We start from the raw sequence: 144,179 nt of genomic DNA, 5'->3' as shown, positions 1-144,179 counted from the left end.
CTCGCAGTGCGGGTAATGCCGTGGATGGTGGGTTGAGTTGGAGCGCCATTTTGTAGAGGTACTCACAGAGTGAAGGCGCCTTCCTAATGATAGAAAGGTGGGACTGAAGGTCCGTGGTGCAGGATATGAAGTAGATAGTCCCTCGAGGAGCGAGTACCCACTGGTCCAATATCCTGGAAATGAAATAAGAGAAAAGACCGAGGAGCAATTGTCTAGGGAAGTTGGGGAGCGAGAGACCCCCGAGGAGCGGGTGTCTAGAGCTTCTGCTGGAGCGAGGCCCTTAGCAAAAGGAGGCATCTAAGCTAGCAGCTTAGAGCAGGCAGAGTAGCGAAGCAAAGTCTTTGCTAACTCAAATTGTTAACGGAAGCGGAGGCTAGTTATACCCAGAGGTACTGACGTCATGCGGAGGTTCCCGCCATGATGTGTATTTGAGCGTCAGATGTGTGCGATCGCGCCCTAGGAGGCCATGGGAGTGAGCATGGTGGATGAAGATGCCCGTGCTGGTTTGATATTGTCGAGACCCGCGGCACTCGGCACCGGAGACTGCCATCTTGCCCAAAGAGAGGGAAAGGGGAGAAAAAGAGGTAAGGCAGAGCGTTCGCAGCCATCTGCGACCGGACGCAACAAGCAGTAGTCAGTGCAGTAAACTAACCAAGAAAGGATAGTGCTATTCAAAAATAATGGTTTGATCATCACAGTTGCCTAAATATTGTTCTGTAAATAAAAGGAAAATAAGTTTGTAGAATATCAATGATCACTTGGACATGCACTACACCAATCAGAAACCTCCATGTACTACTGTCATGATTCATACAACACTGGACTGTGATATTCTTTGAATGGGTTAAATGAATTCCAGGTATGCTGAAATAGTGGGGTTGATTGTATGAGGAGGAACCATCCTTAAAAATTTAGACAGTAACTTTATAATATCCGCGTGGACATACATGAACGTGCATGTGCCTGCTCGCTCCCATAGACGTGGCCATTTTATTACATATGCGCATAAAAGTGTGCCATTTTATATGGCTGCATGCATGTGCTGCTTCTACCATGTAAAAGGGGGGGGGGGGGGGGTTTAATATACACGTGCACCGATGTAGTTACCAGTTAAACCAGTTTGTTCCCACTTTGCCCAGTTACAGTATAGTACTTTCTAACCCCCTAGCTAACTAAGCTCACTTACCTTACCTGTGCCAACCCTTAATACCCCACTGACTAGCCTAGATTTTTTTGTTTTAAAGCTTACATGCCATCTTTAGCAGAAGTAACGTTATGCGGTAGAGGACCCGGTTACGCGCTGGCTTCCATTTAAATTCCTGGAATGCCCATTCCCTGCCCAGACCAAACCCACACCCTTCTCCATTTTTGGACTTTTCCTTTTGTGCGTGTATCGGGAGATACGCACGTCCATGGACGCTTCTTAAAACATGTGCGCCGGCCCTAGAGATGCATATATCTCTCTGATTCGGCGCACATGCGCTGAATCAGAGACTCCTTAATGAAATGGAGTCTCAAGTATTGTGTCCAACTTTTTTTGGGCTAAATGAGAAGTTTAACTTTTAAACTTGTTTTTTAAATGCTGTAGAAACAAATTTTCTTGGAAAGAAAAATGGCTTATCACTTGGAAAAAATACATGGCCTTGTCCATCGACGTGAAGAATTTGGAAAGCGTAGATTGGAATCTACAGAACATGACAAATCACTGAGTGGCTTGAAAAAAGGTATTTATACTCTGTGCTTATGTATAAATAGAGGATTTACAATATAATGCTACTGATATTCTTTTAGTGGTTTTTATGCATAGCGTTTCCATTTTTCAAGTATGTTTTTTTTTTACACTGGTATTCTAACTTTTAGAAGTCTGCTTCAGCAATAAAATGTACCAATTATTATTGATGTTGATGGGCTGAATTCAGATATGACAAACTAACTGGCTACTGTTTCCATGATTAATTTTTTGTATTTTGTCTTTTTTGTAGATAGTAGAATTTCAATTATAAATTTTAAACTTAGATCTTTTCACATATTTATGGTTGCATAATATTTCACTTGTCTTGTTTATGTAACACTTGAAAAATGAAATTAGCAAAATGATTATAGAAATAAGTTACTATGAAACAGAAGGCGAAAAACTATTAGGTATATGTACATAGTTTAGTCCTTATTCAGTGGCTACTAGGCTCGTCTTGTCTCTTGTATTCATTAAATGGAACATTTCTTGTCACTGCTCAACAATAGTCTGCAAGCATTGATGAGCTCCATTTGCACTGATATAGATTTTCCATTGCTGCAGTGTCCTGGTGAAATCACTTGCCATGCTCATTGCTCACTAGGGATGTGAATCGTTTTTTAACGATTTAAATTATCGTCCGATAATTTTAAAATCATCATTAATCGGTAAGGGACTCGATATAATAGGAATTCCCTCGATTTATCGTGAAAAATCGTTAAATCGAGTACGGGAATTATTTGGGAGGAGGGCGGGAAAACCGGCACACCAAAACAACCCCTAAACCCACCTCGACCCTTTAAAACCAATCCTTTACCCTCCCCCACCCTCCCGAACCCCCCCAAAATGTTAAATTACCTGGTGGTCCAGTGGTGGGGGGGGTCCCGGCACGATCTCCCGCTCTCGGGCCATCGACGCCATTTTGGCTACCACTGATAAAAATGGCGCCGATGGCCCGATAAAAAAAAAACCCACCCCGACCCTTTACAAATTACCCCTTTGCTTCTCCCACCCTCCCGACCCCCCCCAAAACCTTTTACATGTACCTGGTGGTCTAGCGGGGGGTCCGGGAGCCATCCCTTCAATCAAACCCTCGGTGCCGGTGCCGGTGCTGGACTGGTTTCAAAATGGCGCCGATCGCCTTTGCCCTCACTTTGTCACAGGGAGCGACCATCGCTCCCTGTGACAAAGTGAGGGCAAAGGCGATCGGCGCCATACTGGCAGTCGATCGCCTTTGCCCTCACTATGTCACAGCGACCATCGCTCCCTGTGACAAAGTGAGGGCAAAGGCGATCGGCGCCATTTTGAAACTGATGGCGCCATTTTGAAACCGATGGCGCCATTTTGAAACCGATGGCGCCGAGAGAGGGTGATCGCGTCGGGACCCCCCCCCCGGACCACCAGGTAATTTAACATTTTGGGGGGGGGGGGGGTTCGGGAGGGTGGGAGAGCAAAGGGGTCATTTGTAAAGGGTCGGGGTGGGTTTTTTTTTTTATCTGCTCAGGCCTCACTAAAAAATTAACGATGTGAATTGGATTCGGAACCGATTCCAATTCACATCTCTAACGATCCGATTTTGTTCTCCCTCCATCTGAAACTGATCGTTAAAACGATCGGGCACACGATTCACATCTCTATTGCTCACTGCTCTACAGTTTGGTGGAAAATATCTAGATGAGTGTAAAAAAATATCTTTACTGACATGTTGCAGCCAAGGTTTTTGTATTCCTTGAGGAGGTTTTCTACCAACTCCTTGTAGTTGTCTAACTTATTTCTGAGAAAATTTGCTACCACTATCTTAGGCTTTCCACGTGCACGGTTAAATGTATTATCACGAATCCGAAGGACAACAAAAACACCTTCTTTTATCTTAACTTTACTTCCCTTGGAAAGTTTACCACCAAGGTACTTGAAGACTGCTTTAGTTTTGTCCATGGCTTTGCTCCCAAAAATTCAAGTACTGTCCAAACCCAGTCATAGATTTATTCATAGATTCCACTAAAAATGTATATTAGACATATCTGGTTTAATTTGGGATTCTTTCCTTTCTAACTTATCCCTATCAATTAAAAAGCAGAATGAAAATACAAACAAAAAACAAACTTTGAAATGTTTGTATGCTAATGCCAGAAGTCTAAGAAGTAAGATGGGAGAATTAGAATGTATAGCAGTGAATGATAACATAGACTTGGCATCTCAGAGACATGGTGGCAGGAGGACAACCAATGGGACAGTGCTATACCGGGGTACAAATTATATCGCAATGACAGAGAGGAGCACCCGGGAGGTGGTGTGGCGCTTTATGTCCGGGATGGCATAGAGTCCAACAGGATAAACATCCTGATTGAGACTAAATGCAAAATTGAATCTTTATGGGTAGAAATCCCTTGTGTGTCAGGGAAGACTATAGTGATAGGAATATACTACCATCCACCTGGTCAAGATGGTGAGACGGACAGTGAAATGCTAAGAGAAATTAGGGAAGCTAACCAAATTGGTAGTGCAGTAATAATGGGAGACTTCAATTACCCCAATATTGACTGAGTAAATGAATCATCAGGACACGCTAGAGAAAACGTTCCTGGATGGAATAAATGATAGCTTTATGGAGCAATTGGTTCAGGAACCGACGAGAGAGGGAGCAATTTTAGATTTAATTCTCAGTGGAAGACGGGTTTTGGTGAAAGAGGTAACGGTGGTGGGGCCGCTTGGCAATAGTGATCATAATATGATCAAATTTGAATTAATGACTGGAAGAGGAACAGTATGCAAATCGACGGCTCTCGTGCTAAACTATCAAAAGGGAAACTATGATTAAATGAGAAAAATAGTTAGAAAAAAACTGAAAGGAGCAGCTACAAAAGTAAAAAAATGTCCAAGAGGCGTGGTCATTGTTAAAAAATACCATTCTAGAAGCACAGTCCAGATGTATTCCACACATTAAGAAAGGTGGAAAGAAGGCAAAACGATCACCGGCATGGTTAAAAGGGGAGGTGAAAGAAGCTATTTTAGCCAAAAGATCTTCATTCAAAAATTGGAAGAAGGATCCAACAGAAGAAAATAGGATAATGCATAAACGTTGGCAAGTTAAATGTAAGACATTGATAAGACAGGCTAAGAGAGAATTTGAAAAGAAGTTGGCCGTAGAGGCAAAAACTCACAGTAAAAACTTTTTAAAATATATCCGAAGCAGAAAGCCTGTGAGGGAGTCAGTTGGACCGCTAGATGATCGAGGGGTTAAAGAGGCACTTAGAGAATATAAGGCCATCGCGGAAAGATTAAATGATTTCTTTGCTTTGGTGTTTACTGAAGAGGATGTTGGGGAGGTACCCGTAATGGAGAAGGTTTTCATGGGTAATGATTCAGATGGACCAAATCACGGTGAACCTAGAAGATTTGATAGACCTGACTGACAAACTGAAGAGTAGTAAATCACCTGGACCAGATGGTATACACCCCAGAGTTCTGAAGGAACTAAAAAATAAAATTTCAGACCTATTAGTAAAAATTTGTAACCATCATTAAAATCATCCATTATACCTGAAGACTGGAGGATAGCTAATGTAACCCCAATATTTGGAAAGGGCTCCAGGGTCGATCTGGGAAACTACAGACCGGTTAGCCGACTTCAGTGCCAGGAAAAATAGTGGAAAGTGTTCTAAACATCAAAATCACAGAACATATAGAAAGACATGGTTTAATGGACAAAGTCAGCATGGCTTTACCTAAGGCAAGTCTTGCCTCAGAAATTTGCTTCACTTTTTTGAAGGAGTTAATAAACATGTGGATAAAGGTGAACCGGTAGATGTAGTATACTTGGATTTTCAAAAGGCGTTTCACAAAGTTCCTCATGAGAGGCTTCTAGGAAAAGTAAAAAGTCATGGGATAGTTGGCGATGTCCTTTCGTGGATTGCAAACTGGCTAAAAGACAGGAAACAGAGAAGGATTAAATGGACAATTTCCTGGCGTGTAGCCAGATGGACTCAGAACGAATGGGTATAGTATGCTCGTGCTAGCAGTTGGAGACGGATCTGACATCAGCACGGGTATATATACCCCCACAGGAAGCGTAGCAACTCAGTAATTTCCATCTCCAAAGCAGTTTGGAGAGCCTGCACGCTTGCTGAGCGTGTTTCCAATCTACTTTCTATTTTCTACTTTCTTCTTACTAAATTTCTACTGCAACATCGAGCCCCGCACTCCTGCGGTGATACCCTTGGGGTCCCTCCCCCAGTGGAGTTTCCCGGGGTGATTTCCGTGATCCCCCGGAGGTTTAAGACCTCGGTCCGGTGGCCGAATCGCGGCAGGGATGTAGCCCCCGGGCGAGGCTCAGGCGAGGCTCGGGCGTGGCGAGCGAGGCGCCTCGGTCCCGGCGTGGACGAGGCAGCGGGTGCATATCCTCAAACGCGGCGGTGAAGGTACTTGCCCTCTCCCCCCGCAGCCGGAGACCGCCCGGGTTCCAGCCGGGAAGCGCCAAGGATCAGGTAAGGCGTACATCTCTTACTTTTGGTCTCCGAGTGTTGAGGATCGGCGGCGTGGCCTGAAGGCGGCACGCCGTGGAGGGCGCCATTTTGTTGGCCTTGTTCAGGTATTGAGCGCCCATGATAGGCGCCTGTCTATGACTAAGCGCATATTATATACATCATTGTGCGTATATTGCTGACCGCTTATTGCTGAGAGCATATTGCATACCATTGTGCGTATATTGCTGACCGCTTATTGCTGAGAGCATATTGCATACCATTGTGCATATATTGCTGACCGCTTATTGCTGAGAGCATATTGAATACCATTGAGCGTGTATTGCTAACCGCATATTGCTGAGAGCATATTGGATATCATTGAGCGTATATTACTGCTGCATATTATTAAGCGCCTGGTGTATTAAGCGCCTGTTGTATTAAGCGCCTGTTCTGTTCAGCGTCTATTACTGCTGCATATTATTAAGCGCCTGGTGTATTAAGCGCCTGTTGTATTAAGCGCCTGTTCTGTTCAGCGTCTATTGCTGCTGCATATTATTAAGCGCCTGTTCTATTGAGCCCCTGTTGTATTAAGCGTATATTACTGCCGCATATTATTAAGCGCTTGGTGTATTAAGCGCCTGTTGTATTACGCGCCTGTTGTATTAAGCGTATATTGCTGCTGCATATTATTAAGCGCCTGTTATATTAGGCGTATATTGCTGCCGCTTATTATTGTGCGCCTGTTATATTAAGCGTATATTGCTGCCGCATATTATTGTGCGCCTGTTCTATTAAGCGTACATTACTGCCGCATATTATTAAGCGCCTGTTATATTGAACGCATTTTGCTGCCGCGTATCATTAAGCGCATACTTTTCAATGGAACAGAACGCCTCAGCGTCTTCAGCGCGGGCGCCTCCTGCCTCCCGCATGAAGGCCCTCGGCCTCTGCTCCGCATGCCAGCTTAGAGCCACGCACAGTGAAGAGCCAGACTCCCTTTGTGCCCAATGTGAGGAGGCCGTGGGACCCTCGGGCCAGGACCAGTCTCAGCCACGGTTTGCTGACAGTTCCCCAGGGGCTACCCCGGATTTAGCGGGCAGTCTCGACCAACCTGGAATCCCGGGGGACCTAGTACCCCGGCGATTAGAGACCGCTTCCATTTCCTGGGTGGATCTCTCTAAGGGAATTCATGCTTTTGTCCAGATGCAAACAGCTTCCCGTCCAGGCCCTGCTGTTCCTGCTGCTGCTGTTGCTGCTGCGGTGGCGGCTCCAGCGGATCCTGTTTCTGGTCCTTCACGCCCTTATCGGGGGCAGGATCTCCCGCCTCCAGACAGTCCGGTTCAGACGGACCCTGATGTTTCACCGGACGAGTCTGAACCCCCGGACGAGGGGGAACTTCCCTCTGGGATTGAGCCATACAGAACCATGAGGCGGTTCTTCCCTAAAGAGGATTTCTCCGACCTGGTATCTCAGTGCCTGGCGGAGTTGGATATTACAGGTCCCAGCACTACGGTACCCTCTGCGCAGAACCCCCTGCTGGAAGGTCTTCGTCCTACAGCCCGCCATTTTCCATTCTTGCAAGCCGCACAACAACTGATCGATTTAGAATGGGCTGCACCTGCGGCCTCATTAAAAGGGGGTCGGGCCCTGACGGGCATGTACCCCCTGGCACCGGCTATCCAGGATCTACTGGCGTGCCCTCAGGTGGACGCCTTGATTAGCGCTGTGGTCAAGCGCACTACCATTCCAGTTGAGGGGGGGGGCGGCCCTCAAGGAGCCTCATGACCGTCGACTGGACACCATCCTGAAACAGACCTTTGAGGTGGCAGCTCTATCTTTGCGGATCGCAACCTGCTGCACAGTGGTGACAAGTTCCTGTTTGTCACAGGTCAGGAACAATGCTCCGGCAGCAGACATGGAGTCTGCTCTCTCGTTTCTCACGGATGCTGCATCAGACCTAGTCCGGACCACAGCCAAGGGGATTTCATCCTCCGTAGCCGCCAGGCGGCAACTCTGGATACGGAATTGGTCAGCCAATGCTCCTTCGAAGACACGCCTCACCAGAATGCCCTTTCGGGGCTCTTTCCTGTTCGGCAGCGACCTTGATAGACTGGCCAGCACATGGGGCGCCTCTCCAGTACCTCGACTGCCGGAAGATCGGTTCAGAAGGAACCAGCGCGCCTTTCCAAGGCCCTCCAGGGGTAGAAGCTCCCAGTGCTTCATTCCCTATAGGAGTAGCTACCAGGCACCTCGTCCTCAGGCCAGGAATCAGTCCTTTCGGACCAAACAGCGCAAGAGGGGAGCCGGTCCGGGTTCAGGTCCTGGCCGTGCCTCACAATGAGAATCAGTCTATCCATCCTAGGGATGGAGCCATAGGGGGCAGGTTAACCCTCTTCTACCCCAGATGGGTCGAGATTACGTCAGACCAGTGGGTCCTCGCCATCATCCGAGAGGGGTATTATCTGGACTTTCATCATCTCCCTCCGGACAGGTTTGTGGAATCTTCATGTCCAATCCACAAGAAGGCAGCATTGGAAGCTACCCTGGCGAGGCTCCTGTCCTTGAAAGCCATAATCCCGGTACCTGCACGGGAAATGAATTCTGGGCATTATTCCATTTATTTCATGGTACCCAAGAAAGAGGGCACCTTCCGGCCCGTACTGGACCTCAAGTCAGTCAACCGATACGGGTCCTGAGGTTTCGCATGGAAACTTTGCACTCAGTCAAGAACGCAGTGCAGCCAGGAGAATTCCTCACGTCCTTAGATTTATCAGAAGCCTACCTGCATATCCCAATTCATCAGGATCATCAGCGCTACCTACGCTTCAAGGTGCTGGGACGCCACTTCCAGTTCCGGGCTTTGCCCTTCGGGCTGGCCTCGTCGCCGCGCACCTTCACCAAGGTGATTGTAGTGGTAGCAGCAGCACTCAGGCGGGAAGGAATCCTGGTCCATCCCTACCTAGACGATTGGTTGATCAGGGCGAAATCGCGAGAGGAGAGCCATCGGGCAACCAACAGAGTGATCGCCCTTCTGGAAAGCCTGGGATGGGTTGTCAACCTAAACAAGAGTTGCCTACAGCCTTCCCAATCTCTGGACTATCTGGGAGTCCAGTTCGACACCCAGGCAGACACAGTCAGTCTCACCACCAAGAGAAGATTAAAACTTCGGACGTGTCTTCGGTCCTTGATGGGAGCCAGTCGGCCCATAGCTTGGGATTATCTGCAGGTTATGGGCCTTATGGCCTCCACCCTGGAAGTGGTACCTTGGGCAAGGGCCCATATGAGACCTCTACAGCGCTCCCTGCTCTCTCGCTGGAGTCCCCGCTTCTGGAACTAATCCATGCATCTACCTCTACCAGCCAGAGTGCGGACCCAGTTACGGTGGTGGTTGCAGCCCAACCACACGAGCAGGGGGTCGAAGATGTCCTCCTTCACATGGACTCTGTTCACCACAGATGCCAGCCTGAGCGGCTGGGGAGCACACTGCGAAGAACTCACCGCACAAGGGCGGTGGAATAGGGTAGAGTCGGGGTGGAACATCAACTGTCTAGAGGCCCGGGCAGTCCGATTGGCATGCCTACGATTTGCTCACAGACTGCGGAACAGAGCAGTCAGAGTGATGTCAGACAACGCCACCACGGTGGCATACATCAACCGAAAGGGCGGAACCAGAAGCCAGCAGGTGTCCCTCGAGATAGCCCCGCTGATGGCCTGGGCAGAGGTGAATCTTCAGGACATTTCTGCCGTCCACATTGCCGGGAAGGACAACACCACGGCAGACTTCCTCAGCAGAGAAAGCCTAAGTCCGGGGGAATGGCAGTTGTCCCCCACAGCCTTCCAGATGATTGTGGATCACTGGGGGATTCCGGACATGGACTTACTAGCGGACAAGTCCAATGCTCAAGTACCCAGATACTTCAGCCGCAAGCGAGATCCATTCTCTCACGGAATCGATGCCCTGGTTCAGCCATGGCCTCCATGGACTCTGCTATACGCTTTTCTCCGTGGCCTCTGCTTGGCGACATCATCCACAAGATTCAGAAACACTGGGGCCTAGTTCTTCTGGTGGCACCAGACTGGTCAAGAAGACCCTGGTACGCGGACATGAGAAGACTACTGGCAGGGGAGCCCCTTCCCCTGCCTCCTCTCCGGGACCTTCTACGTCAAGGTCCCATCCTCCACGAGGATCCAGCTCAATTCTCTCTTACGGTCTGGCCATTGAGAGGCTAGACTGAAGAAAAGAGGTTACTCGGAGCCCGTGATAGATACACTCCTCCGAGCTCGCAAGTTTTCCACATCCCTCACCTATGTAAGGATCTGGAGAGTATTTGAAGCGTGGTGCGACACTCGTGGCACCAATCCACATACGACTACGATCCCTATTGTGTTGGATTTCCTGCAAGATGGACTTCAGAAGGGTCTCCCTCAGCTCCATCAAGGTTCAGGTGGCTGCGCTGTCTTGCTACGGTCCCAGGAGGGATGGCAAGACCATTGCCAAGCACCCAGATGTTTCGCGCTTCCTGAAAGGAGTCAAGCATATTCGTCCGCCACTGAAGTGGCCTGTGCCCCTATGGAACCTCAACCTTGTTTTGGATTTCCTCGCGGGATCCACCTTCAGACCCCTTCGGGGCCTGTCTCTCCGTTCTCTAACTTTGAAGGTGGTGTGTTTGCTGGCGGTGTGTTCAGCACGCCGCATCTCCGAGCTACAAGCACTGTCCTGCCGTGATCCCTTCCTCAGGATCACTCCCGAGGCTATCCATCTTCGCACGGTTCCCTCCTTTCTACCTAAAGTGGTTTCACCTTAACCAAACCATATCCTTGCCTACCACGGCGGGTTTGAAGAAATCTGAAGAAGGGCGTTTATTACGCCATCTCGACATAGGCAGATTGCTGCCCAGATATCTGGAAGTGACACAAGAAGTACGAAAGATGGACCATCTGTTCGTCCTTCACAGCGGAAAGAAACAAGGTGAAGCGGCCTCTCGGCCCACCATCGCCCGCTGGATTAAAGAAGTTATCAGAGCGGCCTACGTAGAGGCCGGGAAGTCACCGCCTCTTCAAGTCAAGGCTCATTCTACCAGAGCCCAAGCAGCATCTTGGGCTGAATCTAGGATGCTGTCTCCTGCAGAAATATATAAAGCGGCGACGTGGTCCTCCCTCCATACCTTCTCCAGGTTCTACCGTCTGGATGTCCAGGCCAGGGAGGACACAGCATTTGCGAGGGCAGTGTTACATGGTCCTCAGGCAGCCTCCCACCCAGGCTGGGAGTAAAGCTTTTGTAGATCCCATTCGTTCTGAGTCCATCTGGCTACACGCCAGGAAATGTTGAGATTACTTACCTGATAATCTCCTTTTCCTTAGTGTAGACAGATGGACTCAGCATCCCGCCCAGCTGCCAGTGTACATGGGTTTCACCGATTCAAGGTAAGCCATGTCATTTGTTCACATAAGAGCGTCCCCTTTGCCAGGTGGTGACGCCTTCTGGTTGGGAATGCTGGCGGTCTCCAGCTCCTATCCATTGGTCAGGGGAATCCTGTTTCACTATTTTCACTGAGCGTCAGTACACACATCCATAACAGCTTTTGCAAGGAAGATTACTGAGTTGCTACGCTTCCTGTGGGGGTATATATACCCGTGCTGACGTCAGATCCGTCTCCAACTGCTAGCAAGAGCATTCTATACCCATTCGTTCTGAGTCCATCTGTCTACACTAAGGAAAAGGAGATTATCAGGTAAGTAATCTCAACATTTTCTCAGTCGAAGAGAATGGGCAGTGGAGTGCCTCAGGGATCTGTATTGGGACCCTTACTTTTCAATATATTTATAAATGATCTGGAAAGAAATATGATGAGTAGGATAATCATATTTGCAGATGATACAAAATTGTTCAGAGTAGTTAAATCACAAGCAGATTGTGATAAATTGCAGGAAGACCTTGTGAGACTGGAAAATTGGGCATCAAAATGGCAGATGAAATTTAATGTGGATAAGTGCAAAGTGATGCATAGTTACACAATGTTAGGTTCCATATTACGTGCTACAACCTAAGAAAGAGACCTAGGCGTCATATTGGATAACACATTGAAATCGTCGGTTCAGTGTGCTGCGGCAGTCAAAAAAGCAAACAGAATGTTGGGAATTATTAGAAAGGGAATGGTGAATAAAACGGAAAATGTCATAATGCCTCTGTATAGCTCCATGGTGAGTCCGCACCTTGAATACTGTGTACAATTCTGGTCGCCGCATCTCAAGAAAGATATAATTGCGATGGAGAAGGTACAGAGAAGGGCTACCAAAATGATAAGGGGAATGGAACAGCTTCCCTATGAGGAAAGAGGTTAGGACTTTTCTGCTTGGAGAAGAGATGGCTGAGGGGGGATATGATAGAGGTGTTTAAAATCATGAGAGGTCTAGAATGGGTAGATGTGAATCGGTTATTTACTCTTTCGGATAATAGAAAGACTAGGGGGCACTCCATGAAGTTAGCATGTGGCACATTTAAAACTAATCGGATAAAGTTCTTTTTTACTCAACGCACAATTAAACTCTGGAATTTGTTGCCAGAGGATGTGGTTAGTGCAGTTAGTATAGCTGTGTTTAAAAAAGGATTGGATAAGTTCTTGGAGAAGTCCATTACCTGCTATTAATTAAGTTGACTTAGAAAATAGCCACTTCTATTACTAGCAACAGTGACATGGAATAGACTTAGTTTTTGGGTACTTGACAGGTTCTTATGGCCTGGATTTGGCCACTGTTGGAAACAAGATGCTGGGCTTGATGGACCCTTGGTCTGACCCAGTATGGCATGTTCTTATGTTCTTAACTTGCTCTTCCTCTGCAATCCCTAAGTCAAAGGTTGTATATACAGACCAGGAGCATATCTTGAAAAGTAAAGCCAATCAACAATTTTAAGCATTTTTGTTCTCAGTGATCCAGATTTAATAAAGTTTGACTACATTCATTTTGGAAGCGTTTTGAGAGAAGATAAGGAAACTGTTGTAGATCTAGCAACATAAATATACTTTCTTTCTGGAATTACCTCTTTTGAATTAAGTGAAATTACTGACATTTAACTGTTCTCTAATAACCACAGTTCAGTGGAATCTCATCTATGGGTCATGTGATCATGTCGAGGTTCTAGTAAGATCTACAGAATTTATTAGGAAACATCCACATGTGAGTTAGGAATCCTGTATGCTGCCTCCAAGTTCAATGATTGTCTTGGCAAAATAAAGGGGAAAGAATAACACCCAAAAAGGAGACCTGGGTTTATTGTATGACTTCATTTAGTTTATATTGTTAGAGAACAACAATTATAATTAGGATAGTAATGTCACTTTCCCTTATAGCAATCAGATTGAATTGAACTTGAACATATGGGACTAACTAGTAAAACATTGTTTTTAAATTTTAAAAAAAAGTGAGGCTTTATCTTAGCTCCTGGACTGTGAAACTGAAGAAGTGATGGGACCTTTTGGCATGACCTGGCCATTAGTGGTTGGTATATTTTATTGCCACATTTGAGAATGTACTTTTTGGCCAAGGTAGGTGAGGAGATTGATTTTCTGCGCCCAATTTGTTGTGGTGAAATCTTAGCACAGATGCCATAGAGGGCATCGTGGCCTTGTCCCAGGCACTTGTAACAAACTTCTTGATGGTCAGGGATGGGAATCTTCTGTTTGTACTTTGGACAGAATGTGGTTTGCTTCTCTTTTTTGAGGAAAATCAAGGCATTTGAATCAAAGAAAGAATTGTTCCTTCTGAATAGGATCATAGAGAAATTTCATTTGAATGGACTGCTTGGCACAGCTGTGTCAGACAAATGCTCTTTTGGGCCAGTTCAACAGGCAACAAAGAAAAAACTCTCGCTTGAAGTACCAAAAAACCCACACTTGAGATTTTTTATGCTGATGCCTGAAGAATAGGGCAGAATTAGATAAATAAGGCCCTGAAAAATGGAACTTGAGGGTCAAAAAGAGTTTTGGGACCATGGCAGTAATGAAATTGCCACATATGAGCAGAAAAGGACATTAGTTAAGGTCTTTCTAGAAAACTCTGCAGAGTGTGACCATTTGATGCCAAACATGTTCATATGACTGAACTAGCTCCCCAGAGCAACCATTCTCTGTGGACAAGCAGACAGTTACACATGTGTGATGTTTCCCCAATGTGGAACATTCTCTTCCATAGTTCAGAAATTACTCTTTAAGAACAAAATCTGAGTATGTGTAGGAATATCCATGATACTATTGTTCAGGCAGCTGCCTCTGTCTTTTTTTTTTTTTGGTTCAATGATCATTTGGGATTTTTGGCTTTTCAGTTGCTTGTCACATTTTGTTCATTCAGATTTAACTTTTTAAATTCAAGAAAACTTTTTCACTGTCTTATTTCTTTTTTCTCCCCTTAAAAAAAAAATAAATTTCTTATTTTGGTTAGTAAATGGTCTCCATTATGGCAGAGAAATCACCTAACACAGGAAGGCCTCCATTTAAGAAGTACCCAAGATGTCTTTAAAAATCAAAAGTATGGATCTGCATGATATCTGACTGATATTTTTTGGTCTATTGCATGACTCTACTTAATTTGGCCCCTGTGGCAAAATGTTGGCTAGATCAAGGATGTATAGAGAATTAAGATTAAAATATCAACATTCAGAGACTTCCAGTGAAGACATCACCCTAAGAGGGTAAAAGTTCTGCTGTGGCTGAAGAAAAGATGGCGACAGAAGTAGGAGAGGCCCCGGTCCTAGAGGGGTATATCTGATGTCCTGATAAAAGAATTGACACAAGCTGTAACTGTGGCAGTATCAGATCACCTGCAAAAATTGCAGTAAATGATGGACGAATTGAAAGATAAATTTGAAAACCTACACAGCGGTGTTCACGGATTTTGGGATCCGTGTTGTGACCAACGAAACACGCTTAGACAACTTTGACCAGTCATGGAGTTGTTGCAAAATAAAAATAAAGCTTTAGATGTCAAATTAGATGAACTGGAAAATAGGACCAGGAGAAACAATATTCATATTATTGTAGTCCCGAAGGCATTACTAGCAGAAAAGTTGCTCAATCTTTGTGAAACCTGGTTACCTGAGGAACTTGGGTCCAACTCGTGAGAATGCACCATAATTGTAGAAAGAGCGCACAGAATGAGATCGGTCAACCAAAATTCTGACAGATCGTGCCACATTATTGTGAAATATCTGAATTACATGGATAAAATACAGATTTTAACAGCATATAGACAAGGAAGGCGTTCACAAGTCAAGAAAAGATGATTTTGCATTTCCCTGACTACTCTGTTAATGATGCCTTCTTGGTGAGAATTGACTCCAGATTGTACACAGCTCTATAACAAAGCATAAAGGTTTTGCTTCAGTTTCCTGCCAGGTTGCGAGTTTCCTGCCAGGTTTCCTGCCAGGTTGCGAGTTTTTCTTGCTGGAGGTTCCCAAATACTAACAACGGGGGCAGAGGCGAACGTGTTCCTTGAGAAGCTGTGAAGTTTTAAGGCGCACTGTTGTTTCTAATGCCATGACTATGTTTTTGGCTCATTGGCCTGATATGGAGGAAGTGGATTGCTTAGCATGATGGCTGTTTGTTTTAGAAAGCTCGGTATGTGAGCAGATCTTGGCTAAGCTTGCAAGGCAAAGATTTTTCAAGTTGATTTTCAGCACATATTACATCAGCATTCTCTGTACATACCCGGATCAGTCCAGACAGCAGGGTTTTGCCTCCCTTTTAGCAGATGGAGACAGAGAAAAATGTCGAGAGCGCCCTCTCTTAACCTGGTGTGCCACCTGCTGCTCCTCAATATTTATCTGTCTCCAGCAGATGAAGGTGGTGCAAAATCTGTGGCTCTGACCCAAGCATTTCTTCCAAAAAAAAAAGAAAGGAAAAGAAAAGAACCAGAAGTTCTAAGGATGCAGCAGCCTTCCAGGGAGTAGTCAGGTCCTGGTGGGACCATCCTCCCTGGTCACAGCCAAGGGACAAAGAGGGGTTGGGAAACCCCTCTTTAGCTCCTGCTTTTTTTAGAAAAAAAAAAAAGCTCTGTGTCTTTAATTGTTCTGCTTGCCTGAAGTTTGTGGAAAAAAAAGAAAGAGTGCAGACAGTGCGGGTGGCAGTGTTTGCTGGCAGCGGGAAGGCTGCTTCTTCGGTGCCTCGGCCTGGCGTTATTGTCCGGTCAACAGTGAATCTTGCTGTGCGCTTTTCCCCGTTCTTCCTGGGCAGGTCCGCGTTTGGTCCCGTGGCTCCACCAACAACGGCATGCCCTGCTCGAGCCGTTGCTCACACTGCGGGGAGCGTTTTTCGGGCCACGATTCAGCTGCTTGCGGCAATCATTTACCTGGAGAGTAGCCTTCCCCGAACACATCCATGCTGGATTTGTCGCAGCAGTTTGGCCCTGGCAGAGCCGTTGCTGCCTTTGATGTGCAGGCCGATCTGTTCCCTCTTAGCGTGGGATTGGCAGCCATTTTGGACATATTTTGCGTGGCAGAGGCAAGAGCAGTAGGGGGAGGGGATTTTCCTCCGGCACTCTCTCCTGCTGATTTTCGCCCCAATGAGGCCCGGGGAGCTGGGGGTGGGGGGGAGGGCGTTCTGAGGGGGGACGCCAGTATCCTGGGAGGATTTCTAGGGGGCCAGTCTGTTTTTCCCCCTGAGTTCATCCTTTTAATGCAGCAGGCCTTCTTGGCAAGTGGTGCTCAGAAGAGGGGACTTCCAGTTGATCAGGTTCCTGAGGGCCCACCTGTGAAGGTGGCCAGGAAAGAGGATCTGCCGGCGGTGATACGAATCCCGATGATTCATACTTTTGCGGGACGTGGAGTTTCCCAGGATGTAGAGACAGACAAGTCTGATTAGGAGGAGGGTCAGGGGGATCCTCCTCCACCCTCCGATGGCCCGGACCCCTGATGTGAGCCTGGCATTCTCCCCTCGGTTGAGGGTGAGGACCCTAAAGTGGTCCGCCTATTCCGTCCGGAGAAGCTGGCCCCCCTCATCCCGCATGTCCTGCAGGAGTTGGGGATTGTGGCAGCTGCTGTGGACCCAAGTCCGCACAAAGTGGATCCAGTCTTTGCGGGGATGGGGGGCCCCGCTCAAACCTTTCCTTTCCACTCCATGTTGCAGCAAATGATGGCTTGGGAATTTGGGTACTCCAGAGACTGGACTCAAGGATGGCAGAGTCATGGACAAACTCTACCCTCTTCCAGAAGATATTTTGAAACTGTTATGGGTTCTGAAAAAGGACACAGTAGTCACGAAGTGGATTACCATCCTGGTGGCCGGAGCAGCAGCGTTGAAAGATCTCCAGGATTGCAAGCTGGAAGGTCACCTCAAGAGGATTTTCAAAGTTTCTGCCCTGGGTATTCATGCTGCCGTCTGCAGTAGCTACATGCTCATGGCGGGCTTCCGCTTGGGTGCAGCAGTTGCTCAGTGCCAAGGATTTGGAGCCCCAAGAAGCGAAGCAGGCGGAACGTCTGGAAGCTTCCGTTGCTTATGGCACAGATGCTTTGTATGACCACCTTTGCACCTCGTCGCGGCAATGGTGTCAGCAGTCTCTGCCAGGAGGCTCCTGTTGCTCTGTAACTGGGCTGCGGACATATCCTCAAAGGCCCAGCTCAGTGCCTTTTCTTTTAAGGGCAGGCTGCTCTTAGGAGAGGACTTGGAGCAGCTAATAAAGCAGCTGGGTGATAATAAAGTGCATAAGCTCCCGTAAGGTAGGCCAAAGGGACAGAAGGCGTTTCCTCAGGCTCGCTCTCGTTTTCTGGGCTAAAGGTGTTTTCCGTAGAACAGAGCGCAGATTGCGGGCCAAAGACAGGCCTCGGGGATGTTCCAGTCTTGGGCGCAGGCCTACCGCGGGTGTTGATCAGCCCGAGATGGTTCAAGGCAGGGGCCGAGCAGGGCTAAAGCTGCACCATGAGTTCTGGCCAGCCCACTCCTTGGACCCGGTTATAAGGGGTGGGCTGACTCTCTTTTACGAGGAGTGGGTCAAAATCACATCTGACCAGTGGGTTCTCAGTGTGATAGAACACAACTACGCATTAGAGTTTGCTTGCCCACTACGCAACCTGTTTCTGGTGTCCCCATGTTGGTCTCCAGAAAAAGTGTTAATCATTCGTCAGATTCTGGAGCGCCTCCAAAGTCTGGGGGCCATCGGCCGGTTCCCCCATCAGAACACGGAGCGGGATGTTACTCCATTTACTTTGTAGTCCCGAAGAAGGAGGGTACCTTTCGGCTTATTCTAGACTTAAAGAAGGACGAATGTGGCTCTGAAGGTACCACATTTCCGGAGGGAGACGCTCCGTTCGGTCATCGCAGCTGTACAGAAACGGCAAATTCCTGGCGTCACTGGGTCTGATGGAAGCCTACCTCCACATCATGATTCGCAAGGACCATCAGAGGTACCTCAGGTTTATGGTTCTTGGACAACATTTTCAATGTTGCGCTCTACTGTTTGGCCTTGCCCCAACTCCATGGACCTTAACCAAAGTTATGGTGGCGCTATGGAAAGAAGGGGTTCTGGTGCATCCCTATCTGGATGATTGGCTCATCTGAGCGAAGTCGGCAGACCAATCCTTGAAGGCAGTGAATGTCATCCTCCACTGCCTGAGGTCTCTGGGCTGGGTGGTCAACCTCGCCAAGAGCCATCTAACCCCATCCCAGGTCTTGAATTTTTTGGGAGCGTGTTTCGATACCCAAGGTGTTACTCTGAGGACAGAGTCTTCAAATTGCGCAGCCAAGTCCGACGTCTCTTGCAAGCCTTGGTGCCCAGAGTTTGGGATTACCTGCAGGTTCTTGGTTCCATGGCATCGACCTTGGAACTGGTCCCGTGGGCCTTTGCACATATGAGGCCACCTCAAGCTGCTTTGCTGTCCCGCTGGAACCCGCTGTCGGAACAATTCCACCTTCCGCTACTGCTTACCGGCATTGCTTGATCCAGTCTTTCGTGGTGGCTCGCCCAGAACAACTTGGAGCACGAGATGAATCTGTAGATACCTCAATGGATGGTGGTGACAATAGATGCCAGTCTCTCCGGTTAGGGAGCGGTATGGCAGACTCTGTCAGTTCAGGGCCAGTGGTCTCTGGTGGAAGCATCTTGCTCGATTAATCGTCCCGAGACCAGGGCCATCCGGCTGGCTCTGCAGAGCTTCCTCCCCCTCCTGCACAATCGAGCAGTCTGAGTTCTGTCTGACAATGCCACGACCGTAGCCTGTATCAACCGGCAGGGAGGAACCAGGTGTCGTCCCATAGCATTCGAAGCAGAGATGCTGATGTCCTGAGCGGAGCAGCATTTAGTGATGTTGGCAGCGACTCACATCGCAGGATCGTCCAATGTGCAGGCGGTCTTCCTCAGTCGCCAACAGCTGGACCCAGGAGAGTGATAGCTGTCCGATGCTGCAATGTGCCTGATCTGTCGCAGGTGAGGCGAACCTCACGTGGATCTGATGTCTACTCACACAAATGCCAAGGCGGCACCTTTTTTCAGTCGCAGAAGAGATTACGGCGCGGAATTAGTCGATGCTGTAGGTAGTCCCTTGGCCCCATGATGTCCTCCTTTACGTGTTCTCCCCCCCCCCCCCCCCTTGGCCGCTGGTGGGAAAAATTCTCTAGAGGATAGAACTTCACCCGGGACGAGTGATTCTCATGGCACCAGAGTGACCGCGGATGCCTTGGTTCATGGACCTTGTGAATCTGGCCTTGGAGGGCCTTCTCCGACTCGGTCATATTCCGAATCTCCTTCAACAGGGACCTATATTTTTCGATCAGGCGGATCACTTTTGTCTTGCAGCCTGGCTTTTGAGAGGCGGCAATTAAGGAAGAAAGGTTATCTGTGGAGGCAGTTATTTCCACCCTGCTGCGTGCCCAGAAAGCCTCCACGTCTCTGGCGTATGTTCGCATGTGGAAGGTCTTTGAGGCCTGGTGCCAGCCTCAAGGAGTGGATCCTCGTAGGGCTTCGGTGTCTCTAGTTTTCTCTTTTCTGTGGCCTGGAAGAAGAATTGTCTTATAATTCGCTGAAGGCTCAGATCTCTGCCCTAGGATGTTTGAGGAGCCACACTCTTGGATGCTCCTTTGTCGACTCATCCGGATGTGTTGTGTTTTCTCTGGGGCATGAAGCATGTGGCACCTCCTGACTCGCAGACTGAACCTGGTTCTCCGGGGTTTGTGCGAGGCCCCCTTTGAGCCACTCAGGAAGGCCACTTCAAAAGATCTCACGCTGAAGGTGGTGTTTTTGGTGGCCATTTTTTCAAACAGGAGGGTCTCGGAGCTGCAGGCCTTGTCCTGCAGGGAGCCTTTTCTTGTATCTCGGATTCCGGAGTATCACTGCGAACTGTCCTATCCTTTTTACCAAAAGTGGTTTCTGCCTTTAAATGTGAATCAATCGGTGGAGCTTCCAGCTTTTCCGGCTGCGGAGATGACAGGTCCTTGTGCGAGACAGCTAGATATCAGATGTGCTTTGTTGCTCTGTCTAGAGGCTACCAATAGTTTCCATTTGTCGCATCACCTTTTCATTCTCTGGCATGGGGCGAAGAAGGGACAGTTGGCATCTAAAGTGACTATCACTCGTTGCTTAAAGCAGTCCATAGCTTTTGTTTATATCTGGTCTTGTCGCCCAGTCCCAGAGGGCTTGAAGGGCTCATTCTACCCAAGCACAGGCAGCTTCATGGGCAGAGTGTCAGCTGGTTTCCCACAGGAAATCTGCAAGGTATTTACCTGGAGGTCTTTACATACCTTTGCCAGACACTACAGGCTGCTCATCCAGGATTTGGATCCCGGGAGTTTTGGGGCCAGCGTCATCTGAGCGGGACTCTTGCAGTCCCATTCTAATTAGGAGAGCTTGGGTACATCCCAGCTGCCTGGACTGATCCGGGTACATACAGGGAAAGGAAAATTGGTCCTTACCTGCAAATTTTCGTTCCTGTAGTACTATGGACCAGTCCAGATGCCTGCCCATTGAGGGGTTTCGAGGTTGTGGGTGGAGAGCCCGCTCACTCTGTACTGTACTGTTGACTCTTGCCTTTTCTGAAGACATGTATAGGTTTTTTCCTAAGACTTTTTTTTCCTGTTGTCAAAGTTTTATTCTTCATCCTCTGCTCATTCGGGGGGGGGGGGGGGGGGGGGATGGAGTTAGGTTAACGCATAATAAACAGGTATTCTATAAGATGATTCTGCTTGGGTATGAACAAATTCTGAGGAGTAGCAGTTGGCACATCACGTTAAGAGAGGGTGCTCGTGAAGTTTTTCTCTGTCTCTATCTGCTGGAAGGGCGGCAAAACCCAGCTGTCTGGAGTGATCCGTGGTTCTACAGGAACGAAAATTAGCAGGTTAGGACCAATTTTCCTTTTTTGCCTGGGAAAGCTGATAAGCACAGAGGGCTTACCACATCTATAACTTACAGGCTGATACAGAACAGTGTGCTCGGCCGAGCGCACCGTTTAAAATGCGATTGGCTATGCTTTTCCCATCGGCATCTATTACCCCTTATACTGTACTGTAAGGGGTAATAGCGCATGGAAAACATGCGGCCAACCCTTCGAAACTAATAGTGTTCATCACATGCAAATGCATGTTGATGAGCCTATTAGTCAGTTGCCCGGAATACAGAAAGTAAAATGTGCGGCCAAGTCGCACATTTTACTCTCAGAAATTAACACCTGCCCAAGTACAGGCGTTAAGTTCTAAGTAACCCTGAAACGTATACAGAAAAGCAGAAAATACTGCTTTTATGTACACCTTCCGACTTAATATAGCGATATTAAGTTGGAGGAACCAAATACAAAAATTTAAAAAAATTTAAAAATCTGCCTGCTGGTCAGCGGGTTAGAAAATAGATGCTCAATTTTACCGGCGTCCGTTTTCCGAGCCAATGGCTGTCAGTGGGTTTGAAAACAGATGCCAGTAAAATTGAGCATTGGTTGTCAGACCCGCTGACAGTCATCCCTAATACTAATAGGGAGGCGCTAGGGATGCGCTATTGTCCATATCACCTCCTTTTTAGCGTGCAGCCTCATTTGAATAGAGAATTGCATGCCCAGGAGAGGTGCCTGAGTGTGCGTCAGGAGAGAGGGCGCTCATCATGGAGCGCTGGTTCTCCCGCACTTTTTATTGAATCGACCTGTTACGTCTTTATTATGTTTGTAGTTGTCAAGGTTTAGTGTTCTTAATCAGCAAATTACATTGTATCCTGACAATTTCCCTCATCTTCGAGATTTCACATACTCCTATGCTAGTCCTGCAGTATTAAACTACTTTTGAAATGCTATACTGAAATGATACTCTGACCCCTCGTGGTCCCTCTTTGTTCGTAGCTTCCTTCATAATGCTGCCTCCAATCAAGAAATTATACAGCTTTCATATTGCTAAGGTACTGTGATGGCCAGGAAAATGCTCTTTGATTTTACTTGATGTGAATACTCGCTGCTCCCCCTGATGCAGCTTTGGTGTGAAACACGGCCATATTGGGGTGTTTCTATCTTTTCAGAATAAGAATATATTATTCAAGCACGTGTTTTTTCCTGTTGGCTTTTAAACAAATAAAGCAATAGATATATGTATTGAGCAGTTTATATCTTAGTGTCACACATTAATTTGGGATTCAAAGATCAGTTATTTCGAGTGTCTTACAGATCAACATTGTTGCTCAATGAAGATATTAAGATATTAGTTGTAGTTCTGGCCAATGAGTGAATGCAGTAGTTCAATCAGTTGTATTGCCAGATGAAACTGGATTCATTAAGGGACATCATTTCTAGGCAAACATTTTAAAGGACGTATTAGTGACGTGGGGGAAAACCCAACTAATAGTGAAGGGAAGTTACTAAACTTGGATCCTGAGAAAGTGTTTTATAGAGTAGATTGCAAATACTTAATGTGTGCAGGGTGCCTTTGTAGGCTGATCTAGTAGGTCGGTTAGAGGTATGATGGTGTAGGGAGTCGTTTAGCCAGTGAATATTCTGATTTTGCAGAGTTTTATGTATGATTGAGAGACTCTTGTAGAGAATTCTGAAGGGTATTGGGAGCCAATGGAGGTCTCTAAGGATGGGGGTGATATGGTCTTTTTTGCAGGTGTTAATGAGAATTCTGGCAGCAACGTTTTGTAGTATTTGGAGCAGTTTGATGGTCGATGTGGGGAAGCCTAGGAGTGATGAGTTACAGTAATCGATTTTGGAGATAGAGTAGTCTGAAGGACTGTACGGAAATCATTGAGATGGAGGAGGTGTCTCAGTTTTTTGAGGACCTGGATTTTGAAATAGCCTTGTTTCATGGTGGAGTAGATGTATTTTTTTAGGTTTAGCTGGTTGTCTATGATGACGCCTAGATCACGTACATGTTGTGAAAATGATATTGAGGGAGAAGGGTGTTGGTATCATGGGGGATCAAGGGGTTATGGTGAGCAGAAATAAGGAGGATTTTGGTTTTGGATGTGTTAAGAGCAAGATGAAGGTTTGCGAGGAGGTGGTTAATCGCCGCAAGATAGTTTTCACAGGTCTTGAGGGATTTGGAGAGAGATTCAGTGATGGGGATAAGGATTTGGACATCGCCCACATAGATAAAGTGAGTGAGTGAGACCTAGATTGGAGAGCAGTTGGCATAGGGGCAGGAAGTAAATGTTGAAGAGGGTAGATGACAGAGAGGAGCCTTGAGGAACTCCTTGAGTTAGGTTGATGGGTGTGGATTCGCTGTTGCCTATTCTTACTTTGTGGTGTCTGTTCTCAAGGTAAGATTTAAACCAATGAAGGGCTGTTCCTGTTATTCCAATTTCAGCGAGATGGTTGATTAGGATGTTGTGGCTGATTGTGTCAAAGGCGGAGGATATGTCAAGTAAGGCAAGAATGTAAGAGTGGCCATGGTCTAAACCTTTGAGGAGGGTGTCTGTGAGGGAGATTAAGAGGGTTTCAGTATTGAAGAATTTACAGAAGCCAAATTGGGAGGGGTATAAGATCTTGTGGTTTTCTAAGTGTTCTAGGTTAACTAATTTTTCCATGATTTTTGCTAAGAGGGGCAGGTTTGATATGGGCCGGTAGTTAGCAGGATCAGAGGGATCAAGGTTAGGTTTTTTTTAGTATGGGTTTGACAATGGCCTGTTTTAAAGATGTTGGGACATTGCCAAGAGAGAGGGAACAGTTAATAATCTTGGCAATTGGTTTGGCTATTACATTGGGGATTGCTAATAGGGATTTGGTGGGGATAGTGTCATTTGGGTGTGATGAAGGATTTATTCTCCTTAGGATGGATTCAGTTTCGGAGGAGGAGGTGGTCTCGAGAGAGTCCATGATGGCATTTGGGTTTTTTGGAAGCTTGTTTGTGTGGGGGGTGGGAGGGGGGGAAGCGAAGCATGAGTTTAGAAATTTTGTCGTTAAAGTAGTGGGCAAGTTCCTGGCATTTGTTTTTGGAATCCTCATCGGATAGAGTGGGGGATGAGGTTTTTGTGAGGTGGGCTACGTAGGAGAAGAGGGCTTTGGCATTGTACTGATAGTTCTCACAGGACAAGCAGGATGGTTGTCCTCACAAATGGGTGACATCGAGGATGGAGCCCAATCACGGAAAAACTTCTGTCAAAGTTTCTGGAACTTTGACTGGCCCCTACTGGGCATGCCCAGCACGGCACTAACCCTGCAGCCAGCAGGGGTCCCCCTTCAGTCTTCTTTTTTCCGCGCAGCAGCTGCCACGTGGTAAAGGAGCTCTTACCACATTCCTGACAGGAAATTCTTCTCGAACTTCTTTGAAGTTAAATACGCCCACAGGGGTCCCCTGTCTATCTACATTTAGTCCGCGGTGTTTCGGTAAGTTTTTTGCCGTTTTTTGCCGGCTACCGTCGAGTTTTGCCTTCGCGGCCTGCTGGCCGTCGACCGTCCCGCGGCTAAATTTTTGGTCGATGGCCATGGTGTCGGGGTTCCGTCGGTGCCCGGATTGTATGCGCACCATGTCTATCACAGACCCTCACAGAGTCTGCGTATTATGTTTGGGAAGTGAGCATGATGTCCTGACTTGCACCAAATGTGCCCTTATAACACCAAAAGGTCGCAAAGCCAGAATGGAGAAGATGGGACTCCTTTTCCATGCTCACACTCCGACACCGTCCATCACATCGACGTCCTCGGAACCGGCACCGTCGAAGTCCTTCCATCATCGGCAACCTCCCGGTGACCGTCTGCCATCGACGTCTCCACGGCCATCGACCCCTGTCTCTTCCTCCGAGGATCGTGGGGATTGGAGGGAGAAGCATCGTCATCGACAGGGCAAATCTCGGACCATCGAGGAATCGAAGTCTTCGACCTCGCTACCGTCCGAGCCACCACTGAAGAAGTCTCGATCAGAAGCGGCACCGTCCACTTCTGTTTCTGAGACATTGAGGCAACCCTCACCCCATCGGGGTTTGGGAGCCGCGATTCCACCGGTGACGGTGGTCCCTCCGGCTCAGCCTCAGCCGCCCTCTTCCGCGGAGCCGGGTATTGTTACCCCAGGTTTCCGGGAAGGACTGGACCGGCTGGTCCAGGAGGCCATTGATAAAGCGATGCAACGGTTCCAGATTCCTTCGGCACCGACTCCACCACCGAGAGTGGAACCAGTCATCGACCCGATTCCAGCAGCGCTGGCACCGCTGCTCGCACGGATGGAAGCGCTTATGACCGCCCTTCCACTGGTAATACCCGGGTCACCGACCCGGGTATTACCGACCCGGGTATTACCAGTGGAAGGGTGGTCACAATTACCAGGTGCGCTCCCCAATGCCAAATTCATCGGGTACGGAAACACCGTATCGAATTCTTCCTTCGGGAGTAGTTCCATCGGTGCCATGTTGTCCCTCGCCACCGATACATTCCTCCGGGGCGATACGTACATCAGCTCCATCGATGCCTTCGATGCCGGCACTGATGCCTCCAAGGACATTTTCGATGCCCCCGGTGATTCCTTCGGGTTTCTCGGAGCCTCAACTGGGTCCTTCAGGTATCCAACCCCCTCGGGGTCCTACAGGTCAACAACCTGATACTTATGATACCTGGGGTGATAATTCTTCCTCGGATACCGATGATTTACCTTCACCACCCTCTCCTGCTGAAAGCAGAAAGCGTTCTCCTCCCGAGGACCTCTCTTTCACAAATTTTGTGAAGGAAATGTCGGAATTGGTCCCTTTTCAGCTTCAATCGGAGCAAGATGACAGGCACCAAATGATGGAATTACTCCAATTTTTGGATGCCCCAAAAGTCATCACTTCCATTCCAATTCATCAGGTTTTTCTGGACCTTCTAAAAAAGAATTGGGAAACTCCTGGATCTGTTGTTCCAGTACATAAAAAAGCTGACTCTACTTACCTTGTACAGTCAGCACCTGGCTTTCAAAAACCTCAGCTAGACCACCACTCTGTTGTGGTGGAGTCAGCACAAAAGAAAGCTAAAAGAATGAAGCCATACTCATCCATACCTCCCACTAAGGAGAGTAAGTTCCTAGATAGTATAGGCAGAAAAGTTTACCAAGGGGCCATGCTTATTTCTAAAATAGCTTCTTATCAGCTATACATGACCCAATATAACAGGGTCATTTTCAAGCAGATACAAGAATTTTCAGATACCTTACCAGAACAATTCCAACAACAACTTCAACCCCTAGTGCTTAAGGGGTTTGAAGCCGGAAAGCATGAAATACGAACATCTTATGACATATTCGATGCTTCCACTAGACTGTCTGCTATAGCCATCTCGGCAAGGCGCTGGGCTTGGCTTAAGTCTTCTGACCTTCGCCCGGAGGTTCAGGACAGGCTCTCCGACCTGCCCTGTTTGGGGGATAATTTGTTTGGTGAGCATATTCAACAAATAGTTGCTGAATTAAAGGATCATCATGAGACCCTTAAGCAGCTCTCATCGATTTCTTCTGACTTCCCTTCTAAACAATCATTTAAGAAGGAACCTAAGAAGTCATTCTTCCGTCCACGGAAGTATTATCCCCCACACACCAAGTCCAGGTCCACGAGGCCGTATCAAAAGCCTCAGCCTCGCCAACCTCGAAAGCAAAAATCCACACCAGCTCCGCAACTAGGTCCTGCGTCGGGGTTTTGACTTTCAATTAGAGAGCAGATGCCTAATCCCTCTTCCAAACATATCAGTAGGAGGTCGACTAAGCCACTTTACACAAAAATGGCATCATATCACTACAGATCATTGGGTGCTAGCGATCATTGCACAGGGTTACCATCTAAACTTTCTAACTCTTCCTGCGGACTCTCCGCCTCTACAAGCATGGAGACTTACCGACCACTCTGTTCTTCTAGAGCAGGAGGTATCTCTTCTCCTCCAGTCCAACGCTATAGAACCCGTTCCTCTTTCCCAACAAGGATTGGGGTTCTATTCCAGGTACTTTCTGATCCCAAAAAAGTCAGGAGGACTTCGACCAATCCTGGACTTGCGGGCCCTCAACAAGTACCTTCACAGAGAAAAGTTCAAGATGGTAACCCTGGGCTCGCTTCTCCCTCTACTGCAAAGAGAGGACTGACTCTGCTCTCTAGACCTCAAGGACGCTTATACCCACATTGCGATAACTCAGTCTCATCGCAAATACCTCCGATTTCTAGTAGGCCAAAACCACTATCAATACCGAGTGCTCCCATTTGGTCTGGCATCCGTACCGCGAGTTTTCACCAAATGTCTCGTAGTGGTTGCAGCGTTCCTCAGGAAGGAAGGCGTCCATGTATACCCCTACTTGGACGACTGGTTGATCAGGGCCCCAACCCAGCAAATCGCTCGGTCCTCCCTGACCCTAACAATTCAAACGCTTATTTCGCTGGGATTTCTTGTCAATTACGAGAAATCCTACTTTCTCCCATCTCAAACCTTATCCTTCATTGGAGCAGACTTGGACACCTTACAGGCAAAAGCCTTCCTTCCTCATCAACGTGTCCAAACCCTTGTGTCCCTAGCTTGCCAATTGCAGTCTCAACCCACAGCAACAGCTCGCCAATTCCTCATTCTGTTGGGACACATGGCCTCTTCAGTTTATGTGACTCCAATGGCCCGTCTAGCCATGAGAGTCATGCAGTGGACTCTGAAATCACAATGGATACAGGCCACACAGCCTCTGTCGACCGTTGTTCGCATCACCCATGCACTCCGTCTGTCTCTTGCCTGGTGGACAAATCGATCCAACCTCCTCCAAGGCTTGCCCTTTCATCCACCAGATCCTCAAATAATTCTCACCACCGCGCCTCCAACGTTGGCTGGGGAGCCCATGTAAACAATTTACAAACTCAAGGATTCTGGTCTCTAGAGGAAGCCAAACACCAGATAAATTTCCTGGAGCTTCGGGCAATCCGATATGCTCTCCGGACTTTTCAAGATTGCCTATCAAATCACGTAATCTTGATTCAGACGGACAATCAGGTGGCCATGTGGTACATCAACAGGCAGGGAGGCACAGGCTCCTTCCTTCTCTGTCAGGAAACTGCGCAGATTTGGGCAGAAGCCCTCTCCCGTTCGATGTACCTCAGGGCCACCTACTTGCCGGGGGTAGAAAATGTCTTGGCAGACCGGCTAAGCCGTGTCTTCCAACCACACGAGTGGTCACTCAGTCCCTTGGTAGCGACCTCTCTTTTCCAGCAGTGGGGTTATCCACACATAGACCTCTTTGCGTCCCCTCAGAACCACAAAGTGGCCAATTACTGCTCTCTCATTCGGACTCAGCACTCTCGGCCCAGGGATGCATTCTCCCTCCCGTGGTCAACAGGTCTGCTTTATGCATTCCCTCCACTTCCTCTTCTGTCGAAGACTCTTGTGAAGCTACGTCAGGACAAGGGAACCATGATCCTGATCGCACCTCACTGGCCACGCCAAGTGTGGTTTCCCATACTCCAGGATCTCTCCATCCGCAGGCACATTCCCTTGGGAAAGGACCCGCATCTGATCACTCAAAACGACGGATGCCTCCTCCATCCCAATCTCCAAGCCTTGTCCCTGACGGCATGGATGTTGAAAGGTTAGTCCTTTAACCACTTAACTTATCGGATCCAGTTTCTCGTGTCCTCGTCGCTTCACGAAAGCCTTCCACAAGAAAATCTTACTCCTATAAATGGAAAAGGTAGACATCATGGTGCACTTCGCAGTCCCTTGATCCCCTTTCCTGTCCAATTCCTAAATTTTTGGACTATCTTTGGCATTTGTCAGAATCAGGTCTAAAGACCTCTTCCATTAGAATGCATGTCAGTGCGGTAGCAGCCTTCCATAAAGGTATCGGGGGTGTCCCTATTTCAGTACAACCCCTTTTAACACGCTTTCTTAAAGGCTTGCTCCATTTTAAGCCACCTTTACGTCCTCCGGCCCCATCTTGGGACCTTAATCTGGTTCTTGGTCGCCTTATGAAACCATCCTTCGAACCTTTTCACTCCTGTGACCTTAAATATCTCACATGGAAAGTGATTTTCCTTTTGGCTATCACTTCAGCTCGCAGGGTTAGTGAGTTACAGGCCCTAGTTACCTATCCGCCTTACACTAAACTCCTGCAGGCCCGGGCGGTACTCCGCACTCACCCTAAATTCTTACCTAAGGTAGTTTCAGAGTTTCATATTAATCAATCCATCATACTACCTATTTTCTTTCCCAGGCCCCACTCCAAATCCGGGGAACAGACTCTGCATACCCTCGACTGTAAACATGCTCTAGCTTTCTAGCTAGACCGTACAGTTACCCACAGAAAGAGCACTCAATTATTCGTCTCTTTCCATCCTAACAAGTTAGGGCAGCCTGTGGGTAAGCAGGCTCTTTCCTCCTGGTTGGCAGACTGCATCTCTTTCTGCTATCAGCAAGCTGGCATTCCCTTTCAAGACCGTGTTAAGGCACACTGTGAGGGCCATGGCGACTTCAGTAGCTCACCTTCGATCGGTGCCGCTTCCTGACATCTGCAGGGCTGCTACCTGGAGTTCTCTCTATACATTCGCAGCCCACTACTGTTTGGACAAAGCTGGAAGACAGGACTCCATCTTTGGCCAATCTGTCTTGCGTAACTGTTTTCCAACATGACGTACCAACACCCTTCCGCCTGCCCGGTGGGGTGCGAATGTCCTCTACCACAGTGGTTCTCAACCTTTTTTCTGTCGGGACACACCTGACAGATGGTTCTCACATGCGTGACACACTGACCCATGATCGTCACAGGGCTAGATGTAAATGTACAGTTTGCATCCACGGGAACCCCCCTGATCCACAATAATGGATGTAAAGCAGAATTATGACATTCCCCGTTCAACTCACTCTACAAAAAAGATATTCTGGTTCTGGTGTCATCTCAGTAACAGCAACTCAAACTCCTTCTACTTTCAGGCTCAATAGCCCTACTTATGAAAAGACAGCAGTTTACCACCAATGCATGTCCTCTTGAGAAAACGCAACAAATAAGACTGATAAAACACTTACATGCTAGTAAAATATCTCTGTAACAGACACAGAACCGACCTAACATACTCCCAGGATCTGTAGTAATGCACATAAACTAATCCACACACAGTTACACCTGTATTATGGAATACACTCAAACAGGAGCAACCCTATCTATGAAAAGGCAACACTACAAATATTAAATCAGGCCGTAAAAACCAATACACCTCTTATTAGGAAAACAGAACTAGCAAGCAGCTATAGATCCCCACACAGAAATAATTGTAAAACTATACTAATAAGCAGAATAAATGTTTCACAACAACTATGAACAGAATAACATCCAACAATTAAAAACTGATAAAAACTATTAAAAATTCTCCAAACACCAATAAAATATTTCAAAAAAAGCAGACACATCACATAATATTAAATAATTAAAATAGCAGTCAATCAAGAAAAATAAACTTAAAAAGCCACCTTTACTTACCCCCTCCAGCAGCTTTCCTACTCCTCTTCCATGCAGGCTGTAGCACACACCAGAAGCAGCAGTAGTGGCTAAGCTCTATACTCATGGTCCTCTTCCTTAGGGCCCATGTCTCTCACACACACACACACCATACCAGTCATGCCCCCATGACCAGTTTCTGTCTCTCACACACCAATCATCTCCCAGTCTTTGACAAACACACCAGTCACCTTCCTGAACAGTTTCTCTCATGCCATACACACACACACAGGCTTCCCACTCCCGTGTTCCACTTACATATATGGGCTTCTCACTCTCATAATCACTTTCTCTTTCTCACATACACTCACCAGTCTCTCACTCCCATGCTTGTTCTCTCCACATGCACAGGCTTCTCATTCTCATAATCACTTTCTTTCTCTCCCACATACACACACACCAGTCACCTGATCTCTCTCATGCATACACACACAGGCTTCCCACTCCCATGCTCTCTTTCAGATATACAGGCTTCTCACTCCCATGCTGTATCTCACACACTCCCAGCTTTCTCACTCCCATGCTCACTCTTCACATGTACAGGCTTCTTATTCCCATAATCACTTTCTTTCTCTCTCTCATATACACGCAAACACACACCAGTCACCTGATCTCTCTCATGCATATACACACACACATAGGCTTCCCACTCTCATGTTCTCTTTCAGATATACAGGCTTCTCACTCCCATGCTGTGTCTCACACACACACAGGTTTCTCACTCCCATGCCCACTCTTCACCTGCACAGGCTTCTCATTCCCATAATCACTTTCTCTCTCTCTCTCTCTCACACACCCATCACCTGATCTCTCTCATGCATACACACACACACAGGCTTCCCACTTCCATGTTCTGTCTTACATACACAGGCTTCTCCCTCCCATGCTGTGTCTCACACACACCCAGGTTCTCACTCCCATGCTCACTCTCTTCACATGCACAGGCTTCTCATTCCCATAATCACTTTCTCTGTTACACACACACACACACCCAGTCTCTCTCTCATTTCCATGCTCGCTCTCCACGTGCACAGGCTTCTCATTCCCTGAATCACATTCTCTCTCTCACATTCACATACACACCAGTCACACCGTCACCTTACCAACCAGTCTCTCTCATATACATGCACACACACAGGCTTCCCACTCCCATGCTCTCTCTTACATAATCAGGCTCCTCACTCCCATGCTTTCTTTCACACACACCCCCACAACACCAGGCTTCTTACTCCCATGCTTTCTCACATACCCAGATTTCTCACTTCCATGCTTTTTCTCTCTCTCTCTCTCACACACACACACATCCCTGACTGTCTCACACTCTCACATACACATCAGTCATCTCCTTGAGCAGTCACTTTCATTGTCTCTCACATATACACATACATCAGCTCTCTGACCAGTTTCTCTCAATCACACACATACTCTCGATCAAATACATTCTCTCACTTACACACAGGCTCTCAATCACACACATTCTCTCACTTACACACAGGCTGGCTGGCTGCTTCTCTCTCTTTCTGTCACTCACTTCCCCCCCCCCCCCAGCACAAACGGTAGCTGCTCCTCCAGCCCCCGCAGGCCAAGAAGGAAGAATTCCATCGATCGCGGGAGGCTCATGCTGCTCTCTCCTTCCCCTTCCGCTTTCTCCCCCAGAGCAGGAAGATCAGCTGCCTCTCCTGCTGCCACCGGACTCCTGCTATCTTCGGGCGACCGAACTTCCTGTCGGGGGGGGGGGGTAGCGGAAGCGCAGCGCACAACGTCCGCTTCCTCCCTCCCCCCCCCCAGCAGGAAGATAGGCGGACCATACGGCCCGACGCCCGAAGATAGCAGGAGGCCGGTGGCAGCAGGAGAGGCAGCTGATCTTCCTGCTTTGGGGGAGAAAGCGGAAGCTGTGCGCGACGCTTCCGCTCCCCCCCCCCCCCGAACAGGAAGACCGGTTGGCCATACGGCCGCAGCAGCGCTTCCACATGTGTGCCATGATGGCGCACGAGGCGTGGGTTCTCTTGCGGCACGGCCTTTCTTCTTCCCGCGCACCACTTCCTGTTCCGGGTCCGGGGGGATTGCAGGCGCGGGAAGAAGAAAAGGCCAGCCGCAGATGCCACAGCTTTTTTTTTTTTTGCACCGCTGCCGTTCCCGCTGGGCTTGAACGTGCTGATAGCCCGGCGGCAACGGCAGCAGGGAAGAACGAGCAGCGGGAGGGACCGGGAGCCACGCGACACACCTGCCGGTGCTTGGCGACACACTAGTGTGTCGCGACGCACCGGTTGAGAACCGCTGCTCTACCAAATTTCACCCTAGTTGTTGTGCCTGTTGCACGCTGTTGGGTATTTTTGGTGCACGTCCGGACATCCTCAGCTCGGTACTCACCCATTTGTGAGGACAACCATCCTGCTTGTCCTGTGAGAAAGCAAATGTTGCTTACCTGATGTAACAGGTGTTCTCACAGAACAGCAGGATGTTAGTCCTTACAAAACCCGCCCACCGCCCCGCGGTGTTGGGTTCGTTTTTATTATTTTATTTTTAGGCACTGCCTGTAGCTTTGAAACAAGACTGAAGGGGGACCCCTGCTGGCTGCAGGGTTAGTGCCGTGCTGGGCATGCCCAGTAGGGGCCAGTCAAAGTTCCAGAAACTTTGACAGAAGTTTTTCCGTGGTTGGGCTCCATCCTCGATGTCACCCATTTGTGAGGACTAACATCCTGCTGTCCTGTGAGAACACCTGTTACATCAGGTAAGCAACATTTGCTTTATTAATTTTTAGTGCGTAAAAGTCACGTTTAGTTTTGAGGATCGAGGTTCTATAGGTATGAAGGGAGGCTTTGTGTAAGGCCAGTTGGTTGGGAGAAGAGTTTTTGCACCATTTCTTTTCATTGATTATGAGTTCATGTTTAAGTTGTTTTAGTTCAGCTGAGTACCAGGGTTTCTTGGAGCTGTGTGAGTGATTAATCTCTTTAGTGATTAAAGGGCAAAGTTCATTTGCAGTTTTATTGGTGAGATTGTTCCATGAGGAGAGGGCTGATTCTGCAATTGATAGGTCTAGATTGTCAAGGGAGTTGGTGAGTGAGGTAATTAAGTCATCTTTGTTGCAAGGTTTTCTGAAGTGTATGGTGTTGCCATGCATGGGATGGGGTGTGGTTATTTTCTTTATGGAGAGGTTGGTTTTTATGAGTGAATGGTCACACCAAGGGATTGGGGTGCAGGAAGGGGTGTCTGAGGAATGTATGCAAGAGTTAACAAAAATTAAATCTAGGGAGTGTCCTGCTTTTTGTGTGACGGAGTTATGTTTTGTTTGAAGCCCATTGCGTTAAAGGAGTTTAGCAAGGTTTCGCAGGAGGAGGAAAGGGGGATGGGAGTCTACATGGATGTTGAAATCTCCAAGTATGATAGTGGGGATGTCAATATCTGTGTTGATGGTTATGAATTCGATGAGGGGGGGGATGGGTTGTTGTCGGAGGCCAGGGGGGTGTAGATTAGGCAAACTTGTAGTTCATGTGATTTGAAGAGACCAATTTCAAATCTGGGTGAGGTGTTGGTGTTCAAGGATCTTAGTTTAAGGTCTTTCTTTGCTGCTAGAAGGAGACCTCCGCCTCGTTTTTTGAGCCTAGGTATGGAAAAAATGTCATGTCAATGAGTGGGAAGTTAGTTTAGTAGGACTGAGTCAGTTTGTTTCAGCCAGGTTTTGGTTACGGCACAGATGTCAGGGTTGCAGTCTAGGAGGAGGTTGTTGAGGATGTGTGTTTTTTTTTTTAACTAGGGATTGAGAGTTGAAGAGTATTATGGATAGTGCAGTGAGGCCAAGGAACTGTGTGAGCAGAGAAACCATGATTGGTGGTAGTGATCTGGTGTGTGGGGAAGGGTTGGATAGGCGGGGTAGTCTGTGTCGGTGAGTGAGGTTATTAAGTATGGGGATGGAGTACACTTGCATGATGGGCTGAGTGGGGAAAGTGTGTATATTGTTAGGTGTTTGGAGTGGGGGGAAAAGTTCAGGTGTAAGGGCTGAGAATTAGTGGACGGAATTAGTGGGATTGAGGAGGGGGGAATTGAAGATAGCTGGCACGGAGGTTTGAGTGAGTGAAGAGAGTTTTATAATGGGGGATGGTTGGGTAGGTTGTTGGTGAGGGAGCAGGAGCAGGGGTCTCAGGGGGCTGCACAAAGGGGTGTACCAAGGGGCAGGCTCCTTGGTCACGCTCCTTGGTCACGCTCCTTGGTCACAGTCCTTAGGCATGCGACGCCTGGCCTGCAGTAGGCTTTAAAGCCTGTTGGTAGTCTCCTCCCCCTGTTGACGTCGAGGAGGTCGTCTGGTTGGGCCTAGCAAAGCCGAGGTTCTTACCCCGGTAGGTGTGCAGAGATCACGCGAGCTGCTGGGTTCGAGGTTGCAGATTCGTGGCGCTGGGTCGGGCCATCCGATTGAGGGTCACCGGTTGGGTCGAGAGGGGGGTCGGAAAAGCGGCCTGCGGTACACTTTAAAGCCTGTTGGAAGTCTCCTCCCCCGATGACGTTGAGGGCTGGCCGAATCGGGAGCGTTGAGGAGGTCGTTGGGTTGGGCCTAGCAAAGCCAGGGTTCTTACCCCGGTAGGTGTGCGCCGATCGCGTGAGCCACTGGGTTCGAGGTTGCAGACTCATGGCGCTGGGTCGGGCCGTCCAATTGAGGGTCGCCGGTCGGGTCGAGAAGGAATTAGACACATGGCAAAAACTATTGCCTTGTCAGAAGTATTAACCGTTCATGCAAAAGAAAGGAAATTTTATGCCATATAGATACTTTCTGTGCATTGTAGATAATTTCAGTGCCTGGCTCAAAACTTAGTATAAAGAATGTGGTTTTGGATACACTGGAGACTGGGGCTGTATGCGGAACAATTAAAAGATTTTATGGTAAGATAATTCTTATTCGAATGGGCCGTACAGTTTGGCCACATAAATTAAGTTACATGGACAAAGTATGGCATATACCACACCACTTGAATTACAAGTAAATGTTTTTGGAATTTTGTACGGGTGTTTCAAATGTGGATGTTGAAAATATTGACAAGTCAACACAAGCGAACACACCGAACATGACCCACATGTAACTTGGCCAAAAGCCTGATCAGGATCTATAAGATCATTCCTATTTCCCAGCTGTTCACGTAATGATTGGCGTTTCTTGACTGCAAAAATTGGATTTTCCCTGAAACAAGGATTAGAAGCCAAAATATGGCAATGTTTTAGAATAACTTTTTAAATATCTGTCAACTTAGTGGAGTAAGGAATAGAGCAGATGGGACGAGTAGGTTTCTCCTTGATGTTAGGTATTAAAAGATTATCTCTGTTCGAGTAAAGTGCACGTTTATACGCTTTCTTGACCGTGGTCTTACTGTATCCCCTAGCTATAAACCTCTCCGATAATTGCTGATCTTGAAGTTTAAATTCTACAGTGGAACTGCATAACCGTCTGTATCGCAAAAACTGGCCGATTGGAATATTATCTTTGAGTGTCTTCGGATGGAAACTGCGATAGTGTAGCAGAGTATTACGATCAGTGATCTTCCTATGAACGCTGGTAACCAGTCTATGTTCATGAATATATACTTTCATGTCCAAAAATGTTATAGATTGTTTATTTTGAACTACAGTAAATACCAAGTTAGGATCACTAGAATTCAATAACTTCAAAAACCTTTCCAAATCAACATCATTCCCATTCCAAATGAAAAACAAGTCATCTATAAAGCGCCTCCAATGTATAACATACTGAAATAAAGAGAACTATAGATAAAATTCTCCTCGAAATGTGCCACATAAAGACGGGCAACACTCGGGGCCATTGGAGACCCCATACTTTGTCCATGTAACTTAATTTACGTGGGCCAAACTGTACCGCCATTCGAATAAGAATTATTGAACATCGCAGCCGTATTAAATCGCATCGAGAACACGCCCCCTTGGTAGATCACTGGGTTATGATGAATCATTCCCTCAATGACATCCGATTTTTTGTTGTTAAGCAAATAACATTAAGGAATGGAGAGGATCTGTCCAGTGCTCTCAAGAAATTAGAACAGCATTTTATTTATAACTGGCGCACAGCAGCCCCATTTGGCCTTAACGGCCCGATTGAATGGCATGCATTCTTTTGAACTTCTTGATTGGTTTTTACATCTGAAGTGTTTTAAGATTGTGTGGTTTGGAAGTTGATGATAGATAATTAATTATATCAAGGGATCGTGAGCATTGATTAGTGAGTATATATAAAGTTTTGAAGGATTGAATTTGTTATCTGATGCCTGACGTAACATGTTACGTCTGATTGCGTGTAAGTATGGCGTTCCTGGGCGGTCGTGTTGGTGAGGAGTATTGTAGAAAGTAGGTAATTTTTTTGAATCTTTTAACATGCTGTTTATATTTCTTTTTGAATAGAAACTTTGAAGCACAACATGTGAAGCCTTTTGACCCCGACATATTGCGATATGTGAGCATCTCCAACCATCATTTAAGTTTTCAGCATTTTAACGGTTCAGCCTATGTGGCGTCTTTGGAGATCGTGTTGATTGGTATAGAAATACTGTAAGTTTAGAGAATATAAGTGGTGGAGGTGTTGTTAGAGTATGATTATTAGATTTGCTTCTTGATATTTATCGTCATTTGTTGTAGATGCGGGTCAGCGGCTATATAGGTGTCTCTTTTTGATTGGTGTGTATACAGAAGGCTACTGCGCCGTGGTTACAATTGTATCGTGGTGAGGTATAGTGAGATACTTTATATCTATATGAGGTAAGGTTTTGGTTTGTTGAGTGGGGTTCGATAAGAATAGGGTAATTGGAATTTTGTTTAATAAATATTTTTTATTTTAATTTTTCAGCGTGTGGATATATTATGAAATAATCATGAGATGTAATTAATCAACAAGAAAGCCTCCGTGTAAGATATAGATGGATATGAAGGCTCTACTATACGGATAAATTGTCCACTGTGAAATTAGTCCCTGAGGAAGCCTAATTGAAAGGCGAAACGAAGATATCTTTTGTTGGACAAAGATTTCAGAAGACCTATAACTAAAAGAAGTTTAGTGAGCTGTAGTTGATACACCCAGACATTGTATTGATATTGTTGTACACATATCGATGTATTCAATTGAATATTTATATAGATAGTGCTTTTTGTGCATAAATATGTTTTTAAAAGATGGAATGAGTGTGATTGTGGAATGAATGTGCTAGTTTAGTCCTATAGCTTGGGGCATTATTGTGGTTGAACTTTCCCTGTGGTGAAATTCAGAAGAGTAAAGTATATATTTCATGATCTATTTCATCTGGGCAAGTTCATAAATAATGGAGAGGCTGACGTATCTACCTGAGACTTCCTGCCCAAGGGTGATCTCTTTATCGAGACTGATTCACGCTTAGCTAGTATAGGATGATCCCATCTATTTATTTATTTAAGAGTTTTTCTATACTGATATTAGTGGGGACGACACATCTGTTTACAGTGCAACTGCAGAATGGAAATTACAATTAACAGGTAAAGGGGGGGGGGGGGATTAAATAGAAATAGAGAAAATAGCAAAGAGCGAGAGGGTACAAACGCGACAGGCTGCATGGAAGCAAGAGCAGACCTGTAAACAGCAAATACAGTTGTAACATAACTTTGTACATAGATTCAGGTAATAGCTGGCGTGGCAGGGGAGGGGAGAAACAGAGGGCTATTGAGGGTAAGCTTGTTTGAATCTACAGTATGTTTGGTTTAATGTCTGAGTTGTGGGTGTGTATGTGTGGTACTATAGATGGCATTTATTAGAAAATATATGAAAGGGGCCAATAACATTACATTTATTCTATTCAATTAATAATTGAATCCCACTGAATTTAAATCCACTTAAGCTATTTATTTACTTTATCCATGTTAGTCATACTGCATATAAATATTACCTTTCTTATACAGATGAAAAATCTTATGCAAAGTCATCCACGCCCACATCAATAACTGCATTTATATATAGTATTGCATAAGATTTTTTATGTGCCATAAGAAAGGTAATAGTTACACTGCATATAAATATTAACATGGAATAAAGTAAATAAATGGCTTAAGTGGACTTAAGTTCAGTGGGGTTCTATTATTAATTGAATAGAAAATATATATGTAGAATATCTTTGCTTCTGGTATTGGCTTTTGGCTCCTCTCCTAAATTGTGGACTAATGGAGTACAAGAGACTATTTGAATTATTCCTTTTCTTTTGATAATAGATTAGTTTCTCCTTCTATATTGTCCTCAAACATTTTCTTGGGTGTAAACTTTGAAAATGGTATAAATAACAAAAAATGAGGTAAGCTTAATGGTACTTAATTGTTGGAATCAACATTTGAATCATCTGTTGTACAGGATTCAAATAATAGAAAGTCTAAAAAGAATTCCTTAGCGTGGTGGATCTAGGACATAGATCTTCTTTGCAACCTACTTTTCCATCTGCCTTGAGTTTAGAAGGTGATTACGACAGATGCTTTTAGACAAGAATGGGAAACATGTATACACACTATGTACCCAAGGAATTTGGGCATTTTGGGAAGCAAAACTCTATATCATCGTATTAGCGCTAACAGCAATGTTCAAAGCGCTGAGGGACTTGGAGCCATAGATTAAAAAAAAAAAGAAAATCCAACAATCCAGTTCATACAGATAATCAAGTACCAGTGTTTTATATAAGCATATAAGGAGGAACAGGTTCTGCAATTCTATGCAGACTGGCCCTCAAGATAGGGGATTGGGCCATTTCAAGAAACATACAGTTAATAGTGTATATCTCGGTGGGAAAGACAACATATTAGCAGATATTCTAAGTTAAAACACAAAGAGTGGAAATGCTCAGAGTCTGTTTTAACTAAATATCTTTGCTAATCAACTGAACACAGTATCAGAAGAAAATGCGCAAAAAGATCTAATCTGCTGCCTCTCGCCTCGCAATGGGCCTCACTGAATTACCATTTCAGTTGTTTACCAAGCTAATAAAAACTCTCTAATAGTTACCCCCAAATGAAAAAAAATCAAATAGTTTTTACTTATCTTTCTTATTCCATAATTGTAACACTGTCATGTTATGTAGAAAATAAAAAATGTAATGTAGAGAAAACTACATAGGACCATATACATTTGTCTGTAGACCCTGATAAAGGCCCATGTTTCGGCGACCCACTGTCGCCTAATTCAAGGGTTACACATTCTTAAACTGGTGTTCGCAATGTCTCAATATGGTGTAGATGCTTAAAAAAGGAGCGTCTGTTCCATATTGAGACATTGTCAACACCAATTTAAGAATATTTAACCCTTGAAGCAGGAGATAGTGGGTTGCTGAAACATTGGCTTTTGCTGGGGTCTACAGATTAACGCAAGATTTTATAGACAAATACGTATGGTCCTATATTTTCTCTACATTACATTTTTGACTTTCTATATAACTTGACAGCAGTTATGAATCAATTATGGAATAAGCAGGATAAGTAAAAACTATTTGGTGATTTTAAAAAATGTTTTTAGATAACTATTAGAGATTTTATTAGCTTGGTAGACAACTGAACCGATTTTGAAAATTGCATTCAACTTCAAAACCATGAGATCTGTAGTAGTGACTAGAAATCATGTACCTAGCTATTGATATAGTGCTAAAAACCATATATTTCTGCTGTCATTAGCAAATTATCATGCAACACTTTGAATATGCCGTTCTTTGTATGCAGTTATAAAACTAAATTAGCTAATTTTTATGAGATTCACTATATTTTATCAAAAACTATAATTTGTTTGTTTTCTAAAAGGGTATCCTCCAAAGGCAGTTGAGAAAGAGAGAAAATTGCTCAGAATGGAAAGGAAATGGGCTAGATTGACAAGAGGTAAATATATAACACATTTCTTAGTAATACAGGAAGGTGGGCATAATTTTCTGTTAGGAAGCATAGTATCATATTTATTAAGCATTAATGTTTTACAGGAGTAATTAATTTACTATCATTTAATTTGAGTATAGAGCTGGAGAAAGATTAGTTTTCTTTGATTTATTGCACTTCAGAAGACATCTTTACACAGTCTTGAACAATAAGAGATATGTGGTGGCAAGTGAAAGTAAAAAAAAATCTGCAAGAAAACTTGTAACATTCATGTTTGCGATTACTACTTTTTTAGCCTCTTTGATATACTCACTGATTAGACCCTAAAAAATAAAATTAAGAATTGGGCAAATAAATGTAGATTTTTCACTTCCAAAAATTGCAAGAAGTTAAAGCATTGGACAAAAGATGCAGTTCTTGAAATTGTACAAGTAAACTCATTTGCAGGCACTTTGTATTTTTTTTTTCTTTTTTAACCAATTATCAAATTTGTCCCATAGTGGCAAAAGTTGTGTGCATCTTGTTTAAACATTTTAGACCATATTTTCAAGGAATATTGTAGTAGACCTATAACGGGGGAAGTAAAAATAAATCATCTTAAATTGATATGACCAGTGTACTGTATATACAGCGAGGACAGATCAGAGTTCATGCATTGGTTGCCTTTTAAAAAAAAATCCACCCAGCCTTTTTGTTTTCGTATCCCAATAAATTTGAAAATGAAAATGTCAAGGCGTGGAGCTAGGCCAAACTCATGGGCTTTACTCTAAGAGCCACTACATTCCTGGCAGGAAGAGAATTTGGGCAGACAGACTCCATCACCTGGAACCTCAAAAGTTCCACAAATGTTGACTGAGGTCATATTGTAAATCTTCATAGAATGCTGCAAATTCTCCAAACTAAAAGTTCCTTTAAAGATGTGACCTTACCATAAAGAAATGAAATATAGTTTGCAAGCCTGGAAAACAGATTTTCACTGTTGTCTACTACAGTGGTTCTCAACCTTTTTCCCATCGTGACACACCTGACAGGCCACGCTCACATGTGTGACACACTGCTCATTACAATTCACGGCGGAAATAAAAAGTAAAGGTCTGGTAATTATTTTTATTGTTTAAAATGACACAAGGAAAAGATACGTATTCTGTCTGAACAGAAATTACATAAATAGTAAACTTCCCACACCAAAACAGCACCAATTTCCAGCACTTAACAGTAACCACCTTACCTAAAAAAGGCAACACTGAAAATACTACACCAGGCCTTAAGACACCAATACACCTCCTATTAGGAAAACGGACCAAGCCAGGCTGCTATAGAGCCCTACACAGAAAATACATGCCAGCAGAAAACCTCACCTGAATCACATGTGCTGACCCTCACTTAACAAAGAATAAAGAGACCAAAATGCATAACTAGAAGCATGCAGACAAAAACTGAATTGGAAACTGCAACAAGCCAGAGTCTCTGTATGCAGTGTAATAAAGGAAAAAAGAAACATCACCCATCCTTATAAAACAAATCAAGAAATATAAAATCAGTAGCAGTAAACCATACTAACAAAAAGAACAGGTTATTTCAAAACACTGATGAGTGGAATATCTAATAATTAAAAACTCATAAAAAAATTTCTAGATGCCAATAAAATATTTCAAAATAGCAGACACAAAGACACAGTAATGAAAAATAAGGATACAAAAATGTTTTTGCTCTGCATACCTGGGAACATTTGATATCCAGGTCTCCTGAGATTGTTTTGAATTAGCAGGAGGAGGGGTGGTTTGCTTGGAACTTTCTCCTCTCTCTGTCACATACCAGCGCGCTCTCTCACACTGGCTCTCAATTACACACCTATACACACATGCTCTCAGTCACTCACATATACACATGCTTTTTCTCTCACTTATATAGGCTCTTAATTACACATTTACACACATGCTATCTATTTTTTCAGACTTACACACACAGGCTTTCAATCACACACATACATGCTGTCTTTTTCTCTCACACACAGACTCTCATTCTCATGCTTACAAACATGCTCTCTCTCTTTCTCTCATTTACACACAGTCTCCCAATCACATACTCACATGCTCCCTCACCTAAACCAGCTCTCAATCACACACAGACACACATGCTCTCTCTCTTACTTATACACACAGGCTCTTAATCATACATACACATGATCTCTCTCACACACAAAGGATCTTAATCATACACACATACTCTTTCACGCAAACAGGTTTTCAATCACAAACCTACACATACAGGTTCCCAGTCGTAAATTTACATTCATGCTCTCTCTCACAGGCAGGCTCTCAATCACAGACATACTCTCTTTCACATAACCAGGCTCGCAATCATTCACAAACTCTTTCACATAATCAGGCTCTCAATCACACACATACATGCTATCTCTCTCACACACACAGGATCTCAAACACACATGCTTGCTTGCTCATTCACTCTCTCTCCTTCTCTCCCTCCCTGGAACTAGCGGCAGCAGCAGCCTCCTCCCAACCCTAACCTCCATTTTCAGCCCTCGCACGGAGAAAGGAGCCCCATGGGCCGCGGGGGTTGACGTTCTTCATCTTCTTTCTATGAGCCGCGCTGCTCATTCCTCCGGCCGTGTCTCTCTTCTGTTCTTCGGGCTGATGCTGACCAAACTCGCATGGTCTCTTCTTCCCGCGCACGCACCCGATGCTCACCACTTCCTCTTCCGGGCCGCGGGGGTGGGGCGGGAAGAAGAGACCATGCCAGTGCCGCTGACGCCACCTGATTTGCTGCGTTCCGCCCAGGCTGACAGCAATTTAAGTCCGGGCAGAGGAGGACCGGGGGAGCAGCTGGGTCAGCGGGGGACCGGGAAGTTCTTGGCGACACACTGGCTGAGAACCACTGGTCTACTAGTCCTAATTTATTTTTATTGTATTACACCTAATCATCATTATGGCCTCAGGGTGGACAGACTGCAAGATGTCTGTATACTGGGGACTGCTGGGGGTCCATGAATGCTTTAGCGCATATGTGCTCCTCACTAGTTACTAACCACTAAATTAGAAAATAAAAGAAAAATCAGGATCTGGTCCCTACTCCTCCCCTGTCCACCAAACCTGCTTCAGCCACAACTACTCCAGGACCCTCCCCACATCACAATCTCAGCCTCTACCCCTTTGTTTATTCTGTAGTCTTCCTGAAGCAGGAGCCATTTCCTGTCACTCTTGTCTCACTCCTCTGCTTTTGTAAAATGGCTACTATCGAAGCAGAGCTCAGCACCATTGTGTTGGTTGATTTCCATACAACATAATGGTGCTATTCCAGGATTGGCCAGCCAATTTGCATAGCTGGAGGAGTGATACAGGAATTGACAGAGAATGGTCCTACTCCCAGAAGAGCCACGAAGCCGCGATGATATGGAGAGAGGCGGTGGGGGGGGGGGAGTGCTATATGGCTGAAATGGATTTGGCGAGCAGGGGGAGGAGTTTCTTTAGTTTCCTTGTTTTTTTCAGGTTTTTTATTAATGTTTATTTTGGGGAATTGGAGGGGAATTGGGAGTGTGCTGTGACTGGACTGGTGAGGGGGGAGTTGGGGGTGCGGTGGACATTGGTCCAGGCTGTGGAAGGGGGGGGGGGGTCAGAGTCTGCTGCAGTTGGGTTAGGGAGGATCAGAAGTGTGCTGAGGTCAGGCTGGGGAAATGGGATTAGAGTATGCTGGGGATGTGCTGCTGAGTGGGAAAGGAAGTGCTGGAGTTGGGCTGGGTAGGCCAGTGTGTACTGGGACTGGATCTGTGAGGGGATTAAGGACTGCTGTGGTAGAGCTGGGGAGAGGGATTAGAGTGCACTGGAGAGTCTGCGTGAAATGGAAGGAGCTGCTGGGGTAGGGCCCAGGAGGATGGAGGGGAGAATACTATGGTTGGATTGGGGAGGACAACAGTGAATTGGGGCCTCTGAGGAATTTCAGTGGGTTTAGCTAGTTTTACAATATTTTATGAATAAAATAAAAATAGTTTTCAATGCTCTACAAAATTTTTATTCCTTTTCCTTCTGCTCCAGTAGTTCAGAACACATGGGTTTAGTCCCTCATCCAGCAGTTGGAGACGGTTCTTTTTGTTTTTTTGATATCTTTAATATATATGACATGTATAGAACCAGTATAGCCAGTATTCTCTTCTCAAGCACAACCATATTTAATGAATATGAGAGATTGAGGGGTGTGTTGTTTTATTGTAAGCTACTATAGTCTTATCGTATTATCGGTAAGCTGATTTACTACTTTGACCAAGCTCTTGAATTTTAATAAGACTTGCAAAGAACTGAGCCGTTTACAGATAGAGAGCTCCCTACCGCTTTAAAGGAGGCACTTTTATTTAAGGGAAGTATTTTAAAGGAGGCACTCTTATTTAAGGGAAGAATTTTAAAGGAGGCACTCTTATTTAAGGGAAGTATTTTAAAAATTAAGAGGTAAGGCAAAGCTTTGAAATCTTTCCTGGATAATCCATTTCTTGGTAATTTTAAAGCTTACCATGGCTGAAAAGTCACACCGTTGCTCTGCCTGCGGCAGTAAGGGCTCCACAGCTGATGGTTCCTAGTGTACTGCTTGCCACTGAGAAAAATGAGGCAACAAAACCAGCTCAGTCTTCAGAAGAAACGGGTATCTAAGCCTGGTGCTGCCTCTAAAAATCAAGCAGTACATCCCACTGCTGTTTCTTGTGATCTTGGGCAAGTCCTTTCACTCTCCATTGTCTCATGTACAAAACTTAGATTGTACATGAGGTGTGTGGCACTTTATGTCCGGGAGGGTATAGAATCCAACAGGATAAAGATCATACAAGAGACTAAATACTTAGTAGAATCTATATGGGTAGAAATCCCATGTACGTTGGGTAAGAATATAGTTATAGGAGTATACTACCGTCCACCTGGACAAAATGGTCAGACAGATGATGAAATGCTAAGAGAACTCGGGGAAGCTCACTAATTTGGCAGTGCGATAATAATAGGAGATTTCAATTACTCCAATATTGACTGGGTAAATGTAACATCAGGACTTACTAGAGATATAAAGTTCCTGGATGTAATAAAAGACTGCTTCATGGAGCAATTGGTTCAGGAACCAATGAGAGAGAGAGCTATTTTAGATTTACTTCCTATTAGAACGCAGGATTTGGTGAGAGAGTTAATGGTGGACAGAGCAGGGGAGGCAAGATGGCCACCGAGTAGAAAGCTGCATCAGGTCTCTCGCTTTCCTTTTTCAAGTTAGCTCAATATGCCGCACACTAAGAGGAAGGGGAGATTGAGGAATGAGTGTCAATTCACCCTCTATTGATTTCCCGGCAGCCCCACATCGAGGTTGTTTTTGCAGGAGCTGCAACGTCGTCGCTGGAGAGTTTGGTCACTGGGGGGGGGGAAGCAACGGAGTATATGCAGTCCTCTCTGACCTATGACATCACCTTGAGTCCCAGGGAGCCGAACAAGCCTGCTCCCCCAGGAAGAGCTGGCATGCTTCCTCTCGCCTCGGAGGCTGTGGAACCCCCCCTCGCATTGTTTCAGGGTGAGATCGGACCAAACGGCAGGAGCGAGAGCCTGAGGGAGATTCAGGGATCTCGAAGAGAGAGAGGAACGAGCCCAGGAGGAGGCACCGGAGGGTTCAGAATCAGACTCCCTGCTGGAAGAACATCGTGCAGCAGGGACGACTTAATCGCAAGGCATTGGGGTGAGCATGAGCACTAATGTTGAATCAGGAGAAGGCCAACCTAATGCTCTAACTCAGGGGTTGGGAACCTTTTTGGCTGAGAGAGCCATGAACGCCACATATTTTAAAATGTAATTCCGTGAGAGCCATACAAGACCTACCAAATTAATTTACTACAACCCCTTACTCTCCTGATGCCCCCCCAAAACCTGCCAAATTAATTTACTACAACCCCCCACCCTCCTGACCCCCCCCCAAGACCTCCAAAAATTAATTTACTACAATCCCCCACCCTCCTGACCCCCCCAAGACCTGCCAAAAGTCCTTGGTGGTCCAGCGGGGGTCCAGGGCTCACAGACAAATCTTTAATAAAAAAGTAAAAATCTAACAAAACCCCCCACCCTCCTGACCCCCCCAAGACCTCCAAAATTAATTTACTACAATCCCCTACCCTCCTGACCCCCCCAAGACCTGCCAAAAGTCCCTGGTGGTCCAGTGGGGGTCCAGGAGAGGTCCGAGAGCGATCTCCTGGACTTGGGCTGTCGGCTGCCAGTAGTCAAAATGGCGCCGACGGCCCTTTGCCCTCACTATGTCACTGGGGTCGACCAATGGCAGCAGTAGCCCCTGTGACATAGTGAGCGCAAAGGGACGTCGACGCCATTTTGATTACTGGCAGCCGACGGCCCTTTGCCCTTACTATGTCACAGGGGCTACCGCCGCCATTGGTCGACCCCAGTGGCATAGTGAGGGCAAAGGGCTGTCGGCACCATTTTGACTACTGGCAGCCGACAGCCCAAGTCCAGGAGATTGCTCCCGGACCGCTCCTGGACTCCCGCTGGACCTCCAGGGACTTTTGGCAGGTCTTGGGGAGGGGGTCAGGAGGGTGGGGGGTTGTAGTAAATTAATTTTGGAGGTCTTGGGGGGCGTCAGGACGGTGGGGGGTTTTGTTAAGATTTTTACTTTTTTATTACAGATTTGTCTGCGAGCCAGCTGCAGCCATCAAAAGAGCCACATCTGGCTCGTGAGCCATAGGTTCCCGACGCCTGCTCTAACTACAGGTTTTAATTTACCACGACCTGAAATAATAACTTTAGAGGGAATCTGAACAGCACTGAAATCAATTGAATCCTCAATATCTGTCTCAAGTAACGGAAACCAAAAAAAAAAGCAATCTGTTTTAAATAATAATTTGATTTCTACTTTTTTTTTAAATTTTCTCTTTATTGTATTTTTAATCAATTAACAAAAGCATTATTACACGCCTTAAATTTAGGCAAGGCTTTACAAATTTTTCAGCCACAAGGAGATCAAACATTATATTATCAAAACACAATTTTAAAATTTGTTTTCACACTATCTTTAACAAGAAATAATCATAGTTCTATAATTTCTATCTCACATCTCCTTGCCTAATTACTATGCAATAGGGAGAACAAAACTTTAAATTTGGAGCAATTTTCCTTTTAGACAAATACTACCAAGAAAAAAGAGTAGCAGAGTTATTTAAATAATGCCGGTATTGTTAGACGGAACAGCTCCTTCTTCACTCCTTGAATTCAGAAAAAGTGAAAGTTGGTCAGGCTCAGTAAATACAAACCTATCATTTCCTATATTTAGTATACATTTACAAGGATACTTTATCGTTATTTTCGCACCTGTTTGGCGAGCTCTAGTACATAATGAGAGATTTTTTTCTACACAATTGCGTTGCTCTAATAATGTCTGGATATATCCAGTTTCCCCCTAAGTAGACCTTAGATCTATTACGAAAGAAACTCTTTAGAACCATGTCTCTTTCAGCAAGTATAAAAAATTTAACCAGTAGAACACCTCTTTTTTCAATTTGCTCCTCTTGGGTAGTCTCAAGAAATCCAGACAGATTTTCAAGTGGGGAAAATGACTCTGGACGCTCCCTTCGATCTTCATTAACCTCTATCTCTCCTCCACTTCTCTGTTCTGTCCCAAATAGAAAGTAAGCTTTCAAAATCGTAGGCAGTTAACCACTGGAGAAATTCAATATTTCCTGGAAATATTTTTTAAGTTGTTCCTTAGGGTATATTAATTTGCATTTAGGAAAATTAATTATTCTCAGATTATTGTATCTGAGATTATTTTCCAGGTTTTCCAGTCTCTTATATAGTCTAGAGTCCCCCTGAATCAGGCCTGTTTGTATTTCTTTTATCTGGTGTATTTGGGTATCCATTTCTTGAATTTTAGTGGTATTTGCAAGAACAACCGGGTTCACCAGATTAAATTGTTCTTGGGAAACCTTTATGGCTGTCGTCAAAGAAATAATTGCATTCTCCAATGTAGATATTCCATTCCATAAAGCTTCTAAAGTAACTATTTCAGGCTTTTCAAAAAAGTTTTAATTCTGGTAAATTTACCGGTGTGATCCGCGATGTACTCTTCAGGACTCTCTGCTCCGTTTGTCTCCTTCCCTGAGTGGTTACAGATGGCAGCAAACTGCCCATGCTGCTCATTGCCTCGATGTTCAGTTCCCTTAAGGTGGCTAAGGACCCCTCACCTTGTGTCTGCCCTGTTGCGCCTGCCACACGAAAGCCCACCTCGAGCGCTTCCTCCACTCGGTGCAACTTCGGCAACGAGGGTTCCACCGGCTCGTGCATTCCAACGTAGGCAAGGGGGAAGGAGTCTCCAGTGCTCCAGGGCTTAAAGATGTTTCACCGTAGAGCATGGAGGTTTGCTCCTCCTCTTGTGCTGCAGCTGACACTCCTGGAGAATCGCCTGCTGCGGAGAAACTCCCGAATCTTCGTTTGCCCTGGGGTAGGTTTAAGGGGGGGTCAAGGTTCCCTCCTTTACCTTCCCCTTTCTTTTAGTATGAGGCATTTGTAAGTATTGGCAATAGAAAAAACAAAGACTGCTTGAGAGCTCATCTAAATGTGTCCTCTCTTGGCGACACCATTTTGTTCTCCTGATTTCTACTTTTAACAAGAAAGAAGAATTAGAAAATAGGACTACCACTATTGATACTATTCAACAGAAACTGCTTCAATCTGAGATAATTGGCAACAAAAGATTAGTAAATTTAGGGGTGGGTTTTAAAACCCCTGCGCGCGCCGGCGCGCCTATTTTACATAGGCCGCCGGCGCGCGTAAAGCCCCGGGACGCGCGTAAGTCCCGGGGCTTTCGAAACGGGGAGGGAGGGGGTGTGTCCGGGGGGCGGGCCCGGGGGCTGGCGCCATGCCCCCGGGCCCGGAGGACGGAGGACGGAGGACGGAGCGGGGCTGCCGGTGACGCGCGCAAAGGTAAGGGGGGGTTTAGATAGGGCCGGGGGGGTGGGTTAGGTAGGGGAAGGGAGGGGAAGGTGGGGGGAGGGCGAAAAAAAGTTCCCTCCGAGGCCGCTCCGAAATCGGAGCGGCCTCGGAGGGAACAGGCAGGCTGCGCTGGGCTCGGCGTGCGCAGGTTGCACAAATGTGCACCCCCTTGCGCGCGCCAACCCCGGATTTTATAAGATACTCGCGGCTACGCGCATATCTTATAAAATCTGGTGTACTTTTGTTCGCGCCAGTGGCGCGAACAAAAGTACCCGCACGCGTAGTGTTTGAAAATCCGCCCCATAGAGAATGCACTTAGAGCACATAGTCTTAGAGTCTTAAATTTTCCGGTAATAAGAATGATTTCCCCTCTTGAGTTGTTTAAAATATATATGCAACAAATATTAAAAATAACTGACTCAGCTATGCTGGTAATTATTAAAGCCTCTTATTTATAGCAAGCAGGCCATGTAAAAGAAGAGGCAGCCGTGAGACAGACACCATCATTGGACATATCACAGATATTGGAGATTAATCAAAGAAGACCTTTTCTAGTTTCTTTTGCCTTTTTGTTGTTTCACAGTGATATACTAAGACTTTTCTTCAGGAGCAGACAATCTTTGTTCTATGGTCATCAAATCTGGATTTATCCAGATGTGATTAAGACTACTCAAATACGTCGAAATAGATTTTCTTATAATGCAACCTGAAATACTTCAATTAGGAGCCCGATATATTCTAAGATATCCGTGTAAATGCTACGTAAGATATTTGAATGTTAATTATGTTTCATGAGCCTGAACAACTTAGAGCATTTTTGGTTGCGTGTACCCGAGATGGATCCACTAGTGGTTTGGCATAAGCAAATATGATGTATAACTACTCGACGTAACTTGTTTTTCCTTTTCTTTATTGAATTGCCTTTATGACGCTCTTATTTCTGCCTCGCCATGTTTCTTATATTTTAGATGCAGATAATTCTTAATATATATATATATATATATATATATATATATATATATATATATTTATTATTTTTATATACCGACATTCATCTCAATTGAGATATCACACCGGTTTACATTCAGGTACTGTAGGTATTTCTCTATCCCCAGAGGGCTTACAATCTAAGTTTTTGTACCTGGTTTATATTAATATTCCATATACTTTGATATTTTTCTTTGTAAATGCTTCAAATTTTCTGTACAAGATTGTATTCTTGGGTGAAAATAAAGAATTAAAAAAAAAAAAGAAGTAACAGTGGTGGGGCCACTTTGCAATAGTGATCATAACATGATCAAATGTAAATTAATAACTGGAAGGTGGGCAATAAGTAAATATACAGCTCTAACACTAAATTTTCAAAAGGGAAACTTTGATAAAATGAGGAAAATAGTTATGAAAAAACTGAGAGGTCCAGCTGCAAAGGTTCAACAGGCAAGGACATTTTTTAAAAATACAATCCTCGACGCACAGTCCAGATGTATTCCACGCATTAAGAAAGGGGAAGGAAGGCAAAACGATTAGGTTAAAAGGTGAGGTGAAAGAGGCTATTTTAGCCAAAAAGAATCCTTCAAAAATTGGAAGAAGGATCCATCTGAAGAAAATAGGATAGAGCGTAAGCATTGTCAAGTTAATAGTAAAACATTGGTAAGGCAGGCTAAGAGAGAATTTGAAATAAAGTTGGCTGTAGAGGCAAAAACTCATAATAAAAACTTTAAAAAATATATCCAAAGCAGGAAACCTGTGAGGGATTAGGTTGGACGTTTAGATGACTGAGGGGCTAAACAGGCTGTTAAAGAAGGTAAGGCCATTGCAGAAAGACTAAATGAATTCTTTGCTTCTGTGTTTACTAATGAGGATGTTGGGGAGATACTGGTTCTGGAGATGATTTTCAAGGGTGATGAGTTAAATAAACTGAAGCTGGACGATGTAGTAGGCCAGATTGACAAACTAAAGAGTAGTAATCACCTGGACCAAATGGTATGCACCCCAGGATTCTAAAGGAACTAAAAAATGACATTTCAGATCTATTATTTAAATTTGTAACCTATCACTAAAATTATCCATTGTACCTGAAGACTGGAGAATGGCCAGTGTAACCCCAGTATTTAAAAAAGGCTCCAGGGAAGATCTGGGAAACTATAGACCAGTAAGCCTGACTTCAGTGCTGAATAGTAGAAAGTATTCTAATGATCAAAATCACAAGAGCATATAGAAAGGCATGGTTTAATGGAACACAGTCACCATAGATTTATCCAAGGCAAGTCTTGCCTCATAAATCTGCTTCATTTTTTTAAAGGGGTTAATAAACATGGGGAAAAGTGAACCAGTAGATGTAGTGTATTTGGATTTTCAGAAGGTGTTTGACAAAGTCCATGAGATGCTTCTAAGAAATCTAAGAAGTCATGGGATAGGAGGCAGGTTGCTTTCGTGGATTAGAAACTCGTTAAAAGACTAGGAACAGAGAGTAGGATTAAATGGTCAATTTTCTTAATGGAAAATGGTAAACAGTGGAGTGCTTCAGGGATCTGTACTTGGACCAGTGCTTTTCAATATATTTATAAATGATCTGGAAATGAATATGACGAGTGAGGTAATCAAATTTGTAGATACAAAATTATTCAGAGTAGTTAAATCACAAGCGGATTCTGATAAATTGCAGGAGGACCTTGCGAGACTGGAAGATTGGGCATCCAAATAGCAGTTTAAATTTAATGTGGACAACTGTAAGGTGATGCATATAGGGAAAAATAATCCATGCTGTAGTTTCGCAATGTTAGGTTCCATATTAGGAGCTACCACCCAGGAAAAAGATCTAGGCGTCAAGGTGGGTAATACATTGAAATCATTGGCTCAGTATACTGCAGCAGTCAAAAAAGCAAACAGAAATGTTAGGAATTAATAGGAAGGGAATGGCGAATAAAATGGAAAATGTCGTAATGCCTCTGTATTGCTCCATGGTGAGACTGCACCTTGAGTACTGTGTACAATTCTGCCCGCTTCATCTCAAAAAAAAGAATATAGTTGCGATGGAGAAGGTACAGAGAGGGGCAACGAAAAGAGGGTGAGTAAAGGCTAAAGAAGTTAAGGCTGTTCAGCTTGGAGAAGAGATGCTTGAGAGGGCTTTATAATCATGAGAGGTCTAGAATGGGTATATGCAAATTGGTTATTTAATCTTTTGGATAATAAAAGGACTAGGGGGGCACTCCATGAAGTTAGCAATTAAAATAAATCAGAGAAAATTCTTTTTCTCTCAATGCACAATTAAGCTCTGGAATTTGTTGCCATAGGATGTGGTTAGGGCAATTAGTGTAGCTGGGTTTAAAAAAGGTTTGGATAAGTGATTGGAGGAGAAGTCCGTTAACTGCTATTTATTTAGACATTTTATATACCATTGTTCCATTTATAGATCGGAAGTTGACTTGGGGAATAGCCACTGCTATTACTGGCATCAGTAGCATGGGATATGCTTAGTGTTTGAGTACTTGCCCAGGTATTTGTAGCCTGTTTTGGCCACTTTTGGAAACAGGATGTTTCCAAAAGTGGCCAAATCTAGTTATAAATCTAGTCTCTGTCAGTCACACTCCCTTGTGTAAGAAGGTGTTGCTAATTAATCATCTTTTGAGCCAATTGTGAAGGAAAAGCTGGATTTAGAAGGTTCTGAGAAGTCTAAGTATTGGCATCAACAGTGTCCTTGCAAAGGGACCTCAACCTCTGCTGGAGACTCTGTGAGCATCCAGTGGCTGGGCTTCACCACATGTAGGAGGAAGCTTCACTGCAACACAGAGGTTCATTGGCTTCTTTACCCCCAACAAACAAGTGCTGCCCTTTCCGAGGCCTTGGCTACTATCCAGTTGCTACCCTAGACTTCGGTCTGTAAGCAAGTTTAGGGGTACAGGGATATGTCTGCTACAGGACACTTTCAGTTGCCCTCCCACCTTACTTCACAATCCTAAGCTGAGGAAAAGACGTGTTATCCTCAGAAACATACTTTTATTTATCAGACTTGGCAGGATATAGCATATAGAAAATAACAATTCCTGTCTTTAACATGCTGGCCACTAAACACCAGTTTTCCCTAAGGAAAGTTCTGTATCATTGTGGTAACAGACATGCCATAAACCTTAGCCTGCTTAATATATTAATAGTTATGGCTAACTTACTTATCCCTGGTCCCAGCTTGAGGCGATACCCATCTGTTCACCTCTGAAACACACTGGCTGGAGATCTGGTGGTGAATGTGTGCAGGGAAGGACTTGCTTCCTGGGTTTGGCACTGGCAGAGCTGATGGCTTTCCTGGAAGGGAACTGTATTCTGGCTCTGGTACTTGCTGGACTGTCTGGGGCTTGCTTTCGCTCCTCACCGTCTCAGACTCTGTCACTCTCCACACCTGAGCAGGGTGTCTCCTCTCTCCGATCTTCTGCCCCATTCTCTTGGCCACACCTAGTCTTCTCTCTCCTTGATAGCAGGGAGTACTGATCTGCTTAGGGCTCCCCTTTCGCTCTTCTGGTTCCTGTTCTTTCAAGGGTCTCACTCTTAAGGGCACTTTTTCCTCCTTATTTATCCTCCTTTCTTACACTTTCCAGCTGATAAATATGCATAAGCTCATGCATAATCACGAGGTGGGTGGAGGGTCTTCGAAGCATTACAGGTCTTTTCCCCCTCCCCATTTCTTCAGGGGGAGAACCTCCATGTTTGTATGCCATGCTGTTATGCCAGAGTGTTTTCTCAGTCTCAGACCCCCCCCCCCCCTTTCTTCAAAGGGTCGGGGTCTTTTCTGATCTCTGGACTTGTTGGTCCATCTATGACTCCAGCTTAGGGACTTAGCTGCTTTATTGTCCTTCTGTCTTCCGTTTTTTATTTAAACAGGCACTTACAAACAGGCAGATCTAGATAATGTATCCTTCAGAGTAAAGTTCTCATCAGGGCAAGGTCTCTTATTTTCCACTGAGACAGTGTCTTGGCCTGTCAGTTTTTGGTCTGCATATTTTTTGGCTATTTTTATTTATTTATTTATGCTTTTTACATACTGTCATTCCAGAAGTAGATCACATCGGTTTACAAATATAGCATTGAATAACATTGTAGAAAGATAATAAATTTCAAGCTGCATTAATATAAAAGTATGAAAAGTTATAAGAATAACAGAATTATTAATTACTTAAACAATGGATAATATTTCCAAGGAATTATTTAAATAGAAGATTTAATAACTTATATAAATTAAAGAAAATTAAGTGTGAAATCAGTCATTTTACTAAATAGATTTGAAAAATTTCAGGTACATTCATAGGTTTTTTTGGATTCATAATCCATCCTTTCAGTAGTAAAACATGGGATATCTCCCTATAGGTTCCAATATGCCAGTTGGGCTTCGAATATTTCTGGGAGTATGTTTATGGATCTTGGGATTTCTTTGATCAAGAGGGTCAACAGGTCTCCCCTCAGATTCTTTTCCGCCACAGGAAAGGAAACAGTCTCCTTCAGAGCATTCTTCTTTACCGATTTTATCAAAAGTTTTGTGGAGATTATTTCCTAGCACATAGACAGATGGACTCAGTATAAGTAGATTATGCTCCCCTACTAGCAGATGGAGATGGAGCAAGCTGACATCACAGTAAATATACTCCTGCAGTGACCCCAGCCTGTCAGTATTCTCCATCTCCAGCAGATGTGGGTATGCATCTCCCTATGGGGTTTGCCTTTGTTTTGGAAGGAGAATTCTAAATTTAAGGAAAGGAAAAGCCCTGTTCTTCTGCGGTGATACCTAAAGTTCCCTCCCCCAGTTGAGATATTCCCTAGGTGATTTCCGTGGTCCCTCAGAGGTGTGCCTTGGTCTGGTAGTCTGTTCCTGATATGGACTTTGGTGCTTGTGCAGCTGAATGGCAGTGGGTGCACAGGCCAAGCGCGCAGTGATGGCTAAAGCCCTGTCCCCCTGCAACCTGAGACTGTCTCTGTACTCAGCTGATAAGCGCTGAGCTCAATAAGTGTTATAAAGTAAAAAAAAAAAAAAAAGGGAAAGGGTTTTGCCCTTAGCAACAGAGTTGCAGGACTTCCTCCAGTCTTCATTCTCCATGTGCTGTTTCAGTGTCTGTTTTCGCCTCCATTGGGTTTTGGGACCTGGATAGCCTGGTAGTTTGAGCAGCCTCGGGGGGGGGGGGGGGGGGGGGGGGGGGTGTTAGGCCCCGCTTTAGGCTTTTGTTGGTGTTTTGCTTGGTAGGCTGCGGCAGCGGTTTTTCGCATGCTCTTGTGCAAGCCTTTCTGCCCTCTGCAGGGCGTCAGCTCTGTGCATGCATTGTGTGCTTAGCGTTCAGTGCATGCCCCTGCGTGCACAACTTTTTAGTATGTGCAATGACACTCTGATTTGGCGCACAGATGGTGCGTGCAACTTGTCTTGCTTATTCCTTGGCGCCAGATATTTGTGCACATAATTTTTTCTGCATGAGCCGATTGCACACACTGTTACTGCTGCTGATGGTGCTGGTAACCAAGAAGCCTAAGTACCTTGCTCTTTGTGTTGCCTGTCATATTAGGGCTTCTCAGGCTGACCTGTCCTCTAGCATGTGTCAGTGCTGTGCAGATGCTCAGGGAGAGTTGTCTTCCTCAGATTTTGCTAAACTTGGATCCTCCCATTCTCATGATGGTATGGTGCCAAAAGCACGTACTATTCTGCTTTACAATCAAATGTTAGCTGTCATGGAGTTGGGTACATATAAGCTTTTTGGGATTGGTACCAAAACGTTTGGCAGAACTACGGCTCGGTATCAACAGGTCGATATCATGCTTTATATTGGTGCTTTGCATGCAGCAAATTAATGGATTGTTCTATTTCCAATTTTTTGCAGGAGATGCTTCTTATGGCTGCAATTTTAGTAATAGCAAGGGTGGAGAGCCTCATATACCAAAGTACAAATGTAAATGAAGAAATAATTTAAATTCCAATGTAATCTTTTTGATGATATAGTGCAATCATGAGATTTCCAAATGTTAAGTTCAAAATAACATCTTTATTAGTTTCATACTGATTTTATCACTGTATCAGTTATTGACTTATTGAGCATTAAAGTCCCCCTTTTTTTAAGCATTAAAGTCCCTCTGACGTGGTCATGTTTCACCAATAGTCTTCTTTGGGAGGGACCTCACTATAAATTAAACAAAACAAACAGAACAAATCAAAACAATCAAACTATAACAGTACCATGAAGAACACAAATCATGTAAATTGTAGAAGCATTGTATTAAAAGAGCACCTTTAAATATAATACAAAGAAAACAAACCAGTACATACCTAGGATACCGTGCAGCAGCTTATAGACCAGTGAAATAAATAAACCAGTGATATACAAAGATCAGCTGCTGTGTAGAGGTTTAAAGTGACTCTAAAAATGGCGTGAAGTCACATGACTTGGGGTAGCCAATCAGAAAACGATAAACATCCCTATGTCAGACGCACTAGAGCAACTTAGAGACAGGACATATAAATAGAACATAATAAAGGCAGAGAGTTGAAAAACGGCATGAAAAATCATGTGACTTAGGGTAGCCAATCACAACCAACATTGCCCTTTGCATAGAAAGATATACAGATATACAAGGACCCTTTCAGAATGGCGTGTTAGGTCACTTGCCTTATAATAGCTAAAGAACAATGAACTGATACCTATTAAGGATACCCTAGAGTTTCTTAGAGATTAGGGTTCGACCAAACTAAGAGCAGAGAAATGAAAAAACTGCTAGCCAGTCACAGAACAGAAGTCACCCATTGCAGAGAAATGCCCCTTTCATGGTTCTATATGAATGCAGACCATTCTATTTCTCGATTTGAGAACTGCCCTATGTAATGATTGTAATTTGAAAATCCATTTTCATTCTTTCTGTATAAGCACATGATCCCTATCACTATCCCAAGGTCTGGGAGAGACCACATCAATGGTGCAAAAACGCAGATCTGTAATGAAATGATTCCTTTCATGCCAATGTATAGTCAGAGGAGCTGGCTAAATATGTCATCTGATGGTGCTGTGGTGGTCAAAAATGTGAGTTTTCAGACAGCGGGATGTCTTCCCCACATACAGTAAATTACAACAGCATCTAATGATATATATTACCCATTTTGAATTACAGTTGGTTGAAAACTGCATTTTGAACGGGAACTTGAAGGTGTGATGTTCAAATGTACTGAGAGTCAAGGATAAATCGCATGCATGGCATTTACCCCAAGGTTGATGCACAGCAGGAGTTTGAGATGTATTTTTGTCTGTGTTGAAATCAGAGGACATAAATATGTCTCTTAAATTGTGGCCACAGTAAACGCAAAATGTGGAAAATCTTCAAAGCAATTGGGAGGGGTAAGCTGCAAGGAATGGCTGCTTACTTCCCTGTCTGCATCGTTTACAGTGATAGAAATCCACTGTAATGACGTGCACATGAGTACCAGGGTAGTCATAGAATGTGCATTTGTTAAGAAAAGCCTTTTCCACTACCTTTCCCTCTCTGGAGGAGTACTGCAGTATTCAGCAAAGAAAGTAGTGGATATTGTGGTAATGTGCTGTATGCTCAATAATGGCATTCACCTGGGTGTGAATCTGGACCTTGGGCCAGAGCTGAACATGTTCACACCTGTCGTAGACAGAGATAGAATAGCAAGGGGATATGAGCTTTACCGCAAGGTCATATTGGACTGTTTCAGAGATATGATTGTACAGATGGCGGGGGTGATTTGACAGAGGTGGGTATGGTTGTGTGGAAGAGATTCTAACTCTAACATGTTTCTGTTCTCAGATTGGTGCAAACCAACAAAAAGATAAATGCCAAGAGAAATACACATTTTGGTCATCGACCTGTTTTTTAATGTTTTCTTTAATATCTTTGAAATGCTGAAAATCAGAATACGAAATAAAATGTTTTGAATTTTAATTTGATTTTAATAAAATATTTTAATAACTGACTTGCTGCCATCTTCATTGGAGGCATTGCCTGTGAGGCCCCTCATGACAGGCCCCTGTACCTTGGGCCAGGGATATGTTCGATATGTTCCATGTAAACCGCCATCCCGGCGATAGTTATCTCTGTTACCTGTGAACCGGAGTGATATGTATTTTATACAGGAACTTCCGGTATATAAAAACCAAAAATAAATAAATAAATAAATTATTGTACTGCCAAATTGGTTAGCTTCCCTGATTTTTCTTAGCATTTCATCTTCTGTCTGACCATTTTGTCCAGGTGGACGGTAGTATACTCCTATCACTATACTCTTACCCTACACACATGGAATTTCTACCCATACAGATTCTACTGAGCATTTAGTCTCGTGTATGATCTTTATCCTATTGGACTCTATACCCTCCCGGACTTACAGTGCCACACCCCCACCAAGTTGATCCTCTGTATCATCGTGATATAATTTGTACCCTGATATAGCACTGTCCCATTGGTTATCCTCCTTTCACCAAGTCTCTGTGATGCCAATTATATCAATCTCATCATTTACTGCTATACACTCTAAATCTCCCATCTTCTTAGACTTCTGGCATTGGCATACAGACATTTCAAAGTGTGTTTTTTGTTTGTATTAACAAGCTGCTTTTCAGTTGTTAGGGATAATTTGGAAATCATTAGCTTCGGTGATTTTTTACACATAGGCACATGGACTACGTTTGATTTTATTGGAACCTCTCTGTTGGGATGCCCTAACTCTCCTGTTTCATTAGTATCCTTCAAGGATACATTTCTCCGAACCATGCACTGCTGAGTGACTGTCAGCTTTCCCCCTTGTTCTAGTTTAAAAGCTGCTCTATCTCCTTTTTGAAAGTTAGTGCCAGAAGCTTGGTTCCACTCTGGTTAAGGTGGAGACTGTCATTTCAGAAAAGTTTCCCCAGTTCCTTACAAAACTGAATCTCTCTTCCCTGCGCCATCGTCTCATCCATGCATTGAAACTCTGGAGCTCTGCCTGCCTCTGGGGACCTACATGTGGAACATGAAGCATATTTCAGAGAATGCCACCCTGGAGGTTCTGGATTTCAGCTTTCTACCTGAAATCCTAAATTTGACTTTCAGAACTTCTCTCCCACATTTTCCTATGTCGTTGGTGCCCACATGTACCACGACAGCCGGCTCCTCCCCAGCATTTATAATCCTATCTAGGTGATGCATGAGGTCTGCCACCTTCGCACTAGGCAGGCAAGTTACCTGGCGGTCCTCACGTCCACCAGCCACCTTGCTATCTACATTTCTAATAATTGAGTCACCAACTATGATATGGCCGGCCTAACCCTTCCTTCCTGGGCAGTAGCCCTGGGAGTCTTGTCCTCAGTGCGAGAGAACAATACATCACCTGGAGAGCAGGTCCTTGCTACCGGATCAGTTCCTGCTACACCAGGGTGATGTTCTCCTACTGAGAGACCTTTCTTATCCAAGGCAGCACTGGGGCTGCCAGATTGGATTTGGGACTTGGCTACTATGTCCCTGAAGGTGTCATCAATGTACCTCTCTGTCTGCCTCAGCTCCTCCGAGTCTGCTACTCTAGCCTCCAGAGATCGGACTCATTCCCAGAGAGCCAAGAGCACTTTGCGCCGAGTGCACATACAATCTCTCACCAGCGTGTAAAAAAACCATACATGTGATACTCAATGCAAAAGACTGGATAGCCCCCCTCTTGCTGCTGGACTGCTGCCTTTTTCTTAGTTTTATTGCGTTCCTAGTTAAGTTTAGGATATTAAGGGAGTTGGAATTAGAGTACTTTAAATTTAGAGGAGCATTTACTAATTAATCAGCTAGTGTCCTACAAGGGGATGATTAAACTTTCAATAAGGGCTGGTAAAATAGTATGATTTAGATAAGACCCTGATTGAATTTTAATGAGAAATTGTCTTTCCTAAAATTCGAGGGTTGAGTGGGTGGGAAAGACAGACACTAGAATTAACTATCTCTGGCTTGCTTATATTCTCAGAGACACACAAACTCTAAAGAATATATCCCTCTATTTCACCTTTCCCCAAACTTATGTAAGTCCAAATATTTCCCAAAGCTATACTTACCAATCCTCTTTAACCACCATTAAATTGATCTTCACTCAGTTAATTGAACAGTTTGAGATTCACGAGCCTAACGATGCGCGCATCCGGTCCTCTTCTACTGCAAAGGGTTCGGGGCCTCTGGAACATAAGAACATAAGAAAATGCCATACTGGGTCAGACCAAGGGTCCATCAAGCCCAGCATCCTGTTTCCAACAGTGGCCAATCCAGGCCATAAGAACCTGGCAAGTACCCAAAAACTAAGTCTATTCCATGTAACCATTGCTAATGGCAGTGGCTATTCTGTGAACTTAATAGCAGGTAATGGACTTCTCCTCCAAGAACTTATGCAATCCTTTTTTAAACACAGCTATACTAACTGCACGAACCACATTCTCTGGCAACAAATTCCAGAGTTTAATTGTGCGTTGAGTAAAAAGAACTTTCTCCGATTAGTTTTAAATGTGCCCCATGCTTACTTCATGGAGTGTCCCCTAGTCTTTTTACTATCCGAAAGAGTAAATAACCGATTCACATCTACCCGTTCTAGACCTCTCATGATTTTAAAACACCTCTATCATATCCCCCCTCAGTCGTCTCTTCAAGCTAAAAAGTCCTAACCTCTTTAGTCTTTCCTCATAGGGGAGTTGTTCCATTCCCCTTATCATTTTGGTAGCCCTTTTCTGTACCTTCTCCATCGCAATTATATCTTTTTTGAGATGCGGCGACCAGAATTGTACACAGTATTCAAGGTGCGGTCTCACCATGGAGTGATACAGAGGCATTATGACATTTCCGTTTTATTCATCATTCCTTTTCTAATAATTCCCAACATTCTGTTTGCTTTTTTGACTGCCGCAGCACACTGAACCGACGATTTCAATGTGTTATCCACTATGACACCTAGATCTCTTTCTTGGGTTGTAGCACCTAATATGGAACCCAACATCGTGTAATTATAGCATGGGTTATTTTTCCCTATATGCATCACCTTGCACTTATCCACATTAAATTTCATCTGCCATTTGGATGCCCAATTTTCCAGTCTCACAAGGTCTTCCTGCAATTTATCACAATCTGCTTGTGATTTAACTACTCTGAACAATTTTGTGTCATCTGCAAATTTGATTATCTCACTCGTCGTATTTCTTTCCAGATCATTTATAAATATATTGAACAGTAAGGGTCCCAATACAGATCCCTGAGGCACTCCACTGTCCACTCCCTTCCACTGAGAAAATTGCCCATTTAATCCTACTCTCTGTTTCCTGTCTTTTAGCCAGTTTGCAATCCACGAAAGGACATCGCCACCTATCCCATGACTTTTTACTTTTCCTAGAAGCCTCTCATGAGGAACTTTGTCAAACGCCTTCTGAAAATCCAAGTATACTATATCTACCGGTTCACCTTTATCCACATGTTTATTAACTCCTTCAAAAAAGTGAAGCAGATTTGTGAGGCAAGACTTGCCCTGGGTAAAGCCATGCTGACTTTGTTCCATTAAACCACGTCTGTTACCTTGGCCGCGCGGGGCGCGGCGACGCGGCGTGTGGGAGGGGCTGTCCGGGGTCCGGGGAGGCACGAGAATAATTCAGCGGCATCGGCAGCGCGATCTGGTAAGGATCGCAGCGTTTCTCCCCAGCACACAAGCCAGCATCTTCGCGCGACTAGGAGAGCCAATTCTCGCGTGATTCAAAGCTCTGGCCACGCCCCCCTGACGTCAGACGCCGGCAGAGGCACCTCTGCGCGGGAAACTTGACTATTTAAAGGGAGCAGTTCCTCTGATTCACTGCTTCGGCCACGATTGTTCTCTGAGCTATCGTCTGGGGATTTGCCTTGGTTTCTGCCTATTGATTGTTGCCTGACTCGGACTGTGTACTGGATTTTGTTGCCTGCTGCCTGCCTGTGGATTATCTGCTTCTGGTTCCTGATTGCCTGCCGCCTGCCCTGACTCGGACTGTGTACTGGATTTCGTTGCCTGCTGCCTGCCTGTGGATTATCTGCTTCTGGTTCCTGATTGTCTGCCGCCTGCCCTGACTCGGACTGTGTATTACTTGTGTCACCTCCAGGTAAGCGGTCTAGCCCGCGGTTCCACTACTATCTACGTGGTTAGCATAACAGTTGGCCGAAGCCATGGAACCCGTTGATCTGACCGCTCTGCAGGCCATTCCCGGGATGGCTAATAAGATCCAACAACAGCAGGGAGTCCTGGATCAAGTCACGGGGGTCCTGGATCGATTGGTGGCGCGAATGGATGCCTTAGCCCACTTGCCCTCGGGACCCGCTCCCAGCCCGGTGGTCACTCCTGCCCCCATCCGGGTGCCTCCCCCGCCTCGATTTAATGGGAATGCAGCTTTATGCCTGGGTTCCACCATTCCCTCTCCTCAATTATTACTACCTACGACCATTTGCCTGAATGGCGAGTCACTGCACTTCCAAGCCTTCATAGACTCAGGAGCAGCGGGAAACTTCATTCAGGAAGACTTAGTGCAAAAATATCGGATTCCGGTGGAACCATTACCTACTCCTCTGTCTGTAACCTCGGTTTCCGGGCAACCGGTGGGAATGCATATTGCCTACATAACCAAGCCCGTATTGCTCCGAACCGGTATTCTTCATCAAGAGAACATTCAGCTATTCGTGCTTCCTACATCGGTGAATCAAATAATACTGGGATTACCGTGGTTACGGATTCATCAGCTGCACTTAGATTGGGCTTCCCTACAGCTCGCAGCATGGAGCCCCTTCTGTTTCCAACATTGCCTGAAGAATCTTCCGATCATCTCCTTACAAACCACGCAACTCTCCAGTGGAATTCCGCCTCCCTATAAGGACTTCCAGGACGTTTTCAATAAGCAAGGTGCAGAGTCTTTGCCGCCCCATCGAAAGTATGACTGTGCCATTGACATTCTCCCTGGGCAGACTCCACCTAAGGGACGAATTTACACTCTATCGGAACCTGAGTCCACCGCATTACGTCAATATATCTCTGAGAATTTAGAGCGTGGATTTATCCGACCCTCTACTTCCCCGGCAGGGGCTGGATTTTTTTTTGTTAAGAAAAAGGATGGGTCCCTAAGACCTTGTATTGACTAGTATCCCATTCCTCTCATTTCGGAATTATTTGACCGGATAAAAGGGGCCCAAATCTTCTCCAAGTTGGACTTGCGGGGGGGGCTTACAATTTGATTAGAATTCGGGAGGGGGATGAGTGGAAAACCGCGTTCAATACCCACGACGGTCATTATGAGTATCGAGTAATGCCCTTCGGGCTTTGCAATGCTCCCGCGGTATTTCAAGACATGATAAATGACGTCTTTCGTGACATCCTCTATTCCCACGTCATTGTCTATTTGGACGACATATTGATTTTTTCTCCCTCCTTGTCCCAGCATGTGCGTCATGTTCGACAAGTTTTGCAACGCCTCCGGGAGCATAAATTGTTCGCCAAACTAGAGAAGTGTGTTTTTCACCAGCAACGCTTACCTTTCCTCGGCTATATTGTTTCTAACAAAGGTTTATCTATGGACCCTGACAAACTTAATGCCATCCTCAACTGGCCCCAGCCGGTGGGGTTGAGAGCTTTACAAAGATTTTTGGGGTTCTCTAACTACTATAGACAGTTTATTCCTCATTTTTCATCATTAGTAGCGCCCCTCACTGCCCTCACTAAGAAGGGAGCTTCTATACAGCACTGGCCAGAGGAGGCGGTACTTGCCTTTCATCAGTTGAAGACAGAATTCACCAATGATTTATGTCTCCGCCACCCTGATCCTGCAAAACCTTTTACTCTCGAAGTTGACGCCTCGGCAGTGGGCGTAGGGGCGGTTCTTCTCCAAAGATCAGCGGAGGGTCAATGGGTAACATGTGCGTTCTTTTCTAAAAAATTTACTCCGGCAGAGCGGAATTATACCATTGGTGACCGAGAACTTTTGGCCATAAAATTGGCCTTTGAGGAGTGGCGACACCTTTTGGAGGGGGCTCGCCATGTCGTCACGGTCTATACGGATCATAAGAATCTTGAATATTTGGCGACTGCCCAGCGTTTGAATCCGCGTCAAGCCCGGTGGGCGCTTTTCTTCAGCAGGTTTCATTTTCTCGTCCGCTTCCGTCCGGCACAAAAGAATGTTCGAGCGGACGCCCTCTCTCGTAGTTTTGACATCATTGATGCTCCGGATCCTCCCCGCTTCCTCATCGATCCCGCTCAAATTCAGTTGGCTGCCACCTTCACTGTGCCGATAGGGAAAACCGTTGTTCCCAAACGGTTGCGCCTAAAGGTTCTTCGGTGGTCTCACTCTGATCACCTGGCAGGCCATCCGGGAGTCGCTCGCACCAAGGAACTTCTCTCTCGCCATTATTGGTGGCCCAAGTGGGAAAGGGATGTCAAGGATTTTGTAGATTCCTGCTCTGTCTGTGCAGCTCAGAAGACGCCACGCCGGAGACCTTTTGGCTTGCTGCACCCGCTTCCTCTTCCCACGTCTCCATGGACACACATTGCCACCGACTTTATGACTGATCTTCCGCCCTCCGGTGGTAATACTGTCATCTGGGTAGTGGTGGATCGTTTCTCCCGCATGGCACATTTCATTCCTCTTCCTGGTTTGCCCTCGGCCCCGGAACTGGCACGGCTGTTTTTGCACCACATCTTTCGACTCCATGGCCTTCCTCTTAGTATTGTTTCAGATCGGGGGGTACAGTTTACAGCGCAGTTTTGGACTAACCTTTGTAAACTTCTACGGGTGAAGCTTGATTTTTCCTCTGCCTATCACCCCCAGTCCAACGGTCTTACTGAGCGGACCAATCAATCGGTGAAGGCGTTTCTTCGAGCGTATGTTAACCAACGCCAGGATGACTGGGCTTCTCTGCTGGTATGGGCTGAGATCTCCCATAATAATCATGTTCACCAGGCTACCGGCAGCTCCCCCTTTTTTCTGGTATATGGTAGGCATCCACACTTTCCCCTGCCTGTTCGCACTTTCTCCAACTGCCCTGCGGTCAACGCCACGGCTACCTCTATGTCTCGTCTATGGTCCGCCACACATGCCTTATTGGCCAAACACACTGCGGACATGAAGCGGATGGCAGATAAGAAGCGGCTTCCAGCCCCTGATCTCCATTGTGGGGATCTCGTTTGGTTGAGCACTCGCCACCTTCGCTTACGTCTCCCATCTGCCAAGTTTGCGCCCCGTTTCATTGGGCCTTTTCCCATTCAACGACGGATCAACCCGGTTACCTATGGGCTTTGCCTGCCGCCCTCTCTGCGTATTCACAACGCATTCCATATCTCCTTACTGAAGCCTGCTATCTTGTCTTGGCCTCAGCGGCGACGGAGGACCGTCGTACCTATTCTTCCAGATGATGGTCTGTACGAAGTGCAGGAGATTCTAGATTCCAGACGTGTGAGGGGGCGGCTTCAATACCTTATTTCTTGGAAACACTTTGGCCCTGCGGACAATACCTGGGAGCCTTCTTCCAATATACAGGCTCCCCGTTTGCTTCGGGCTTTTCATCGTCGTTATCCCTCCAAGCCTGGGCCTCGTGGAGGGGGGCGGGGACCTTGCGGAGGGGGTACTGTTACCTTGGCCGCGCGGGGCGCGGCGACGCGGCGTGTGGGAGGGGCTTTCCGGGGTCCGGGGAGCCACGAGAATAATTCAGCGGCAACGGCAGCGCGATCAGGTAAGGATCGCGGCGTTTCTCTCCAGCACACAAGCCAGCATCTTCGCGCGACTAGGAGAGCCAATTCTCGCGCGATTCAAAGCTCTGGCCACGCCCCCCTGACGTCAGACGCCGGCAGAGGCACCTCTGCGCGGGAAACTTGACTATTTACAGGGAGCAGTTCCTCTGATTCACTGCTTCGGCCACGATTGTTCTCTGAGCTATCGTCTGGGGATTTGCCTTGGTTTCTGCCTATTGATTGTTGCCTGACTCGGACTGTGTACTGGATTTTGTTGCCTGCTGCCTGCCTGTGGATTATCTGCTTCTGGTTCCTGATTGCCTGCCGCCTGCCCTGACTCGGACTGTGTACTGGATTTCGTTGCCTGCTGCCTGCCTGTGGATTATCTGCTTCTGGTTCCTGATTGCCTGCCGCCTGCCCTGACTCGGACTGTGTACTGGATTTTGTTGCCTGCTGCCTGCCTGTGGATTATCTGCTTCTGGTTCCTGATTGCCTGCCGCCTGCCCTGACTCGGACTGTGTACTGGATTTTGTTGCCTGCTGCCTGCCTGTGGATTATCTGCTTCTGGTTCCTGATTGCCTGCCGCCTGCCCTGACTCGGACTGTGTACTGGATTTCGCTGCCTGCTGCCTGCCTTTGGATTATCTGCTTCTGGTTCCTGATTGTCTGCCGCCTGCCCTGACTCGGACTGTGTATTACTTGTGTCACCTCCAGGTAAGCGGTCTAGCCCGCGGTTCCACTACTATCTACGTGGTTAGCATAACAATGTCTTTCTATATGTTCTGTGATTTTGATGTTTAGAACACTTTCCACTATTTTTCCTGGCACTGAAGTCAGGCTAACCGGTCTGTAGTTTCCCGGATCGCCCCTGGAGCCCTTTTTAAATATTGGGGTTACATTTGCTATCCTCCAATCTTCAGGTACAATGGATGATTTTAATGATAAGTTACAAATTTTTACTAATAGGTCTGAAATTTCATTTTTTTAGTTCCTTCAGAACTCTGGGGTGTATACCATCCGGTCCAGGTGATTTACTACTCTTCAGTTTGTCAATCAGGCCTACCACATCTTCTAGGTTCACCGTGATTTGATTCAGTCCATCTGAATCATTACCCATGAAAACCTTCTCCATTACGGCTACCTCCCCAACATCCTCTTCAGTAAACACCGAGGCAAAGAAATCATTTAATCTTTCCGCAATGGCCTTATCTTCTCTAAGTGCCCCTTTAACCCCTCGATCATCTAACGGTCCAACTGACTCCCTCACAGGCTTTCTGCTTCGGATATATTTAAAAAAGTTTTTACTGTGAGTTTTTGCCTCTACAGCCAACTTCTTTTCAAATTCTCTCTTAGTCTGTCTTATCAATGTCTTACATTTAACTTGCCAATGTTTATGCTTTATCCTATTTTCTTCTGTTGGATCCTTCTTCCAATTTTTGAATGAAGCTGGGGCTGTGGAATTCAATCCCTGGATCGCTTGCGGTGACCTCTGGACTCCTCTCCCGGGGGTGCTGGGAATAGTATGCAGATGAACCTTCTGGTCCTCTTCTAGCTTGGAGAAGAGATGGCTGAGGGGGGATATGATAGAGGTCTTTAAGATCATGAGAGGTCTTGAACGAGTTGATGTGAATCGATTTTTTTATACTTTCAGATAATAGAAGGACTAGGGGGCATTCCCTGAAGTTAGCAAGTAGCACATTTAAGACTAATCAGAGCCAATTCTTTTTCACTCAACGCACAATTAAGCTCTGGAATTTGTTGCCAGAGGATATGATTAGTGAAGTTAGTATAGTTGGGTTCAAAAAAGGTTTGGATAAGTTTTTGGAGGAGAAGTCCATTAACTGCTGTTAATCAAGTTTACTTTGGGAATAGCCACTGATATTAATTGCATCAGAAGCATGGGATCTTCTTGGTGTTTGGGTACTTGCCAGGTTCTTGTGGCCTGGTTTGGCCTCTGTTGGAAACAGGATGCTGTGCTTGATGGACCCTTGGTCTGACCCAGCATGGCATGTTCTTAAGATTGTTTATTTAACTTCAAAAGTATTTGCAGGGATAAAAATTTAAGATTGACTTTGAAACCATTGCATGAAATGCAAGGTTGCATATTTAGTAAGTGTCTAGTTATATCCCTTATAGCCAGGGATATAACTAGACTCTGGCCTTGGATGCTTCATCTGCTTTGCCAGGAGATAGCCTGGCAAAGCAGATGAAGCATCCAAGAGTTGTAGATGGAGTTGTGGATGAGCCACCATTTCAGCAAAATGGCAATGAGTTAGCAGGAACCAATAATTGTGCAGACTTCAATGATGAGTGCTTATGATGATCTGCCTGCAATGATTGGCATGGGAGTGAGCCCTTTATGCTGCATCTTAGTTGACGCAGCCTTGCAGGGGAATTTACGAGGCCTACACTGGCAGCTAGTGAACACACTCTGTAGCGGAACAGACTGGTGCTTTGCCTATAACAGTTGCTTCCTCTGCAGGTTGAGCCCTTGCGTTCTGGCAGCCAACAGGACTTAGGTGTGTGCCTAGGGCGGTGGAGATAGTCCAAGAGTATGTCGGGGTCAGGAAAGGCAGCAAGCTGTAGACGTTGCAGACAGCATTCAAAGGTGGTCAGGTCAAATGTGACTTCTAAGCAAGAGGTCAGATGCAGGTGGCAGGCAAACATGGTCAGGTTCAAGCAAGAGGTCGGTAACAGGAATTCAGACCAAGGGTGGATGGAGACACATTGAATACTTGAGACAGCTGGGCTGGGCAAGGCTGGAGAAGAAAGATACAGGAATGCAGGATAATCCGGAATGCAGGAGCAACACACACTACTTCACAGTAGAAGACCGGTTGTTGAGATGTCGGAATGTTGCTGGACCTTTAAGTAGACATCAAGAGGTGCTGTACAGTAATTCCTGCTATGGGGCCTATATATTAGGTATGCACAAGTGTGCGTGCCTTTGGGAAGGTGGCAGCCTTGCAGAAGTGGCGCTATGAGTGGCAGTTGGCGGCATGTGGTGATGGTGATGTTCTACCCCAACAGGAGGCCTCCAGCAGTGTCGGGCAGCAGTGGGGGTGAGTAATGTCTGTTTCGTGCAGGCCCTGCGACCGTTGAACATAACACTAACTCTTTCCAAAGCCCACTCTGTAGACTTCTGGGATTGGGCTTCTTGGGGAAGTATCTGTGGAAATTGCTATCAATAGAGGGGTGTTGAGGTTTGAGGCAGTTCCCAGGAATTTTCTTCTGGTCCAGAATTCTTCCATGCAATGAAGTACTGTATTTGGTTCCTGACTCTTAAGGAGTTTCGGATCCCCTCAACTTCATCCTGGGTGTCGTCTTCTGCTGAAACTTCGGTGGTCATGAGAGATTGTCTGGATGGCCCTAATAAGATTGCTAGTTTTAGCCAGGATACATGGAACACATCATGAATCCGGAGACATGTGAATAACTTGAGCTTGTAGGCACTGACCCCACTTGCCACACAGTGAGGAATGGTTCCACAAATCTTGGGGCAAGCTTCATAGAATGCATTATAAGGTATAAGTTTTTGTCCTAAGCCATACCAGGTTCCCAGGTTGGAGTGGCGGTGCTGGGCGGTATCTCTTGTCTGCTTGATTTTTAGAATGTTCTGTCACTTGTTCCAGGAGATGGTGTGTTTTCAGCCAGAGAACTTGGAGTTCATGCCCCATTTGCTGGCTGCAGGACAGGTGACTGAGACCATGACTGACTTGGGTGTATGAGGATAATGGCCAAATGCCACATAAAAAGGCAAATAGCCAGTCGAGCTACTCACGGTTATTGTGGCAGAGCTCCTCCCATGGGAGTAACGATGCCCAGTTGTGCTAGTGTTGATTTATGTATGCTCTTAAGAAGGCTTTGAGGGGGGCGCTCTCGCCGCAGAGCAAGATGGCCGCGTGACTTCGAGCTCCTGCCGTCCCCGAGCCTTCAAGCGGACCTAAGTGTGTTTAAACCCATTCCTTGTGCATAAAAAAGCAGCGGACATACAGTCGCAGTCTCACGATGGGACAAAAAAAAGAAAGGACCGGACTTTAAGCAGTTTGCTTTTACTAAGCATGCTGGCGAGGGAGACAGGCCTAATGGAGAACCGGAAGCCCCAGCCTCGAGTAAACAGCAGACCGGAGGGGAGAACGAAGTGGAGGAGGAGGAACTGTCGGCGCCCGATCTCCCCACAAGGGACGAGTTCAGATGCTAGTTTGGAGACCTGAGGAAAGAAATTAAGCACAATAAAAGAGAACTATTGACTGCAGTAGCAGACCTGCGGGAAGAAATGGTTGAAATAGGGAGGCGGGTGGACGACTGTGACATCCGCTTAGAGGCACAAGAAATAAAAATTGAAGCGCTGCAGAAAGCTTCCGAACAAGCTACCTCTGATGCTGCAGCTGTAGCTGCGAAATTGGAAGATTTAGAAAATCGTAGCAGGCGCCATAATCTGAGATTCCAGGGAATACCTGAAACTGAAACATATGCAGATTGTGGAAGCACTATTCAACGCTTTTGTCTGTTTTTGCTGCAACAAAATGGCGCTGCGATGGAGGATGTTTCCCTTCTTTCCATTGAACTGGATCGAGCGCATTGCTCTCTGGGCCCCAGAATCAATGGTAAATCCAGAGACATTATTGTTTGTTTTACAAAATATTCTGTAAAAGAGAAGATATACCAAATTGCTAGAAAGCAACACTCGTGGTCATGGGAAAACCATCAAATTCTAACTTATGTAGATCTTTCTCCGCTGACCTTAAGAAAGAGGATGGAATTCAAGGAGATCACTGCTGTGCTCAGAAAGGAAGGTCTGCGCTACCGATGGCTGTTTCCTTTTGGAATTGCCATAACTATTGAGGGCACCACATCCAAAGCAGCGACTGTTGTGGAAGCGGCGGCCATTTTAAAGACCGCTGGACATCCAGTGACGTTGACGACCATGGACAGACCTGCCTCCTCTGCACCCGTGGATACCCCCCCGCTGGCAAAGGGTTCACAACTGAGGTAAAAGGCTGCGCACACACTCAGGAGACCGCACTTCGGATCTGGAGAAGGGCAAGGGATGAGCATTCTCCACTTATAGTGACTACAGGTTTTTTTGATATGTGGTGAGCAAAGGAATCACCAAGTGGAAGCTGCATATACTTTGCTGGTTTTCTTCTTAAATGTTATATGTTTGGATGTGGTTTATTGTTCAATTTTGCCCTGTTTTCAAGAGGTCTGTTTGAGAGACGAGGCTCGGGGAGGGCGGAGCGGGCTCCGATGGGGATCACGCCCTCCATGGCCTTCACAGTGGTGCTTAGTGTGCCGGACTGTGGAAAGCAACGGGAATTTAGGGGAAGGGGAGGGAAGGGGGTGGAGGGAGGGAAAACTTTATATGGCTTACATCAATGTTGTATACAGCACACCATGACATATAATATTAATAAGTGTAAAAAATTGAGTTTTACCACACTGAGCTTTCTATGGATGAGGATGAGGGCCTGGGGCGCCCGGATGAAGAAAAAAGACAGAGCAGCTGGGATAGACAAAGGGGCGATGGTGACAGAGAGGGCAGGGGATTGATATTATGGCGTCCTTAAACTAGAACAAAGGGGAAAGCCGACAGTCGCTCAGCAGCGCATGGTTCGGAAAGAGGTATCTTTAAAGGATACTAATGATGCATTAGAATTAGGGCATCCCGACAGTGAGGTTCCAAAAATTAGAAAAGTAGTCCAAGTGCGTGTAACTAAAATCTCACCTGAGCTAAAAATTTCTAACTTAACCCTATCAATTAAAAATCAGAATGAAAATACAAACAAAAAACAAACTTTGAAATGTTTGTATGCTAATGCCAGAAGTCTAAGAAGTAAGATGGGAGAAATAGAATGTATAGCAGTGAATAATGACATAGACTTAATTGGCATCTCAGAGACGTGGTGGCAAGAGGATAACCAATGGGACAGTGCTATACCGGGGTACAAATTATATCGCAATGACAGAGAGGAGCACTCGGGAGGAAGTGTGGCGCTTTATGTCCGGGATGGCATGGAGTCCAACAGGATAAACATCCTGCATGAGACTAAATACAAAATTGAATCTTTATGGGTAGAAATCCCTTGTGTGTCGGGGAAGACTATAGTGATAGGGGTATACTACCGTCCACCTGGTCAAGATGGTGAGACTGACATTGAAATGCTAAGAGAAATTAGGGAAGCTAACCAAATTGGTAGTGCAGTAATAATGGGAACCTTCAATTACCCCAATATAGACTGGGTAAATGTATCATCGGGTCACGCTAGAGAGATAACGTTCCTGGATGGAATAAATGATAGCTTTATGGAGCAATTGGTTCAGGAACCGATGAGAGAGGGAGCAATTTTAGATCTAATTCTCAGTGGAGTACAGGTCTTGCTGAGAGAGGTAATGGTGGGGGGGCCGCTTGGCAATAGTGATCATAATATGATCAAATATGATTTAATGACTGGAAGAGGAACAGTGTGAAAATCCAAGGCTCTCGTGCTAAACTTTCAAAAGGGAAACTTTGATAAAATGAGAAAAATTGTTAGAAAAAAACTGAAAGGAGCAGCTACAAAAGTAAAAAATGTCCAAGAGGTGTGGTCATTGTTAAAAAATACCATTCTAGAAGCACAGTCCAGATGTATTCCACACATTAAGAAAGGTGGAAAGAAGGCAAAACGATTACCGGCATGGTTAAAAGGAGAGGTGAAAGAAGCTATTTTAGCCAAAAGATCTTCATTCAAAAATTGGAAGAATGATCCAACAGAAGAAAATAGGATAATGCATAAACGTTGGCAAGTTAAATGTAAGACATTGATAAGACAGGCTAAGAGAGAATTTGAAAAGAAGGTGGCTGTAGAGGCAAAAACTCACAGTAAAAACTTTTTAAAATATATCCGAAGCAGAAAGCCTGTGAGGGAGTCAGTTGGGACCGTTAGATGATCGAGGGGTTAAAGGGGCACTTAGAGAAGATAAGGCCATCGCGGTGTTTACTGAAGAGGATGTTGGGGAGGTACCCGTAATGGAGAAGGTTTTCATGGGTAATGATTCAGATGGACTGAATCAAATCACGGTGAACCTAGAAGATGTGGTAGGCCTGATTGACAAACTGAAGAGTAGTAAATCACCTGGACCGGATGGTATACACCCCAGAGTTCTGAAGGAACTAAAAAAATGAAATTTCAGACCTATTAGTAACATTTTGTAACTTATCATTAAAATCATACATTGTACCTGAAGACTGGAGGATAGCAAATGTAACCCCAATATTTAAAAAGGAGCTCCAGGGGCGATCCGGGAAACTACAGACCGGTTAGCCTGACTTCAGTGCCAGGAAAAATAGTGGAAAGTGTTCTAAACATCAAAATCACAGAACATATAGAAAGACATGGTTTAATGGAACAAAGTCAGCATGGCTTTACCCAGGGCAAGTCTTGCCTCACAAATCTGCTTCACTTTTTTGAAGGAGTTAATAAACATGTGGATAAAGGTGAACCGGTAGATATAGTATACTTGGATTTTCAGAAGGCATTTGACAAAGTTCCTCATGAGAGGCTTCTAGGAAAAGTAAAAAGTCATGGGATAGGTGGCGATGTCCTTTCGTGGATTGCAAACTAGCTAAAAGACAGGAAACAGAGAGTAGGATTAAATGGACAATTTTCTCAGTGGAAGGGAGTGGACAGTGGAGTGCCTCAGGGATCTGTATTGGGACCCTTACTTTTCAATATATTTATAAATGATCTGGAAAGAAATACGACGAGTGAGGTAATTAAATTTGCAGATGACACAAAATTGTTCAGAGTTGTTAAATTACAAGCAGATTGTGATAAATTGCAGGAAGGCCTTGTGAGACTGGAAAATTGGGCATCCAAATGGCAGATGAAATTTAATGTGGATAAGTGCAAGGTGATGCATACAGGGAAAAATAACCCATGCTATAATTACACAATGTTGGGTTCCATATTAGGTGCTACAACCCAAGAAAGAGATCTAGGTGTCATAGTGGATAGCACATTGAAATCGTCGGTTCAGTGTGCTGCGGCAGTCAAAAAAAAGCAAACAGAATGTTGGGAATTATTAGAAAGGGAATGGTGAATAAAACTGAAAATGTCATAATGCTTCTGTATCGCTCCATGGTGAGACCGCACCTTGAATACTGTGTACAATTCTGGTCGCCACATCTCAAAAAAGATATAATTGCGATGGAGAAGGTACAGAGAAGGACTACCAAAATAAGGGGAATGGAACAACTTCCATATGAGGAAAGACTAAAGAGGTTAGGTCTTTTTCAGTTTGGAGAAGAGACGACTGAGGGGGGATATGATAGAGATGTTTAAAATCATGAGAGGTCTAGAATGGATAGATGTGAATCGGTTATTTACTCTTTCGGATAGTAGAAAGACTAGGGGGCACTCCATGAAGTTAGCATGGGGCACATTTAAAACTAATCGGAGAAAGTTCTTTTTTACTCAACGCACAATTAAACTCTGGAATTTGTTGCCAGAGGATGTGGTTAGTGCGGTTAGTATAGCTGTGTTTAAAAAAGGATTGGATAAGTTCTTGGAGGAGAAGTCCATTACCTACTATTAAATTCACTTAGAGAATAGCCACTGCCATTAGCAATGGTAACATGGAACAGACTTAGTTTTTGGGTACTTGCCAGGTTCTTATGGCCTGGATTGGCCACTGTTGGAAACAGGATGCTGGGCTTGATGGACCCTTGGTCTGACCCAGTATGGCACTTTCTTATGTTCTTAAAATTATGGTCAATTAATGTAAAGGGCTTGAATAGTCCTCAGAAAAGACAGATGCTTCGTCATGAAGCTCAGGCATCCAAAGCAGATATTTTGTTTCTACAAGAAACATTTAAAAAAACAATATGAATATTTATTAATGTGGCCGTTATACCCTCATCAATATCACGCGGCGGCATCCCTACAGGCCAAATATGCAGGAGTGAGTATTCTATTGCATAAGGACTTGCAGGGTACGGTTGTTAAAACGGTTGCTGACCCCCAGGGGAGGTACCTAATGTTACAATTAGAGCTAGATAAGGAACTTTACACGCTATTAAATATTTATGCTCCTAACACTGACCAGCGGGCCTTCTTGGCAAAGGTGGGTCACATATTAGATGCTATCCCTGAAGGTCTCCTGGTAATGGTTGGTGATTTTAATCTCACTATACAACCCCACATTGATACCGCCACCAGTGGTTGCAGCGGTTCGTCTGAGGATCGTCATTTAGGCGTTTCATATGGGACAGAGCTCTTTTGGATATATGGCGTCACCGGCACTTAGCGGTGCGTGACTACACATTCTTTTCCCATCCACATAAATCGTATTCTCGTATTGACTGTTTTTTAGTGGATAAAATTCTTGGGATGAGGGTTCGCAACCCGGATATTGGATCCATTACGTGGTCGGATCATGCTCCAATATGGATTACTATTAGGTTACAGAGCACTACATCCGGTTTGCGTTCCTGGAAACTAAATGACTCTTTTGGAAGATGATGCATTTTGCCAACAAATTAGGTCTGCCATTGATGAATACCATCAATTTAATGGGTCACAAGATCACGCTGCACCACTTCTTTGGGAATGTCTGAAAACAGTGTTACGGAGCAGATTTATTTCTCAAGCCTCCTATCAGAAAAAAGTAAAAAGTGCGAAGGCTGTGGCACTGCTATCTACCATTTCCAATTTAGAAAAGAAACAGTCTCCCTGTCTCCTAGAATTTATTCCCATCTTCAAACAGCTCGTAATGCGTTACACGCCCTGCGAGCAAATGACATTGCATACCAGTTGCAATCAGTCCGGCAGGAACATTTCGAATGGGGAAACAAGGCAGGGAGGATGTTGGCCCGTAAATTAAAACACCGGATAGCACAGAATCAGATAACTAGGATTAAAGCACCGGATGGTTCTATGTTGGATTCGGCAGCTGCGATACAACAGCGATTCCAGCAGTTTATGGGACACTGTACGAAGCCAACTCCACCATACAAATGGTGCAGATTGATAATTATCTGCGTGATATAACCCTGCCCACCCTATCAGAACATGAAAAACAGTTTTTTGAGAGTATTATCTCCCCTAGGGAACTTGAGCAGTTCATTAAAGACCTCAAAGCTAACAAGTCCCCGGGTTTAGATGGGTACACGGGCTCTTTTTACAAAAAGTTTGTTGATCAGGTATCTCCCTATTTATTGGATTCCTTTAATGCCCTTCAAAGTGTTGCTCGTTTACCTCCAGAAGCTACTGTAGCAGGGATCACTATCTTAGCCAAACCAGGGAGGGATCCATCCGAGTGTGGTTCTTATCGACCGATCTCCTTAATAAATATCGACTTGAAAATTTTAGCCAAGATTTTAGCTACCCGCCTAAACAGGGTAATGACTAAATTGACACATCCTGATCAGGCGGGCTTTATCCCCGGGAGGAAAGCAGCGGACAATGTTAGGAAAATTATTGACCTCATGTGGTACACGCAACAAACTAAGACGCCTGCAATCTTAATGGCAGTCGACGCCAAAAAGGCGTTCGACATGGTCCATTGGCAGTTCTTGTTTAAAACTTTAGAGAAGATGAATTTTGGTCCGAAATTTTTGACTTGGCTCCTTAAATTATATGACCACCCGAGGGCTAGGGTAAACGGGATGTATTCTGACCCCTTTCCCATCAGCAGGGGAACACGCCACGGATGTCCTTTATCCCCATTATTATTTGCACTGTTTTTGGAGCCCTTCATTACTAAAATCCGGGCGGAAGCTTCGATTATGGGTATTCGGATTGGGGAGGAGGATTATAAACTGTCATTGTTCTCCTTATCTCATCCACAGAAGTCCTTGGCTGGTGTGATTAACCTGCTTAAGGAACATAGCTTGGTATCCGGCTTCCGTTTAAACCTGCATAAATCAGAGGTGCTCAATCTCTCCCTCCCGGGGGCACTTGTGGCCCAGCTGAAGGCGCAATATCCCCTAAAATGGGCAGGCTCTAAAATAAAATATCTCGGCATTATGATAGGTACCAAATTACAGGATTTATTCAAATTGAACTATATCTAACGATTTGGTGAAATGGGCCACATTACCTGTTTCATGGACTGGTCGAATAGCGATCCTAAAAGATGTTTGTGTTACCGAAATTCAATTATTTGTTCCAATCATTGCCGATCCCAATACCCACTGCTCTCTTAAAACAATGGCAGGGATGTTTCTTTGCATTTCTCTGGAAAAGACGGCCTCCTCAAGTATCCTGAAATGTATTGTATCAAGCTGAGAGGTGGGATGGGAGTCCCCAATCTCCCCTGGTATCGTGCTGCAGCACAGCTTAGCACTATTTTATCCTGGCATAGGCAATCTGAGAGGCCCCGGTGGGTAGATATTGAGCAGGCCCTGTTGGGAAAGCTGCCCATCCAGGCATTAATATGGCAACCTAAGCCAACGCTGAAAATAGTGGGTTTAATCACTCTTCCATTGGCTACCACCATGCATATGTGGGAAAAATGGAAACACCTATTAGTAGGGACGAGAAAATACTTTTTGAACACGAACTATATTATAATACTAGCTTTCCACCGGGCTGGGACTCCTCCCTGTTTCTTATCTGGCGCCAGAGTGGGATACACACTATAGGTCAGCTATGGGGGAAAGAGAGCACTTTATCGTTCACTCAACTGCAAGAGCTATACCAGCTTCCGAATTCAGCTATGCACTACTTCCTACAATTAAGCCACTTTATGCGGCAAGAACGTATTCCGATTGAGCTCCAAAAGGGGAGATCACAATTTGAGGGGTGGTGTGTCTTTGCTGACCAGCTCAAAGGAGAGCTGTCCAAAATATATAACGCACTCCAAGGGTCCCTAACAGGTTTACCTCCATACACCAAAAAATGGGAGGAGGAGTTGGGACAGACGTTTAATGTAGAGGACTGGGATCAGATATTTTCCTGTACTAAACGTTGTTCTGTATCTTCTTCACTGTCTGAAAATGGTTATAAGGTGATGTTCCGTTGGCATCTTACGCCTTCTAGACTATATAAGGCGCAAATCAGCAGTGATGCGTTATGTTGGAAGTCCTGTGGTCAAGATGGAACTTTTCTGCACATTTGGTGGACATGCCTCAAGGTGCAGAGACCATTTTATGCAAGAAGGTCGGTATATAAAAATTATAAATAAATAAATAAATAAATAAATGTCAAGACATGTCCGATATTATACTCAGTACACTGAAGCGTAGGATCGAACTATCTCCAGCCAATTGTCTTCTCAATGTACCTGTGGAGGGTTCCAAATATGAAAGCATTCTAGTTAATCAATAACTGCATTGGTGTTCGTTGCTTGGTGGCGGCAACCTGGAAGCAATCGACGGTCCCATCGAAAGCTGCTTTACTTCAAATTAGACGCTATGAGTACCATGTATAAAATCACAGCTCAACGACACCAGTTATCTCCTGGCTACCGCAGGATTTGGCAGCCATACCTTGAATGGCGGTCTGGATCCTCCATACATCTGCCAGTGTCTTCCTTATGACTTTTCTGACTTTTGTTTCTGCGAGAGCTGACTTACCGGACCCTGAGTGGTCCTTATGGGGGAGGGGGGATAAGGTGAATCTACTCAGAAGACAGTTCATACATATGTTGCTTTTCAGGGTAGCTTTATTCTTGTTATTGTTAGGAACGCTCAGTGTGTTGGGCTTTTCTAGTTACATTACTTGTAAGATCATGAGAGGTCTTGAACGTGTAGATGTGTTACGAGCGCACGCGGAGCGCGGTCGTCTCAAGCGGGTGGTGAGCCCTTGGGCCACGGCAGGACTCAAGGAGGAGCCCCAAGCCACACCGTGGGAGGTGAGCTGGGCAGGCATGGTGAGCCAGGTGGGTACAAAAGCAGGGAGTAAGGAGTGGAGTCTGACCCTCAGCCGGACCTGCACGCCCATGGCAACCAACACGGGGAAGTTGATTGATGAACGGTCCTCTGACTGTTCCCGGCCCTTTCGGACCTGCCGCTGGGTACGGCAATGGGTGGCAGGCCGGACAGAGGCGAGGGCAGACAGAGTCCTTTACACTGAAGACATCGTAGACAAGGCAGGTGCAGAGACATCGAATGGCAAGGACTGGTGCAGAGACATCAAATGGCAAGGACTGGTGCAGAGACATCAAAGGCAAGGGCAGGAAGGAGACATGGGCCCTGTCCCACAGGGCGCCCTACTCAGCCCACCCACGGGACTGAGTCGCGGACCACCCCGTCCCATACGCGCCCTACTCAGCCCAGGAAGGCTGGTCGCGGACTACGCTGAGAGCAGGAGAGCACCAGGAAGACAAGGCGGAAGATTACTGCACTCCAGGCAGTCAAGGCAGGTACGCTGCACACCAGGCAGCTCAAGGCAGGAACGCTGCACTCCAGGCAGCTCAAGGCAGGAACATCAAGGAAAAGCAGGAACTGGATCAGGCACAGGATCAGACATCAGGTAACACATCAAGGCAGACATCAGTAACATCAGGTAGCGGATATCAAGGTAAGACAGGACAAGGAGCCATCAAAACAAGGTAGACCATGGAGGACCTGGATCGAGGAAGAGGTACAGGCAACTGTAGCACTCAATCCAAAGGCAAGTTGCAAGTGACAAGAAAGTCCTTATATACTGGAGGTTGTAGGCAACTCCCTGGGAGGAGTTTGCCAGGACCGCCCCTCGCTGGCCCTATAAGTGGGGTAGAGAGCTGCGGGCCGGCCCCTAGGAGAAGGGCGTCGCCAAACAGGAAGTCCAAACGCAGGCATGCAAGCCACAGGCAGGCCTCAGGAACAGCTAGGCCTCCCAGGCCCTGGAGCAAGTCCTGGATGGTGCACAGGAGAGGCCCTGGCTTCGAAGCGGCCTCCGGGAGGAAGGTAAGATACCTCCTGTAGCGCAGCAACAGGGGGGATCGCAACAAGATGTGACTCGGTTATTTACACTTTCGAATAATAGAAGGACTAGGGGGCATTCCATGAAGTTAGCAAGTAACACATTTAAGACTAATCAGAGAAAATTCTTTTTCACTCAACGCACAATAATGCTGTGGAATTTGTTGCCAGAGGAGGTGGTTAGTGCAGTTAGTGTAGCTGGGTTCAAAAAAGGTTTGGATAAGTTCTTGGAGGAGAAGTCCATTAATGGCTATTAATCAATTATACTTAGGGAATAGCCACTGCTATTAATTGCATCAGTAGCATGGGTTCTTCTTAGTGTTTGGGTAATTGCCAGGTTCTTGTGGCCTGGTTTTGGCCTCTTTTGGAAACAGGATGCTGGGCTTGATGGATCCTTAGTCTGACCCAGCATGGCAATTTCTTATGTTCTTATTCTCATTTCATTGCATAATATCTCTAGATATTGTTTACACGCTTATTGTGCTTGTATACATTTTCCCTTTGTTAACTAGTTCATTTATGGTCATCAATAAACATTACATTAAAAAAAAAAAAAGAAGGCTTTGAGAGTCTGCTTTGTACACTCAGTTTGTCCATTGCTGTGGGGGTGATAAGCCGAAGTACAGTTCAAGATAATCTCAGACTTCCTGCACAGGTTTTTCCAGAGGCTGGCCAATTTTTACTCCCCAATCCAAGAGAATGTGGAGAGGAAGGCCATGCAGATGGAAGATATGCTGGATGAAGAGAGTGGCTAATTCAGTCACCGAAGGAAAACCAGGTACAGGTATGAAATGGGCCATCTTTGAAAAGTGATCCACCATCACCCTTATAATGATGTTGCTTGAGAGAGGAAGGTCAATGTGACAAAGTCAGTGGCCAAGTGGGTTCATGGTTGCTTGGGAGCTGACAGCGGCTCTAACATTCCCAAAGGTTAAGCTTGAGAACTCTAGTTCATAGCACGTGTGGGGCAGGAGTCTACATATCGCTTCATGTTGTTCTTCATCTGAGGCCACCAATAATGAGAGAAGATTAACTCCAGAGTTCAGGTCATGCCTGGGTGACCCCCAAATGAGTCAAGAGCCTAGTGAAGAACTTCCTGGTATAATTGTTGAGGAATGTCTGTTTTCCCAGGTATCACTGTTACTGCGGCAGCAGCCATGATTCTTGTGGGATCAATGAAATGCTGTGGTGGCTCTACAAAGCACTTAGGGTTTAAGAAATATAGAAATGACGCAGAAAAGAACCACATAGTCCATCCAGTCTGCCCAATAAGCTTATGGTAGTATCTGCTATGCTGTGTAGATTACCCCATGCTTATCTGTTTCCCAGACCATAAAAGTGAGAGCCCTCATTGGTTGCAGTTTGAATCCAATTCCCCTTTACCCCAGTGGTTATCAGTTTCCCACACTAGCCCTCGTTGATTGCCCTTGAATCCAATTCCTTGTTATGGCTTGCTGTTGAAGCAGAGAGCAATGTTTGAGTTGTATCAAAGTATCAGTCTTAATTGGTTAAGGGTGGTAACCGCCGCATCAGCAAGTTACCTCCATATTTGTTTCCCCAGACTGTAAAAGTTGGGGCCTTAGGTTGTTGAACAAATCCAATTCCCCTTTTCCTCCCGCCGTGTTGAAGCAGAGAGCAATGATAGAGTTGTATCAACAGTATCAAGGTTTAATAGTTAAGGGTAATAACCGCTGCACCATCAAGTTACTCCATGCACTCTTTTCTTCATTTCCATCCTTTAGCCTTTAGGGATCCACTATGCCCTTTTGAATTCTTTCACTGTTTTGTTTTTTATCACCTCATCCGGAAGGGTATTCCAGGCATCCACTATCCTCTCCGTGAAGAAATATTTTCTGTCTTTGGTTCTGAAGCATCCTCCTTGGAGTTTCATTTTGTCACCCCTAGTTCTTCTGATTTCTTTCCAGTTGAAAAGGTTTGAAGTTTGCACATCATTAAAACCTTTCAGGTACCTGAAATTCTGTATCATATCACCCACTTCTCTTCCAGGGTATACATTTTCATATCCTTCAGTCTCTTCTCACAGATTTTCTGATACTGACCACACACCATTTTGGTAGCCCTTCTCTGGACCGTCTCCATCCTGTCTCTATCCCTTTTGAGATAAGGGCTCCAGAAATGAACACAATACTCCAGGTGAGGCCTCACCAAGGACCTGTATAAGGGCATCACCACCTCCATTTTCTTATTGGTTATTCCTTTCTCTATGCAGCCCAGCATTCTTCTGGTTTTAGCTATTGCCTTGTCACATTGCTTCGCCATCTTCAGATCACCAGAAACTATCACCCATGATCATGCTCTTGGTGGGTGCACATCAGCCTCCCCCCCCCCCCCCCCCAAAATCATCTATAGCTCTTTTGGAATACCGCATCCCAGGTGCATGACTGTGTACTTGTTGACATTGAATCCCAGCTGCCAAGACTTCAACCAGTCTTCAAACCTTCATAGATCACTTTTGCATTTTCTCTACTTCTTTAGGCGTGTCCACTCTGTTGCAGGTCTTGGTATCATTCGCAAATAGACAAACTTTAGCTTCTACCCCTTCTGCAATGTCGCTCACAAAGGTATTGAACAGAACCAGTCCAAATTCTGATCCTTATGACATTCCACTTAACTCAGCTCTCTTCAAAGTAGGTTCCATTTACCATTACACGCTGTCTTCTATCAGTTAGAATGTTTGTAATCCACTCCACCTCCTTGGGGCTCACTCTGAAGCTTCTAAATTTGTTCACAAGCCTCCTATATACAACGGTATCAAAAGCTTTGAAAATAAATGGATATCAAGTGCACTTCCTTGATCCAATCAAAAAAGTCAATCAGATTTGTCTGACAGGACCTTCCTCTGGTGAATTCATTGTGCCTCGGGTCCAGCAACTTACTGGAATGTAGATAGTTCAGTATCCTTTCTTTCAGCAGCATCTCCATTAATTTTCCCAAAACCAAAGCGAGGCTAACCAGCCTGTAGTTTCCAGCCTCCTCTCTGCTAACACTTTTAGTAAGTGGGACCACAACCGCTCTTCTCCAATCTTGTGGCAACACTCCTGTTTCCAGGGATCTATTGAACAGGTCATTTAGCAGACCCTCCAGGACATTTCTGAGTTCTCGTAGTATCCTGAGATGTACTTCAGCGGCCTGATGGACTTTTCTACATTCAGTTTTCCTAGCTCTTTCCATACACACTCTTCTGTAAAAGGAGTTGTGTCTAGCCCATTCCCTTTTATGGTCTTGTCAGCTAGCAACGGTCCTTCTCCAGGGTCATCTTTAGTGAACACAGAACTGAAGTATTTGTTTAATGTTTCCGCCTTTTCCTTTCTGTCTTGGCATATTGCTCCTCGCCATCTTTCAATTTCACTACACCCACTTTGGGCTTGCCTTCTTTCTCATATATCTAAAAAAATGATTTGTTACCTCTCTTTATCTCTTGGGCAATCCTTTCTTCTGGTTGACTTTTTGCTTTTCTGATTTCTTTCTTAGTCTTCTTCATTTTCACCAGGTATTGTTGCTCTTTTTGGGATCCTTTATTCTTCCTGATCACTGATCTTTTTGCCTTTATTTCTGCAGCCACCTTCTTTGAGAACCAAATTGGTTTCTTTTTTCTTGAACTTTTGTTTACATTTCTAATATATCTATTTGTTGCCTTTCTAGTAGCTCCTTTTAATTTAGCCCACATTTCCACCTCGCCCATTTTCTCCCAGTCTTTTAGTTCTTCCTCCAGGTACTTCCCATTTTGTCAAAGTCCGTATATTTGAAATTCAAAACTCAGGTCTTTGTGTGACTTCTTTATATCTTATATCAAACCATACCATCTGATGATCACTTGTACTCAGATGGACACTTGTCCGGATATTATAGAATTATCCCCATTTGTGAGCACTAGGTCAAGGATTACACCGACCCTCATTGCTATCCATTACCATTTGTTTGATCATAGCCTCTTGGAGGGCATCCATTATCTCTCTACTTCTCATAGATTCCACAGAAGGGATACTCCTGTCTACATCCGGCAGATTAAAATCTCCGAGGAACACTTCTCCCTTCTTTCCCATCTTTTCAATGTATTTGATCAGATCTCTGTCCAGCTCTTCTGTATGAATTGGAGGCCTATAGACCACTCCAATGTAAATGAAAGCATCTTTGTCGTTTTTTTATTTTTTTAGACTAGCCCATAATGCTTCTTCCCTACCCCATGTCCTTTGCATTTCAATTGCTTGGATATTGCTTGTGACAGGACAAGCTTGTGACAGGACAAGCATCCTGCTTGTCCTGTCACAAGCTTGTCCTCACATAGTCCTCACATATGGGTGACGTCACTGATTGAGCTCTTTCAAGGAAAACTTTCTGTCAAAGTTTCTAGAAACATTTGACTGGCACTTGGAGGCCACTGAGCAAGCCCAGCATGCTATAATTCCCTGATCCACAGGGGTCTCCCTTCAGTCTTCTTTTTTCCGCGCTGCTATTAGCCTCGCGGAACAGGAGCCCTGTGTCGTATATTCACACTTAAAAAAAAAGTTTAAAAAATCATTGGAAAAAGTTATCCCACCATAGGGGTTTCCCTTTTTTCACCACCAGTGAGGAAAACTATTTTCCAGTCGTTACCGTTTAAAAAAAAATTTTTTTTTAGTCAAAGTCACGATGGCTGTTGGGCTTTCAGTATGGCTACTGTGTTTAAAAAATTCCCGAATTGTACTCGAACCATGTCCATAACGGCCCCGCACATCGAATGTGTGCCATTTTTAGGCGAAAAACACGACGTATCAACATGCATGAAATGCGCTGAAATGACACCGAAGGGCAGACTAGCTCGATTGGAAAAGATGGAGCATCTTTTGCATCTTCAATTGTTGCCGTCGACTTCAACGCAATCGTTTCCGGCTGGAGCGGTTAAAAAATTGGTTTTGAAACCTAGACGTCGTCCGGACGAAGTGGGTGACAGACAGTCACCGACCCTCTTCTCGGTCGTCTATCAAATCGATCTCTGTCATCGATAAAAAGTGCCGAGCATCAAATGAAGCATCGGCATCGAAGGCCTCTGTATCCAGATTCTGACACGATGCCCGGAGTTCCTTCGATGCCTATCGAACCAACTCCTAAGAAACCTCGAATGGATGAGTCATCGATCCCCACCGATATCGGTGCCGGGTACCGTGCCACCACAGGGACCTGTGGACTGGCCAGTTTCGCCCTCACTGCCACCCCCTATAGCTGCTCTGAATTCACCAGCTATAAGGGCGGAACTGGATGTATATATACGCCATGCAGTTCGAGATGCCAGCACCGTCGCCGATTCCACCTTCGATGCCGATTCCATTGCCGACACAGATTCCATTACCAGTGCCGATAGGCGACCTATGCTGATGCCGGATCTGTCGCTGTTGGCACTAATACTGGCAAAATTGGACACTGGTGCAGCCGCTAGACGTTTCGATGCCACGGCCCACAGATGAGGATGTATCAAAGACTTTACCGATGCCTGAACCAACACCAGGTCCATCGGGAGTTTCTCGTACCAAACCTTCCTTCTCTCCATTACTTGCATCAAGGTCACCGATGAAGCCATCGATGCCCTCGATACCACCTTTCCATCTTCCTTCGACACCTCTACATCGACTTGACTTGGACACCTGGGGAGATGTAGGCACCGATACTTCCTCGGATGAAGTCCTATCTGATCCATCGCCTCTGGAGGAAAGAAGACTATCTCCCCCAGAGGATCTCTTTTTCTACTTTTGTTAAAGAAATGGCTGATTCCATCCCTTTCCAGTTAGAGACGGAAGAAGATACCAGACAAAAAACTTTAGAAGTTTTACAATTTGTTGATCCACCAAAAGAAGTTCTTGCAATACAGGTGCATGAGGTACTTGTAGATCTCCAACACAGGTTATGGGAACACCCTTGTACCATACCACCTGTCAATAAACAGACTGCCACCTATTTGGTACAGCACATTCCAGGGTTCCAGAAACCTCAGCTCCCCCACCACTCTGTGGTGGTAGAACAGCCCAGAAGAAATCTAAATGAATTAAGCCACATTCATCTATTCCTCCTGGGAAGGAGCATAGATTCTTAGATACCATCGGAAGAAAAATATTCCAAGGCTCAATGCTGGTTTCCAGAATTGCATCATACCAACTTTATAGGACACAATACCAGCGTAATCTATGGAAACAGCTGCAAGAACTATCTGATTCACTTCCACAACAGATCCAGGATTCTTTCAATACTATTATTTACAAAGGCTTGGAAGCTGGAAAGCACGAGGTACGTGCAGCATATGACAGCTTCGAAACATCATCCAGGATAGCTGCAACAGGCATCAGCGCTCACAGATGGGCCTGGTTGAAAGCCTCAGACCTTCGGTCAGAGATACAAGAAAAACTCACAGATCTTTCTTGTACAGGAGATAGCCTCTTTGGAGACACGGTACGTATCACAGCTCAAGGAGCACTCAGAAACTCTGTGACAGCTTTCCTCTGTTCCAGCTGAACCCCAATCTTCTGCATGCAGACCTCCCAGGAAAGACTCAAAAAGACCATATTACAGACCACGAATATACTACCGCCCAGCACCTCATGGTAGGTCATTAAGACCTGTAAAAAGAGCCCAAGCCTGACAGCCAAGAGCCCCTAGAGCCCAGCCTCCACCCCAGACAGGTCCAGCCTCGAGGTTTTGAAATCTCACTTGAGAACAGAAGCCTGTCCACCAATCTGACCCCAACTCTACCTGTAGGAGGTTGTGTTTATAGCGGGACTCAGGAAGGCAACTTCAGACAGCTTTTCAATCTATAAAGCAAGTTTATTTGATAGAAAGACAGAGACAAAGGAAAAGCGGAACAAGAAAAGAGGAAATTGTTGTTCCCTGGAGAAGCGGGTCTGTGACAACTTGGTATTCAGCGCTGCTTCTCAAAGCGGAGCTCTGTGTCCGTAACTTTTAAACTTTTTGCATTGTCCAATAGAAATGTGTTGACACGCATCCTGGGTGTGTTTTCTACTTCCGGTAACCAATGGGGATCGTTGCTTTTAGTCCAATCAGGTATTGACAAGTACTGTCTCTGGGGAGTTGGCTTCTTCCGGTGCTGGACTTGTCAAAGCACATGGTGGTGAAATAGGTTGCCAATAAAGTCAGGAAATACAATATACTGTCTATCCATATACAGTTGAATAGCCTTTTTTCATCAAAATTGGTCGCACATCACCACCGACCAATGGGTACTCTCAATCATATCTCAAGGTTACCATCTGGACTTTCTAACTCTACCAAACGACGCTCCACTCAGATCATTCTGGACAACTCAAAATCATTCCACGCTTCTACAAAAAGAATTATCCACCCTTCTGAGAGCCAGGGTCGTGGAGCCAGTTCCATGACCTCAGCAGGGCAGAGGATTCTACACCCGATATTTCCTCATTCCAAAGAAAACAGGAGGTCTACGCCCCATATTAGACCTCCGGAAACTCAACAGATTCCTGCGCAAAGAAAAGTTCAGAATGGTATCCCTACGCACCATGCTACCTCTGCTTCAAACGGGAGATTGGCTCTGTTCTCTGGATCTTCAAGATGCTTATGCTCACATTCCAGTATTCCCTCCTCATCGCAAGTATCTACGCTTTCTGGTGGGACATCAGCATTTCCAGTATCGAGTTCTACCATTCGGACTTGCCTCAGCACCTTGAGTGTTCACAAAGTGCTTGGCGGTGGCAGCGGCCCAGTTACACATGGAAAATGTACACGTTTTTTCCTACCTGGACGACTGGCTCATCAGAAGCCAGTCAAAACATGGAGCTAAAAACTCTCTCAAGCTCACAATCAATTTACTCCTTTCATTGGGATTCCTAATCAACTACCAGAAATCCCATTTCATACCATCTCACCTATTGCAATTCATCGGAGCAGAATTAAACACTATAACATCAAGAGCTTTCCTTCCAAAAGACTGTGCAGAGACACTCTCCTCATTGGCGAAATCTCTACGCAAAAGGGCACAGGCGACAGCCCATCAGTTCCTAACTCTGCTCGGCCACATGGCCTCCACAGTTCGTCACTCCTATGGCCAGATTAGCCATGAGGGTCACTCAATAAACGTTGAGAGCGCAGTGGCTACAAGCCAATCAATTGCCCCACAGGGGTCCCTCCTCTAACTTTTCTCAGTCCGCGGTACTCTGGTAAGTTTTTACCCATTTCCTGTCGATTACCTTCGAGTTTGGCCCTCGCGGCCTACTGGCCGTCGACCGTATCGCAGCTCGATTTTTTTCCATGGCCATGGTGTCGGGGTTTCGTCGGTGCCCGGACTGGACCTGCACCATGTCTATCACAGACTCCCATAAAGTCTGTGTAATGTGTCTAGAACGCGAGCACAATGTCTTGACCTGCACCAAATGCGCCCTAATGACACCGAAGTGTCGCAAGGCCAGAATGGAGAAGATGGAACTTCTCTTCCATGCTCAAACCCAGATTCCGACCATTGCATCGACATTGGAACCAGCACCGTCAACTTCGCGCCAGCATTGACCACCGACCGGTGACAGACCGGCATTGACGACTTCTCGGCCATCGACACCTCTGCTCTCCCTCAGGATCGAGGGGATCGCAGGGAGCAACATCGCCATCGACACTGTAAGACTCGGACCATCGAGAGAGCAAAATCATCGACCTTGCCATCGTCCAAGCCGCTGTCGAAGAATCCCCATCCAGGAAAGGCACCGACCAATCCTGCGAGCGGGTCACCGAGGCAACCCTCACCCGATCGGGTATCGGGAGCTGCGACTCCGCCTTTAACGGTGGTCCCTTCGGCTATGCCTCTGCCTCCTTCTTCTGTTCCTGAGCCACGGCTGCTTGCTCCAGGTCTACCAGAAGAACTGGACCGGATGGTTCAGGAGGCCATCGACAAGGCGATGCAACGTCTTCAGGTTCCTCTGGCACAGACACCGGCACCGCCTGTGGAAACGATCATCGACTCGATTCCGGCAGTGCTGGCACCGCTGCTATCCAGGATGGAATCGCTTATGGCCGCTTTTCCACTGATGGATCCTGGGTCTCCGATGGCTCCGATGCCCTCCCCACTGACAGCATCATTGGGAGGAGAAACACAGTTCTGCATCACTCCATCTGGAGTTCTGCCTCAGCCATCGAAGCCTATACGTCCCACGCCACGGACCCATCCATTGGTGTCAATACGTCCATCGGCACCACCAAGCCATCCATCGATGCCCTCGATGCCTGCACCGGTGCCTTTGATGCCATCATCGGTGCCTCCGGTAATTCCTCCGATTCCTTCGGAGCCTAGACCGGGACCTTCAGGCATCCAACCACCCTGTCCTCCTCTAGTTCCTAGAGGTGCAGGTGCTGATCCTTACGATACCTGGGGTGATGATACTTCAACAGACACCGATTTACCTTCACCACCTTCACCCACTGAGAGTAGGAAGCGTTCTCCTCCAGAGAACCTCTCCTTTATAAACTTTGTGACTGAAATGTCTGAATTAGTTCTTTTTCAATTACAGTCAGAACAGGATCATAGGCACCAGATGATGGAGTTGCTCCAATTCCTGGATACCCCTAAGGTAATCACCTCTATTCCCATCCATCAGGTCCTTCTCGATCTCCTCAAGAAGAACTGGGAACATTCTGGATCAATTGCTCCAGTACACAGGAAAGCTGACACTACCTATTTGGTGCAGTCAGCCCTAGGTTTTCAAAAATCACAGCTTAATCACCACTCGGTCGTGGTAGTCTGCACAAAAGAGAGCAAAGAAGTCAAAGCCTCATTCGTCTGTTCCTCCTGGAAAGGAACAGAAGTTCCTAGATAACATTGGTCGCTGAGTATTCCAAGGTGCCTTGCTCATCGCCCGAATTGCCGCCTATCAGGTTTGTATGACCCAATATAACAGGGTCATTTTTAAGCAGATACAGGACTTCTCAGACTCCCTGCCTCAGCAATTTCAAGAACAATTACAAACCCTAGTAAACAAGAGTTTTGAGGCAGGCAAACATGAGATTAGAATTTCTTATGACATTTTTGACACTTTTACCAGAGTGTCTGCAGCCACTATTTCAGTGAGACGGTGGGCCTGGCTCAAGTCTTCTGATCTTCGCCCAGACATACAAGACCGGTTATCCGATTTGCCTTGTATCGGAGATAATCTGTTTGGCGAACAGATTCATCGGACGATTGCAGAACTAAAGGACCATCATGAGATCCTAAGACAGCTCTCTTTAATGCCTTCCAACTTCTCCTCAAAACAGCCCTTCAGAAAGGTATCTAAGAAGTCATTCTTCCGCCCGAAGAAGTCTTACGCGCCACCTACCAGATCCGTGCCATGAGTCCTTATCAAAAACCGCAGGCTCGTCAAGCCCGTAAACAAAAACCACAACCAGCTCCTCAACCAGGACCTGCTTCCGGATTTTGACTTCAACCTAGAGAGCAGCAGCCAGATTCCTCTGTCACACATAACAGTGGGAGATCGATTGTGACTCTTCTATAACATGTGGCATTCAATTACATCCGACCAATGGGGTATTGGCAATCATTGCTCAGGGTTACCATCTGAACTTTCTCGCCCTGCCACCGGACTCCCCACCTCTACAGACGTGGAGAACATCTGAACACTCCATTCCTCTTGATCAAGAGGTTTCCCTCCTTCTCTTGTCAAGAGCAATAGAACCCATTCCATACTGTCAGCAAGGCCTAGCGTTCTATTCCTGGTACATCTTAATCCCCAAAACATTGGGAGGCATCCGTCCTATTCTGGACCTACGGGCCCTCAACAAGTACCTGCAGTGAGAAAAGTTCAAGATGGCCACCTTGAGCTCGCTTCTACAAAGAGGAGACTGGCTCTGCTCTTTGGACCTCCAGGACACATACATCCATATTGCGATAAGTCCAGCTCATCGCAAGTACCTGAGGTTCCTAGTAGGCCCTAAGCACTATCAATACCGAGTGCTTCCATTCGGCCTAGCTTCTGCACCACGCGTCTTTACAAAATGCCTTGTAGTCATCGCAGCCTTCTTCAGGACACAAGGTATTCACGTAAACATAAACATAAAAAGTTGCCACACTGGGTCAAACCAAGGGTCCATCAAGCACAGCATCCTGTTTCCAACAGTGGCCAATCCAGGTCACAAGTATCTGGCAACTACCCAAACATTAGATAGATCACAAGCTACTATTCCTCACTGATTAATAGCAGTTTATGGATTTATCCTCCAGGAACTTATCCAAACCTTTTTTAAACCCAATTACACTAACTGCACTAACCACATCTTCTGGCAATGAATTCCAGAGCTTAACTGTGCACTGAGTGAAAAAGAATGTTCTTCGATTTGTTTTAAATGTGCTACTTGCTAACTTCATGGAGTGCCCCCTGATCCTTCTATTATCTGAGAGAGTAAGTAACCAATTTACTTGTTCAAGACCTCTCATGATCTTAAAGACCTCTATCATATCCCCCCTCAGTTGTCTCTTCTCCAAGCTGAACAGTCCTAACTTCTTTAGTCTTTCCTCATAGGGGAAACGTCTACCCCTATCTGGATGACTGGTTAATCAGGGCTCCCACTCAGCAAGCTGCTCTGTTGTCCCTCAAACTAACCTTACACACTCTAATTTCATTGGGATTTCTCGTGAATTACGACAAATCCTACTTAGTCCCATCTCAAATCTTGTCGTTCATTGGGGCAGACTTGGACTCCTTACAGGCAAAGGCTTTCCTGCCTCGACAACGAGCACTGACTCTTGTATCTCTTGCTCACCAGCTGCAGTCTCAGCACTCTGTGACTGCAAGCCAATTTCTCTTCCTCCTGGACACATGGCGTCTTCAGTCTATGTCACACCAATGGCCCGCTTGGCCATGAGACTCATGCACTGGACTCTGAGGTCTCAATGGACTCAAGCTATTCAGCCTCTGTCGGCCATTGTCCACGTCACCGACTCACTCAGTCTGTCCCTCGCCTGGTGGAAAAATCAGATCAATCTCCTCCAGGGATTGCCCTTCCAGGTTCCAAATCCTCAAATCATTCTCACCACCGACGCTTCCATCCTCGGGTGGGGAGCCCACATAGCCGATCTGCAGACACAAGGCTCTTGGTCTCCGGAGGAAGCCAAACACCAAATATATTTCCTGGAACTTCGAGCAATCAGATATGCTCTCAGGGCTTTTCAGGATTGCCTCTCAAATCAAGTCATCCTGATTCAGACTGACAACCAGGTGGCCATGTGGTACATCAACAAGCAGGGAGGCACAGGCTCCTTCCTTCTGTGTCAGGAAGCTGCGTAGATTTGGGTGGAAGCTCTCTCAAATTCGATGTACCTCAGAGCCACCTGGTTGCCAGGAGAGGACAATGTGCTGGCTGACAAGCTGAGTTGCGTCTTTCAACCGCACGAGTGGTCTCTCAACCCCTCAGTAGCGAACTCCATTTTTCAGCAATGGGGATATCCTCGAATAGACCTCTTTGCGTCCCCACAAAACCACAAAGTGGAAACCTACTGCTCTCTCATTCGCAGCAAACTCTCTCGACCCAGAGACGCATTCTCCCTCTCGTGACAACTGGTCTGCTCTATGCATTCCCTCCACTTCCTCTTCTCTCGAAGACTCTCGTGAAGTTACGACAGGACAAGGGAACCATGATCCTGATAGCACCTCAGTGGCCACGCCAAGTGTGGTTTCCCATACTTTAGGATCTCTCCATCCGCAGGCACATTCCCTTGGGAAACGACCCACTTCTGATCACTCAGAACGACGGGAACCTATGCCATCCCAATCTTCATGTCTTATCCCTGACGGCATGGATGTTGAAAGGTTAATCCTTCAACCACATCGTTCAAAAATCGTTCAGAAACAATTAGCTGAACACCTAGACAATAATATACTGTACCCATCACAACATGGATTTCGCAAACATTACAGCACCGAAACCTTACTTCTCTCATTGACTGTCAGCATAATTTGAGGTTTTGACAATGGTAAACATTATATTCTTCTAATGCTTGACCTATCCTCTGCTTTTGACACAGTAAATCATGACATACTGATAAAAAGACTCGACGAAATAAGATTAAAGGAAAAAACTAAAGCCTGGTTCAGATCATATCTAAGCAACAGATATTATCAAGTTCAAATAAAAAACACATTGTCAGAGAAAATAAATCTAGTAACTGGAGTACCACAAGGATCAGCACTATCCGCCACACTCTTTAACATCTACCTGCTGCCACTGTGCCATCTTCTAGCAGGCCTGGGTATCATACACTACATATACGCCGATGATACTCAAATATTACTACCAATCGAAGACTCACTGGAAGAAACACTAAACCTAGCAATCATGTACCTTGACATCATTAAACAACTACTAAACCAAATGGAGCTAGTCATTAACATAGAAAAAACCGAATTCCTCCATCTTGAACGAAAAAACATGACAGTCATCCATTCTCCTATACTACTAAAAAACAATCAGAAAATTGAAATAGCCGAGAAAGTACGGAACCTCGGTATAATATTAGACACAGAACTCAGTCTCAAACAACACATATCATTAAAAGTCAAAGAAGGATATGCCAAACTAATGGTCCTCTGAAAACTTAAACCGTTACTAAATCAAATGAACTTCCGAACTGTCCTACAAGCCCTAATATTTGCTAGCACTGACTACTGCAATGCCCTACTATTAGGATTATCATACATGACAATAAGACCACTCCAAATACTCCAAAACTCGGCCGCAAGAATCTTGACAGGCAAAGGAAAAAGAGATCATATCACTGAAATGCTAGCTTAACTACACTGGCTGCCAATAGAATACAGAGTAAAATATAAAACCCTTTGCACTATACATAAACTAATCCATGACGAAAAAGCTGAATGGCTAAACACAGCACTCCGCGTCCATGTCCCACACAGAAACCTGAGATCTGCCAACAAAGCCCTACTAACCACCCCCTCAGTCAAAACTATAAAACTAACACAAGTCAGAGAAAGAGCACTATCATTGGCCGGACCGATACTATGGAACACATGCCCACAGAGGTAAGACTACAGAGAGATTTCAAAGCTTTCAAAAAGAGCTTAAAGACATGGCTCTTTAGAGAAGCTTTTTTTACAAAGAGAGTGAGAGAGAGAAAAACGCTGAAAGCTGTACAAACAAAATCTATACACAGCACTAGCACTGTATATGTATGTATGTCATGGTTTTGTTTACTACACCTCTTAATTGAATATATAATCTGTTAGTCTGTATTGTAATCACAGGTCAGATTAGACATCACTGAACATATAGCCATTTTTATGAAACTATGTAACCAAGCTTATCAGGCACCTCCATTAACAACAATAGCAACAGATACATGTATAATTTTCTATATGTGCCCCTATGTAAACCGTTGTGACGGTAATATACTGAACGACGGTATAGAAAAGATTTTAAATAAATAAATAAACACTTAACCTTTCTAAACCAATTTCCCATGTCTTGATTGCTTCACGGAAGCCTTCCACGAAAAAAGCTTACTCTTACAAATGGAAAAGATTCACGTCATGGTGCTCTTCTCAGTCCCTTGACCCCCTTTCCTGTCCAATCCCGAAGTTTCTGGACTATCTATGGCATCTATCTGAGTCAGGTGTAAAGACTTCCTCAATTAGATTGCATGTTAGTGCAGTAGCCACCTTCCATAAAGGTGTTGGGGATGTCCCTATATCAGTACAACCTCTTGTAACATGCTTTTTGAAGGGCTTGCTCCATATCAAGCCTCCACTATGTCCTCCGGCCCCTTCTTGGGACCTCAATCTGGTTTTGGGTCGGCTCATGAAACCACCGTTCGAGTCTCTTCACTCCTGTGACCTTCGATATCTCACATGGAAAATGATTTTCCTTTTGGCTATCACTTCAGCTCGCAGAGTTAATGAATTGCAGGCTCTAGTTACTTATCCGCCTTACACTAAACTTCTGCAGGACCGGGTGGAACTCCGCACTCACCCTATGTTTTTGCCTAAGGTAGTTTCGGAGTTTCACATTAATCAATCCATCATACTACCTATCTTCTTTCCCAGGCCCCATGCCAACCCAGGGGAACAGGCTCTGCATACACTTGACTGTAAACGAGCTCTAGGGTTTTACCTAGACTGTACAGCTGCCCACAGGGAGAGCACTCAGTTATTCGTCTCTTTCCACCCTAACAAATTAGGGAAGCCTGTGGGTAAGCAGACTCTCTCCTCCTGGTGGCGGACTGCATATCCTTTTGCTATTAGCAAGCAGGCATTCCTTTCCAAGACCGTGTTAAAGCACACTCTGTGAGGGCCATGGCGATTTCAGTAGCACACCTTCGCTCTGTGCTGCTTCCTGACATTTGCAGGGCTGGTACCTGGAGTTCTCTCCACACTTTTGCAGCCCACTATTACTTGGACAAAGCCGGAAGACAAGATTCCATCTTCGGCCCGTCTGTCCTTCGTAACCTGTTTACAACGTGACGTACCAACACCCTTCCACCTGCCCGGGGGGGGGTTCAGGATGCCATCTACCAAATTCCGCCCCAGTTGTTGTGCCTGTTGCATGCCTTTGGGTACGTTTGGTGCATGTTCGGACATCCTCATCTCGGTACTCACCCATATGTGAGGACTACCATCCTACTTGTCCTGTGAGAAAGCAAAATGTTGCTTACCTGTAACAGGTGTTCTCATAGGACAGCAGGAGGTTAGTCCTCACGAAAGCCTCCCGCCGCCCCGCGGTGTTGGGTTCGTAACGTTTTATTATTTTATTTTTCGGCACTGCCTGTAGCTTTCAAATAAGACTGAATGGGGACCCCTGCTGGCTGCAGGATTACTGCCATGCTGGGCATGCCAGTAGGGGCCAGTCAAAGTTCTGAAACTTTGACAGAAGTTTTCATTGATTGGGCTCCATCCTGATGATGTCACCCATATGTGAGGACTAACATCCTGCTGTCCTTTGAGAATACCTGTTACAGGTAAGCAACATTTTGCTATATCCCATGCTACTGATGCTAGTAATAGAAGTGGTTATTTTCTAAGTCAACTTGATTAATAGCAGGTAATGGACTTCTCCGAGATCTTATCCAAACCTTTTTTAAACCCAGCTACACTAACTGCACTAACCACATCCCCTGGCAACAAATTCCAGAGTTTAATTGTGCGTTGAGTAAAAAATAATTTTCTCCGATTAGTTTTAAATGTTCCACATGCTAACTTCATGGAGTGCCCCCTAGTCCTTCTATTAGCCGGAGCAGTTATCGACCCATTTGGGTAAGTGGTGAGTCTCTTTTGGTATTGTAAGTATAGGAGTTTTTGCTCATAAGTAGTGGAAGCATGGTTAAATGTTTGTTTTGCCCTTTCGTACTTAAAGTAAGTGCGGTTGCAGTCGGCGAGTAGAAAACATCGGTTGATTAGTAAAAAAAAAAAATTGTTTGATTATTTAAAAAGCGGTTATACTTATAAGAATAGGATTTATGTAAGGTTTTCATTATGTCTTATAGGTAACAGATCATGGGATAACATGATCTGTTACCTATAACAGATCATGTTATCCCATGATAACATGATCTGATAAATTGATAAATGTTTATAGATTGTATTGCTGGTGATGTTTGCAGCAGGGTCAGTATGTTTTGAATATATTTTTGTTTGTTTGTGTCGGGGTGTCTTTTAGGGGATTGATTTATATATTTAGTTTAGTTGGTGATAACATGGGATTATTGTTTTCGTTTGTTGTATGTTACATTCTTTGGGTTGTATTGCAGAAGTTGTATTTTCCCTGATGAAGCCATATTGGAGAAACAAGGGCCTCTTGTAGGGTGATTGGTGAATAATCGACAGGGTGATTCGTGAAATATTGGCTGTTTGGAAAACATAGGGAAGCTTCAACACTGTTGAAGGCAGCACGACGCGAGTATTGGCCTGGATCTTTAAAAAAAGATCAACATTCACAGTGAATATGGCAGTCAATTGATTGAGACTGTTGAAAAAATTATTGTGACTATAAGTTCATTTTATTGAGATTTAAGGGCACTATTGTCATAAATGCTCATTGAAGTAATATAATCATGTTATTTGCTGTTATATAACAAACAGGTCAATTCATTTGCTGTACTATAAACTATTGTTTATCCACAGGTGTTTCTTCATTTTGTTATATTTTAACGGGTGAATGAATGTGGATGAGTGTGTGTGATATGTTATTTATTGTTAATGTTGTGTAATATTGGACAATAAATACTGTGAACTCTCTTTAAATTGTATGATTATAGTAATAATATATGAGTGGTAGATAATTCCACCCATAGTGTTTACCTGCTTGGTCCTTGGAACTCCATGAATGGTCCCTGAACCGATGGGTAGCAAATTTGATATTTTGCCAGTGAGACGCACACTCAGTGCATCTGTCTGAATCTGTTTGCATTCCCTCAGAACAGGAAGGTCCCACTCTTCCCTTCCAGAAAGAAGGGTAGAGCAAATTAGCCTCAGATGGATAGTCTACTACCCTAGTGCGGTATATAAAAACTTTTAAATAAACAAAATAAATAAATAAAGATGTCTGCTGTATGTCTGTCTTCCAATTCTTCAAGTTATGAAGATTCTGTTGGAGCTCAAGGTATACGGGGGAAAGCAAATGTTGCTTACCTGTAACAGGTGTTCTCATAGGACAGCAGGATGTTAGTCCTCACATATGGGTGACATCACAGGATGGAGCCCAATCACGGAAAACGTCTGTCAAAGTTTCCAGAACTTTGACTGGCCTGTTGAGAACTGTGTTTAGTGTGCCCTTGGGCCTCAGCCCGGCCCAGACTTTCAGGACCGAGCCAAGGGTTGACGGTGGCTCCGTGTGGCTGAACAATTGTGCCCTCGGCCAGGCCGGCAAGCTCCCATGGCCAACATCCAAGGATGTTGGATGGTGAATGGTCCTTCGACCATTCCGGGCCCTTTCGGACCTGCTGCGAGCAGCATAGAGCAGCAGGCCTGGCCTGAGGTTGCGGGCAGACGGCCTTGGCACAAAGACATGACAGAGAGTGATGCGAAGGCATCTAGACGAAGACAGAGGGTTGATGCAACGACATCCATGGCGAAGACACATGGCTGATGCAACGGCATCCATGGCGAAGATACTTGACATCCACATAGGCAACAGAAGGCATGGATATTGGCACTCTCTCAGGGCGCCCTACTCAGGCCACCCGCGGGACTGAGTCACGGACCACCCTGTCCTAGTACACACCCTACACAGCCCCTAGAGGCTGGTCACGGACCACGACGGGAGCAGGACAGCACAGGAACACACAACCACCTTGCGGTTCTGAGGGGACTGAAAGAGGTCTATTTGGGATGACCCCATTGCTGGAAGATGGAGTTTGCCACCGAGGGATTGAGAGACCACTCGTGTGGTTGGAAGACATGACTCAGCTTGTCTGCCAAGACATTGTGCACTCCCGGTAAGTAGGTGGCCCTGAGGTACATCGAGTGGGAAAGTGCTTCTGCCCAAATCTGCGCAGCTTCCTTACACAGGAAGAAGGAGCCTGTGCCTCCCTGTTTGTTGATGTACCACATGGCCACTTGGTTGTCAGTCTGAATCAGCATGACGTGATTTGATAGGCAATCTGAAAAGCTCTGAGAGCATATCGCATTGCTCGAAGCTCCAGGAAATTTATCTGGTGTTTGGCTTCCTCTGGAGACCAAGATCCTTGTGTCTGTAGATCGTTCATATGGGCTCCCCACCCGAGGTTGGAAACGTCTGTGGTGAGAATGAGTTGAGGATCTGGTAGTTGAAAGGGCAGTCCCTGGAGGAGATTGTTCTGATCTTTCTACCAGGCGAGAGACGGAGTGAGTCGGTGATGTGGACAATGGTCGACAGAGGCTGAGTAGCTTGAATCCATTGTGACTTCAGAGTCCAATGCATGAGCCTCATGGCCAGATGGGCCATTGGTGTGACATGGAATGAGGACGCCATGTGTCCGAGAAGGGCAAGGAATTGTCGAGCTGTTGCTGTATACTGAGACTGCAACAGGTGAGCGAGGGACACTAGGGTTTGCACTCATTGTTGAGGTAGAAAGGCTTTTGCCTGCAAGGTGTCCAAGTCTGCCCCAATGAACGACAAGGTTTGAGATGGGACTAAATAGGATTTCTCGTAATTGACCAGAAATCCTAGAGAAATTAGTGTGTAGGGTCAAATCCATGAACGATCGAGCGGCTTGCTGGGTTGGGGCCCTGATTAACCAGTCGTCTAGATAGGGGTAGACGTGAACACCTTCTTTCCTGAGAAAAGCTACAAGACATTTGGTAAAGACTCATGGTGCCAATGCTAGGCCGAATGGAAGCACTTGGTATTGATAGTGCTTTGGGCCTACTAAAAACCTGAGGTACTTGCGATGAGCTGGAGATATCACAATGTGGGTGTATGCGTCCTGGAGGTCCAGAGAGCAGAGCCAGTCACCTCTTTGTAAAAGAGGCAGAAGCGAGCCCAAGGTTACTATCTTGAACTTTTCCCGCTGGAGGTACTTGTTGAGGGCACGTAGGTCCAGAATTGGACGAAGCCCCCCCGGATTTTTTGGGGATCAAAAAGTACCGGGAATAGAACCCTAGGCCTTGTTGTGAAAGTGGGACGGGTTCTATTGCTCTTAACTGGAGAAGGGAAACTTCCTGCTCCAGGAGGAGAGACTGATCGGTTACTCTCCACGCTTGTAGAGGTGGTGAGTCCGGTGGAAGAGCAAGAAAGTTTAGGTGGTAACCCTGAGCAATGATTGCTAGCACCAATTGGTCGGTTGGGATTGATTGCCACATGCCGTGAAAGCGGCACAATCGACCTCCCACTGGTATGCTTGGCAGAGGAATCAGGCTGCTGCTCTCCAAGTGAAAGTCAAAAACCTGAAGCAGGCCCCGCCTGGGGAGCTGCCTGTGGCTTTTGCTTCCGGGGCTGGCGAGGCTGAGGTTTTTGATAAGGCCTCATAATTCGGGACCTTGGTGGTGGAGGATAGTACTTCCTTGGGCGGAAGAATGACTTCTTAGAGTCCTTCTTGAAGGGCTGTCTAGAGGGGAGTCAGAAGGTATCGATGAGAGCTGTTTGAGGGTCTCATGATGGTCCTTTAATTCAGCCACTATTTGCTGAATCTGTTCACCGAACAGATTATCTCCTATACAGGGCAGGTCAAAGAGCCTGTCTTGTACTTCTGGGCGAAGGTCAGAAGACTTGAGCCAGGCCCAGCGTCTTGCCGAAATGGCAGTTGCAGACACTCTAGTGGAGGTGTCGAAGATGTCGTAAGCTGTTCTTATCTCATGCTTTCCTGCCTAAACCCCTTGTTGACAAGGATTTGAAGATGTTCTTGGAATTAGTCAGGCAGGGTTTCAGAGAAGTCCTGTATTTGCTTGAAAATGGCCCTGTTGTATTGGGTCATGTACAGCTGGTAAGAAGCAATTCTGGAGATGAGCATGGCCCCTTGGAACACTCGTCGACCAATATTGTCTAGAGACTTGTGTTCCTTAACAGGAGGGGTAGAGGAGTGAGGCTTCGTCCTTTTTGCTTTCTTTTGAGCCGATTCTACCACAACTGAGTGGTGGTCGGGCTGAGATTTTTGAAAGCCAGGGGCTGACTGTACTAGATAGGTAATGTCAGCCTTTCTGGGTACTGGGGCAATGGATCCAGGGTTTTCCTAGTTCTTTTTGGGGAGGTCAAGAAGGACTTGATGAATGGGAATAGAAGTGATCACTTTAGGGGCATCCAGGAATTGGAGAAGCTCCATTATCTGGTGCCTATCATCCTGCTCCATTTGAAGCTGAAAAGGGACGAACTCCGACATTTCCTTCACAAAATTAATGAAAGAAAGGTCCTCTGGAAGAGAATGCTTTCTACTTTCAGTAGGAGAGGGAGGTGAAGGTAAGTCATCGGTGTCTGTGGAAGTATCATTTATTTATTTATTTATTTATTTTTTTAATATTTCTATACCGGACTTCACGAATAGAATTCACATCAGGCCGGTTTACATGGAACTTAGGGGATAAACAAGTGTAACCAAACAAGAAGGCTGAAACAAGCAAAGTTACATAAAACAAGGGCATTGAACTTGGGGGCTAAAGTAGCCAGGAAGAAAGGTAGAGCGAAATTAGCAACAAATAAATAATATACAACGGGTTATGAGATTAGTAATTATCTCATTTCTTAGGCTGAGTCCGAATTGTCATTTTGACTAGGGGAAGGCTTGGAGGAAAAGCCAAGTCTTCAGTTATCTTCGAAAGGTGTGAAGGCAAGGTCAGTCGGAAGTCTGTTCCAGAGGACCGGGCCTGCTGTGGAGAAGGAACGTTCTTTGGTGGTTTTTAGATGGGTGTATTTTGAAGGTGGGACTTGAAGGGTTCCTTTATAAGCTTCTCTGATGGGTCTTTCGGACGAGTGGTGTTTGAGAGGGTTCTGAAGGTCTAGTGTGAGCTGTTGGTGGATAGATTTGTGGAGTATAGTGAGAGCTTTATATAGAATTCTATATTTTATTGGCAGCCAATGTAGGTTTTGAAGGATGGGGGTAATGTGAGCACGGCGGTTGGTATTGGTTAGGATTCTGGCTGCTGCGTTCTGGAGCATTGTATAGGTTTTGTGGCTGAAATGGGGAGCCCCAGGAGTAATGCATTGCAGTAGTCTGTTTTCGAAAATAACGTAGATTGAAGGATGGTTCTAAAGTCCTGAAAGTGGAAAAGGGGTTTGATTCTTTTTAAAACTTGAAGCTTATAGAAACAGTCCTTGGTGATATTATTAATTGATTTCTTTAGATTCAGGTGATTGTCTAGTATAATTCCTAAATCTCTAGTTTGAGAGATCTGTGGGTCCAGAGCTGTAATGTCGGTGTTGGTCGAGTGTTCAGGGGAGATAAGAAGGATTTCCGTCTTGGATGCGTTTAGAACCAGGTTCAGGCTAGAGAGGAGGCTTTTTATGGACTTCAGGCAATTTTCCCAGTAGTCAAGCGTTTTTGGCAGAGAATCTTTTATGGGGATCAATATCTGCACATCATCTGCATAGAGGTAATGTGTTAGTTTTAGGTTTGTGAGCAGATGGCAGAGGGGCAGTAAGTAGATATTGAAGAGGGTCAGGGATAGAGAAGAGCCTTGTGGGACGCCTAGCATTGCTTTATAAGTTGGTGATTCTCTGTTGTTGACTCTAACCTTGTAGCTTCTATTTTTGAGGAAAGAGTTGAATCATCTGAGGGCGAGTCCAGCAATTCCAATGTCAGATAAACGGTTTAGAAGAATGGCATGGTTTACTGTATCGAAGGCTGCTGAGATATCTAGGAGGACCAGTAGGTATGAAAGCCCTTTGTCAAGACCCAGAAGGATGTGGTCTGATAGGGAGATGAGGAGGGTTTCTGTGCTGGAGGATTTCCGGAAACCGTACTGTGAGGGGTATAGTATTTTATGTTCCTCGAGGTAGTCAGAGAGTTGTGTGTTCACAATTTTCTCTGTGAGCTTTGCTAGAAACGGAAGGTTGGATATAGGTCTGTAATTGGAGAGTTCTTTTGTATCCAGGTTGTGTTTCTTCAAGAGAGGTTTGAGAGATGCAGATTTTAGTTCATCTGGATAGTTTCCTTGAGTTAGGGAACAGTTTATGAAGTTAGTCAGTGCTCTAGAGATGGTGCTGGGGATGAGGAGCAGAAGTTTAGTAGGGATATGGTCCGTCGGATCGCTGGATGGTTTCATTTTTTTAAGGGTTGATTCTATCTCCAAGGTGGTTGTAGGTTCGAAGGAGTCGAAGGTGGCTCTGGGATGATGGGTGGAATTGGAGTCTACAGCTGGGGTCATTGGGTTCGTGGGAAGAAGTGCCAGTGTGTTTGTGATTTTATCTTGGAAGAAGTGTGCTAGTTCATTGGCTTTTGATTGAGCCTGTTCATCTGGGATAGTAGGGGCAGAAGGTTTTGTGAGTTGGGATACGAAGGAAAACAGGGCCCTGGCATTGTATTGTATATCGTGGATTCTGCTTGCATAGAATTTTTTTTTTGTCTGTAGAATAGAGATCTTGTAGAAATGAAGGGTACGTTTGTACTCAGATAGAGTTGTGGAGTTGGGGTTGTTACGCCATAAGCCTTCTTTATGTCTGAGGTCTAGCTTCATCAGTTTAAGTTCCGGAGAGAACCAAGGTTGTTTCTTTTTTTGTGACCAATTGATGGTTTTCGTCATTTTAGGACAGAGTTTGTTGGCTATTGATTCCGTGATGTTGCTCCAAGAGGGAAGGGCCGCGTTGGGGTTGGAGATATCCATATTAGGAAGATCTTTAGTTAGATGTTCGCTAAGAGTGTCGGAGGGACATACTTTTCGGAAGTGGATGGTAGATTGAGGTTGAGATTCAATAGGATTTACTTTGGTGGAGAGAGTAGTTGATATCAGGGAGTGGTCTGACCAGGGTACAGGGGTGCAGTCTGGAGAATTATAGTAAGACAGGTTAGAATTAATGAATATGAGATCAAGCGTGTGTCCTGCTTTGTGGGTTGGTTTATTGATGATTTGTTCAAAACCCATGGCTCTGAGAGTTGAGAGTAAGGATTCAACATTAGGAGAGAGAGGTGAGGCATTAACATGAAGATTGAAATCCCCCAATATCATAGCCGGAGAGTCTGTGTTGATGTATTTGGCGATAGTTTCTATGAGAAGGGAGGCTTCGGTGTCGAGTATACCTGGTGGAGCGTAAACCAAAAGAATTTGGATATTTGAACAGACCTAATTCCAGTTTTTTTGTGGGGAACTTGACTGGTTGCTGTGTAAGATAGAATTCTTTCTTGGCGGCTAGTAGAAGCCCTCCTCCTTTTTTTTTGAGTCTTGGGATTGAGAAGAAGTCATAGAGGTGTATCGGTAGTTGGTTTATCAGGGGAGTGTCAGAGCTTTTTAACCAGGTATCTGTGATGGCACAGATGTCTGGTTTGGAATCTAGTAGGTAGTCATTGAGGATGTGGGTTTTCTTAGTGAGGGATTGGGCGTTGAAGAGTGTCAGAGAAAATAAAGTGAGTCCTAATAGCTGGGTGAGAGGTGAAATCATGATGGGGATGAGTGATCTCTTAGTGTGGCTTAAGGGACGTTGTAGCAGTCTCAAGTTGTGAGAGTAGTGATGATGAATGACGGGGATGGGGTAGGTTAGCATATTGGCTCCACAGGTGAAGTAGGAAATAAGGTAATTGTGAGGGGGAGTTGAAGATATTGGTTTTTGGTACTCCTGTATTGTGATGTTCTTAGCTAAGGTTGTTGGTGCTTGGATGAGCGAGCTAGAAATTTTTTTTTTTTTTTTTTAATGTATAAGGGTTATTAGGGGTAGTTGATGAAAGTTTGTTTGTTTGTCTGTCTGATGTGATTGAGTGTGGTTAGAGTTGGAGGTCCGTTGAGTGCTGGTCTGTGAGTCCGAAGGGTGCTGGTCTGTCTGTGTGTCCGTTGAGTGCTGGTCTGTGAGTCCGAATGGTGCTGGTGTGTGAGTCCGTTGAGTGCTGGTCTGTGAGTCCGTTGAGTGCTGGTCTGTGAGTCCGAATGGTGCTGTTGTGTGAGTCCGTTGAGTTGAGTGCTGGTCTGTGAGTCCGTTGAGTGCTGGTCTGTGAGTCCGAATGGTGCTGTTGTGTGAGTCCGTTGAGTGCTGGTCTGTGAGTCCGTTGAGTGCTGGTCTGTGAGTCTGTTGAGTCCGATCACCCCAAGTGTCATAAGGATCAGCAGGCTGACCTGTAGGATGAGAAGGGGGTTGGATACCCGAAGGACCCGGCTGAGGCTCCGAGAATATCGAAGGAATCACTGGGGCCACCGTGGATGCCCTGGGGGATATCGGTGCTGGCATCAAAGGCATCGATGGCGCCGATGTGCATATCGCCCCCGATGAATGAATCGGCGGCGAGGGATGACATGACATCGATGGCTGAGGCAATACCCCCGAAGGAGGAATGCGGAACGGTGTTTCTCCTCCCGAGGAAGCTGTCAACAGGGAGCGCACCAGAGCCATCAGAGACCCGGAATCACCGGTGGAAGGGCGGTCATGAGCGCCTCCATCCGGGATAGCAGCGGTGCCAGCGCTACTGGAATCGGGTCGGTGACCGGTTCCACTCTCGGTGCCGGAGGAACCTGGAGTCGTTGCATCGCCTTGTCGATGGCCGCCTGGACCAGCCGGTCCAGTTCTTCCCGGAGACCTGGGGCAAGCAGCCCCGGCTCCGTGACGGAAGAGGGAGGCTGAGGCACAGTCGGAGGGACCACCTTTACAGGCGGAATCGCGACTCCCAAACCCCGATCGGGTGAGGGTGGCCTCGATGTCTCGGTTGCAGGAATGGTCTGTGCTGTTCCTGGATGGGGCTTCTTCGATGGTGGCTCGGACGGTGGCGAGGTCGATGATTTTGCTCCTTCAGTGGTCCGAGACGAAGCCGATGGCGATGTTTCTCCCTACGATCCCCTCAATCTTGAGGGGGAGAAACGGAAGTCGATGGCCGTGAAGACGTCGATGGTGGACGGTCACCGGACGGTAGTCGATGCTGGTGCGACTTCGGTGCCGGTTCCGATGACGTCGATGTGATGGACGGCGTTGGGGTGTGAGCATGGAAAAGGAGTACCATCTTCTCCATTCTGGATTTGCGACCTTTTGGTGTCATGAGGGCACATTTGGTGCAAGTCAGGACATCATGCTCACGGCCTAAACACATTACACAGACTCCATGAGGGTCTGTGATAGACATGGTGCGAGTACAGTCCGGGCACCGATGAAACCCCGACGCCATGGCCATAGAAAAATCGAGCCGCGGTATGGTCGACGGCCAGTTGACCGCGAGGGCCAAACTCGACGGCAATCGACGAAAAACGGTGAAAAGCTTACCGGAGTACCGCGGCCTAAGAAAAGTTAGAGGGACCCCTGTGGGGCAATTTAAATTTAATTAAGTCCGTGAGGAAAATTCCTGTCAGGAATCTCTTCAGAGCTCCTAAACCGCGAGGCTACTGCTGCACGAAAAAAAGAAGACTGAAGGGGGACCCCTGCTGGCTCAGGGTTAGTGCCTTGCTGGGCATGCCCAGTAGGGGCCAGTCAAAGTTCTGGAAACTTTGACAGAAGTTTTCCGTGATTGGGCTCCATCCTGTGATGTCACCCATATGTGAGGACTACCATCCTGCTTGTCCTGTGAGAACTATACTGATAGCTTTCTTTTGGATGAGACTGGTCTGGTTCCCACTCTCAGCAAGAAAACCAATTGTGGACTGAGGAATTCCTAGATCTCATTACTCAGGATTAGGGAGGTTGTGCCATCCCAATGACTGATCCCTGATGCTCACCGCCTAGATGTTGAGAAATTGATCCTGCAACCCTCGATGTATTGGTGGATGTGCGTCAAGTTCTTTTGACTTCAAGAACAGATTCTACTAGAAAGGCCTTTTGGATTTAAGTTGAGGAGATTTGCTATGTGGTGTTAGCATGAGAGCCTAGATCCTTCCTCTTGCTCCATACAAAAACTACTTGATTACCTTCTACATCTTGACTAACTCAATAAGAGTTCACCTTTGTTTATTTGGTACCTACCATCACCACGTAGAAGATAAAACTAGTTGTCTAGTTCATGCAGGGCCTGTTTCATCTGAAGCCTCCCATCAGGCCTCCTGCTGTGTCTTGGGACCTCAATGTGGTTCTATCCCAACTGATGAAAGCTGTTTTAGCCACTATGCTCCTGTGACCTGAAGTACCTGACCTGGATGTTTGTATTTGTGGTGGCAGTCGCTTCAGTATGCAGAGTCGGTGAGCTTCAAGAACTAGTAACTTATCTACCTTTTCCAAGCTTGTTCATGAGAGGGAATGTGTTGCACACCCATCTGAAGTTCTTGCTTAAAGTGGTATTAGAAATCCAAATTAACTGATCAATCGTCCTTCAACATTTTTTCCCATACCACATATCCACTAAAGTAAACAAGCCCTATTGATTGGACTTCAAGCAAGCCTTGACCTATCTGATTCAGACTGAAGCTCATAGAAAGTCCCCCCAGCTTATTTGTTTTGATACCAGCAGACTGAGGACATCCATTGCCAAACAGACTCTTCTAATTGGCTAGATGATTATATGTCTTTCTGTTATTCCCTAGCAGGCTTGAATCTAGTGGGCCATGTTAAGATTCACCCTGTCTAATTCATGGCAGCATCAGTGACTTATCTGTGATCAGTCGTCATGCAAGGCTCCGATGTGGAATTCTCTCCATACATTCACACCTTACTATTCTTTGGACAAGGATGGCCAACTTTACAGTAGGCTTGGCAAGTCTGTTCTGCAGAACAGACTTGCAAGACTTGCCAGACTTGCCAAGACTGAGACTTGCAGAACCCCCAACTCATTTCCCTCCTGGAGCCCATTTATTTTGTTCCAGACTGTCCCTCATAGATTAAGTATATAGGAAAAAAATGACTTGCTGCCAAGAAAAATAACATTGTGTCCATTGATATTTATTTTCCTCTTTTTTTGGGGGGGGGGGGGGGGGGCAACCTGTAGTTAGGGACTCTGCATGTATGAGGACTGCCAATCTGCGTGTCTTCTGAGAAATCAGACTGCTTACTTGTAATAGGTGTTCTTCAAGGACAGCAGGATGTCGGCCCTCACAAAATCTGCCCATCTTGCCTTGAAATTGGTTTCTGTGTGTTTTTTTCTGCTAAGATATAAGACTGAGAGGTCCCCATGTGGCTGCAAGGCATACTGGCATGCACAAGCCTGCATAGTTGAGGCACAGTCAAAGTTCTAGAAACTTTGAGATAAGTTTTCTTGGTTGGGCTCCATAGGATGTCACTCACATGTGAGAACTGACATCCTGCTGTCCTCTGAGAATACCTGTTACAAGTAAGCAACTCTGCTATATGATCATGTCTTATTTAGATAGAGGTAATAGTATAGGAATGGCATTAGTTTCTGAATAAATAATGTAACTTCATTTCAACATTTTCGATAAAAGCTTGAGTTTTACCTTATGGTTTTATTTTATCATCTTGCCATATGCTTCCATTTCATTTATAATCTATTTAAAATGTGTGTTTCAGTCAAATCGTATGTGTTCTATTTAAACATTTTAAATAATTACTTTTGTATGATTTGTTTCAGGAGCTTGTGCCCTTACTCCTTCTAAACAGATACGCAGTTATCCTTTCATTCAGGATTCATTGTTTCCCTCAGGCAAAGCTAAAATCTTTAGCCCAGGAAGAGATAAAAAAGGAATGAAAGGTAATATATTTTTGTGACGTGAAAATTGATGTTTCATACTTTTCAGTCATTCATAATCATGTTAATACAAGTGTGGCTTAAATTTTGTATATAAACTAAAAAGAAACATGTAAAATAAATCCAAAAGAATGATGCTTTTTATAATTTTACTTATGGATGGCTTCTGATTTTTTTTTTTTTAAATTTTGCAGTTCCTTTGTGCTCTTTTGTTCTTCTAGTTGAACTGGGACTAGGGCTGGGGGTCTGGCTATGAGCTTTCATTTGAAACTTTCCAGGGTTTTTTCCTCCTATTTTATATCCCTTCTACCCTCAACATACTCATTTTATAATTGCAGTTACTGTCCAGGGGCCAAGCACTAGGGCTCGTTCCAGAGCCCTATTATATACCCTTTAGCCCCTAGGTGTCACTCTTAAGTAAATTTTATGACTTCTTGCTGTCTCTGAAGCATTCCCACCTGTTGCTGACCTGGGGATGCACAGCATTTGTTTCCCAAGGGCTTCTAATTTCTACACCTAAATATTATATGATCTGTATGTGTTAGGTTATTTTTGGATTTCATATGCATGTAAATAATTACTTCAAAATGAAAGATAACTGCATTTTATCCAGTACTACCATCGGGTTTACTGGTCTGTGGTATCCCGAGTTGCCCTGGAACCCATTTAAAAACTATCATTACATTGGCTACTTTTCAATCATTGGGTAAAGTGGTACATCTGCAATGTCAAGAACATGCCATGCTGGGTCAGACCAAGGGTCCATCAAGCCCAGCATCCTGTTTCCAATAGAGGCCAAACCAGACCACAAGAACCTGGCAAGAACCCAAACAGCAAGAAGATCCCATGCTAATGATAACAGTAATAGCAGAGGCCATTCCCTAAGTCAACTTGATTAATATCAGTTAATGGACTTCTCCTCCAAGAACTTAAACCCAGTTACACAAAATGCACTAATTACATCTTCTTGCATCAGATTCCAGAGCTTAATTGTATATTGAGTGAAAAATAATTTTCTCCTATTAGTCTTAAAGGTGCTACTTGCTAACTTCATGGAGTGCCCCCTGGTTGTTCTATTATCCAAAAGTGTAAATAACCAATTCACAACTACTCATTCAAGACCTCTCATTATTTTAAAGACCTCTATCATATCCCCCCTCAGTCGTCTTTTCTCCAAGCTGAACAGCTCTAACCTCTTCAGCCTTTCCTCATAGGGGAGCTGTTCCACCACCTTTATCATTTTGATTGCCCTTCTCTGAATCTTCTCCATTGCAACTAGAACTTTTTTGAGATGCAGCCACCAGAATTGTACACAGTTTTCATGGTGTGGTCTCACCATGGAGCGATTCGGTTATGATATCAAGGTGTTTGGTGGATTTTCAAGGGTAACAGTGATGTTATCTCCTACGGGGAGGAGCCCTGTAGGGAGACTGATGCACCGGGCTAGACTCAATAGCACAAACACAGAGAGAGTTTATTTTATTGTACAGCTAGGATGACCACTAGAGGTGGCAATAGAGAGCAGGTTAGCTGGTAGCAGTCTATAATCCTTGGCGAGGGAGACCCGTCCCACAATAGTGGTGAAAGGCTCTGATGCAGACTGGCAGATGTTAAACACACACTCGTAGCAGAGTAGAGAGAATCCCAATGAGCAGTAGAGAGGATAGGTGTTAGCAGTCCATGGTCCTCGGCAGAGTAGACCCGTTCCACAATGGTGGTGTAGGGCCTGATGCAGAGAGGTAGTGAGGAACTGATGAGAGACAGACTGGTAGAAGTAGTACTCACTCTCTGTAGCTGATAGATGGATTTCCAGCAGGTTGAAGAATGGAGCAGGCACCAGGAAAGACACACAGGCCCTCGAGCGAGTCCCTGTAAGAGGATAGGCACCTGTAAATAAGCAGAGGGCCCCCGAGGAGCGGGTACCCAGGTTAGAGAACCCCGAAGGGTGAAGATGGCTTCCAGTGGAAAGAAGTGGCAGAGTACCTTCAGATCTGGGAATACCGATCCTTGCTAATTCGGCAAGAGTCAGCAAATGGGCAACCTTAAATATGCGGAAGCAGTGATGTCACTCGAGGGGGACGCCCCCGAGATTCGCGCCAACACTGCTACAAAGGTAGGGACATGCGCGCGTGCCTTAGGAGGCCTCGGGTCAAGATGGCCGAATGCCATGCCAGAGCCGCTCCGTGGAAGCTGGAGGGTGCTGCATGGAGACGTCACGGACGCCATTCTCCCGATGCTGTTGGAGAAAGCTGAGAGAAAGGTGAGGCATGTCGGGCGAAGTCGTCTGAGCCTGACGGATGCAGCAGATACAGAGCCATTATGACATTTTCCATTAAACATTCCCTTCTTAATAATTCCTAACATTGTTTGCTTTTTTGACTGCTGCAGTACACTGAGCCGATGATTTCAAAGTATTATCCATTATGATGCCCAGACCTTTTTCCTGTGTGGTATCTCCTAATATGGAACCTAACATCATGTAACTGCAACAAGGGTTATTTTTCCCTATAAGCAGCACCTTGTTCAGCACCCGCTTTCCTAATGCATCCCCAGGCATCTTTTCTGGGGGCACCATGCTGTCTTTTACTTAAGGATCACGCTGTGAAGAAAGTGCTAGGGTCGATTACATACTCCTAGTGTCTCCTTGACAGCAGGAACCTGGGAGAGGTCTGCTGGTTAAGAAAACAGATGCTGAATTTATCGGTGTTAATTTTCCTATTCGGTACACAGCCACGGGTTCGGAAAATGGATGCTGGTGAACTGAACATCCGTTTCCTGAACTTGATTGCTGGCACTTTTTAAAACTTTTTTTTAAATCTTTCATTCCTCTGACTTAATATCGCCACGATATTTAGTCGGAGGATGTTCAGAAAAGCAGTATTTTCTGCTTTTCTGTGCAATTTTTTGGGGCACTCAGAAATGTGCGTATTGGACGTACAATTTTTTTTACTGCATGTGGAGTGAATAACTAATAGCCTCATTCACATGCATTTACATGAGATGAGCGCTATTAGTTTCCCGGCACATTGGATGCGCGTTGTGGAAACACTAATCCCCTTATAGCATAAGGGGCTGTGGATGCACCTACACAACCCACGTCCAATTACGAGTTAAACAGTGTGCTCCACTAAGTGCAGTGTATTGCATCAGCCTCTATGTTAGTTTCCTTGACCACATCTTTTGGCAACAGATTCCATAGCTTTTGTTGTGTTCCGTGCCCGCGGCCATCCACGGGCACGGCCCCCTACCTCGTTCCCCGACCGGACCCTCGACCGCGGCGAGGCCGACTGCCCTGCGCTGGGACCAGCACCCCCGCGCAGCGCCGCAGGTCCCCGGGCTGGCCGCCGGGACCAGAGCCGTCCCTGCTCCTCCCTCGTGGCCGCCACTGCTCTCCTCCGTGTCCCGGATCCAAGATGGCCACCGCCATCCTTAGGCACGAGGCCACGCCTCTTCGCTAGATATAAAGGGACCTTGTCCCTTTAATTGGCCACAGCTGATTCCTATCCACAGGGTCAGAGGAAGTATAAAGGGAGACTTCCTCCAACCATTCCTTGACTTGGCAACGTCTTCGATCGCTGTCTAGTCTGCTTGCTTCGGTGAGTTCCTTGAGCTTGGCTTCTGCTTCCTGCTTTGTCTTGGTGTTCCTGGTTCCTGACTTCGGATTGGCAAGTGGTGATTCTCTGGCGTACGACTTGGACTGGTGAGCGACGACCCTCTGGCACCCGACCTAGGACTTTTTCAAGACTACCGTCTCCAAGGGCCCACCTAAGTCCCAGCGGCCCGGGTCCCTACGGGCTCCTCCCGGGGGGACCGCGGGCTTCCAGGGGTGAAGACACATCTCCGTTCCTCGGCGTCACGACTCTTCGTCCGCCTCCACCGTCACGCCTGTCTACAGTATCAAGGGTCCACCGATCACATCTTCGGTTCCTGCCTCGCCACCCGATGGGAGAACCTTCGGGCCTTCCCCCAAGGTATTCCATCCTCTCGTTGGCCCAAGGGTCCACAAGCCTGAGCATAACAGCTTTATCATGCACCAAGTGAAAAAAATTCTTACCAATATTTGTTTTAAATCTGCCAGTTGCTATTTTCAGGGAGTGTTCCATAGTCTTTGTGTTATTTGAAAAGGTAAATTACCATTACCTATTTACCCAATTCGCCCTACTTATGATTTTATAAATCTCAGTCATATCCTCTCTGTTATGTCTTTTCCAAGCTAAAGAGCCCTAATCTATTTAGCCTTTCTGCATAAGGGAGCCTCCTATTTCTCCAGTCAGACCAGTCCAGATGAAAGGGTCTGTCCATCGACCAGCAGATGGAGATAGAAATTTAGGTTAGCTGACATCGCCCCTTTTAGGCATCTGTACTGACATTAGCCTGCAGTATTTTTCGTCTTCAGTAGATGGTAGGTAAGTATTCCATGCTGTAAGATAAGACCTGGTTAGGCTGGGTGAACAGGACAAGTTATAGTGATTAGCTCCTGAAGTAAAAGATTGATTCTTCCTCTTTCAGTTGAGCATAACCCTGGATTAGTGGAATTACTTGGATTTCTTGGTATAGGCAGCTCCTGTGGGGAAAGTCTGGGCTCTTTCCCTCAGTTAAACCTTGCTGGGGCCAGTGTGGCTGTGTCTCTTTTCCCCATTCCCTATTCCCCTTTCCTCCTGCTATCCTTCATTCTTGTTTACAAAAAAAAAAAAAAAAGGACCAGCTTTGTTTTTTGTTCGTTCCAGTTAAAAATAAAAAAACATTTAAGAGGAAGTGGCCCAAACATAGGGCCTCATTTTCCAAGCACTTTACCGCGTGCGATAAATTCGCAAATCATTTGGTATGCAGGGGGCGGAGCATATGTAAAGCGGGAACCTGTGTATCGTGTGCGGCGAAACAGCCGCAGTGTTAGCGCGGCTGCTATCGCGGCTAATAACTACAACTCCAACCTCGCGTTATGGACTGCGTTACGGGCCTGAAAAGGATTACCGCCATCCACAATAGTGTGTGAGTGAGAGTGAGAGAGAGAGAGAGAGAGCGAGAGAGCCTTACTATAGTGCCTGTGCCCTACATAGGTATTTTAACCCCTATGGGAGGGCCACCTACTAATTCGGGGTGGGGATTAGGTATGAGCGTCGGGGGTTGGGGGCCACTTTCGCATTCCACATGAGACCTACGGACTGAACAGTGGTCTCTAGTGCAGATTTGCTGGCCGTCGGAGTGAGGACGCTCACTCCAAGCGGAGATTTGGCCAACATTCTCTCCACCTACCATGTTGTTGCCCAGGTAGAGTGTCCATCAAGCTAGGTAGAGAGAACGTTGCCCAAACCACTTCTTGGAGTGAGCGTCCTCACTCCGACAGCCAGCAAATCTGCACTAGAGACCACTGTTCTGTCCGTAGGTCTCATGTGGAATGCGAAAGTGGCCCCCAACCCCCGACGCTCATACCTAATCCCCACCCCGAGTTAGTAGGTGGCCCTCCCATAGGGGTTAAAATACCTATGTAGGGCATAGGCACTATAGTAAGGTGCTCTCTCTCTCTCTCTCTCTCTCTCTCTCTCTCTCTCTCTCTCTCTCTCTCTCTCTCTCTCTCTCTCTCTCTCTCTCTCTCTCTCTCTCTCTCTCTCTCTCTCTCTCTCTCTCTCTCTCTCTCTGGCAAATATTGTGCACTGTGATAAAAGACTGAAAGAATCATCGTGCACTGGGAAAACATTGCATGTGGCACTAATGTTTTCGTGAATGGCGAAAACATCGCCGCACGTGATTTTTCCCCACTGCACGAAAGAAGCCTCATTTGCATTGGTAACGCCCCCTAATGCGTTACCAATGCGATATTGGAAAATAAGGCCCATAGTTTGGAGTCCAAGCTGCTGGGAGCTTGGATTGACAGGTGACAGAATAGTTTGTGAGTCACTCTACTTCTTTAGTTCCTGCTGCATTAGCAGTTTGTCAGCACGGCAGGTGTAGTATGGCCGCTGCTGCAGAGCATGGGAAGAAGGCTAATAGGATGGGGGGGGGGCAATTAAGCTGTGCCAGGGCTGTTTAGAAGCAGAAGGCATTTAGCAGTGTGCAGTTTAGGCATTCTAGGGGTGACTGCATTAGTGGGGACGTTTAAGCTGCCTTGTTCCCTCCAGGGAGAAATGTACTGTAGGAGGAACAATGGGCATTTTGGCACTGCAGAGAGCTGATGGGGTGTTGGCTTCTATTCCTCAGTCCAGCACAGCTGGAAAGTAGTGGGGCAGCAAGAGAATTTACCTGTCTGAATGCAAATCTGGTCTTTTCTAGTCTGGAAGACTACATTACCTGCATCGTTTGATAACAAGCAGATTGTGAATACAAAGAGAAATCAAAGTACAAATAAAAAAATACATTAAAATGACTGTATACAAATGCCAGAAGTTTGAATAGAAAAATTGGTGAGTTAGAATATGACTCTAGATGAGGATATAAACTTTATAGGCATTTCAGAGACATAGTGGAAGGAGGATAACCAATGGGACACACTGATACCAGGGTATACATTATATTGCCGTGATATAGTGGATCAAATTGGTGGAGGGGGTTGCAGTATATGTAAAAGATGGCATAGAGTTAAGCATGATAAATATCATACAGGAAATAAAATGTGCTGTGGAATCCTTATGGATAATAATTCCATGTCTGACAGGTAAGACAATCCTCATGGCCATCTGGCCAAAATGAAGAAACAGACTGTGAAATGCTAGCTGAAATTGAAAAAGCAAATAAATGTGGTGATGCTATAATAATGGGAGATTTCAATTACCCTGGTATTGATTGAGTCCGTGTGTCATTGGGATAGGCTAGAGAAGTTAAGTTTCTAGATACTTTAAAAGCTTCAAGGAACATCTGGACCTATAACAGACAAGGGCTACTACTTTAGATCTACTGGGGGGGGCTGCTAAGCAATAGCAATGATAATGCAATCAAATTTGACAATCACGGGAAGGAGGTCATTAAGTAAAACCAGTACAGTAACATATAACTTTAAAAATGGAAAGGAATGAGGACATTGGTTAGAAAAAAACTAAAGGGGGTGATGCAAGGGTTAAAAGTTTGCATAAAGCATGGGAATTGTTTTAAAATACCATTTAAGAAGCCCAGATAAAATGTATTCCATGCATTTAAAAAAGATCAAAAGAGGACCAAATGACTGCCAACATAGTTTAATGAATGAGGTAATTGAGGCAATTAAGGCTAAAAGGGCATTATTATTGAAAAAAATGGAAAGCAGACCCAAATGAGGAAAATAGGTGAGAGCATAAGCACTGGCAATTTAGATTTAAAATGGTTGTTAGGCTAAGAAAGACTTTGAAAAAAGCTTGCCAGAGAGGCAAAAACTAATATAAATAAGTATATTTGAAGCAAAAAGCCTTTGAGGGAATCATTTGGGCAGCTAGATGATTAGGGGAAAAAGGGGGTGTCATGGAGTTCAAGGAAATAAAAAACTGAATGAATTTTTTGCCAGAGGAGGATGTTGGGAACATATCCGCATCTGAAACATTCTTTAATGGTGAAGATTCTGAGCAACTAAAACAAATATCTATGAGCATGGAGGATGTAATAGATCAGTAACAAATCACCAGGACCAGATAGCATCCACCCATGAGTTCTAAAAGAACTAAAACATGAAATTGCTAACTTGTTGTTAGTAATCTGTGACATTTTATTTAAAACAGCTATGATTCTTGAAGATTGGAAGGTGGCCAAAGCGATGACGATTTTTGTAAAGGGCCTAGGGGTGATCCAGCAAATTATAAACTGGCGCCTGGTAAAATGGTAGAAACCGTTCTTAAAAACAAAATCACTGCCTATCAATGTTCCCTCTAATATTTGATAGGCAGTGTGTGCAAAAAATCTTTCTTGCAACTTTTTAGAAGCTGACCTAAAATGTATGTGCTATGAGCCAAATGTGCCAAACAATGATAGAGCTCTCTGTGTCCTATTTTCTCCGAGGACAAGTAGGTTGGTTGTCTTCACACATGTGTAACTTCATGAGATAGAACCAGGATGCTGGAAATTTATGTCAAAATTTCTAGAACTTTGACTAGACTAGACACGCTGAGCATGGCCAGCATGCCCTATACCATGCATCCACATGGGATCCTTCTTCAGAGTCTCCTTTTTCTGTGAAACTGTAAACCTCGCGGTCTGAGTTTTTGACTTTGGCTGTTTCTGGCCAAGTGGAAAACTTTTCATTGCTATTTTTCGCCATTTTCGTTATCATTCCGCTGCTGGTTCCCTCACTTTAGTGGCCTCACTTTAGTAGCCTAGTCAGGTTTTTCGGCTTTTCTAGTAAGTTTCTTTTCACGGTTGATTCCCTCCTTTTCTTTTGTTCCATCATGGCCACTTCCAGTTTTTTGTCTATGCCCCGGGTGCCTAAGGACCATATCCATTACAGATCCTCATGAGATATATGTTCTGTGCCTGTGTTGCGGTCCCGGGCCGTGCCCCGGTCCCTCCACCTACCTCAGGGGCGGCCCGGGCCGTTTCCACCCTTCCCCGGCCTGTTTCGGACTTTCTTCGGGCTCACAGGCCCTCCAGCGCGTCTCTCCCTCCTCGGGAGAGACGCCGACGCTCCGACGCGGCAGACCCTGCCCCCTGACGCGTGCGCGCAGGGAGGAGCCTTATTTAAAGGGGCCAGCGTGGGAAAACCTCAATCTGGCCCATGATGACGTCAGACGCCTTCAGGGATAAGTACCCTGCAACTAGATGACTCCAGTGCCTTGCAACAAGGTTCCTGGTCTTCGGCCTGCTGTTGCTGTGTTCCTGATTTGTTCTTCGTCCCGCTTCTGCTTTGCCCTCCTCGCTGGATTAATTCTTCTGGACTCCGACCTCTGGACTGGCTTTTGGACCGCTCTTCGGACTTCGACCCTTGGATTGGCTACGGACCGCTTTCTGGACTTCGACCCCTGGACTGGCTGTGGACCGCTCTCTGGACACCGACCCCTGGCCTTGCTGCGGACCATCCTTTGGACTCAGACTCCCGATCCGACCCTTGGATACCCTACGACCTGCTGGAGGCGCCAGCCGTCCGGAACCCACGACCTGCAGGAGGCGCCTGCATCCGGACCATCTTCCATCTTCAGGGAGTCTCCTAAGTCCCAGCGGCCGTGTCCCTACGGGCTCCTCCTGGGGGGATTTCGGCTTCCAGGGTGAATCTCCAAAAGTCCCAGCGGCTGGACTCCTAAGGGCTCCTCCCGGGGGAGTGCCGGTCTCCAGGGCGAAGATTCTTCCTTCATCAGGGTCCGACGGCAGCCATCCTTCCAGCGGGTACAGAGTTCTTGGTCGCATAGGACTCCTCCGAAGTCCAGTATCCCCGCTTGCTTCGGGTCTCTGAACTGCCTCCTGGTTGGGACGTGTGCTGCACGCCATCTCAGCCTTTTCATTCTCTGTCCCAACCAGCCCAAGGGTCCACGAACAAACAGCCTGGGGTTATTGCATGACGTCTGGAGTTATCGTTTATGCACCCAAATGACCCTGAAGGCATGTCTGCTTCCACTAAAAAGGATGGATCAGCTCTTCGGGTTGAACAAGTCTGAGTACTCAGCATCGGCATTGATAGACCTTGGAGCCGCACTGGTAGGACTATCGGTGCTGTTGACAGGGGTGTGGAGACCGACCGTTGTTGATCTCCTTAGGACCGAGGATGCCGGGTTCATTGTCTTTGGCCTCAGCACCAGGGAAAGACTGGGCTGAGCATTGAGGGAAGCATAAGCATTTGCAGTGTCCCTGTCAATGTATGGTGCTAGGTGCTGGGATGCACCGTCTTATGCTGTGATGTCCCCAAAGTTACCCCGTGGCAAGGAGAGCCCATCTTTTATCGGTGCCAGGTGTCCACGACGGCTCCACTGGTCCTGCTGTCAGTCACCGATCCACCCAACTGTTCGAAGAAGATCTGGCCACCCCTCCTTCCTCCCAGTTGGTGTTGGCATCGGCAACATTTGAGGAAGAGCTGGAGCTGTGGATTGGACACTGAAGGGCATTAGACTTTGTGGCATTGACTGCAATGGATCCGGTATTTCCTTTCATCCTAATGCTGCTGGAGAAGTTCACAGTTCTCTTTGGTGCGTTATGAGAGGCTTCTAGGAAAAGTAAAGTCAAGGGATAAATGGTGATGTCCTTTCGTGGATTACAAACTGGTTAAAAGACAGGAAACAGAGAGTAGGATTAAATGGACAATTTTCTCAGTGGAGGGGGAGTGGGCAGTGGAGTGCCTCAGGGATCTGTACTGGGTGCCAGGAGAGCGGGCAAATGCCTGCTCTCCCGGCGCGCGCACAGGCCAGGCTCTGTACGTGTGATGCTCTATTCAAATGAGGCCCGGCGGTAAAAACAGGCAAAAGGAGGCGCTAGGGACACTAGTGCGTCCCTAGCGCCTCCTTTTGGACTGGAGCGGCAGCTGTCAGCAAGTTTGACAACTGATGCTCAATTTTGAACGTCCGGTTTTCAACCCGACATCCGCGGGCCGACTTCAAATTATTATTTTTTTTTTACTTTTGGAAACTTTCGGGACCTCTGACTTAGTATCGCCATGATATTAAATTGGAGGGTGCACAGAAAAGCAGTTTTTACTGCTTTTCTGTGCACTTTTCCGGTGCCCGAAAAAATTAGCGCCTACCTTTGGGTAGGCGCTGATTTCTGAAAGCAAAATGTGCGGCTTGGCTGCACATTTTGTTTTCTGAATCACGCGGGAATACCTAATAGTGCCAGCATTTGCATGTTGCGGGCGCTTTTAGGTTCGGGGGGGTTGGAAGCGCGTTTTTGGCCCCTTACTGAATAAGGGGTAACGCTAGCACGTCGAAAATGCGCGTCCAGTGGCAGGTTAACAGTGTGCTCCGTTGGACTGTATCGGCTCGATTGTGAGAATGGAAAATTGGGCATCCAAATGGCAGATGAAATTTAATGTGGATAAGTGTAAGGTGATGCATATAGGGAAAAATAACCCGTGCTGTAGTTACACAATGTTAGGTTCCATTTTAGGAGCTACCACCCAAGAAAGAGATCTAGGTATCATAGTGGATAACACATTGAAATTGTTGGTTCAGTGTGCTGCAGCAGTCAAAAAAGCAAACAGAATGTTAGGAATTATTAGGAAGGGAATGGTGAATAAAACGGAAAATGTCATAATGTCTGTGTATCGCTCCATGGAGAGACCGCACCTGAATGCTGTGTACAGTTCTGGTTGCCGCATCTAAAAAAACATATAGTTGTGCTGGAGAAGGTACAGAGAAGGGCGACCAAAATGATAAAGGGGATGGAACAGCTCCCCTATGAGGAAAGACTAAAGATGTTAGAACTGTTTAGCTTGGAGAAGAGACGGCTGAGCGGGGATATGATAGAGGTATTTAAAATCATGAGAGGTCTAGAACGAGGAAATGTTAATCGGTTATTTACTCTTTCTGATAATAGAAAGACTAGGGGGCAGTCCAGGAAGTTAGCATGTGGCACATTTAAAACTAATCAAAGAAAGTTATTTTTCACTCAACGCACAATTAAACTTTGGAATTTGTTGCCAGGGGATGTGGTTAGTGCAGTTAGTGTAGCTAGGTTTAAGAAAAGGTTTGGATAAGTTCTTGAAGGAGAAGTCCATTACCTGCTTTTAAGTAGACTTAGAAAATAGTGACTGCTATTACTAGCATCAGTAGCATGGGATAGATTTAGTTTTTGGGTACTGCCAGACTCTTATTTATCGAGTTTTACATACCGTCGTTTGGTTTTGCCATCACAATGGTTTACAAAGTTTCAATGTTTAACAGAGTGTTCAGAAATTCATGTGCTTGTTAACATAGTTATCGTAGTCGTTATAAACATATGTATAGGTTTAATTACGTGCTTTGTATTGGTTCTGCAATGGAAGTTGTAGCATAGGGTCTTTGGGTGTTTTGGTAGGTTTTGGTGAACATCCAAGTTTTTAGTTCTTTTTTGAAGGTTTTTAAATTTTGCTGTGTTCTCAGTTCGGTTGGGAGGGTGTTCAGAGTTCGGGGCTTCCTAGGGAAATGGCTGTCTTCTGAGTTGAGGTAAGTTGTTTGTGGCGAGCAGGTGGAATTTTTAGTAGACATTTGTTAGCTGAATGGAGATTTCGGTTTGGTGAGTGGAGTTTTAAGGATGCACAGCCAGTTTGTTTGTTTTTTCATATATTATTTTGTGTAATATGGATAGTATTTTGTAGTCTGTCCTGTATTTTATTGGGAGCCAGTGTAGTGAAATGAGAGTTCGAATAATGTTGATTGTATGTTTTCGTTCCTGTGAGTATTCTGGCGGCTGTATTTTGAAGTATTTGGAGAGGTCAGATGGTGGTGAGAGGTAAGTTGCAAAGCAGGGAGTTGCAGTAATCCAGGTTGGAGAATAAGAGTAGTTGGAGGACTGTTCTGAAGTCGTTGGGGGAAAGGAAAGGTTTTAGATGTTGTAGGGTTAGGAGTTTGTGATATCCGTCTTTGATTTTAGTGGAGATGTGTTTCTTGATGGATAGTTCCTTGTCGATTATGACTCCTAGATTTCGGGCATGGGTGACAGGGGGAGATTGCGGTCTTTTGATTCATTATGTTGAGTGGTGGTATGTGTGTGGGGTTGTTCTTTCTATCCAGCATGATTATTTCTGTTTTATACATGTTTAGGATAAGTCTCATGTTGGTTAGTAGTTGCTTTATTTTGGTGAGGTAATTGGCTGTTTTTTTGTAGGTGTCTTCTAGAGAGTTGTGATTTGTGATAAGTATTTGGATGTCATCAGCATATATGAAAGGAGTCAGTTTAAGGTTTGAGAGGAAGTGGCATATCGGGGGAAGATAAATGTTGGTCGCCGATAGTGCAGATCCTTGGGGAACTCCAGTGTCAAGGTTTATTTTCTTTGACAGGGTGTCGATTGAAACCTGGTAGGTCCTTTGTGATAGGATGAGAACCATTGAAGGGTTTTTTCAGTTACACCAATTTCGGATAGATGGTCAATCAGTATTGAATGGTTTACCGTGTTGAAGGCTGCTGATAGGTATAGTAGGATTAGAAGGTAGCTGTGGCCATTGTCAAATCCTTTGAGCACGGTGTCGTTTAAAGATAGGAGTAGTGATTCAGTGTTTAGTTGTTTCCTAAGCCGAATTGCGTGGGGAGTAGGGCTAGATTTTCCACTGTTGGATACAGGATGCTGAGCTTGATGCATCCTTGGTCTGAACTAGTATGGCATGTTCTTATGACCCAGCTGATGCTGGTTCCCGGGACAGCACCAAAATTTCCCCCTGCCGACATGGGTGGTTGTTGCCAGTTCCTCTTGAGGAGGAAGCTCCACAGAGGATGGAGGAAATGCCGAAGCCTTAAACCCTGTCCAGTTTTACTTTTGCCTGCATCTCTGGACGAAGGCAGAGTACCTTAGGCCCTGTTCCCTGTAGCCTACAGTGAAGATGAGGGACCCTATGACCCCTGGGGGGTTGATCTGACGGAGTCCTCTGAGAGCTCCCTTCAGAACTGTCGAGGAGCAGGCTGAGGTCAGGGCTGACTAAGATCAAGCAGCATCAAGGAGCAGGCTGAGTTCAGGGCTGACGAAGATCAAGCAGCGTCAAGACAGTCCTGGTAATTAACAGAACAGTCTGAGCTGGACTTGGATGCAAGACTAGGTGATGTAGAGCATGAGAACAATGCAGGGCAGAGCAGAAGCAAGGCTGGACAAAGTAGCAACATAGCAAGAACTGAAAATGTTGGATGACCTGTTGCTGAGGCACTGGCTGGTTGCAGAGGTCTTCCTTTTATACTTTATCAGGATATGATGTCATCTGCCAGTGCCACAAGACTTCCTGCTGCAGGACCTATAAAAAGGGCTCAGGAGTGCAAGAAGTTCTAGAAAGGGTCCTTATATGCAGCATGGTGTGAGTCACTATGCCAAAGGTGCTTGGAGGTAAGGGGTGCTACCCAATTATGGTCTGTATCAGAAAGCACTCTAAATCCTTTCTCCTGCATAAGGTGGTTAAGAATTTAATTGATCTGGAATGGGTGACTCCAGAGTTTAATTTTAACGGGGGTCACTTGTCTAAGTTGTACTCCTTTGTTGCTCAGGAAAGAGTGAAAATCAGATTTCCTAAAATGAATGCAAAGGTGTGTTCTGTCTCCAAACAGATTACCATTCCTGTGGAAGGAGGTGCAGCTTTTAAGAATGTGTAAGATAGGAAGATTGAATCTGTCCTCTAGCAGGCATCTGAGGTAGCAAGAATGGTGCTTCAAATAGCAGCTTGTAGCTGTCCTGCATCAAGATCTAGTATGTGTTTCTTCCCATGCCTTCATGAAGAAATCTCAGGTTTGAATGGTGAAGTTTTGGATGATGCTTCTCACTTGGAGCCAGGAACAATGTATTTAGCTGATGCTTCCTTTGATTCAGTTTGTTCAATAGCAAGGTTTATGGCTTCCATCATATTAGCTAGGATTTTGCTGTGGTTCTGTATTTGGTCTGCAGTCTCCATTTCTAGGACTAATTTGACTAAGCTGTCTCTCAAGGGATTCTATTATCATAGGAGAATCTTGAGAAGATGGCCAAGGTCCTGTGGCTTGCAGAATTGAGACCTAGGGAATGTACTGTATTCCTCCCAGGCCCATAACAGCTCCTGGATTTTCAAGTCAGATGGTGAATGAGTACTCAGATATCTCAGTCCTTTGATAGATTTCAGTCCTTTCGAGAAACTAAGAGAGAAGGTGAGGATTTTCCCATAGGGCCTACAGGATCCTACCGTAATTCTCAGTAAGTACATGGGGACCCAATCTTTGATTCAGGGGGTAGGTGGCTGTTCATCTCACGTCTATTAGAGTTGAATCCAAATTTCGATGGATAAATGCATCTTGGAGATAATGCGAGAAGGCTACGCTTTGGAATTCTCTTAACTGATTTCAGATGCTTTTATGATTTACCCTTGTTGCTTCATCAGCAGAAAGGAGGAGGTAGAAATTATCTTGAGAGGCTTAGTTTAAGAGCAGTGGTGTCAATTCAAAGGATTCAATAGGGTCAAGGATATTATTCAATTTACTTTGTAGTTCCAAGGAAGGATGGGTCCTCTTGTCCCATTTGGATCTGAATTCCTTAAAGTGTGCCATTTCAGTTTGGGGACATTGAAGTTGGTCATAATGGCAATGATACAAGAGGAATTCATAATCTCCTTGGATCTTATGGAAGCATAACACCATATCATCGACTGCCGGCTTCTAGAACGTAGCTGGGAGCTGTTTGAAACCTCAGACAAGAAAGACCAATAAAGACCAGCTCTAAAAGTCAGACTGAAAAGTTTAATATAAAGAAAGGCGTGGTTTCTTTAGGAGTAGCAAACGTTAAAAGCAAGCAGTGTAAGCTCAAACCTACTCAGTGATTTATCGTGCGTGCACAGTTTATAAGGGTTTACCTTCAGCCAATCAGCAGGTGTCTGCGTTTCCCCGCTCCTTATTCCATGTCCAATTATTAAATTTTTGTATGCACTTGTCCTGCGACTAGGGGTGTTTGCACTGCTCCTCGTGCTGCCTGTGATGTATGCAGGAGCTGGTTTCTCTTCTTTGTCTGTTTAAGTTTTGTTTTCCTTGTTGTGATGTCTCTCATTGCATCATCATTCATACATTCCCCCTTTGAAGGATTTCGCCTAGGAACCCTTCATACCTATCTGCGTCGCACATCGTCTGTCTTAGGTTGTTCCTCCTGACCAATGCTATTCCTTAGTGGCTAGAGACTTACCCGTCTTCATACCAATGTGCTCTTTTTTCACAGATGGCTTTTTCTTGTGGTAGGGAACTGTGTGTTGATGTCATTAGAGTCCAAGAGCATCAGGTTCAGGATTTCTGCTTGGTTTAACATGATCCGTGCGCTGGTCTGGGTTACCAACATTTCAGACACTTGATCTCGACATCTTCGTAGGCAGATACAGAGGCATGGTAGGCATAGGCAGACACCAAGCCCTAGTAAAGCAATCGTACATACGGAGCCAATCAGAATTTTCAAACCTGAGCCTAATCCAGACAACCATAATCCAAGGGATCCAAAATGATCGCTGACTTTGAATCCTTTCCATGTCTGCATCGGCACGTGAACAATAGACATCATGTTTCGGGTGATCTCTTCAATTACTTCACCTTTGTCGTCTATTTGTAGGCAACAGTTACTGAGGTTAAATTTTCCACATAGTCCTCCTTCGGAGGCTATTATGTAATCTAGCGCTAGACGGTTCTGGTAGATGGCATTCCGGAAACTCTTTTGCTGTGTAGATAGTATTCGCAGTGCTTTTGCAGTTTCATTAGTAATTATCTCAACAACAGCTTGTAGTCTTATAATGTGGTTTAACATATATATCGGGGTTCTATAACCCCAGGAGCCATCCTGAGCCCAGGATGCAGGATTGTAATAGGCCACGATGTGTTCTGGAGGCCATTCATCATCCTTCCAATTACCTATCTTAAGGTCTCGTTTCCTTCTTGAGCCGGAGTAGGTGCTGTACAGGGGCATTCCTAATTGTTGACCCATCTTTAGGAAATTAGGACAAATGAGGGACAAATGGTACCCATGGTACAGGTTCCAAACTATCCCTTTGGCAAGGAAGAGTGCACATAGGCGCCACATATCCAATATAATCTGTGCGGAGCAAGCCAGCTCGGAGGCGTTGACCCATCTTTCAGGGAAAGGAAAGGCTCACTTTCCCAATCGGTAAAGTTCGGAGTTACGGAAGAATTGGGTCAATGGGAGATTATCATTTGAGCTTTCATGGTATAGTTGAAGGAGGATTGTGACAAGAAAGAGGAATTGCCTACAGCTATAGTATGCAATGTTGTGTAAGGCCTATAGATACACCATGTTGCAACAATATAGTGGGCCAATATCAACTGTGCTTTCCCATATCTGGGTGGAAATTGAATACTAGAGGCGTTATAAGGTGTCTTCCAAACCCATTCTTTCGCTTCCCAAGGCCAATTATCTCCCATTTTGGTACCTTCGCAAACATAGCAATTAGAGACATTTAGGGATGTCGTTATAGCATTGGCAAGATCAATAAACAGGTTTCAGGCATTCTGGGATACGGGAAAAGGTTCTTGGACATGCTGATAGAATTCCTTGAAAATGGCGGAATGATCCAATGGACTCTTATGGGTAGTAACCTTAATGTAAAAGAGCCCTCCTGAGTCGGTTCCCGTGGCATAGATTCGGATGCAAAAAATGTTGCCCCATGTGCGGAGGAATTCGGATGGTTTGAAAAGGGTAAAGTTAACCTTATTACAGGTGTTCAGGGCGCAGCTTGACAGGCCCGGTACCAATGTTAAGGATGCTGACTTATGTGTAGTGTGCCAAGTGGTGAAGGCAACGCAATCCCAATATCCACAATAGGAATTCGCTATCGTGGAGACACAATGGTTCTTGGTTCTGTATGTATGGGGCCACTGCTGTGGACATATGTACTTATGGCTATGCATGTAAGTGTGGTGCCATTCTAGGGAACTACCACAGGTCTGAATAAAATCCCAGTCCTGGATCAGGGAACATACCTCAAAGATAAGGGAAACAGGCTTATCAATGGGGGACAGTAAGACAGATGCTAAGAGCTGTCCCTGGGACGAGCTTCCTTTGTGAACTTGCAGCCATTGTTGGGTGGGATTTTAAGTGGGATCAAAGCAAGTGGTCTTTCCTTTGTGTGCACACACTGTACTGGGTGGAATTATATGTATAATGTGTGACGGTCCCTTGACATTCGTACCTTGTCTTATATAGCAATGTGGATGTTTTTGTCATACCATCTATGGTTATTGTGATACCAGCATTTCATGAGGCCGGATCGCTTGCTTATGCATATGGGTGACACAAGTATACCAACCAGGAGGGATAACCTAGCAGAGCAATTGAACATCATTCTTGATTACAAAACTCATATACCAAACTGGAAATACAGGAGTAGACAAAGTATGGTGAAAATAATGAAAAGGATCAATATAACACACATCCAGGTATCAAAAGAAAGGAACAGAGGTTGGTGAAACATTTCAGTCTTTCAGTCTAGGTCATCAAACGGGAGCAATTGTCCTTGAGAGTCCAATTTGTGATCTGGATCTGTTAGTTGTGGTTGCGGACGGATGTCTTTAAGATGAGTCCACACTGTGACTTGTACTAATTTAACAGTTGTCGGGGTAACAGCAGAAACGGGAAAGGGTCCCACGTACATGGGGTCTTTCCAACTCTTGTGCGTGTAGTTCTTTCTCCACACTAGATCACCAACCTTTATAGATGGAAGGCGTTCTAAGTCGGACCGTTTCTCATCCGGAGTACCTGCAAAGGAATGGATGTAGGTTAGAGCAGCACATAAATTCTTCCAATATGTAGGGAGACAATCCATTATAGTCATACTGGGGGTCACCCAAGGCATAAACCTACCTGTTTGTAACTGGAATAGTGACAAACGCAAATTGAAAATGGGTGCATTTCGCAAGTATAGTAATGCCCAAGGCAAACAGTCTAACCAAGTACTTTTGGTCTGTTCTATAAGTAGCCGCAATCAGGTTTTTAATAACCCATTTTATCTCTCTACGAGACGGTTGCTCTGGAGCCTGTAAACTGCTGCTCTGCGGTGGTGGCATCCCAGTAATTGCGTAATAGCATCTACTAATTTGTTGACAAAGTGGGTGCCGTTGTGGATAACGATACAGTGTGGAAATCCATGCCGTGGAATGATTTCTTGACATAGCACTTTTGCCATAGCGTCACTGGTCTCATTTCTGCAAGGAAAGGCTTCTATCCAGTGCGAGTATCTGTCAACACAAACCAAAAGTTATCGACGACAACGTTCTCTGGTTCCCATATCGGTGAAATCACAGTGCCATTCTATACCTGGACCTTGTGGTCGTGGGATATGTCCAGGGTTGATAAAGAGGCCCTCTTCGTGGGATGTTACCGGTACAAATGTGGCACATTTGTAAAGTTTCATGGCATATGGTATAAATTTTCAGGTTCCACCATGCGGACAGTAGTTCTTCTATAAGCTGTGTGGCGGGCCTATGGGCAGGTGGGTGTAAGCTGGAGGCGATATATTTAATTGCTGTCAGGGGTAAGCATGGCTTTCCTGATGGATGAGTACACAGGAAACAGTCCTCACTGGGGTGGCTGATAGGCGTGGCCCCAGCATGTAACCATTCTTCCATCTCAGCACCAGTTGCTTCTTGCTGAAACTGGTAAGCAGTTCGTATGGGGGAGGGAACATCATCTTCTGGGTACCACAAGGGCGTTTCCTCGTCTTCTCGGAATGGACCATGAAGGTGGGTTTCTTGTGCTGTTGCCTTTGCTCTGGAACGGGTGGTGACCATGATACGGTATGGGCTAGGCGTACTATCTCTTTGTCGTTGTCTGAGGTCTTGGAGTTCTCTGTCGACTAAATGATTAGAGGGCCTCCCAGGATGATGTTGGCTTCTGGTGACCCTTGACCCAGGTTATAGTGACGTGTTCTCCTCTGTCGCTAAATTCTTCTAAGGATGTAACTAGTTTGCCATATTTTCACACTGTTGAGGGAGGCACCTGTACTCATTATCATCCCTCTCTTTTTCCATTTGTGTCGGTGCTGGTGTAATGAGGAAAAGATGTAATGTGAGTCTGTGAAGATAGCCACAGGGACTAACTGAGAACGGTGTTCCAGTAAATGGGCCAAGACCCATGTTACAGCAATTAACTCTCCTTCTTGTACACTTGTGTCGGGGGGCAAGGAAAACACGTGTTTCTCCACTTCCTTGTCAGATTGTGGCAAAAGATGGAGAACAGCAAAACCAGTGGCAGTCAGGAGTGTCCCTCCAGGGTCTGTAAACCAGTATTCACCGGTTTCTAAGGGGGTGGCAAACAAGTGAATGTCATCCAGCTCAGGGATTTGCCAGGTACAAGTATGTAGTTGAACATCAAAAGGATCCGTAGCAGACAGTATTTTATCCAGGGAAGGAGCGGTAGCAGGGACTGTCTTGCCCCATGGTTGTAGAGAGGTAGCAGAGGAGGTCAAGATGGTAGCGGAGGAGTTGTGAGAAGCAGTCAGTCATTTGAGAAGGGGTAAGAAGGAAACTTACATCATGGAGAGTATGGAGAATCACCGTGGCATAAGGGATATAGTGATCCAATTTTTCTCGCATTGCGGCGCAATCACCTATTCCCCTTTCACAGGGTAGTCATTCCTAGTTCAACAGGGGAGAATTTACCGGAAAGGAAAATAACAGCTTCCATTTGATCCTGTATACCAACAGCAGACCAAGTGTGGTGGCCAGCGATAACCCAGAGATGCAAGGACTGGGTATGCTGGTAGGCGAGTAAAGTATTGGCTTGCATAGCTTCAGTGATAAGGGTTTTCAGGCGGAACGTGTCTCGGGCAGTAAAATGTACGGGCTGGGAACCTTTCCCTTGTCCCTGTGTGTAAGTATACAGGAAAAGGGCCTTTTCACTTAAGGCTAGAATCCATAAACGACAGAAATTGAGCAAACCCAGTACTGCTCGGGTCTGGGTAATCGTGAGGGGTGGAACTGGAAGGGACACTAAGGATCGCACGAGGTCTTCATTGATGGAACGCACTCCGCTCTTCAGATGGATACCTAAGAAAGAAACGGAGGTTTGAGCCAAGAGAAATTTGCGGCGGTTGAACTTATATCCCAGATGATACAAAGTTGTTAAAAGTTGGACAGAAAGCTGTATGCAGAGATCCTCGTCCATAGCCGTAAGTAGTAGGTAATCGATGCATTGGCAGAGGCTAGCATTGGCAGGTAAGGTTGCCTCAAACAGTTCCAAGTCTTTGCGTAGTTGGGTGCTAAAAATTGTTGGGCTGTTGTGAAAGCCCTGCGAAAGACATGTCCATTGGAAGCTATGGGGTCCAAACTGGAAGGACATCAATGGACGGCAAGAGGGATCAAGAGGGATGCAAAAGAATGCGTTAGATAGGTCAGTGCATGTTTTAAATTGATGGACCGGTGTGCAATGTAGAAGGGTTACCGGTTTAGGGACATTGGGATAGATAGGTATAGTTAGATCATTCAGCAGTCGCAAATCTTGGACGAGTCACCATCTCCCATTCTTTTTCTTTATTGAGAACAGAGGGGTATTAAAGGGGGAATCGCTGGTTTCTAGGACACCTGCGGCGAACAGACCTTGGATCTCTTTTTCGATAGAGAGGAGAGCGTCAGAGGGCAGGGGGTATTGGTCTTGTTGGGGGCCAATATTGTCGTCCTTGAGACAAATGCGGTGGATGCGTACTGAGTGAGAGAAACCAAATTCGCTTTCACCAACTATGGACCACAAGTCTTTGGGAATTGAAGCCAGCGCAGAAGTACGCTGATTGGTAAAGTGATCAAGAATTGCCATGATTAAGGATGGGTTAGCATGGGAGAAGTTCAACTGGACTTGGAATTTCGTAAGTAGGTCTCTTTCTAAAAGATTGACAGGGCAGTTTGGGGCGTAGACGAAACGACCATCATGTTGTTTGTCTCCACACTGCAGGGTACAAATCTGGGTATATCGTAAAAGGGTAGGGATGCCTGAGAGACAGTAACAGGCTGTGAATCGAGTAATAGAGAAACAGAAGGGGGTAGACAGCGAAGGACAGAAATGGAAGCTCCCGTGTCTACTAGGAACCGCACGGAATGTCTACCGTTCAATTTGAGTTCAAGGGTGGGCTCATGGGAGTCGGCGGGAATGGTGATCGGTGTGATAAGGGGAGCTGGAGTTCGGCATCATTGGGGGGGGGGGGGGGGATGTTGACTTCTCGGACCTGTCCATGTGTGAGGGTTGAAAGTTGGGTATTGGGATTGTCCTCTAGGGCGACCATCAGGGTATTGGCTCTCCGGGTTAGGAGCAGAGGGACAATCTCTGGCATAATGGCTGAACTGTCCACATTGATAACATTGTAGTCCAGGCCCCCTCCTCTGAGGTGTAGGCCAATCGGGGGGCATAATCCTGATGTTCCCAATCACGAGGCCTTTGATCACGATTCCAAGTTTGTGCTGGATGGCGCTGTACTGATCTTCCCCTAGTTCCACGAAAAGAACCACAAGAAACAGGAGCTTGAAAGAAACAGGAGTCCTCATCAGGGGTGGGGGTAGCAGTGGTATCTGCTAAACTTTGCTTGGGGGTTTCTTTAATAATGAGCTCACTTGCCTTTGGGTTTTAACAAAATCCTCTTGGGACTTATCTCTAGCATCTAGGAATTTCTGAACGTGGTGCAGGATATTACTATGCATAAGACCCCATGTCATGTTTTGCAAACCTACGACATTTCCCAAAGCTTGGTGAACCTTATCTGATAAGGTTTGGACGAACATGTGACAAAACATGGGTAGAGAGTTGGCATCACAGTATGATCTACCCATTTCCAGGTTGAATAGGTCTTGATAATTATGCAAGTAGGCGTCAAACGGGGTGAGCTTTGGGTCCCATCGGGCAGAGGTCAGTTTAGAGAAGTACCATTGTTGTGGGAATAAATGATGAGTGTCCCACGTAGCAGAGCGGTGGGAGTTAAACGAATCTCCATCATGGTCCTGGGTTAACAGTACGGACGAACGCTGGACCCGGGGTCCAGACAGCAGATTGATCTAAGCCAGGGGTTTGGGCAAAAAGGCTCGTCATATCACCAACGGCGAGCTGCATACCCATGGTCAGATTTTCAAATTTGAGATCCAGGCATTGGCACCTCGGGAAATAGAGGGAATGTTAGAAAGAATGGAGTGTAGATCGGTAAAAGACCAAGGTAAGTATGACTGGATGGGGGTGCCTCTCGCAGTACGTGCCTTGGTTAAAATGGGGAGAACCACAGCAGGGGTAGGAGAAGGAGCCCCTGTCACGACTTCTGTGGTAGGCGGGGTACTGGCCTTTGTATTTTTCCCACACTTTCAATCCTTTTTCCATGTAAAAAAAATATATGGTTTTTTTACATGGGAAAAATAAAAAAAAGTAAGACCGCTCTTGTTCAGCTACGAAGTTGCCAGGATTCAGTATCGACGGAGACGATAAAATGGTAATGTTCTGTCCTGTGGCAGAGGCAGCAACGAATGCCGAGGGGCTGTCATAAATCGGTTCCCTTAAGGCGGCATGCTCAGCGACGTATCGCCGTAGGACTGAGGCCATTTGTGGACTCAGGGCCTCTGTCCAGCCAGACAAGTAGTCAAGCCAGGGAAAAATAAAAAAGTAAGATCGCTCTTGTCAAGCTACGAAGTCGCCAGGAGTCAGTATCGACGGAGACGATAAAGGGGTAACATTCAGTCCTTTGGCAGAGGCAGCAACGAATGCCAAGGGGCTGTCATAAATCGTTCCCTTAAGGCGGCACGCTCAGCGACGTATTGCCGTAGGACTGAGGCCATACGAGCCTGTGCTGTAGTGGGTGGTATAGGCGTCAAGGTGGGTGGATCCCCAAACGTCAGCTGATCAAACTAGTCATCGGGAAGGGTGGAGCCACTGGGATGGGCGGCTGAGGGTTCTCTGTAGTCTGCAGAAACCGGAGTATAATGCAGGGTACCATGGACGGAAATGAGGCCTCCTTCGTTGTCTGAAAGCGGCGGTGCTATGGGGATCGGGGCAGACACTGTAGCAGCATTAGTATTGATAGTAATCACAGTCTGCAGCATAGATGAAGGAGGTGGCAAGGCATGGTCTGGGACCAAGGGGGTATAACCAACGGCCATCATAGGAGCAGAATGACTGCCCCAGCCCTGACACACTTGAGAGGTGTGGTCAGGGCCGGGGCAGTCGCAACAGCAGGGTGTATGGGTGTAAGCTTGAGGACATATCATAAGGGGGTGGAGCACCAAGTGGAGCGGCAGCGATGGTGGGAGGGGCAGGGGGCGTCATTTCAGGTGCCGGGAGAGGAGCAAGAAGAACCGGAAGAGGAGCAGGAAGCGGATAGGCTCTGCCATCTTCGTCCTTCGGCAAAGAGGGGGTCCCAACTTCAATAAATGATTTAATCAAAACAAACCAGCTGTGAACTTGTCTGTGTTCTTGCAGCTTATCAGCATTGGAAGCATACTTATTCTCAATATATTCTTTCAAGCGAGACAGCAAAACGGTGTCGAACGAGCCGTGTGCGGGTCAGGCGAGAAAAGCATCTCCCACCGCCCACATGACCCATTTAAGGTGACAAGACCTAATCAGTTTCTCATTTGGACGGAAAAATGCAAGCACTCGAGCAAGCGGCGCTTCACAGGGACCCGCATCCGAAAAGGTGGGAACATTTTGCGAGCCAAATCTAGAAAACATAATAATCTTAGAAAACTGCAAACGAGGCAGGAAAAGCATGAGCTAAGGTACGGAAAAATCTACTCTTATATATACATATATTGCAACAATGACAACAGGGACCCTTTTATGAGAAAGGGACCTAGGGCCTTACCTGATCCGACGTCTCGGACGAGGCCAACAAAAGCTGGATCAGGCACCGGGAAGGGTTCACGGTCCCAGACAAAGCACCGCACACGCGTGCTTAAGGACACTGTTTACCAACGCCAGTCGCGCTCGAAGCACCTGGTACTAGTTGGTAGCGGTAGGCGGCCGCCGCACGCCAGATACTGGAGACGGAACTCCCGCGGAGGCTTGCTCAGGGCTTCCAGCGGATCTGAGTCTAGGCACCGGAATGTTTGAAACCTCGGACAAGAAAGACCAATAAAGACCAGCTCTAAAAGTCAGACAGAAAAGTTTAATATAAAGAAAGGCTTGGTTTCTTTAGGAGCAGCAAGCGTTACAAGCAAGCGGGGTAAGCTCAAACTTTCTCACTGAGTTATCGTGCGTGCACAGCTATCACCAGGTGTCTGCGTTTCCCCCGCCCCTTATCCCATGTCCAATTATTAAATTTTTGTATGCACTTGTCCTGTGACTAGTGGTGTTCGCACTGCTCCTCATGCTGCCTGTGACGTACGCGGAAGCTGGTTTCTCTTCTTTGTTTAAGTTTCGTTTTCCTTGTTCTGATGTCTCTCATTGCTTCATCATTCATACAGAGCTCTGGGTCCCTCGCCATCTGGCGATAACTGTCCTTGGTCTCCGCCCTCGGGACCACTCTGGGGGTCTCCTCTTCTCGTAAGTCAGAGGAACCTTTGCAGCTTGGTTGTGGCAGGATCGCTCCAGAAGAGCAGCAGCGCCACAAACAGGCCGGGCTCTGCATCTATTTTGGAGCCTTGGGGCACCACCTTTCTAATGCCCCATCTGGCCAGGAAACTCCACAGCCTAGGGCCGGCAGGGGCCTTGACCCTAGGCGCTGCTAATCCTGCCCTCCAGTTGTCTCTGCCCGCAACCCTGCCCTGGGACTCCAATTCACTTCCTACCCTGGCCCTGGTTGACTCCGGGGCAGGAGGGAACTTCTTGATGAAGCAACTCGTGCTCCATCTAAAACTCCCCACCAGGACTATTGAAACTCCTCTGTGAGTGGCCTCAATTCAGGGTGATCCGCTCCCTGGTTGGGTCATGCAGGTTACTGCACTTATCGTCATGAGGATTGGTGCCCTTCATGTGGAGGAGATTGAATTTTATCTCCTAGATAAATCCATCCAAAGGCCAAGTGGAACGCACGAATCGTTCCCTCAAGACCTTCCTGTGGGCTTATGCCAATGCCCAACGGGATACTTGGTCCCAGCTCCTACCCTGGGCAGATTTTTCGCACAATTCCCACCACTGTGAATCCACAAAGGTTTCCCCCTTTTCCATTGTCTACGGTAGAAAACCACAGCCACTTCTGCCGATGCCGCTCTCTGTCCCCTCTCCCGCAGCTCAGGCCATCTCAGAAGCCATCCTTGCGGTTTGGTCCCCGCCTCTAAGATTATCGAAAAGGCGGCTGAATACGCCAAGAGGACCTTTAACACCCACCAAAGACCTGTTCCTGAGTACCAACCAGGCAACAAGGTGTGGCCACGTCAACCTAAGGCTCCCATTTGAATGCCTAGCGCCCATATTCATCGGCCCTTTCCCGTCAGACGAGTCGGTCCAGTGACCTACCAACTCCGCCTTCCTCCATCGCTGGGCATACACAGGACTTTCCACATCTCCCTCTTGAAGCCCTTAGGCCTACCCGCAATATCCCAGAGCCCCCCCTCCGAGACAGATACCACCTACCAGGTGTGAGAAGTGCTAGATGTTCGCAAAAGAGGCCATAGGTGGGAGTACCTCCTCTCCTGGGAGGGGTGCGGACCAGAAGAAAATTCCTGGGTGCCTGCCGTCAACATCCTTGATAAGGACCTTCTGAAGTTCTTCCTTGCTACCTATCCCAGGAAACCCATACTTCCTGGAGGGAGCATTAAGGGGTTGAGGGGTACTGTTACGAATTTGGGCCAAGGAGGCCTTAGACCAGGCCCTCCTTCTGTCCGATGCTGGGCCTCGAATTCGGTCCCTCCTGCTGACTCGGCAGTCGGCAGCTCTGTGCGGCTGCGCCACAGCTGCATGCTCCTGTCCCTCCGGTGTGGTGGAGAGTTCCCCTCCAGCGGCCCGCGCCTCTTCCCCTCCGGCGGTGCCTGCTGCCATGCGGCCACTGCCACCGCCATACTCTTTGTCCTGCTCTAGGCACGCACCAAGACTTAAAGATGCCGTGGCGGCAAAAGCTCCTGTGGCCCGCTCTAATGACTTCAGTGGCTCAGAGTATTTCAGGCAAGCTCTGCCAGTCAGAGCTCGCCCTGGCAACAGGTAGCCTCGCTTGTCCTAGCATAGTTCCTGAGTTGCCATGTTCCTGATCTTGAGTTCCTGCCTTTGTTCCAGTTTGTTCCTGAGTTCATGCCTTTGTTCCAGTTTGTTCCTGATCCTGAGTTCCACCTTTCTCCTCCGGCCCTCCCTTAGTTCTCCTCTGCCTTGTCTCCTCGGATGGACTTTGGCCTGTCGCTTGGACCAGCCCTGGCTACAACTTTGCCGCCTGCCTCTGCCCCTTGGACCGACCAGACTACGACTTTGCTGCCTGCCTCTGACCCTTGGACCGGACCAGACTATGACTTCGCCACCTGCCTCTGATTCTCGCACTGGACCAGACTTCTCCTGTTGTCTATTGTGGCTTCTGGACTGAGGCTTCATTGCTCCTTGTCTCACTCCTCACCTGGCCGCTCCCGGATCATCCACGCAGAGGCCCGCCTAAGACCAGCCAGCCCCGGCACCCAAGGGCTCAAACTGTGGGTAATATGGGCTGGTATTGGCAAAGCCCCTGTTTGCCTCTGCTTCCTGTCTGGCCTCTATTTCATACGGTGGGGACCTGTGGGGGTCCTCACTCACAGGTAGCGCTAACCTCACCTCAGGCCAAGGGTCCAGCTCTGCAACAACGAACAGACGAGAGAGGGAGCAATTTTAGATTTAATTCTCGGTGGAGCGCAGGATTTGGTGAGAGAGGTAACTGGTGGGGCTGCTTGGCAATACTGATCATAATATGATCAAATTTGAATTAATAACTGGAAGGGGTACAGTAAATAAATCCAAGTCTATAGCACTAAACTTTCAAAAAGGAAACTTTGATAAAATGAGAAAAATAGTTAAAAAAAAATAAAAAATAAAAAATTTGAAAGGAGCAGCTACAAACCAAAAAGTGTGCAGCAGGCATGGGCATTGTTAAAAAAAACCCCAAAAACCATCCTAGAAACACAGTCCATATGTATTTCTTGCATTAAGAAAGGTGGAAGGAAAGTCAAGCGATTGCAGCATAGCGAAAAAGTGAGGTGAAAGAGGCTATTTTAGATAAAAGATCTTCATTCAAAAATTGGAAGAAGGATCCATTAGAAGAAAATAGGATAAAGCATATGCATTGGCATGTTAAATGTAAGACATTGATAAGACAGGCTAAGAGAGAATTTGAAAAGATGTTGGCCGTAGGGGCAAAAACTACCTAAAATTCTTTAAAAATATATCTGAAGCAGAAAGCCTGCGAGGGAGTCGCTTGAACCGTTAGATCAGGGGTCGGGAACCCATGGCTCGCGAGCCAGATATGGCTCTTTTGAGGGCTGCATCTGGCTTGCAGACAAGTGTCGCCACACTTTCCCGCTGACCCAGCTGCTCCCCGGTCCTCCTCCGCCCGGGCTTAAAATGCTGTCAGCCCGGGCGGAACGCGGCAGGACAGCTGGAGTCAGCGGCACCGGCGTGCTCTCTTCTTCCCGCACTCTCTCTCCCCCGCGGGAACTCGCGGCAGCAGCAGCAGCCGCCTCCCAACGCTAACCTCTTCATTTTCAGCCCTCGCGGAGGCAGAGTCCTATCGGCCGCGGTTGAAGCTCTTCATTTTCCTCCGAGCCGTGCTGCAGTCTTCTTTTCTTCGGGCCGATGCCGAGCGCACTAGCGTGGCCTCTTCTTGCCGCGCACGCACCCGATACTCTCCACTTCCTCTTCCAGGCCGCGGAGGGGGGGGGGGGGCTGTGTGTGTGTGTGAGTGAGAGATTGCATGTATGTGAATGATTGAGAGCCTGTAAATGTGAAAGAGAGTATGTCTGTGATTGAGAGCCTGCCTGTGAGAGAGAGAGAGCATGAATGTAAGTTTACCATTGGGAACCTGTATGTGTAAGTTTGTGATTGAAAACCTGTTTGTGTGAAAGAGTATGTGTGTATGATTGAGATCCTTTGTGTGTGAGAGAAATCATGTGTATGTATGATTAAGAGCCTGTGTGTATAAGTAAGAGAGAGATCATGTGTGTCTGTGTGTGATTGAGAGCTGGTTTAGGTGATGGAGCATGTGAGTATGTGATTGAGAGCCTGTGTTTAAATGAGAGAGAGAGACCATGTGTGTCTGTGTGTGATTGAGAGCTGATTTAGGTGAGGGAGCATGTGAGTATGTGATTGAGAGCCTGTGTGTAAATGAGAGAAAGAGAGGACATGTTTGTAAGCATGTGAAAGAGAGTCTGTGTGTGAGAGAAAAAGACAGCATGTATTTATGTGATTGAAAGCCTGTGTGTGTGTGTGTAAGCGTGAAAAGATAGACAGCATGTGTGTAAATGTGTAATTAAGAGCCTATATAAGTGAGAGAGAAAAAACATGTGTATATGTGAGTGACTGAGAGCATGTGTGTATAGGTGTGTAATTGAGAGCCAGTGTGAGAGAAAGCGCTGGTATGTGACTGAGAGAGGAGAAAGTTCCAAGCAAACCACCCCTCCTCCTGCTAATTCAGAACAATCTCAGGACACCTGGATATCAAACGTTCCCAGGTATGCAGAGCAAAAAAATGTTTGTATCCTTATTATTTTTCATTACTGGGTCTTTGTGTCTGCTATTTTGAAATATTTTGTTGGTATCTGGAAATGTTTTATATGAGTTTTTAATTATTGGATATTCCACTCATCAGCTGTTTCGAAATATGTTCTTTTTGTTAGTACAGTTTTACTGCTGATGATTTTATATTTCTTGATTTGTTTTATAAGGATGGGTGATGTTTCTTTTCCTTTGTTACACTGCATACAGAGACTCTGGCTTGTTGCAGTTTCCATTTCAGTTTTTTCTGCATGCTTCTTGTTATGCGTTTTGGTCTCTTTATTCTATGTTAAGTGAGGGACAGCACATGATTCAGGTGAGATTTTCTGCTGGCGTGTAGTTTCTGTGTAGGACTCTATAGCAGCCTGACTTGGTCCGTTTTCCTAATAGGAGATGTATTGGTGTCTTAAGGCCTGGTGTAATATTTTCAGAGACTTATTGTACTTTAAAAGTGTGATCTTACATAAAATGCACACATTTACTTGTATTTAGTTTTAAACATATTGTATGGCTCTCATGGAATTACATTTTAAAATATGTGGCGTTTATAGCTCTCTCAGCCAAAAAGGTTCCTGACCCCTGCGTTAGATGATCGAAGGGTTAAAGGGGCACTTAGGGAAGATAAGGCCATCACAGAAAGATTAAACAATTTCTTTGCTTCGGTGTTTACTGAAGAGGATATTGGGGAGATACCCGTTCCAGAGATGGTTTTCAAGGGTGATGATTCAGAGGAACTGAATCAAATCACAGTGAACCTGGAAGATGTGGTAGGCCAGATTGACAAACTGAAGAGCAGTAAATCACCTGGACCGGATGGTATTCACCACAGGGTTCTGAAAGAACTTAAAAATGAAATTTCATGCCTATTTCAGTTAATTTGTAACCTATCATTAAAATAATCTTTTATATCTGAAGATTGGAAGATGGCCAATGTAATCCCTATATTTAAAAAGGGATCCAGGGGTGATCCGGGAAACTATAGATCAGTGTGGGTGACTTCAGTGCCTGGAAAAATCGTGGAAACTGATATAAAGAATAAAATCACAAAACATTTAGATAGTCATGGTTTAATGGGACACAACCATCATGGATTTATGCAAGTAAAGTCTTGTTTCATAAATCTCCTACTTTTGGAAGTGTTGAATAAACATGTGGACAAAGGTGAACCAGTAGATGTGGTGTATTTGGATTTTAAGAAGGCCTTTGAAAGTCCCGCATGAGAGGCTTCTAAGAAAACCTAAAAGTCATGGAATAGGAGGCAATGTCTTTTTGTGGATTATAAACTGGTTAAAAGACAGGCAATAGAGAGTAGGATTAAATGGTCAGTTTTTACAGTGGTAAAAAGTAAACAGTGGAGTTCCTCATGGATCTGTACTTGGACCGGTGCTTTTTAATATATTTATAAATGATCTGGAAAGGGGTATGATGAGTGACGTGATCAAATTTGCGGATGACACAAATTATGCAGAGTAGTTAAATCTCAAGTGGATTGTGATAAATTGCAGGACGACATTGCAAGACTAGAAGATTGTGCTTCTTATTGGCAGATGAAATTTAACGTGTTCAAGTGCAAAGTGATGAATATAGGTAAAAATAACCCTCGCTATAATTATTCAGTGTTAGGTTAGGAGTTATCAACCAGGAAAGAGTTCTAGGCATCATAGTTTAATAAAAATCCTTGTTTATTGTAACTTCTTTTTTCCTTGCACTTGTTACAGTTCGTACTGTTTATACTCAGGTTATAATTCTGTACGTTATAATTTATTGCTCACCCCCTGTTCTATGTAAACCGACATGATACGACCAACCGTGAATGCTGGTATAGAAAAGCACAAATAAAAATAAAATAAAATAGTGGACAATACATTGAAACTGACGGCTCAGTGAGCTGTGGCAATCAAAATAGCAAATAGAATGTTAGGAATTATTAAGAAGGGCATGTAAAATAAATCTGTGGATGTCATAATGACTGTATCGCTCCATGGTGAGACTGCATCTTGAATACTGTGTGCAATTCTGGTTGCTGCATCTCACAAAAAGATATAGTTGCACTGGAGAAAGTGCAGAGAAGGGTGACCAAAATAAGTGGCATGGCATGGCTGCCCTATGCGGTAAGGCTAAGGAAGTTTGACTGTTCAATTTGGAGAAGAGACGACTGGGGGGGGGGGGGGTATGATAGAAGTCGACAACATCATCAAAGGACTTGAATAAGTGAATGTAATTCTCTTGGTTACTTATTTTACCGTTTCATATTTATGTACCGCCACATTTATTCACATAGGCTTATTTATTTACTCTGCTATACTATTACATTAATTGGATGAAATGTAAATATTGCATTGTTCAACCTCTCCCCTCTTCCAGTTCCAAGTTAATTTTCCCTGTTTTATTGTAACTTTCTCACACCCTGTAATTGATTCACTGTATTTAAAGTTCACAGTTTTATTGGGAATATTGTTTATTACGTTACGCTATGCTTTACACACATTGTTATTTGTAAACCGGGTTGATGTGATGCCTGTCATGAAACTCGGTATAACAAAAATAATAAATAAATAAATAAATAAATAAATGAATGTCTGTAATTTCATTTTTTAATTCTTTCAACACTCTAGAATGTATACTATCTGGTTCAAATGTTTGCTACTCTTTAGTTTATCAATTTTGCTGCCATATATCTTCTAGGTTTACTGACTTTTGTTTCATTTCCTCTGAATCATCACCTTTAAATATAATTTCTGGCATGTGTGTCTTCTTTATATTTTTCTCAGTAACAATCTTTGATAAGGACTTGTTTAAGCCATATACCTTAATAGTAATGTTCACCTTAGACCCAGATAGAGACCCATTGTGAGGAACTTTTTCTTCATTATCGGGACAGAATATTTCCAGATGTAGCAAAGTTGACTCAAAGGAGAAGAAAATAGTTCTTGCTAATGTCAGAGCAACCTGCAATTTGGAGCTACTTTTTTTCTCAAATTAGCTCAAATTTCCATGCAGGCATTTAAGTTTAATAACATCTCCAGTCCTATGGGAAATCCTTCCAAATAAGATTGTGGTCACTATGTATTTTTTTTCTTCCTCTCTAAATTTTTTTCTTGGGATAATGGTATTGGGTCCACTAATACTGTGGGCTTGAAGGTGTGGAGACTCTATATTGTTTTTCTTTTTACTGCACTTTTTACTGCACTTGCTTGAAGGTGTGGAGACTCTATATTGTTTTTCTTTTTACTGCACTTGTCTGAGTACTGCTTAAAATAGCTGCACAAGTATTTTCCTGGAATTTATTATAAATTAATAGTTTAATTACTGAAAATCACGGAGAGAAATTGATCCAGTCTCCTTGTTTAACCCCTGTATTTACCCATGAGGATTCTGATTAAGCCTTTGAAAATTTAACTTTAGTGGTATAGTAAACCCTGTGCTTTACTGTGATTTACTCATTGTTTTTATAACTTTTTGATATGTCATATTAAATTTTTTTTTAGATGGTGTCATTTCTTCTGCTACACAGCTGCAAGACCAAAGCAAATTACCCAGAAAAGTCATCAGTGAGATCAGCATGAGGCCTATAGAGAGGAAAGAAATGAAAGGTAATACTTTTGCCAGTTTTGTTTTAATTAATGGATAATGCATAAAAGCAAGTTTGCTTACCGTAAATGGTGTTTCCGAAGATAGGATGAATTAGCCATGCTGTCATGGGAACTGTCAGTCAGGCCCAGGAGGCGGAGCTTCCTTAGTGATGTCAGAGCTTTGCTCTAAGGCTGCGCGTGGTTTCCCGTGCTGCTAACGACTCTCCTCAGTCTGTGATAAAGCAAACGTGATCATAGAGTTGATGTCGACTGTCTGGGAGGTGAGTGGGTCAGCATGGCTAATTCATCCTGCTATCTACGGAAACACCGTTTACAGTAAGCAAACTTGCTTTTTCCTGTCGATAGCAGGGCTGAATTAGCTGAATTAGCCATGCCCTCATGGGAGTCCTAAGCTCCCAGCACGCTGACGAACAGGTCATAGGTATTGTCTTATACAGCATGATGTTCATTCGGTGACAGTCGACCTCTTGGAGTCTGTGGACAATGACTGCAGCAGGATTGTACCAAACTTTGCATCGTCCGTTGACTGTTGGTCAAGACAGCAATGTGAAGTGAACGTGCCATTAGGTTCGGTAACATAGTTTTTTAATCAATGCTAGATGTTAAATGAGTGTGATCACTATTCTGTCCAGGTCAATTCTATAGCAGTTTGACTCCTATGAACTGTATCGTTTGTGTCGGACATAAGGTGGACATCTGATAGTTGATGATTAATCCCAACTTGTCCAGGCACTGAATTGTGATTTGGAGATTTTGTCGAAGCGTGTCCGGGCTGGCGGCTACCAACAGCCAATCGTCGAGATAAGGAAAGATCATGATTTGGTGGAGGAATGCCATCACCACTACCATGCATTTGGTGAACACCCTGGGCGCTGTGGACAGGCCAAAGGGTAGGACCTTGTATTGGAAGGATTGGCCATGGACTTGGAAAGACAGGTATCGCCAGGAGGACAGATGCATAGGAATATGGGTGTATGCATCCTTGAGATCGATGGAGTACATCCAGGCTCGGGATTGGATCAAGGGTAGCAGAGATTTGAGAGAGATCTAATTTGAACTTTTTCTTGACAATGAACTTGTTTAGTTTTCAGAGGTTCAGAATTGGACGAAGGTCCCCGGATTTCTTGGAATTAGGAAATAGGGGGAGTGGAATACTGTGCAATGTTCCATTGGAGGAATGGTGCAGATTGCCTGTTGTAATAATGTCGCTACCTCTTGTGCTAGACTGTTTTGATGTGGTCTGGACCCCTTCATTACTGTATGGGGAAGCGGAGGGGGAGAGTGGAAGTGAATTCTGTACCCCTGTCGAACAATGTCTAGTATCCATTGGTCGGTTGTGATATTTTCCCATTCCCGGATTTGCTAGTACCCGTTGCGGCGGTGGCGGGACAACACTCAAAAAGATGGATTAGTCTTGGCCGGGGCGGCAGGCTGCTGCGTTTGTGGGCATTGGCCCTGGGGTCGTCTTTGTCAGTTTTTGTTCTGTTGATTCGGTGGACGGGCAGCTGGCTGATAAGGCGGGGGACGGTAGGAGGCATATGGCCGATAAGTGCGGTGTTGGAAGGTTTGTCTGTGCGGTATATCTGCGTGGTGCAGAGTAGGATTGTGGAGTGGCCAACAATTGTACTTCCTTTAGTTGGGCTACCGTTTCCTGGAAACGGGTCCCAAACAAATTGTCTCCTTTGCACGGTAAATTAGCCAATTGTTCGTGGACATCTTTTCTAATGGAACTTGCCCGCAGCCACACAATACGCCGTGCTGCAATGGCCGCCATGGAGGCGCGCAAGGAGATCTCAAAACTTTCATAGACCGTGTGCAACAAATGGCGAATGCCGTCCTCCAGGTCTTGAACATGATTTGTGTCCCCAATGGGATGGACAGGGTCTGAGCTGTCCTCCTTCTGTTGCACACTCTCGTAGATGTATTGGATGATATATAATTGGTGATGGTTAATGCGGGCGGCCAACATTGACGCCTGGAATGTGCGCTTTGCAAATTCATCTAGTGAATGAAGATCCCTGCCCGGAGGGGTAGCGGAGTGTAATTTGGATTTTCGAGCTCTCGCCATCACCGATTCAACTACCAAGGATGCATGGGGTAGTTGCTGTGCTGAGTAGTAAGGTGATTTTTGTACCTTATACTTGAGATCGGTCTTCCTCGAAACTGGTGGGAGTTAAAAAGGGGTATCCCAGGAACGTTCCAGCACTGAGTTAAACATCCCATGTGGAGGGAGAGAGGTAGGCTCTGCTGGTAGATCAAAAATCTTTAATAGATCTAGAGTCACCAATCTCAGATCTGGCACCTTCTGGATGTGCAGGTTGAGGACTGAACCTATCTTTTCCAAAAATTTTGGATAGGTAAGGTCTTCCAGAGGAGAGTATGGTTCCTCCGGTTCGTCCCCAGGTTCTGAGGGGTATCCGGTTGAGCTGTCCGGTGATGTGGGCTGCTGGTCCGGTGACCCTGGGGTACAGGAACCTTGAGGTTGCGATGCCGGTGTCGGGGCTGGAGAGAGTGCCCGTGGAGATAGCAGTCGCCCATCCTGTGGAAATGAATGTAATTTTTGCAGGGATGAATCCATCGAAGGTTGTAGAGAATCCTTGTCTGTACTGGGCGATGAATTTCCCATCTGGTAAGAGGACTTCATGACTTCAAAGAATCCCGAGAGAGAAAGGTTAACGAAAGCGTCCTTCGTTGCTGCCGGCATCGGTGGTTTAGTTGGTACCGGTGGCCTGGCCGTTGGAATGGCTGCCTTGAGTATGTATGTATCTAGTTGAGTCTCCAGTCCGCGTGTGTGCATTCTTTCTTTCACCTTGCGTTTTTTCGCTAGGGATTCTTGTAGAACGTTA

The 144,179-nt window shown here is 45.5% G+C and overlaps 1 long non-coding RNA gene across 1 annotated transcript; it reads left to right on the top strand.

Moving 5' to 3' along the window:
• The first annotated feature begins 40,836 nt into the window (after window positions 1-40,836).
• LOC115093087 lies at window positions 40,837-141,327 on the top strand. Its single transcript, XR_003857166.1, has 3 exons — window positions 40,837-40,910; window positions 108,502-108,621; window positions 141,229-141,327. It is a non-coding gene; the product is annotated as an uncharacterized LOC115093087 (long non-coding RNA).
• The last annotated feature ends 2,852 nt before the right edge of the window (window positions 141,328-144,179 follow it).

The sequence above is a fragment of the Rhinatrema bivittatum genome, chromosome 5 (genome assembly GCF_901001135.1).
Source record: "Rhinatrema bivittatum chromosome 5, aRhiBiv1.1, whole genome shotgun sequence".
Taxonomy (NCBI): domain Eukaryota; kingdom Metazoa; phylum Chordata; class Amphibia; order Gymnophiona; family Rhinatrematidae; genus Rhinatrema; species Rhinatrema bivittatum.
Note: the sequence above shows the minus strand (reverse complement) of the source record. Positions and strands in the feature narration are given on the sequence as shown.